Source organism: Tamandua tetradactyla, chromosome 6 (genome assembly GCF_023851605.1).
Source record: "Tamandua tetradactyla isolate mTamTet1 chromosome 6, mTamTet1.pri, whole genome shotgun sequence".
NCBI classification, from domain to species: domain Eukaryota; kingdom Metazoa; phylum Chordata; class Mammalia; order Pilosa; family Myrmecophagidae; genus Tamandua; species Tamandua tetradactyla.
The window spans coordinates 100,519,296-100,663,474 of NC_135332.1; the positions used below are offsets into that span (position 1 = coordinate 100,519,296).

Genomic DNA, 144,179 nt, shown 5'->3' on the forward strand with positions numbered 1-144,179 from the left:
TGTACAAACTCAAATTATTCAGCCTAAGTTGAAAAAGGTGATGGGCTAATAGGTCTATTTTCTATTCCTGTTGACAGCCCCACTGCCCCGAGTTTTAAACTGAATTTTTTTGAAGTTAGAGAAGTCATAGGTTCACAAAAGGATCATGCAGAAAATACAAAGTTCCCATATACTCTCCTCCATATATAACATTTTGCATTAATGTGGTATCTTTGCTTCAGTTGATAAAATAATATTATTATAACGTGTGCTATTAACTATAGCCCATGGTTTGTACGAATCTTTTATAGTTCTATAATTGTTATTTTTATTTTGAATTTTTATTCTAGCAACACATATACCACCTAAAATTTCCACTTTTGACCACGTTCAGATATATAATCCAGGAGTGTTAATTGCATTCACAATATTGTGTTGCCATCACCATCATCCATTACCAAAATTTCTTATTATTCCATAGACTATGAGTTTCTTGCATAACAAATCAACCTTATTTGTCATGTCTCCCTGTAAATTAGCATACAGCCTAAGGCATCATAGATGCTCTGATTAAACAGAGCAAATGGAAATGAGTTGACTTGATCTGACATAACAGCTTTACTCCAAGAAACAATACCACCTCTTCCTCTTTGGACAAAAGTACTTATCTTTGGCTTATACCAGTTTGATTCTCAGTTCTAGTCTTTCTAAGGAATATTTTGTTACATCTGTATTTTCTAATCACAGACTGGAAGTAATAGTGAAGAGTCATTTAGAAGCATCTCTACTTGTTCAACAGAATTGGCAGAAGTGGATGATGACTGCTAGAAAGAACAGATGCTGAGGATGCCAAACACAAAGCAAATACAATTGCTGAGAAAAGAAGGATGGTGGATCCCAAAAGGCAAGTCAAATGATGCCAGTTCGAAAATGCCTTCAGGTTGTTGTTCAAATCCCTTGAATTGTTCATAGGAAGCATAGGGACTTTTTTGAGGTCTTTCCTGCCCTAATTACCACAAAAGAATTGTCCCCAAACCCTGGGAGTTTATGCACTGCTAGTTGAGGGTAGGGTGCAGGTATGGTCCTGCCTCTAACTACAGGCTTCAAATGCTCCCTGCTGACAAAAGGTGTGCTGCTGGGAGCTGGCCCTGTGCAGTCTTGCTGAAGCTTGTCCCCTCTGCCTTGGTGTCCCTGTGTCCTGTCATGGTCAGGTTCATATGTCAACTTGGCCAAGTGGTGGTACCTATTTGTATGTTTGGACAAGTGCTGGCCTGTCTGTTGCAATGAGGACATTTCATGAATTAAATCATGATCATGTCAGCTGCATCCATGGATGACTCCATTTGTAATTAACCAAGGGGAGTGTCTTCTGTAATGAGTGGTGCTCATTCTAATTACTGGAAGTCTTTTAAGGAGGATTCAGAAGAGGCAGGCTCTCTTCCTGCTTCGGCCAGTGAGCCTTTCCTGTGAAGTTCATCCAGACTATATAAGAATCGTACAAACCATGGGCTATAGTTAATAGCACACGTTATAATAATATTATTTTATCAACTGAAGCAAAGATACCACATTAATGCAAAATGTTATATATGGAGGAGAGTATATGGGAACTTTGTATTTTCTGCATGATCCTTTTGTGAACCTATGACTTCTCTAACTTCAAAAAAATTCAGTTTAAAACTCGGGGCAGTGGGGCTGTCAACAGGAATAGAAAATAGACCTATTAGCCCATCACCTTTTTCAACTTAGGCTGAATAATTTGAGTTTGTACAAAGTTTTTTTCTTATCATGAGCTAAATTTTGCCTCCCTGAAACATACAAAGACCTCCTCAGGAGCTGACCCTCCGTCAGCTTCACAGCCTGCCCTGTGGATTTTGGACTCTGCGTTCCCATGGTTATGTGAGACAGTTTTATAAATTTTATATTTGCGAGTGTTTCCTGTTGACTCTGTTTCTCTAGAGGCTACTAATAGTAGTACTACTAACTAATACATGTCCCACCCCTGTTAGCATCCTGCTGGTGACTCATGCTTGGATCTTTGTTCCCTTCCAGATCTCAGCATTGTTTCCTTGATGACAACTCCATGGCACGGTGGCTGGATCCTGAGGAGAGGAAACTCAGTTGTGGGCTATTCTGGGATTCACAAACCCTGAGGACTGTGACCCTGAGACAGAATCTTCAGTTCAGGTATTGCCTGCCCTTCCAGCCATGTTTCTTTATGACGCATTGGCATCTGTTACTGTGGGCCTCTCTGATAAATCCAACATGGGTTCCTGTCTTAGTATGTCATGGGGCATCAGTTAGAGTCCCTTCTCTTTCAGAAAGTATTTTTCCTTCCTTTGTGTCATGTGGAATATTTATCATCTGGGGCTTCTTCTGAAGCCCCCAAAGGTTCCATTCCATCCTTCCCTAGGCCTTGAAGCCTATTCAACTTATAGTTATACACCCTAGGAACCCAATAACTTGGTTCTGCAAGTAACAAAGAATGACCTTCAACTTGGCTTCCAGATCTACCTGTTCTGGAAAATAACTGCCAGGTGACATGCCCATTAATCTCAACCTCAGACATAGAGCTTGAAATGACTATAACCTATGTGAACTGGGCTGTTTTAAGGTACCCTGTCCTTGCATTATGGCCAGTGGATGTTCCAAAAATAAACTCCATGAATTCAATTCCAAAAGCATTGGAGAGTAAAGTAGATTGTCATTGTAACTTTTTTGAGCTGTGTTACCTCTCACAGCACTTTGTTCCCTACCACAGTACTTTGTTCAATTCTTACATTTTTTCCTACTCCAAGTCTTCTATTTTCTCCCCACCTTTTTACTTTGAAAAATTCAATCCTACATAAAAGTTATAAGACTATCATGATGAAAATGCATGTACCCTTCATGTAAATTCACTTCTCTCTCTCTCTCTCCACACATGCACACATACGTTATATGTTTATGTATATTCAAAACGTTATGTTTCATCTTAGTCGTTTGTGAATTAGTTCCAGACATCATGATACTTCATGTCTAAATATTTCAACATGTATCTCCTAAGAACAAGGGTATTTTCTTTATAACCACAGTGCAATTATTTCTCACAGGAAATTAACACTGATGCAATACTTATTATCTAGTATACAATCCACATTCAAATCCCCCCCCCCTTTTTTTTTCTATATTCAGCCAAGATGCTTGTATCACACTTGGTCATCATTTCTCTCTAATCTCATCTAACCTACAGCAAAGCCTCCACTTTGTCTGTAGATTCTGCTGTTGATATTTTGAAAGAGCTCTGGCCTATTGTCCCTTTGTTTGAATTTCTCTGGTTGTCCTCTCATAATTAGATTGAGATGAGACATTTTGGACAGTTATATTGCACAGATGTCAAACAGTCTCCTTTAACTCTGTGTCTCAGACACCTTTCCTTCCAGCAGCTTCTCCATCTCTGTCGTTCTTTCTGGGGCTGCCTTTTGTGACCTCTGTGGGCCCAGGGCTCTTTTGCCTCTGTGGCTCTCTTTCTCCATAAAAAAAATTAATTATTATATTTTAAAACTGCACTGTTATAAAGGCAACTATGATCAGGTTGGCTTTATTACTTCATGCCTATCTTTATTATATTCATTCTATTCTTTTGATTTTAAAAGAAGTTAAAATGAAGACCTCAGTGGCCCCTCCACACCATGGGCCCTGGGTGCTCTGCCCAGTGGATAAGACAGCCTGACCCTCTCTTTCTCCCTGACCCCCGTGATCCCATTCACTCTTTTGCCAAACCCACCAGCCTACACGTTCTCCGTCTGATCCCTCTCCCCCTCTCTGGACTACCTCATCCATTGCCCTGCCTCTCACTATCTTTCTCCTTTCTACACGGGGTGCAGTGTAGCTTTTCTCAGCTTCTCCTTTCATCCTTTACGCCCACCCCCTCTCTGTTCACAGATGCCAGAGACCAGTGGCAGCAGAGATCCTTCCTCCTTGGAAAGGAGTCAAGGGGAGGGGGCCAACAGCTTTCTCTGCCAGATCTTGGTGATCACAGATACGATCCCATCATTGATGGCACAACTTTGCCTTCCTTACCCTCCTCTATTCAGTAAATGCTCATCACTATAGTGAGCTTCACAAGGGGGAGTCAGCTTACTTAGAGCAGAAAAGACCAGAGTTGGAAGGACAGACCTCCTCTTCAGTCAGGCCTGTGAATCTGCACACCATCTAGTGAGGGTTTCTGCAGATTAGCCCAGGAAGACTTCCTGCTTTGGGAATGACATCGATGCCTGACGTTCTTTACAGAGACCCACACACAGCCTGCAGTCTGAGGTTTCTTCCTAATCTGAGCTGCCACTCATTTAGCCACCCCCAGCACAGCTCTCTGTATAATTTCATTCAGTCTTCCCAATAGCTTCTAATAATGGATAATATTCTCCCCTCATACAAATGAAGCTGCTGAGACTTTCCAAAGTTTAAGTCATTCGTCCAAATGTTACTGTCCTGAGAGGCGGAGCAGGTTCATCCGCTCCTAAATCACCTCATGGGACCAACCACAAGGTGGCCTCACATGCACACACACACACACACATAACCTACACACATTCCCATAGCAATCTCAATTCTCTCCCTGAACCTGTGCTGAGGCAGGAGGCCTGGAGAGGGGGCGGTGGACAAGAGAAGGGGGCTGGAAATTGGGAGGCTTCTATGGTGCTTTTGCTTTCTCTTGCAGAGGGGAAGCCCAATTAGGCTTGTACTTGAACCAACCTATTTCATCTCTGGGGCTTGTACCTAGAGGGTCCCTGGAGACTCAAGGTACAGTTCCATAGTGAAAAAAAAAAAGAAAGAAAAGAAAAGCTTTTGCTGAGCCTGAGTCTATCACCTAAACATAATCTTTCCCTCTCAACCTCAGGTCCCCTATCTGTAAAACAGTATTTCAATATTTTTATACAGTAATTTCCAAGCTCTGAGTGATACAAAATTTCACTTACTGTTAGCACTACCTATTTCTTAATTGATGGCAATTTTCTAAAGTTCTAAAGTTAAACTAATAAAATGAAAACAGGATGAAAAAGAGAAAACCTGAAATGCAAGCAAACCTATATTCTTTCAAATATAAGAAGGAAAAAAAAGACATTTGAAGTCTTTCTGACATGCAATTGAGCACTTTAGCTGTTATTTGACAAACTGGCTGGGTTTTTGTTTTGTTTTGTTTTGACAAGAAATCTGTCTCTGGACTTGGGGGAGTACATTTGTCCAATCCCTGTGGAATAAATGCTCCAGGATGCAGTGCTTCACTTTTCAATAAAACAAAGGAGCAAAGTGGGAGGCTTGACTACTTTGTTAGGCATGTGACCATAATCCCTTATGAAACAGAGGTAAGAGCAGAAGGCATCTCTGTGAGCAATAGATCTCTGCTCATTCTCTGGACTGAGATTGCAGGCTAGCCAGCCACCACATGGCACCAAAGAGTAAAAGAAATGTCTGCGTGGGCTGCTGGTGAATAAGGTGTCTTCAGAGAAGCCGTGACTAAGCCTCCAGTAATGGATGTGTCATCGGGGAACTTCCATCTGGAACACATCATCACCTTAGGGCCATCCATACTCAGCTCATATTCCCATCCTGACTTGAAAGCTGTGGCCCCAGGACTTTCCCTCTGTTCCAGTCCTAGAGGGTATGAGGCTGTGTTTTAGGACATTCAAAACCAAGTTCACTTCCAACGCAAAGTAGGAAATAAATATCCATGAATCCATGCTGGTATAAATCAATGATTGAGTAAACATATAAGTAAGGGAGAAGAGACAATTCTTCCTTATAGGAAAAAATCCAAATAAGCCCAGCACCCTTCCAGGAGGTGGAGTCTAAGCCTTTCCCCAACCCATCCCCACTGCCCCTTGGGGATGGGCCAAACTTAGTGATGCACTTCCTAAAAAAAAGAGAGTAGGGAAAGGGAAAAGTAAAGTTGACAGTGGGGAGATCTGGCAACCACAGCCCTGACCTAATGATGAAGTTTATCATTGCCTGTGATGTCACAGAACCTTTGATGTGAAGTCACAAGAAGGGTACTTTACTCTGGGGTGTTGTAACCCAGAGCCCCCATCTAATTCTGAGAAAGACATCAGGCACACCCAGATTGTCCAGATATCTGTCTGATACTCCTCAAGACTGCCAAAGTCATGAAAGAGCAAGGAAGACTGAGAAACTGTCACAGATCAGAGGAGGTTAAGGGGACATGGGGACAAAATGCAATATGGTGGACTGGACCGGGTTCTGAAATGTAAGAAGTACAAAGCTGATGCGCTCCAAACAAAGTCAGGACTTGACTTAATAGTAAAGTACCAATGTCAGTTTCTAAGTTCTGACAAATGTACCCCAGCAAGGTAAGATGTTAACGTGGTGGTGGGGGTGGTGGTGAGACAAATATGGAAACTCTGTGGCATCGCAACAATATTTCTGCCAATCCAAAATTATTTCAAAATAAAAAAAGTTGTCTTTAAAAATAAAAGAACTAAGTTCTTCCTCCTGAGGAAAGGGTTAGGTTATTAAAATTGCACATTTTTGTTATATTCTACAATTAAATTCAAGACTTGGTTCCCCTCCCCACACTTAACTCAGTTTTGCAATATTGCATTCTGATGTCTAGGATTTTCAGTTTTTGTATACTTTTTGAACTCAGAATGTTTGTTCAAGTAAGTATCTATTGATCATCTTGGAAGAGTTAAGACACTCAGAGGCCAAAGGCTGAAAGACAAGCTTAAAGAGTAGGCTGAACTTCTGATTTTACATCTATGAATGTCTAGGGTAGCCCTACCCCTGATGAAGGCTAGTGGTCAAGAAGCCAAGAGCTGAAGTGTGTTAGGAAATTGTTAATCCGCTCTGGCTAGGGAATTGACTCCCCGTACCCTCTCACAGATCCTTCCAGGGCCAAAATAAGCTGGAGTGGCAGGTAGGATAAGGAAGGAGGAAGGGGAAACTGGTGTGTCTCCACAAGATACCCCACCCTGCTCCAGAGTTTACCTGCCCCTGACGCCTTCATTCCCAAGTAACCTGGAGAGGCACATCCATCATGTAAGAGCTGCCCAGCCACCTGCCTGAAAGCTGCCACCAAAGAAGGAGGGATCCAGAGGAACCCGCTTCTACTGCCTCAGAGGATGCTGGAAGGGGTGCCACCTGCAACTGGAGCTAGAAAACCTGTTTCTACAGAAACAGTTGCTGTAAATGTAGCTTCTTAGGCACCTTAACATAGCATTGTACTTTCTCATGCATTAGCAGATGAATTTGTGTAGGCTAGGGAAATAGACATCATTTGTTAGCACCATTTCTTTGTGAAAATGCATTTTAAATTCTGAACCATCAATTCCTGGTAGAAGGTTCAGAAAGTTTAGAAGTTGGGAACAGGTTGATCAAATGAAATTACAGATCTGGTATCTGAAAGTGGAAGATATAGGTCTTGGTAGGAAAATAAATCAACTTGATTTCATATAGGGATGGTTTAAGATCAAAAGAAATTAAAAAGGATCAAACTAGGAGCATGTAAAATTAGCTCTCCCAAACTGTAAATGCTGCTCTATCTATGCAGCAGTGATTGAGTTACATGACATTTCCAGGCAGGAACATTGCTAGGTATGGCATGTATCTTTAATAAGCATAATGGTATTACAGGAGGTTGAAAAACAAGACTGAGGCATGAAATAATTTGGCATTTTCCTATTATGGAGGCTTCTTTCAAAATGGAAATATCTTTCTTCATTTTCCTCATGCGTTGCAACCATGAGTTATACATTTTTCATGAGAATTGAATGGGTATACAGATAAATATCTTCCTAGGGTGCAAGCAGAAAAATGAAATTGGAGTGGGAATTGCATTACGAGCTTTCTCTATGGGAAACTACTCGAAAACAGAGTGTCACATTCAGCATTCAGTGACATCCATGTCTATTTTGGAATTTGAACATGCTTTCTTTCTCTTTGACATGAAAAAGCAGCTCAAAGTTTAGGAAATTTTTTCATTCATCAGATAATTCCTTTTAAAGTCATATTGAATTTTATACTTCTGAACTATTTCCTTACATGAGCAACCCTTTAGTATCCTCTACAAGCCAATAGATGTATATTGGTGTATCATACTGATGGTAAAGTTTAAATGTGACTTTGATTTTCCACAAAGAAAAAAGGTAACAGTTTCATTAAGTTCGGGTCTTGTGCCAGAAAGTCCACATTCTATACATTTCCGTTTCAAAGGGGCAGACTTTGGAGTCCAACAAAGATGGTTAGGATGGTGATTTGTGATCTATTGATCTAATCTGCCCTTTCCCCTGAGGTATTCTGTATGGAAAATTGTGCTTGCTTTGCCACCCCCGGACAATCAGCCTACCTCCAGGCACAATAGCTTGAATACTTTTCTTTTTTGCATGGGCAGGCACCGGGAATCAAACCTGGGTCTCCAGCATAGCAGGCGAGAACTCTGCCTGTTGAGCCACCATGGCCCACCCTTGAATTCATTTTTATAAGAAAGAAAATCTTGCATCTTCCTCTCAGATTGATGAAGAAGCCAAATTCTCAAAACTCTTAAATAAATCTCTGATGGGCATTCTAATGTGGTTTCGTGTCGCACCATCTCCAATAGAAAGGTTAGGAAATCAGGTTGAAAAGCCTCTTTTACATCCTCTGCCCAAGAATCTGTTGGCCATCAGGCGCCATTGTGTCGGTTGATATAGGGAAGACTCTCAGTAAATAACTGTGGCCCCTGGGGGACCAAGGGGAAGTGATAAAGTTAGAGGCTGGTTTGCTTACTTGGATAGAAAGGTCTAATCAGAATTTTCTGATTTCATGATGTTGCAAGACATTGTTTGCATGTAGACAGAGACAGACCACTAACCCCACTCACAGGCAAGCTCTTGAGTGATCTTATATAATCAAAGTCTCTCTCCACAACACGACAGCTCTCTCCTGATCTGTGGCTGACCATCAACAATCTCTTCCTCACAATCAGCAATAGGGACAATGAACAGGAAAACACAAAAAAAGGAGAAAGTATTTTGGAGATTGTCTCTTCCTCTGGGGATACTGCATATGCTGTGATAAGTATATGCATATCATTATTATTTCATTCTTCAGTCCCAAGAACTCTGTAAATCCCGTATGTGCCAACTTTTGTGTAAACGAAAATTTTTTCCTGAACAGAGAGTCCATAACATTCATCGGATTTTCAAACGTAGATTCAGACAGCTTTTCAAAAGTGTTCTTTAGCCAATACTTAAGGGTCATGAGCCTTGGCCACACCCATGGCTGTAATTTGGTTTGTGTCTTTGTGATGAACAAGACACGCACACATATTTGCATATGACACATTACCTACATGTGCCTTAAGCTCATTAAGGAAATGTGTGTGTGCTTCATTCTCTAGTGTGGGTTTTGTTCTCACTTTTTCTTTTCTCCCTCCATGGAAATTTTAGATTTAAAAATCTACTTTGAGTATAATGAAGGACCATTTCCCACCTATTACCATGGGAGACACATGGCGTGTAAACAGATGGAATCCGCTTCAGGGATTTGCCATCAGCTAGATCCCTGTGAAAGACAAGTTACAGTGGCCTGCTCAGGTACTTAAGGGGAGAGCTTGAAAACAAATATTCAAAGCCAGGCTGAGAGGTCCTCAGTGCTGAAATCAATCCATGGAGGGCACAGAAGGAAAGGACCGGGCAGACACCGCAAGGGGAGACCCAGGTGGGCTCAGCAAGTGCAGCCTGGCACCCTGCGGTTAATACCTTTTTTACTTTTATTCTTATCTGCAGCCAACCTCCTCGTGCCAGCCCCGATTGTAACAGCTTCTGCCTGTTCTGTTTTAAAGGTGCTGCCTGACTTCTGATAAATCCATATGAACTTAATCAGGCCTTAGTCGGTGTCCAAACAGAGTCAGTTCTCTATGGGGCACAGTATACTACCTCCAAACCAAACGCTCGATAGAACACTCATTGATGGTGTATTTTCAGGAACAAAATCCACCAACTAAATAAAAGCTACCATTGTTTTCCAGATATTACTGACATGGCACAAGAACATTGTACTTGATCTTGACTGTATGTCTTGGTCTGCAATTCCTTGTCTTAGTTACATTTATGAAAATAAACATTTTCTACAAAGAATTGAACAGAAACTCACTATATGAATACAAAATGGGAGCACAGTAAAGTGCACATGTAAATAAATAAAATCAAATGTAGGCCACCTAAGTACAAAAAATATAGAACTTATCCATGATGATTCCATAAAACCTTCAAAACAAAACCTAAATGATTGTGCATGTTCATGATTGAAACCTACTGTAAACAGCATATAAAGATAAAAGTAGTGACCTTTAAAAGGATACGATCTAAATTTATAGACTCCAACAGAGCAGTCAACCTTTCTAAAGTATTACAATTTTAGTTTTTAACTCCCTGAAAATTTCCTTCATTTATAGAAGAATTATTTTATAAAATACATTCAGGGCCATTGATCCTAAGTGTATACTAGACAGGGTGTGTTAAGGTGGAATTAATAATTTAAGTTTTGAGTATATCAAATAGAACTTTGATGTCAATTTCATTTATGCAGGAAGACATTATAATCAAAATACCTTTGAGGAAAAAATGTTCTTGGCACAACACGGAATACATAAAAACTATTCTAATTATTCTTAATGCTTTTGGCAAGAGTGTCCAATTCCTGCGGTATTGAAAATTACAGTGGTAAAAGCTTTTTTCCAAGGTGGTTTCTAAAAACAAAGAGAGTCTACACACACAGACATGCACGCATTGCTGTAACTCGGTTGGTGCTTGAAGCCTCAACATCCAGCAATGAAGATAATGAGCAAGACTGGAGCTCAGCCCCCGGTTAGATCAGTGCGAAGGGCCTCAACCAGCAGATGGCTCAGTACACAAAGGGCACTATGAGATCAGGTGTGGTTCAGGTCGCTGGTGGAGATTGAAAGCCTTACATGGCACCAGCACACGTGAAATGGTGCGTACATAAAATGGAATATTATTCAGCCATAAAAAAGAATGAAGACATGATACATGCGACAACATGGGTGAAACTTGAAGGCATCAGTTTGGATGAAATGAGCCATGCACGAAAGGACAAATATTGCCTGACCTCACTGATATGAAATAATTATAATTATAATAAGCAAATTCATAGAGTCGGAATGTAGACTCCACATTCGGAGATGGGGTGGGGGTAGAGAATGGAGAATTAATGCTTAAATTGTATAGAGTTTTTATTTCGGCTGATCATACAATGATGGTAATGGATGGTTGTGATGGTAGCACAACATTGTGAATGTAATTAACAACACTGAATTATATATTAGAATGTGATTAAGAGGTAAAATTTTAGGTTGTATATATGTTACTAGAATAAAATTTAAGAAAACAACAGCATAGGACTGAACAACACAAACAAGAGTTCCTTATTGCAAATGCTGGATTATAGCTTATAGTACAATTATAAAAATGTTCTTTCATGAATTGTTATAAATGTACCTCACTGGTGCAAGTTGTTAATAATAGGCCGGTATCTGGGAACTCTTTTATGCATGATTTTTTTTAAACTTACAGCTTCTCAAACAAAAATAAGTGAACATATTGAGCAACAATAAGATTATTTTAAATATAGCTTAATCTTTACAATTATTATGGAATCTTGAAGGGCCTTGAATCATCATTATGAAAATTAAATTATTATAATGCCATAAATCAATAATCCCTTATTAATTCTTTGGTCGAATCATTCAATCATCCATTTAATGAACGTTTTTCGAAAGCCAGCTACTAGTCAGACACTAAAGTATGTCCTCAGGACACACTGCCTGGGGGATGCTTATACCCACCCCTGCCTTCATGAAGATTCCAATCTTCTGAGAGAGAAAACAGACTATTTAATAAAATGGGATCATAAGTACTATAATAAGGAAATGGGTCAGTACAGATTGGGCAAAAATCTATGCAAGACCACCACTCAGCCATCACGTAGCACTGGGGCCAGCCAGATCACCCATAGGCTAAAGTTACAGTAAGAATAATGATAACCACTAGGAATTGAATGGCAACCTAAGTAATTGCCACTGTTCATCAAGCACAGGTTAGGTAACAGGGATTGTGCCAACTGCTTAAAAGCAGTATTTCACCTTGTGGTCAGACACTGTGCTAGGAATTTGCCTTGCATTAGTTTTAATAATTTCTAATACTGACAAAAACCCTTTAAGAGTGCTTTTACTGGACCTTTTCTAGACAGGGAGTGAGGGTAAATAAGGTCTAATGACTTGCTTAAGCTTCTACAAAGCAGGTACAGGATTCACTGCAGGCCTATCAACTGTTAAATCCCCTCATTAGCCTACACTGTGTATTAGACTACTAGTGTCTCAAGCACAAGTGGGTCAGGACCTGGGGTCATAAAGCCTGCAGCCAATGAATCCTGGAGAATTCAGGAGAAATGAGGCAAATGTAATAAAACACATCACACATCTCTGATTTAACTGATAGTCATATTAGCAACCACAAAGTCCAAAGCAACCAGAACGTGTTGAATTTGTACATCATACCAGTCACAAGTTGAGATGAGACATTTAATAATCTTCACCTGAACTCTATGCATACTCCCTTCTTCTGGGAACAGAACTTCAGAAATCCTTGCCTACCCTCATTCTACTTATATCAGCTGGGATGTATCTGTCCACGTTGGGTCGCTCATCCAAAACTCCATGTGCTAGCACTTGACCTGGGCCCACCCACACAAAGTTTTCATGGTGTGTTTGGAATTGTCCTGTGTGCCGATTCAGAGTCTTCAGAGCCAGGAATTTTCCGCGTCTTATCCACAAAATTAGACAAGCTGGTGGAAGAAAACACGCAACCTGGAATTTTACTTCTTCACCAAGCCATGGGAAGAGTCTGTTTGAGAATGGCATAAAGAAGAAAGCAGAGCTCAGAGATAGAGACAAATTCCAGAAGACGCAGGGATTGTGCCTGACACTAGCCTTACCCTTACATTTTTAGTTTTTCATCACATTCCCGCTTGAATTTGATTTATAGTCCTTGCAATTGAGGATTCTTTCTAACTCTCTGTGCCAACAAAATGCAAGCATTGATTGATTTAATTCTCTCTTATTCTTACAATAACCTTCTAAGGTAGAGTATAACTTAGAAAACACCTAAGTCTGGGTAAAAATCAATGATGTGAGCAAGTACCTGCTATCACCATCTCTTTTTTCTCCTTCTTGCTCTAGTGTCAGAATACTATTTATTAACTATAGCTGCCCTTACTGGTAATTTAACTGGTATATCTAATTTTTACCGTCTTCAGATTTGTATTAGTTGATGTTCTCCAAAGAAACAGAACTAACAGCGAATCCATCTCTTTTACATCTAAGTCTGGGTAAAAGTCAGTGACGTGAGCAAGTACCTGGCCAGGTTTAAAAGGATGACCTTCATGATAGAAGAGTGTTTGGTGAAGGACACACAATCATCTGTTTCTGTGGTAGTGATAAGAAGATGACATTCATACACATGCAGCTCAATGTATCTTCAGGCAAAAATAAGGATAGATGTATAAACTGACTTTCATGATATGTTGACTGCAAAAAGGTGCCTGAAAGGAAATTCACACATTAGAGATTTTAGTTCTACTTAGTTTGTTCACAGAGATCGATTGTTAGTTCCATTAAAATATTTTTCTTTAAATATAGGCATTTTTTAAACTATGTTTACTCTGTGTAGTGCGGCATGACAGTGAAATAAAAATGACAGTAATTAATAGTTGAACCAAAATCATTCATTTTACAAGTAACTGGCCTTAATGGGAAGGCCATTTTTTCCCCTAGGTTTCAACTGCCTGCACAGCAGGCAACCACAAGCTCAATATGTAGAAGAGTGTTACACAAGAAAATTCAGTTGAAGGGTGATTCTCTGTGGAAAGCCCAATTGCACTTGTGTTTACACCAACTCTGGACCAAGACTTACCATGAAAAGTGAGGATGGGAGTTATAAAAAATATATAAAGAACTGAGGAACAAATCATACTCCTTAATAATTTTTATGAGTTGAGTCCACAAATATGTATATACCTTGAAAATAAACATTAAAACTCATAGCAAAAATAAAAAAATATGATGGTTGATTAAGGACTTACTTTTCCTTTCAGTGATGGATACATGTTCATGCTATTAAAAATAATTTTAAATAAATAGAATATCAAAAGAAAGAAAAAAAATCCCTGGTTTCCAGGAGTGAAGAAGCAATACCTTAAAGTACATGGGAATAGACCCTGAGTGGTCATCAAATAAATCAGAAAAGAGTAGAGGCCCTGGAGGTTGGAATTTTCACACCAGCAAGTAACAGAAATGAAAAAAAAATTGTGTGTATCTGGGCACCTTGTAAGTGTACCCACATCGGCAGCTTCTGGCCCAGGCCATAAATGGAAATACTGTCAAGGAAAATTAATGGAGGGTTGGTTTTCACTAATAAGCCCCATTTTCAGTGTCCTGGAAGAAGTAATTGTGAAACCACCATGAAAAGAGACCTCCCCAATCCAGGGAACTTGGAAGGCTGTCACAGAATATAACTCCAAATGAAGATGAGCCCAGAGTTCCAAATTACAAACCACATGAAAAGACAATCCAGAAACCCATAACTGAAAATTCACACTTATGAAACTAGAAATAATTGGGCAGACAGAAAGGGACTTGAAAGTAAGCATGTGCAAAATATTCAAAGAGGAAAAAAATGACTTCTATATAATAAGAACAGGCAGTTATAAATAAGAATGAGCAATATGAAAAAGGATAAAGTAAGGAACCCAGGAAAAAATAGTAACTGAAGTTAAAAATTAACAAATCAAATAAGTTTATCAATAAAGGTAACAAAGCTGAAAAGAGAATAAGTTAAAAGGAAGATGGAGTAAAGGAAATTTCCCAGGGTACCATTTTAAAGAAAAAGTGGATGGAAAATGTAAAAAGGAATTTAAAAGAGGGGACAAAATGAGAAATTCTAACACACATCAATTAACAGTTCAGAAGTAGGGGAAAAAAGTAAAACAGTTTGGTGGATAGATAATAGTCAAAGAGATTATGGCTACAAGTTTTCCAGAAATTGAGAAATGCGCAGACTGCAGATGAAAAAACCTCATCTGGTAGGATAACTTTTAAAATCCATTCTTAAAAAGCATAGTTGAAATTTCAGGTCATCAAGGAGAAAGAGAAAATATGACAAATCACAGAAAAATCAGATTAAGAACAACATTCAAGTTGAAGGCATGCTTCTCATGGGAAGCAAAAGGTTCCAGAAAACAACTGAATGATATCTGCAAAATGTTTAAGAAAAATTTTGTTACACCTAGAGAAAATACCACTTAAGAGTGAGTGTGCAATAATGACAATTTAAAAAGTTGACAGTTTACTGCCTAAGGACAGTTGCTGAGAAAACCACTCAAGATTGTACCTCTGTAAAAAAATAAGGTTAAGAAGATGTGGGATGAGAGAACAACAACAACCAAAGATGATGTGCATCCAAGGAGAAAAGAAGAAAGGAGGAAGAAAGAAAGGGAAGGATTCGATTGGGAACCAGCAGGTTGTGTGTCTTTGAGCAGTTTCTCTTTCTTTCTCTGAACCTCGTTTTTCTCATCTGTAAAATGAGAGGATTCACTTTATGACATATAATTTCATGACTTATTTGGGAAACAATTTTCTGTTGTTATTTGGAATTATTTTACTTCAATGTAGTCAATTAGATTTATATCCTCTTTTCCTAATATATTTGATTGCATATTTTATTGCTTAAGGTCCTTCCTCTTCCCTATAGTCTAGCCTCAACTTAGGGACATTCAAGTACTCATTATCACTGAACAGTTGCTTGATTGAGACAACATGCATATGATACAGTTTCATATACTCACGTGAGTACAGCTGTCCTTCTCCTAGGCCAGGGAATCTAACCTCTCTGAGTATCATAGCAATTGATTGGCTCATGCTGGGGTGTGATCAACCTCTAAATCTCAAAAGCTTAAACAATGTTTAATACTCATTCCTGCTTGATGTCCATTGCAAATGGGCTGAGGGCCCTGTCCAGCATGGTCCCCACTCTAGGACTTCACTTCAGCATCTATTCTCTTGAAATGTGCTGCTCAGCATCAGAGAAAGAAAGAGCATGGCGGGTCCCACACTGGCATTTAAAGCTTCCACTTCCATTTGCATTTCGTTGAGCACATCTGATACCTGGGACAGCAAGGGCAGTCATACAATATTTCTCGAAGGAGAATTAGAAATATTTGGTGGATACATGAGTGGAGCATTTTCCTCTTCAAGTTTTAAAGCACATTCTGGGACAATCTAGTTTAATGTATCCCATGGACTCAGGTTTTCTATGACAACATCTCCTTTTTCCAGATAGTCCATTCTGCCTAGAAAGCTTCATTTCACCCTGAAACTTACCAAAATATGTCAATTCTCTTTTGGCAAGTTAGAGAATGGGTCATTTCTTCTCCTAGAGACGGGTGCATTGCCAGGAGAAGGATATTACTACATTCTTTCATGATTAGCTCCTGAATTATAAAACAAACATAATTAATATCTCAAGGGGATATTCTGTCACATTACATTCTCATGCCCTCTGCATAAAAAAAAACTTAAAAAAAAACTCCATAAGATGCCATACAAAGGTTTACCAATTATTATCTATATCAGGAAATATGACTAGAGTTTGATTTAAAAATCTCTTTATTAGTGAAATACAAAAATGAAATTTATATTTTAACTCAACATACCTTAAATTATTTTTTAAGTATTTGTAAAAGTGTCTATGAACACGGATTCTTTCTGTGATTTGTTGCTTGGGTGATGTATTCTACAGATTTAGAGTCATAGAAACCTGATTTTAAATCCTGCTTTTTCTTCTTCAACAACTAAGTCACCTTTGCAGATGGCAAGACCACACCTAACCACAATTTCTTCACATAAACAATTGCAGGAATTATACTCACCTGGGGATTTTGAGAGGATGAAATGAAGCCATATTTGTAAAATGCCTGGCACAATGCACAATAAAGGAGGGTTTCTTCCTCCTTCCATTTGCTTAAGCAAGACTGTGCTGCACTGTTCAGATCCATCCTGAAACAGGAGATGTCTAAACTGTACATTTCCTCTTTCAATTGATCATGGAGAATAATGAGTAATTAAGGAATGCAATTGCAGAATAAATAAATTCCGGAAGACATTTGGTTTGCAGAATGGCAATAATTCAACCCAGAAATTGTGTAGCTTATAAATTCCCCCATTATGTTTGTCTCTAGGGTTCTTGAACTGTACCCTCCTCCAAGTCCACATAAAAGCCCACAGGAGGGTCTAGGTTCATGAGTCAGAGAGCATAATTAACTACTTGGGGTTCCAGTGTCCCCTGTGTGTGTGAGAGATGACCACGTACCAGGACTCCCAGGGAGAGACATGTTGTGGTTAGCTCCCTGGAGCTATTGGATTTTCTCATGCCTAACTCCTGGTGTGGCTTTTTCATTTTTCATGTAACTTATTCACATTCATTCATTTTTCCTCTCTCTCTTCTTCTTCTTTCTATCTATTCATCTCTCTTGTAACTCTCCCTTCTGCCTGCCTTTACCTCTTACTTTGTTTTTTACTAGATGTATTTTCCCAATTTTCTATCTTGCCTTTCATCATCTGGATATGTATTAGTCATTTATTCCCTATCATTTAATGACCACATGTCCCACAGTATGCTACTCATTACTTATGGTAAATATATGACTCGTGTTAACTTTTCAGAATTAGGTTCCATCCCTTTGTCCTCTGCATGAGCCTCCTTCACCACACTGCAGGCCATAGATGGCCATCTCTGCTTGGGCCCATCCAGTGGGGAGGAATTCTCCCTAGATGCTTTTCATGACATCGTGCAGGAATTTCCATAACTGGAAAGCTTTTCCATATATTTGCACTAAATCTACTTCACTGCTAGTTCTGCTGACTCTTCCCATGAGGGATTCTGTTGGCCTCTTCCTCACACTAGCCTGAAACTACCTGCCATGTCCTCCTGAGTCTCCTTCTTCTGTAAAAATGCACTCCCAATTTTTTTTCTTATTGGTTTGGCTGACAATTATAACGGGTCTGTCTAAACTTTGTATCCTTTCTGGGCCCTGCATCTTCATCCACCTCCTCACACCATGAACCTGACAGGCCTCTTCATCACTGATTAATATGCATCTGTCATGCAGGCAACTTAAAATGATTTCATAACACAGACAACCCAAACCCACTTCTCTCGTACTGATTCTCCAAAAGTACATCATCCTACAGGTAGGATGTTCATGGAATAATAGGATGATTTGTCCACAGGAGAAATAAAGATTTTTACATGAGGAAACTGTAGCACAAGGGCAAAATAATTTTTCAGTTAACGCTGGGGAGAGGGTAAGGGCTGACCTGGAGAGAGAAGTAGGTTCTTCAGATCCAAGTCTGATATTTCGCTCTAGTAACCATTTGCTTTGATACCAATTCCCATTGAAAGCCCTTGGGTTTAGTCTCAAGACTCATTCCACGCAGGCCATGATAAAGAATGACAGAGAAAATAAAAGCAAAGAAAGATTCTTCTGTGCTTTATATTCAAAATGCATTTTGAAAATGATTTCCTCACCCCATTTTATTCCACACTATTACCATTACTATATGCTGATGAAAATTTCAAGTTCAAAGAGAAAGAACATTGTGAATGAGTGTTTTGATCAGCTATCCCAACTTTTGGAGGGCCAATGAAAAGATATTTTATTTCTGAAATGTTTCTGTATAAATTTATCATCACAAGTGATGACGTGACCTTACAAATTGAAGTAATTTTTATGCTATTGATCCAGATCCCCAGCAAATTGGGGACAACAGGGCAGCTGGGGAGTCGGGATAAAGACAGAATAAGTTTTAATCATTTTCAAAAATGATTAAAAGCTTCGGTGTTGTGCATCAAGGGAGGGAAAGAGGAAGAGTGAGGAGGGGAAGAAGGGAGGCGAAGAGAGGCTCTTTCAAGGGATAGGCAAGGTAGAGTGAAAGGAGAGTGAAACTCTTGTCTTCATTCTCCGGGGACGTCCTGAGGTGAAGCCATAAGATGCAGCAGGAGTCCCGCCACACCAGGGACCACTAGCTCTCATGGGGGTTGCAGTTTTGGGCAGTGTAGAAATAAATGGGGAAGGGCTTTCCCCTTTCCATTCTGCAACTTACAACTACCATTTATATTTACCAATTATGTAGTATCATGTAGTGACTACTACAAGCTTTTCACCCAGCCCTGTGTTTAATTCTTAATTCACATCAACAGCGTGGAATCCATATTGTTGACTATCCCTTTTTTGTACATGAAGAAACTGAGGCTCAAAGACATCACCAAACTAGCTGAAGGCCATAGGATTCGTTAGTACAGGCAGAGGCAAGATTCAAACTCAGGTAAGTCTGTCTCTGAAGGCTGTGTTCCTAATTACGAGGCCTACTCAATTAGATTACTTCAAGGTATAGCATTCCTCGGTGAAGGCAGGCAGGCTTGGAATTCTGTACAGATGTAGGCAGAAGTCTGGCTTCAGAGAATAATAGGAAACTAGGAAGGAAAGATGCTGTTAATACTTGTCTGTGAGAAACAGTAAAATAAATAATGAATTGATCCGATTTTTAACAGCATTTTTACAACCTTTGGAATTCCCATCATTGTTCTGAAGACATGACTTACAGAAGGAATATTTATATACACAAAAAAATACCACAAACTGCATAGTTGTTCTCTGTCTTTTGATTTTTGCCTCCCCCGCTGAGCAAAGAGCAATCTTTGAGCTGTAGCAGTGACAAGACTGATGCATGGGAGAGGACAAGCATGCCTTGTTTGTTGTCAATCATTATCTAACATATTTTGGGGATGTGTAGGCAGAAAATGGTTAAATGACTTACTGGTTTTTATAAAATAAATGATAAAAAAAAAAATCTTATTTAAAAAAAAAAAGCGGGCCATGGTGGTTTAGCAGGCAGAATTCTCGCCTGCCATGCTGGAGACCTGGGTTCGATTCCTGGTGCCTGCCCATGCAAAAAAAAAAATCTTATTTTAAAATAAATCATAACCCGAATAAAGGAGGGAACTCAGACACTTTGTTCTTCCAGGGCTGAATTCAGGTTTCCTAGGCTACACAATTTACGTGACAGTTAGCAGAATCTGTTATCAGCAGATAACAGAATCAGTCAGAACAGAAATATTAAATGGCATCATTTAAAATCTTTTAAATTAAAAAGGAAACTATCACGAATGATCTTTGTGGCAGAAAAAAATTAAAATTATTAAGCTAGAAAAGCATTTATCATTCCACAAACTAAAACTTTAGTGAACAGCTATTTTTCATCGAATTTTCCATTTGATTTTTGGTGACTTAACGAAATAAAGTCACGGTTTCAGTCACAAGAGTACACAGAAAGATACTTAGAAGAGATAAATATAAAAACAATATGAAAAAGTATGGCACAGCAAAGTTTCCAGAAGACAGCAAAAAGAGTTATACAGATGATAAGACAATATTTCATTGCTGCCAGTAGGATATACAGGTCTGATAGCATTAGAACAAGGCAAGTCATCAAATGCCCAGGTTTCAACATCAGAGGTTTCCTGGAGGGATGACTCTAACTTAGTACTATGATGTTCGATAACTTGTATTTCCACTCATCTTGCCATGTGACAAAAGGTTTAAAGGTATAAATAAAAACACAGCTATTGATAGAAGGTTAACAAAAACTTAATGTAAGAAATGGGTACCGAGAGCTAGAGGAGGCTTCGGTCTAGTTATGCTTTCATGACTGGTACATGTGAAAGGCCCTAAGAACTTGGGAATTAGGTTGCCCTTTGAACTTTAAAATATAAATCTCTACTCAAAACAGATGGCACTAATGACTTGTGCTATAAATGAATATCCAACAAGTTTAGAAACATCTCAAACCTCTGTACTCTATACCCTGCATATAACTTCAGGGACACAAAACAGAGACGCAGTGATTAAAAGGGAACTTAATTATATTGTACCATTTTTGGAGAAAGACTAGAAACAGAAGGAAGCTAGTTAGATGGAAATTGTAGCCCCAAATTCCATTCAAGCACAGAAGAGGGAAGAAGGAGACTTCTTGGGCCAGCAAAGATATCCCAAATCGATTGTGTCCTGGGCACAAGAAGATTCAGAGTCGGACACCATTCACCTTGGCCAGGCAGCTCCCCTCCTTGTGCTCTCCAATTAGAATCTCCAGGTAGACGGCTGGCAGTTTCCTTCCCACGGACTTCTCATGTCAGTGCAAACATCCAGTTCATTCAATAGCAGTATTTCTCATCAGAAGTTAATTAACATTCTAGTAAGTTTTGTTGGTATGAGCTAGTACCTCTGTGTTAGTTTATTGCTGGCACATTGACAATACCGAGGTTTATAGTCTGCAAGACTGAGGGCCAAATGTTGGGCAGAGTTGAACTCTGATGGAAAAGCCATCTCTGTGCTCTTGGGAACAGGGAGATGCCTTAGGTGCCCTCTACCCCACCACACAAAGGTCAGTGGGCTCTGTGCCACCTTTCAGCGGCAACTGTAAAAGTAGATGGAGAATTGGGTTGAAAAATAAAGGGGAAGGGCTTTCACTGATGGTGGAGCATTGCAAGGAAATTCATAAATGAGGAACAAGACTATTAGAAAAATTCAAAATTTCGAATTATAAAAGTTCTTTCCCATAAATAGCTATTTAGACTCCACAGCATACTTTGCCTCAGCATTTCAAAATCTAAATAAGAAACAAGTGTCACTTTTCCGTCATTTGCTATACAACTATTAGTCATCATCAGTTTGTTTGACAATGTATTGTCTTCTATGTATGGTTTTGAAGTTTCCTATGCTTGTCAGAATATGGTTTTTGATTAGACTATACTATACATTGATCATTTGTTCTTTGTGTCTTTGATTACTTTCTAAAATCTGGATTTATGTTTTTCATGATTATAAATGTGAACTATATATATGTATGTGTGTGTATTTAACTCACTTAGCATAACACTCTCTTTGCACTTTTTATCTACAAAGTTTCCTTGATATATTTTTTACACAGGAGGTAGAAAACCTCCAGAGTATAGATCTTAGTCTTAGAATAATAGGCTGCCTGTATGAAAAAATGACCATCTGTATGATGAATTAATCTTTATTAGGTTGTATTTTGTTTTGGTCTCAGCTCCAACTTTGTCATTTCTAGTTATTCCAAGTTTAAGCAGGTCCATCCAGATATTTATATGTTGAAAGAATAGACAAGTTGTACTTACTTATGCCTTATAGTACATCCTAAAGAAATAGATTGGAAAAGTCTCTCACTAGTGCCATACTCAGAGCCTTATCAAATAGACTGTGAAGGTGAAAGTGTAAATAATTAAGGGGTGAAGTTCAAAGCTCTGTTCAGCAGATCCCAGAGATAGTGAATGATGAAATCAATGTCAAAGTGGAGACAGATTTAAGGATAGAGTCAGAGAAAAAGTTGGAACTGTTTGGATGCCTCTCCTTCTTTGAGTTCTTTTTTTTTGGACAAGTGCCCAACATTTTTTTTCTCTTTCTTAACTGTAGCTTGAACTGGAGCTTTAAGGGAGTTGGTGATGGATATAGTTTCTACATTAAAAGACATACCAAGTCCCAAATATTTTTTGCAGTCATGATGCAAGGTTGAGAGAATTTACCACCCGCTCTTCCACTGAGTCTGTGGAAATGGTATAATGAATGCTGTTTGTAAAAAGGCAAGAGAGGCAAATGGATCGATAGCCAATTAATAGGTCAGTCGGTTAGTCAGTTGGTTCTTTGAATAGTAAGTAAAAAAAAATACATATATATATGTATTTCTTTGAAAGTCAGAACACAACATCAATCAGTGGGCCAGTATTGATTTGGACTCAAATACATCTTATGAACAGAGCAGTTTTATGTAAGCACTTCTACCTCTCTAAGCTTTAATCTACTTAGCAAAAAACTAGGTTTAATATCTAGTTCTCAACTGATGTGAGAAGTACATAGAATTATTAATGTAAACCATGAAATATAATAGGACTGATGCCTACTAGCCTTTCATTAGCTATTATTATCACCCACAAGAAAAAAATATTTACTCCTATAATTAACTTTGGGGTCAAGGCCACCATCATCACTGCCACCATCATTTCTGCCACCTTCGGTCATTACCGAGTGCTCCTGTGCCATAGAGTCCTTCCGCCTCTGCACGCTCTCTCTCTCTTAGCCCTGGAGACTTATTTGCTGACCTCAATTCCTAGACCTTTCTACAATGGGCTTCCATAAGGAGCATCATTTCTAATAATAATAAGTTCATTATTATTATTCATTATTAATCTTTCAGTGCTCAGTATATTCTTATGATGTGCCTGGCTTTAGGGATGGTCAAGCTTTAGCTAAAGGAAACCTCGCCTTTAGAATGTCAGACCCCAAATCACTTTCACCATCACCATCATCATAGCTTAAGTATAATAGTGTCATTCCTAAATGGGATGCATTACCTTAAGCCCATTGGCATATACATAAGATGTTCTTCAATAATATTTCCTCTGATTACAGTGATAAAATAAAATTTTATCAACTGGTGTATCACAGAAAATTGCAATGGGAAAAGCAAATGCTTTTTTATATTAAAACTGCAGCAACTATCAGTGAAAGTTTGCTTCCCCAGAGTATCATACAAATGGACTTACACAGCTGGGTATAAAGAAGATACCTGGAAATAATTACATTAAAGGCAAAGGAAAACAAGTAAAAGCTGATCTTTTCAGGGGTCAATTATTGTCAAAACTGTGAACAGATATTTCAGGATTTGGGATAGAATCTGATGGATGGAAAGTGGAAAGGCAGCACAGGGCTAATTTATGCTCTGGCCTCATCAGGTTCATTCCTTCTCTGACAGTGCTCAGGGGCTCCCTTCCTCTCCCAGAGAGGGTAAGAAGGTCCCCACTCTCCCTGGCAAGTGACTGCGTGACTGCGATGTAAGAGAATAAGACTGTGTGCAGAGACTGTCCCTTTCTCCATCTCTTTCTTTCAGAACTCTACCCCCTACCCCGTATCTGTGCCAGACTGGGGACAACATGGTCACCTGTGGGATCCAGAGGAACTTAAATATGTAAAATGATGTGTTCTAAGTATCAATGCATCAAGATGTTTTGGAATAACCCAAAGCAAGCATTAACTGGTGTGGTTACTTAGAGGCAGAGTGTCCAAGCAGGGACATAGAAGGGCGATGATGGAATTCCAAGTTGATTTTTATGCACCTTTCTTGTTCTCCTTCCCTTGCACAATTATTTATTAAGGCCATCTTAAAATATGGTGCTCAAAACAAAGTGCAGATCTCCAGAATTCGTCTCCCCATGGTCCAGGGTAGCACAGGTTTTTGAGACTGAAGTGGATTCCAACCCAGTTCTACTGTGCAATAGTCGAGTGACTTAGGGCAAGTTCCTTTACATTTCTGAGCCTCAGTTTCTTTATCTATCAAAAACAAAAAAATAACAATATCCACTATGAAATATTATGGTAAAACTTACATCATATGTAAGTACATTAAGCATTTAATTCAGCTGTTTATAAACTATAGATGCTACATTATCTATGTGTTTATGTAAGTTGCTAACAAATCTACTGAATGGGACCAAATGCAAAGTCAAATATTCAATCAATATGTTAAAGATGGTGTTCAATTGCTACCATTCTACCTGACTTTATTACCATCCACCTTACCTATATAGGTAGCACAATAAGGAGACAAATAGAAGCGAAGAGTTTAGACTCTGGAATCAGATGTACCAGGTTCAAATCACAATTCTATCACTGATGAGTTTTCAAGGCATTGAGCACAATATTTCACCAATGCTTCAGTTTCCTCATGGGTAAGGCAGCCCACTGATGGCATTAACGTTTCACCTACTAAGTATTCGATATGGGTTATTAATGATATTTATTCATAAATACCTTTCAGAATCAAAATATCATTTGTCTACCTCATATTTTTTAACCACAGTCAAGTTGGCATGAAGCCTGGCTCCTGAGGTTCAGATTCTTTTCAAAATGGCTACCGAGCCATTCACATGTTTGGGCATGTTTGTCATGGCAGTCTAACCTACCCTTAGCTAATGTAAGCACATATCAGCTATTTAATAATCACCTCAGTTTAAAAGTAGTCCTCCTGTTAAAATTCTCCTCATATTGAATTACCATATTGAAGATGAACAAGACTGAAAGAGGTTGTATAGACCACTGATTAACACCTGAAATATGAATTAGTTTTTGCAGGAATTACCTCAAAGGTACTATTTGTGTACAAAGAGTGCTTGAGTCCAGGGTACAAGGGGAAAACTGCTATTACATGCTATGGGCTCTGTTCAAAAGGAAAACAACAGCACTACCAGAGCAACAGCAGAGGTAAATAATGGGGGTAGAGACAAGAGTTAAGAGGAGGTTTAGATTCCCTGTTTGGCGAGGTTGTGCTTACTGGTTTTCTTTCTCTTGAGAACACTGAAATTACCTAAAATTGAGAATGTTGATGGACTGCAGACTTTGGGCCCTCTACATGATGCCTGATGAAAGCAGGTGGTTGAAGGATGCACTGACTGAGAAGTAGATTGGCAAACGATGGTGTATACTTATGAATGAAGGTTGTGCTGCTATAAAAAGGAACAAAGTTGTGAGGCATGCAATGATGTGAATGAACTTGTGGGACATTTGGTAAGGCTAAACAAGCCAGGCACAAAAGAACAACAATGATATACTCACCTTTAGAAAACGCTTATAAGAAAACAGTGGCCTAGATTGAAAGCTTTTAAAGCAGAGACATTAAGTCCAGAGTGGTGATTATTATTTATGGATTTCGAGAGGCTATTTTACATATATATATATATATATAAAACCTGATATTTAGAGTTAAGAACAAAGCCGATCAGGTTGGGGTTAAAGTAATTCAGAACACAGGGGTAAGGTAGACACAGTGTCTCTATTTTAGAACCACACATACTCTCTGAGACCAAAGGAAGAAAGGTTTATTTGGTCTGGAACTAAAATTTTCTGTAGCGCATAATCTAACTCAACCTATCTGTATAATTGAATAATTGAAACACGGAGCCCAGAATAAGAAAGAGGTCCTTTAATCCTACATAGATTATTGTAATGCCTGGATACATCCTAGAGTATATTAAGCAGATAATCAAAAAGTATTGACAAAGTCCCTTAAGGGATGGAAGAAAGAATATGGACCTATAAATCTTACCATCAGAGAATCCCCTGATACTGGGTCAAACATTAGGGACACCTAAATCAATAGGCCATGCCCTCAATCCTGAGGCTTACTCTTGTGAAGCTTATGTAGGTAGCAAAGAAGCTTAGACTACCTATAGGCATGCCTAAGAGTTACTTCTGGAAGACCTCTTTTGTTGCTCAGATATGGCCTCACTCTTTCTAAGCCCAACCCTCCAAGTGAAATCATGGCCCTCCCTCTACATGGGACATGACATCCAGGGGTGAAAGTCTCCCTAGTCATGTGGGAGATGACTCACAGGGATGAATCTGGCCCTGGCACCATGGGATCAGCAATTCCATCCTGACCAAAAGAGGGAAAAGAAGTATAACTAACAAAGTGTCAGTGGAAGAGAGAATTCAAATACAGTTGAGAGGCTATTCTGGAGGTTGCTCTTATGCAAGCTTCAGTTAGACATTGCTACCTATCATAACCTGCCAACCCCCAACCAGGACCATTCCAGTCAATCCTAAAGAACATCTAGTGCAATGTATAAGACTCCACAAGGGTTCCAAACACTAGAGTAACTTCCCAGAAACCTACAACCTCCAGATGGATCCCCAGTCCAGATAAATCCTGAAACCTAGAGGGCACAGCCTCTCCAGAACATCAGATAGTTCCATTTCCTTACCCCACATTAGTGACAGACCCTTCCAATATGAAAAATTTAGAATGGCCGTAGCCCAAACACCTCTAAAGAGAGGGATGTAAAGATCAAAGGTGATGGTGGAGTTATACAGTGACGATAGGATTTAACAAATGAATATGAATGCTGAATCATTAAATTCATATCTCGTTTAGTCTCCAATATCTTAGAGCAGCTAGAAGCAAAAAACCTAAGATTGTGGAATTGTCAAACCCTGAAATATGTTCTATAACCAATTTTGGTGCTATGCTTTGAAATTTATTGCTGTTTTTTGTATATATGCTATTTTTTTCACAAAAAAAGAGGGAAAAAACCGCTTGTGATGATAAAAATAAAAATAAGCCTTCTAGCCTCCCATATTCTGGAGCAGCTAGAAGGAAAAAAAACCTGAGAGGATCATATGGTAGCCCATGACAAACTCTGGGATCTGTTCTGCAACTATTTATTGAAGAGTGCTTTGAAAACTATTGCTTTTCAATTTTTTGCTTTGTATATATGTTATACTATACAATAAAAAAGTTAAAAAAAAGTTCTGCCCGTATTGAGGGCCCAGCTCAAATTTTTTTTCTAGTAACAGATCACCCAGTTGTTTTCATCTTTGCTCTCAGAGCATGTCACTGCGTCTACACGTTCTCCAACCCAATCACTGCCATGCATTATACTCCCTTGGGTAAATGGCTCTCCACAACCTCACAATTACAGTACAAGCTCAATTGAAAGTAGAAACTGGGTCATTCATTTTGATAACTCCATACTGCCTTGCACATCATAGGGTCCTGAATTAATTTATTGAATAGGTTGTGAATGAATGTTCTAGAATTTTGCTGGGCATCTAAATAAAAATAACCAGTTTAAAATTGCTGATACCTTGTCCTATGTAGCATTTTTCAAAAGCTTCAGCTTATTCTGGATTGCCTACTCTGATTTATTTTTTAAGTATAGTTTATACCACTTTTGTATTCATTTATTCATTTCTCTTTTCACTTTTGATTAAGAGACTTTTTCTTCCTGTTTTCATATATATATTTTAAATCTAAGATCATTTGAGAACTTGCTGTGTGTGCTGCTAAATGTGATTTTTTTTTCCTGCCTATTCCCTTTCTCTTCATTGGAATCATTTATGATAGGATAGTTTCATTTTTAGTAAACTTCCATTCCTCTTAGAGAATATTCTCTGTTGAGTCTGTACCTGAAAAGCGTCCCATGGACAGGCTATCCTTTGCATTGTTTGGGACACCCTCAGTTAGCATTGAGGAATCAGGTCCCTACATTATAAGCCCTGGGCAAAGAAGTCTTCCTGTGGGAAGTCCAGCCTTTGGGCATATGAAGTAAGAGAGGGTGAGAGTTAAGGGTCACCTGGGAGGGTGTTGTGTCATTTGCTCTAAGCACCCACTGACTTTCTGTCTAAGAGCAACTGCCGTACCATAGGAAGCTGGAACCTCCTTCCAAGAACCTCATGATGGACCTACACTCATTGTCTGCTCCTCCAGCCCATCTCTCCTCCCCCCTGATTCTGATCACTGTGTCATTCTCTTTATCGCTGGTCTATTCTCTCTCTCCATCTAGGTGTGGGTCTCTACTCTGAGGGCCCCTCTGTCTATTTCTCTTTCTGCTCTTATCCCAGACTGCCTCCCTCTTTCCATCTCAGTTTCCGTCCCTTTGTCTCTTGACTTTTTAATATCCATATTTTATTTCTACTTTCCCTTAAATAATATTTTTCCTGACTTTTTTTCTCTTGTATTTCTTTTCAGAGTCTCTAGCCATGGATCTATGCCAGCAATTTTATGAGCCTTTGAAAAATCTGTTTTCCTAAAGTCTAGAGTGTATGTCTAACTCTGCCCACAGTTTCCTTTCTTCACCACGATGAATTCCAAGATGGCTTGATTTCTCCCAAGATTCCTATAACTTTTTCTCTGACAATAAGCTCTTTCTTCTTGGTTAGAATTAACTGCAGAATGGCACTTTTCTTTGCTCTTTCCTCTACCTGCTGAGAGGATGAAATTGTTAACAAAGCAAGCAAAGCATGTCAGATGCTCTACTCTTTGCAGAATTTCCTGAGTTGAGCACCTGCATCACTGCTGCTTCTTGCCTCTGGGCCGATTCACAGTCTGGAAAAAGAAACATCATCTGTAACTTTTGTCTGCCCAGGAAGAGTATTTTATGCAATCACAGTATTATCACTTGTTCCTGTTCCCTTGTATTCTCACCTAAATGTTTTCCACCTTTTAGTTCATGACTTCTTATAAACTTAATGCTTTTTTTGAGAAACATGGCTACTGTATTCTATTGGTGTTGCTTCTTCGGAACTTTTTTTTTTACTTTTTAATTGTTTTATTGTCATCATGAATTCAACACTTGGGTATATTTAATTTCTAAATTGTGAACTACTTGAGGTCAGGAGTTATGTGATATTCATATTTGTAGCTTCAGACCCTAGAGTGGTCCTGAAACATAGGAGATACTCAACAGGTATTCATTAAACTGAAAGATGCTTGCTTTAAAAATATCAGTTTAATTACCTCTCACCCATGTACTGTGTATAGATTTAGAAAAATTTGAGGCCTCATGTGAATAACAAGTCTTTTCCCCTGAAAATGACCTTGCATTTGTCCCCCAAGTTCTATGTGTTACTTTTCACTGTACATGACATTAAAATTTTGTTGGCTTTCTTCCTCCTAGTTTCACATTTTCATTTGAAGAATTCTTGACCAGCTATTGATACCTACATCTGAGAAGAGTCAATGAGGTAAAACTATATAAAGTATTTTGCATATATTCTTTTTACTCTTTTCAGGAACCTTACCAAACAGATATTATTAACTTGATTATATATATTAAAATATATATGATTACTGAGGTTCAGAGAGATAAACGGCTTGTTCCAGGCCACACAGCTAGTAAGTAAAATAACTCGTTGGAATCAGTCCTGACTAGCTCCAAAGCTCATGCTATTTCTTCTTGTAATATTGTCCATTCCTACTAAGTTATTTAGTCAAACTGATACTTGTAGTTTTGTTTGTTTGTTTGTTTGTTTTAAAGGCACACTAAAATGTCATATGTTTCATAGTTTTACTAAGCAGGTGAACAAACCCAGAATTAAGTTCAGCTCTCTGACTTGCAATGGGCTTGTCCTATTGTGACTGAAATTATGGTGACCTCAAACACTGTGCTATTTTGGGAACAACCATAGCAGGCACAGTGACTCCAGGGTGCCTTTGAGGACATAATGTGTAGCTCCACACTTTATCTTCACCACTGAAGACAAGGACAAGATATAATAGCAGGAGGCAGCTCACCCCACCCTACCTTCAGCAGAGGGGAGGAGAAAATTCTCTTTCCTTTTCATTTTTTTCTCTTTGCTGTTTTACTCTCAAATGGACAATAGGCTCAAGATTGTTGATAATTATTCTACTTTGTATAATTCAATCTAATTAGTATTTGAACCTCCTCCTGGTCTACAAGAGTGGCACAAACGTAATCTTAGTTATTTTAAAAATTCTCATTAATTGGGGATTGAATCATGTCTGAGATAGAACACAAATTCAAGTCCTAACCCTTGGTCCTGTGGGTATGAACCCATTTGTATTTAAGAATTTTGAAGACGTTATTATTACTTAAGGTGTGGAGTCATATCTTATTTAGATGAGGCCAAATTGATTCAGGGTGGGCCTTAATCTATATGGCTGCAGTCCTTATAAGCAAAGGAAATTTTGATACAGTCAGTGGAAGTTGGAAGTCAGCAGAAATCAGAGGAGAAAAAAAGAGAGATTACCATATGACAGAGCGTTGCTGAAATGCTACAAACTCCGGGAGAAATGAAGCCCTGTCAATTCCTTGATATTGGACTTCTAGTCTCCAAAACCATGAGACAATCGTCTTGTTGTTTAAACCAACCCATTATATGATATTTGTCATGTCAGACCTGGTAGGATGGTTAGGTTCTGGTGTCAACTTGTCCAGATGATGGTGCCCAGTTGTCTGGTCAGGCAAGCACTGGCCTAACCGTTACTGCAAGGACATTTTGAGGCTGGTTGATAAACCAGAAGGCTGGTTTATTAAATCATCAGTCAGTTGATTGCAGCTGTGGCTGTTCACATCTACATTAAACTAAGGGCATGACTCCTGCAAACAAAATAATCTAATCAGTTAGGTTGTATCCAATTAGTTAAAGGCTTGTAAGAGAGACGAGAGGATTATCACTGCTGCTTTAGCCAGTAAGACTTTCTTATGAAGTTTATCGAGACCCCTCATCAGAGTTGCCAGCCTCATAGCCTGCACTATGAATTTGGGACTCTTGCATTCCCATGGTTGCATGAGATGCTTTTATAAACCTTGTATTTACAGATATCTCCTATTGGTTCTGTTTCCTAGAGAACTTTGATTAATATACCTGGCAAACAAATATTTCATCTCATCTCTATCCTTCTCTTGAAATTTTGTCTATGATTCTGGGACTTAAATAGTACCAAGATTGGGGTTGAGGACGATTATGGTCTAACCTGTTCTTACCATTTTGGGGCCACTCCAGCCTCTGGTAACCTGTGCGTCACCCATCTGGTCTTTTGTCAGCTGTCCACACTAGTCTTGGCACAGCGTTTCCACAGAACCCTTCATGTTTGGAGGTCTCCATGCTAACTTTTTCTACTCTTGGGCACATGTAATTGATTCATTTTGATGCTACTGACACTTTAGGAAAGTCTGTGAGCCTTCTTAGAAACATTATACAACTATTTCTTTTCTGAGATCTTGTCATTTCCCTGGGCTAGGCCTGGAAAACAGGCACAAGACCTCTCTGTTCTGATATTGATATCTATTGAAGTAGGGTCTTCTTGAGGACTCAGCCTGGAAAGGGCAACCAAGAGGAACTCACTAGTGATCCCCTCCAGTGTCCCAAGCTGCCCAAGAAATAATTGTATGGTCCTAAAGCCATAAGCCCATAAGTGGCAGGGGATTTTAGAGAAGTGGATGGAAAGTTTCTGTTATATATGATCATCTCTCCCAAATATTTGTCTATCTTCTCAGTTACCCTAAGTGCTTAAGTTTTTAAAACTCAAAATCCAGGAAAATGCTTCTTTTTCTCTGCTCTCTGCTGTCACATTTATCTCCTACAGTAATAAATGCAGAATGGTCTAGCTGCATGTTTGGGAGGAAAATGGAAATACCTGGGGAGTGGGGGTAGAGGGAGAAGAAATAGATTAATGTTCCCCCAATAATTCCCTCTCCTGTTCTTGCCACTTTGTTCTGGGGCTGCAGGGATGTGGGAAAACTATATAGTAACTATCCCTGGTGCTCTCTGACCAGGAAAGGTGATGAGAACACTATTTGTTTGATAGTTTTAAGTAGATCTCCAATTCTAGTGGATAAAAAAAGAGCAGTGAATTGGTCAACCAGAAGGAAGACACTGCAGCAGGGAGGAAAGGAAGTTTCTTCTATGCTTACTTTGTGTCAGGCTCCGCAATAATTGGCTTTACTTATATCATCTTACTTAATTTTCACGGGCTAGGTATTGCTACAGCTGCCTTTTCTTTCTTCCCTTATCAAGATTGCTTGAGATACAGACTTCAACTCCAAAAACAGACAATTCTAAACGCAAATACATCTTTTCAATTCTAAATGCAAACTACATCTTTTATTAAACATTTACCAAGTACTTATTTCGGCTGGGTATAATATGTCCTAGTCTTAAGGAGGTGGGCATAAGTAAGACCGTCAGGGGTCTTGCCACATGGAGAAGGTTGTCTTCTCTATGTTGCAAGCCAAGGCTCCCAGGGTGGGAGGGCCACAGAGACCAGGGGCGAAGGTGATAATACAGAGAACAAGGGTTTATAGGAAGATGAACATCAATCAGGAAGTCATTACAATGAAAAAGTGGTGGTAGTCCGACAAAAATAAAGAGAAGAGAGAGAAGCAAATTCAGGAGATAAAATACATAGGAGTTAAGGCTTAGTGGGTGTGGAAAAAGTGGGAGAGGAAAGAGGTTCACTTTGGAAATCATTTCTTACATTTTATGTGCCTTTCTTTTCCATGATTTGTGCCAAGGCTGCAGAGCCCAAAACTAACCAGCATAGAGGTTGGTGGCTTCCAATTTGGAAATGAAATATGATGTATAATAAAAATATGGCTAATGTTTATGAAATATTTATTGTTTTAGCACAGGGGCTAAAAACAAAATGCCATATAATGGGTTGTTTTAAACAATGAGAAGTTTGTTCATGGATTGAGGCTAGGGGAACTGCAAAATCAAGATGTCAGCAAGGCAATTCTTTCTCCCTGAAGACTGTGGCATTCTGGGACCAACTGCCAGCAAGCACATGGTAATGAATTTGATGGTATCTTCTTCCTCTTATGGGTCCCTTTGACTTCCTGCTCCTGGCTTCTCTCTCTGTTTGACCTTCACTCTGCTTATAAAGGACTCCAGTAATCCAGATTAAAGTCCAGCCTGATTCAGTGGGGCCACACCTTAACTCAAGCTACATCTTGAGAAGATCTTATTTACAAGGACTCCACACCTACCAACATATGGATCAAGATGAAGAGCATGTCCAAGCTTGGGTAGACAATTCAATCCATCATACTTACTAAGTTCTAAGAGCTTTGCAGGTAATAACTTATTTGATTGTTATAACAATCCTAGAAGGTTGATATTAGAATATATAGTACTCATTGTAAAAATGAGGAAACTACTGAAATCAGAGGAATCTGCACTCTTTAACCATGATGATGGAAGTGTATTCTCAATGGAGTGGTATAAAATGGGATCAAGTTGATTCTAGCTGGGGCAAGGAGCTAAGAAGCAGCATGGAAAGCCTTCATAGAATAAGGAAACTTCGAGTTCCATCTGGAAAGATGAGTGAGCAGGTCTTCCACAGGCTAAAACGATATCTGAGCTACTGAAGTCACAATTTCAATTCACGAAACTATCTAAGCAACATTTTTGAGCAATACAACTGGAACAATTGAAAGGAAAAGTGGTAGAAAACAGAGATTCCCAATTCAATTTACCTCTGATTGCTCTGTTGGTTTGGATGAGTCACAGATCTTTGGTAAATGAAAAAATTCTTGAAAATTAATGAGACTGACTAAAGAAACAATGAACCAGGAGCTAAATGTCTAATCTCCTTCATTATAATTAAAGTAATTTCAGGGGAAAGATAGGAAGAGGAAAAGTATTCAAGTAAGTGTGACATGAGAAAGCAATTGTATTAGGTCATGTTAACACACCCTTCTAAGGACTGGAAAAGTACAGGAGAGTAGAGAACAGTTCACATATTCATTTCACTGGACTGTATTAGTTTACTGTCTCCTACACATTAGCAGACATTAGCTATGGCTTTATAGAGCCCAATGGATGCTGTGGTCCCATTTGGACAGGTTCAATTATTTATTAAATCCTACAAATTTCTCCCTGGCAATGCTCACAGCATTTAGTGATATGAAATCCAAAGAAAAGTGCACAAAATAAATTAATTTGAAGGAAAACTAATTTGCAAGGCTGATTCAACACTGCTTTCTCTTGCATGGACCCTCCCACCAATTATCCCCCTTGACAGCAGTCTTTCCCCCACCTCCTCTCTTCTCTTACTGTCTAGCTCTGCTCTTACTACTTCACTCTCTTACTAAAGGACACCAGGGGCCTGACAACCCTCAGATCAGATGATCACCTGCCTCCATCACTCATTTGGTTTCACCTCTTCTACGAGCTACCAATCACTTCATGGGGCAAGGCAGGCCTGCTTCAAGATTCAAAAGTCCTCTCCTCCAGGTTAGGACGCACAATACTTTTATGACCCATGAAAAACTGTCATTTATTTCCAAACCAAAAAAAAGAACTTTGAGGACCTAGAAAATGCTTTAGTATGTAACAGTAACAACACATCTGTCTCCTAAGCCACCACCGGCACTGTCTCCAGCGCCATGTCATACCTTTCTCCAGCCCTAGGCACTTTTACCTGATAAAAAAAAAAATAGAGAGAGAAATTATATTTTATGATTGTATTTATGTAAAGAAAAACATCAACATTATGTATGAAATTTTTCTTTTTACTTCAAAGTTCATTTGTTTTCATCCTGACTTTGAAATAAATGAAAGTGTTTTCATGGGTCCTAAACATTTTGTGGAACCCAGGCACCATGCCCACCATGCCTAATGGAGAAGCTGGACTTGCTCATGTGTCACCTCCATCTATTTTTTATTTTTAATGTATCTCATTATCTGAAAGATTGGGCTATCTACTCTCTGGCTATTTGCCTTCTCCTCACAAAGTAATAAGTCCCATGATGTTGAATCAACTGAATGGGTTGAGTCAAAGTAAATGAATGGCTTTCCTTTCATTTTGAGTTTCTTTCTTGGGTTTCTCTGACTTTTCAGTCTTTTCTCTGCAACCCCTACCCTCATTTTGCTCCCTCTTTTTCCATCTTCCTTTCAAATATAGCCTTGACTTCTCTCCCAGTTCCAGACTGAACATTTGGCAGCTACTGGATATTTTCATGTGGTTTTTTCTATAGTACCATACTCTCAAAACATAAAACAAGCTTACCTTTTCTCCTTACAATTATTGTTATCATTTTTGATTAATAGTGGCATCTCTATAATAGCCAATGCCATTACCATCTTTAGAGTTGTTTGTGCCTAACAAAAGAAGTCATCTTCAGATTCCCTTTTCCCTTACAGCAGATCCGGTCTGTGACCAGATTTTGACCATCTCAGGTCCATCTATACATTGCTTCATCTTTATATTCCACACCCTTGACTAGATCTTCTCCAAGTCTTGCTTGGATAAGAAAACTAGTTTCCCAATCTGTCTATGGGTCTTTTATCTTTCCCTTCTCTGTTTCAGTAGTCATAATTCTTTCTACAAAATATGCTTGATTTGGCTGATGCCATTGCCTAGAAAATAAATTGCAAACCCCTGAATTTGACATTCAGTCTTGGCTCCATCTTAAATGTCTAGCTTCATTTCAAGAACTAAAACATATCCTGTGGTCCTATCACTCTACTCAATGATCTCTGAAAATATATGCAATAATTTTCTGCATGCTTTGTTCAAACTACTCCTACCTAGAAGGCCACCCCACCCTCCCCTATATGTGTGTGCCTGAATGCTCCACTGGGGTATGAAAATCTGGCAAGTAGCAATTATATCTTCCTTATCTCTGCAGCTCTCCATAGTACTAACACAGTGCTTGACATGTAGTAGGAAATTGGTAAATGCTTATTAAATTGAACAAAGCAAAAATAAACATGAAGAGCATTAGCTCTATTTTGTCAAAAGATGGCAATTTAAACTTTTTTAGAAGAATAAAAGCAACAGCCAAGCAGCAATAGTCAGTTCAGGTAAATCTACTTATATCAGTATAATTCTAAGGTTTACAACCATTTAGCATGACAAACTCAGGCAAAACTAATTTCAACCTGAATGAATATTTCCATTTCAGAGTTGTAATCTAATCAAGGAGAGTAAATTAATCAGAAACATCTGCTTTGACTCAGAAACTGCCTAGATCACTAAACCAGCTTTAATGGGACAAGTAACTAATTATATTATCCCTTTAGTACAAGAGAAGGAAAGTTTAGGGTACAAAAGAAATAATGTGCTTTAGAATAAGAAAACACAGGTAATACATAGATAATTCAATCGTCTAAGAATTTAGAGAGCATTTATAATAAAATATGACATATGCCTCTTTTTTCTAAATTCATAATTTTCTTAGTTTGTGAAAAGATGCATGCTTGTTGTGGAGTGTTTGGATAGCACATGGAAGCCAAACTGAGTAAATGAGAATAAATCAGAGTCTCACTATCCAGTGATAATCAGTTTCATTTTTTGTAGCGATTGCAAGTGATAGATTTTCCCTGTTTGTGAATATGAGTATGTGCAAAGCTGTATATTCATTCTAGGCATAGTTACAAAATTTAGATCATACTGTATGTGAAAATTTTTACTTGCTTATCCTTTTTTAATATAATATACCACAAACATCTCCCCTTTTCATTAAATATTCCTCTATAATATTTTTATAACATCATTTTTTATGTTATAGTCATGAGTTTCATTATTGTTGTGTACCCAGAATGTTTTCAGTCTTTTGCTCTTCTAAACAGTGCTTTGGAAAGAAACCTACTTTATTTTTATTTTTATTTTTGTATGCTGTATGGCAGGGGTCACGTTTCATTCTTTTTCCATGTGAGTATTCCATTATTGCAGTACCATTTGTTAAATTTTTGTTTGTTTGTTTGTTTTGGGAAGTGCATAGGCCGGACTTTATTTTATATATACTCAATTTTTTGTTTCCTTAAGATAAATTCCCAAGAGAGGAAATGCAGGGCCAGAAGATGTACAAAATATGAAATTGGTTAGTAAGTATGTCCAAACTCTAAAGAGAAAAGTTATATCAAATCACACTGACATTGGTGTTCCATGGGTATGTCCAATTCCCACAACCCACAATCATTTTGTATCATAACATATTTTACAGGAAGTTAGGGCTACTTAATATGCTTATACAAATCCTTTCTTATGCTTTCAGTTTTTATTTTTGGTAGTAAGCTTATATTAACCTCATCCAAAAAATTGACTGCATTTTCTCCCATTTTATCTCTAAAATATTTTAAGAAATGGATTGTCCGTTCTTTAAAGCTTTGACAAAAATATTATAATTACCTTAATTATAAAATTAAGCTTCTGCTGACCTTGTAGCTACATTTTCTCATTCAAATTATTATTTATTTATTCTTTTTCTCTTTTTTCCTTGATAATATTTTTTATTGTGGCAGCCTACATATAACACAAAATTTCCCATTTTAATCATTAAATTTATGCTTCAGTAGTATTGGTTGCATTCACAGTCTCGTGGTTTTCCAAGCTTGTTTAGAATATTAACTTTTTATCTGCCCAGTATGTTACAAATACCTTTTTTTTTTTAATTTGACATTCAAAGTTCAGTTTTATTCATGGCTTTTTCACATAAAGGAATTTGAAAATATATATCTTTATCTACATTTGTTCTTTTTAAAAGATTTGTAGATCTTCTGGTAATGTTTGTTTTTATTTCCAATTTAAATAATTGGCAAAAGGGTTATTTTGGTTTATTGTGGAATTCTGGTAATCTCACGTAATTTCTTTTTCCAAATCATGTGCTAATTTTTCCAACATCAATTATTGTCTTTCTATTCCACTAATTTTAAAAGCCAGTTTATCATATTTGACTTTAAATTTGAACTTCTACTGAATTCACAGATAGCTCCCACTGTGTTTTCATTATTATATTTTTTAATATGTTTTTAAATGGAAGGAAAAATGATACCCTGACACATTATCTTCTTTTTTCAAGGCCATGTTGTCTTTTCTTTTAGACTCACCTCCTAATTATTTTCTTCTCAAATAAATTCTGTTTTATAATTTAATCCAATTTGCATTGACTGTATTTATTCTTATGGGTGCAGAATAACATTCTTCTGGCATTAATTCTTCACATTCAGGAAAGAAATGTGCCTTCTCTGGCCATTCAAGTTTTCTCTTGCACGTTCCTCAGGAAGATTGTGTTGTTTTCTTTGTAAATCTCATTGACATTTTTTGTTAAATATCTTTTAACTATTAGGAATGCAATTGTTTCTCTTTTTTGTTGGTTTGTTTTCACTCACTTTCACATGTGCTCCCTGTACTTGTGCAAATAATTCTTGATATCCTGACTAAATTACTTGAAACTGAGCTTTTCCCACATATTACCAAAATTTGGTCATGGCATTTTTTTTTTTCATTTTCAAGGCAGTTTCGTGATTTTACTAAGGATCCCAAACATGGAAAGCTGGGTGTGGAAAGCCCCAAGAAGCTTGACACTCTGTCAGGGGTGACTTCCCAACCTTTTCCAGCTGACAGGTCCAGATTTAGCTCCATATTCAATTCTCATGTGTTCCACATACTGTGCTAAATGGTTCCACATGCTTTATCTTATTTTATCCTAATGATAACTCTGAGAGCCTGGAACTATTTTTATCAATCTGAGGAGAGGAATCTCTGTCTGGTTCAAGGGATATCAGGCTCAGACTGCTCTTTTTATTGCATGACAATTTGGAAGACATACCCACTGTTGTGAAGAATAGGCAGAACGCAATAAAGGGTATCTTAAATTGTTTTGTGGGTTAAGCCTAGCTTTACATTGCTAATCTACTACTAGTGAGACACTTGGGAATTAGGGAGCGTCTTTCAGTCTAAACTTAGCCTGTGTCCTTATAGAAAATATGCAGCACATATATCGCCACTAAACAATGGCATCTAGTACCAGCCCCTCAGAAGTATGTCCCTTAGCAAATTCTGAACAACAGTATTCTATACCCAGTCATTTGATTTTCTTATTGAATAAATATACCTTGAAATCTGTTGGTCTTAAATAAGAACTGGCAATTTATGAATATAAATATATAATTATGAATATACTTATATATTCTCTTATTTCTCCCAAGTTAATTGCTGAGTGAATGTGATTTGAATCTATTTTTTTAGAACAAGACTTAATGGGTTTCCTATTTAATAAGAATCACTAGGCCCTGACCTTTAAGAACTTGAAGAAACTAATCATTAGTGTAGAAATTAGCTAAAATGACATGAATCTATGAATGTATAAAGAAGAAATTAAATGGGGAGCTCTTCAATTAATCCACACATAAAATTATTTATGAAATTATAAACCTTTTCAAAGAACTATAGGACATAAAAGAATAGGGTTAGCCTATATAAGGTATTTTTCAGGGGAAGTGAGGACAGCTCTATAGTTTAAAATAAAACTTATGTACTGAACCATTAATACATGAATTTATATTACCATGAAGAAGTAAATAAGCATAATGGTGCACCTCTGTTCTTAAATGCTTTTAATATATATGTCCCCACTAAATCCTTGGGAGCTGAGCTTCATATGACCCTGGTAGCCCTTAAGAGGGGTGAAGGAGGGAAGAGTGGGGTACTTACCTACCTAAAGTGGAAGATGGAGCAGTTACAAAGAAACTATATTCTGTGTTCAGGAGACATGTTCCTGTTCCAGGCTCCTACTGGTGTATTGTAGGCTTTTTATTCCAACCCCAGAATAGCCTGGAGGTGAGACAGAGAGAGACCAATCCCTGAAAGAGAAATCTTGAACTTCAAGCCAGGGGACAGGCTAAGCTCGTGTAGCAAACCACAAAGCCTACCCTAAGGAAAGTGCAAAGTTAGAGAGTAGGAACTCTGAGTCAGAGACTTGAAACATCTGGGCCACTCAGCACAGATCATTCTTGCACTCACCTTCCATAGCCTTAATCATTCCAGAGGAGTATTTTAGGAGTTTGCTGGACTGAAGAGGAAAGTGTAGGGATGTGGAGGCAGAGCCCCTGGGAGAGACAAGTTTCCCTTGTCTCCCATGAGTTGTTGTGAAGTTCTAAATGCTGCCCAGTAGCCAAGTCACTGGGGAAGATAGCTGAGAGCAGACGGCTGAGTCACATGCCAATGGGATACTTGGATACAAGCTGAAGATCTCTGAAACAGAAGCTAGAGTTGGAAGTCCCCACCAGAGATCAGATGGAGGACAAAGCTGAGCCTTCAACTATCAGCTCACACTGCAGGTCGAGAGGAGGCCAGCAAGCTACCTGGAGGTATCCCCATGTGTTGCCTGCAAAAAGAGAATTAGCTGAGGTGGGAGGTGGATCCAAGAGACCCATAACAGAGGGTCCTATACAGGGGAGTGGGGAAAAGAAGCCATGGAGAAATTTAGTATTTGACTGTTTACCCCAAAAAAGGATGAGTTTAAACCAGAATTTGGTGAGCTATCTTAAAGTGGTAAGATTAAGGCTTTTGCCATCAGAGGAAATGGTGGTTTCTGATCTAAATTCAACTCCAAAGTAAGGAAAATTATACATCCTTCCTGGCAGGTCCATGATTTCATAAACTGTGTCTTTAGTAGAAGTAAGTTGAATGGCCTTTCTATCTCATCAAAATTGCATGGCTGAACCCCAACTATTTCCTTCACTCACTTATATGACAAATACTTACTGAGCAACAAATAAATACAATAGTGTCCTCAAGCAGGTTTGTAAAATGAGATTGGCAGAAAAATAAATAGTGGATGGCAGCAGGCCCCACATAAAAGAATGAGTTCAAAGAAAAGGGGGCTTAAGGGCTAAAGGGGGCTGTTTTTCAGAGAAGACGTCCTAAGGAATGTGTGAATGGCAGGTAGCTTCATATGGCAAGTTGGGTGTGCAAGGACGAGTAACCCCAAGATGTAGGAAAGAGAAGCTTACCAGCACTCACAGGTCCTAGAACAGAGAGGGGCGGCAGCCCACCTCACGGGGCTACACAGGGAAATACATCAAAAACATGGGCTCAATCAAGCAGGCAGAAAGCAAATAACAGTGGGGACCTGGGAACTGAGCCTCTGTAGTGTTATAGGGGTGGAGCAGTGGCCATCAGTCAAGCAAGAGTGAGAGTTGTTGAGTTTGTATTTTACTCTCATAGGGATGTGGACCCAGGTAGGATATGGGAAGGAGAGGGTTTATCTCTCCTATAAGCAGGTGTCAGGGGTGGTCCCTCAGGGACCAAATGACAGGGTCAGAGATACTGAGACAGCACAACAGTGTGAAATGGCCCTATTTTAATTCACTATGAAGAGACCATGCTTAAACTAAGTTTTCAAAAAGAGATAGGAAGAACAGTGGCTGACCAGTCAATGGAAAGGCAGGGGGGACTTTCTCCAAAAAGGAGCATTTTCCTAAAAGGAAGCACTGAGGGGCATGCAAGAGAGAAGCAGAGACTGGGCTGTGGGGACAACCCAGGAAACAAGACAGCACTTGAGATAAACTCAGAGTACCACTGAAGGCCAGGGAGCAAGCTGCAAGACCATGGCTAGATAAGTAGGGGCTGGAGGTTCTAATAAACCAGAGTTAGGAATTTGGATTGTGTTATAAACTGATTGGAAGTCATTTAAGTAGGGGAGTGATAGAACCAAATATCTGGCAATACAGAAAATGAATGGGCAGTTTCCTGTTATTCTTCAGTATGTTATTTTTGCTTCAGGGGCAGGAAGCAGCTCCTGTGCAGCAAGTACAGGCCTCTTTCAATGCTCTTCCCAATTTACTGGCCTCTTATTATTATTCTTATTTTGCACGAGCCCTTTGCAGAGAGACTCTGCTTTTTTTTTTTTTCTGAAAATGGGCCGTGTTAGGAGCATTTAGCTCATTTCAATTTACATTTACAAAGTTACACGAAGTTTTTTTTTTTTAGGCATTCAATTTTATTAAGAGATTTCAACCTACTTCATAGCCTTTTGAGAACTGAGACCAAATTTTTCTGTCTCCGTTTCCTATAGAGAAGGGAAGGAATACCAAATATTGGGAACCATGATGGATAGCGAAATCTAGTTTCTAAATAGAGACCAGTTGGCAAATTGTCAAAAATGCTAGTAGAGAATTTGTCCTACTCCCTCATCTCATAAACAAACACATATTAACTGTGCTACAAGGTACTTGGAGACTCTTAGGATGTTTGTGGGTTTTGTTTTTTTCACATCTCTCATCCTTGAGAAATGTATAATCTTAACAAAAAGAAAGGCAGACCAAACAAATGCTGCTTAAATAGAAAAAAAAATCTCTCACAATGCACCAAAGATAGGGGAGGGGAGATAGAGGTAAGTATGTTTTGTCTGGTTTGCCACAGAATCAAAATAAAAATGTAACTTGGTTTCAAAAAAAAAAAAAGAAAACCTCATCAGTTTTTGAGACTTCTCGAAATCAGAATTTGAGCAAACTCTGGCTAACCACGCCAAAGTGTGCCTTTGGACTTTCTCTGCAAAGAAGAGCTTAGGAAGCTATCTAAAAATGCAAGCAAGGGGAATGCTTAAGGCTCAGAACCATTTTAGGGCAATTTAGAAAACCACTTTATATGTAAATTTTGTTCTTAAATATTGAATATACTCATAAATTATCCATTTATTGAAGTATTAACTTAACATAGGGTTTCCTTTTCTACACATCAGCATCTTCACAGAGTATACTTAATGTACTTCAATGTAATTAAATGTTCTAAAACCAATGTTTTTCTTTATTGGATGGGTAGCCCCCAAACTTCACTGTGCAATGAGTTTTCCACCATTGCAAACTAAAGCATCCAAAAGTAAGTGAAGTCAGGTGAAGAGGTGAAAGAAAAACACCCAGTTTACCAAAGGATTCCACTGTGTGTCTCACAATGGGGTTTGTGCAAGTGAAAGTGTCCTTATTGAAAGCTACTCTTACTGAAAATAAATGTCCAATGTTTGCCAATTGTTTTTGAGCTTTTGCTAAATAATGATGGTGCTTTCCTTGCCAGTGTATTGGTGAATCATAAAAGTCCACATAGGAAAGGACTATAGAGATTATTTTCTCTGAGGGTCTGGTGTGTTGAATAATCCTCCCCAAGAGCTATCTCCGCATCCTAATATCTAGCACATATGAATATTATCTAATATGATAAAAGACCTTCTATGGTAAAAGATGTGATTAAGTTAAGGCCTCTTGAGAGGAAGAGCTTATCCTAGATTATCCAATGAGCCCTAAATCCAGTGACAAATATCTTCATAAGAGGAAGCAGACAGATTTGATAGGCAGAAGATAGGGAAGAGAAATGGCACCATGGAGGCAGAGAGTGGAGTCGCAAACACAAGTCCAGAAACTCCAGCAGCCACCAGACACTGGAAGAGACAAGGAAAGGATTCTCCATGAGAACTTTCAGAAAGTTCCCCAGTGACACCTCAATTTTGGACTTCTGGCCTCCGCAACTGTGAGAGAAAAAGGTTCTGTTGTTTAAAGCCACACCATTTGTGGTACAGTGATAGGAAACTAATACAATGCCTCTTTTTAAAGATAAGGAAACCAAGACCCAAACAGATCACAAAACAAGTTAGCTCTTCACCTGGAGTTCTAGGTCAGCACTAGAAGCCACACCAAAGACCCTTTCTGTTGTCCTCACTCTGCTTCTGCCATATTTAAGGCATTGGTCTTTTCTTCCTTTCTGGGATCCCTTGGTACCAAGCATTCAGTATTTCCTGCTTTCTCTGACCTCTCTGACTTTGTTTACTTTTGCATTTGCCTCCCTGTGTTTCCATGTGCACCCTCTAAATTCACCCTAAGTATTGTGCTCTCAGCCTCTTCTCCCCATTTTCACATTTTACTGAGGGACCTCATACAATCCTAGGGTACAAGGACCCTTCTGTAACTTCTCATTGGGCTGTTACAGCCTTGCCTTCTCTTCTGAGTTCTTAATCTGTATCTTCAACTGATGGCTAAGTGGCAGTCTCTACCTGGATTCCTCACAGGTTTTGGTTATGATAGTTCAAAAAACAAATCTGTTTCTCCTCCCATGGACCTATTCCTTCTTCTTCCTTCTCTGCTTGGTTTATCTGTATCCACCTGGGAATTTTACTGTTATCTTATACACCTCTTACTCCCTCAGCACCTACAAACTACTTTCAAAATGTCTTTTTGCCTCTTACCACTGCTCTCATTAATTCTGGTCTAGAGAACTACAATGGCCTCTAACTGGATTATTTCTCAATTCCACCTTTTGTAATCATTTTCTACTGCTGCTGTAACAAATTCTAACCAACTTGATGGCTTAAACGCAAATTGATTATCTCACAGTTCAGTAGGTCAGAAGTGCAACAGGCATCTCGGGGCTAAAATAAAGAGGTTGGCAGGATTGCATTCCTTCTGGAGATTCCAGGGAAGAATCCATTTCCTTGCCTTTTCCACCTTCTAGAGTTCACCCGCATTCTTTGCCTCCTGGCTCCCTCCTCTGTCTTCCAAGCCAGCAATTGTGGGTTGAGTCCTTCTCACGTTATACGACACTGATGTCCTCTTCTCCCTTCCTCTTTCACTCTTAGGGACCCTTGTGATTACATGGGACCCACTCAGATAATCCAAGATAATGTCCCTGTCTAAAAGTCTGTGATCACTAATCTTAATTCCGTTCTGCAACGTAACCTCACATACTTCACAGGTTCTGGGGCTTAGAACTTAAACATTTAGGGGAGGCTGTTTCTCTACCTACAACAGTCCTCATCTCCATTTCCACTGCTCCCGCCCTAGTTTAATCCCTAATTTATGCCTTTTACAAAGGTCTATTAACTGCCCCCTCTTTGTCTCTCCCTTATCTCTAATCCTTTTCATCGCCAGCAGTTATCTTTCTGAAACACTGATTTGATTAAGCCATTGTTGTTCATGTTCTCCCTCACTGGGTGCAATTCCATTGGGCTGCAGTGGTCCCTTCCTATCTGGCTCCCCCACTTCTTTCCTCCATCACTGTTCCTTCTGCTGTCACTGCTCCTAACATACCTAACATGCTATAGGCACAGTTCCTTTTTCTCCAGCATGCTGTTTATGCTGACCTTTGTTTTCCAGCTGTTCTCCTTCCTGGCATACCAGTTCCCCTTCCCCATCTGAATTTCATTCTCTTGTAAAGGATTTCAGTAATAGGATTAAGATCCATATTGATCAAGGTGATACACACCTTATAGCCTCATCAAAAAGTCTTTATTATAATGGGTTCACACCCACAGGAATAGATGAAGCCTAAGAACATGTTTTTCTGGGATATATATAGCTTCAAACCACCACAGAATCTATGGCTGATTGCATCTACAATCAGCAATGAGAGGAGTCTCCTCGTTCAATTAGTTTGAGGCCTTAAAGTGATAACTAAGGATTTCAGCAGTCAGAAAGAAGAATTTCTATATTTACTTCAGCCAGCCAGCTTCTTCAGGGGAATTCAATATCACCTTCATTGATTTTCTAACTTGTGGAAACAGTTCTGTTTCTCGGGAGAACCCTGACTAATACATTCATTCATTCTATACATTGATTGAGCACATACTATTTGCTAAAACTAGAATCAACAAAAATGGGAAGGCATGGTACTTGCCCTCAAGAAGAACATAGTCTGTTGGTCTTAAATAGATATGGGATCACACAAAATGCATGGCTCCTGTTTTAAAAATATATCTTTGGCAACAGAGAATACTGATCAAATAATTTTGTGAGGAGATACAAGGAACACTTCATAAAACTGTGCCATTTAGTCAAGTTCTGGGAAACTAATTAGGAAATGCTAGATCACGAAGAAGTAAAGGACATGTCTTTCGTCTTTGTAATGCCAGTCACTTGGAGGTGTTTGTTAATTGTTTGGTGAGGAAGTTTGGAGAATTGGGATGGCCTGCTGGGGAGTGGGCTATTAAATAGGATGTAACCCTGGAATGAAGAAGAAGAAGCAGAAGAAGCTTTCCAAAGATAGGACTCGGCACCACCCAAAGAAAGCTCTACAGAAGACCCCTAGGTTGTGTGTGGTGGGAAGGAAGATACTAAAACGCAGACTCCTGGGCTCTACTGCTCGCCTACAGAATCAGAACTTCTGACGCTGAGAGTCACAAATCAAATTTCTTAGCAAGCTTTGGCACACAACAGTTGGAGAACCACTGAATTAAAATAAGAATAGAGAGTAAGATGAGAAGAAAGTTTCGTTAGGACTAATGAAAAGACATCTGAGAGACACATGTTTGGAACACTCACTTAACACACCTTTGTTGGAGCTACAGTTATGTTTTTGGGCACTGTTCTAGGCATAGTGGTAAACAAAAAGAAAAGGTCTCTAATCCCGAGAAGCTTGCTTTCTTGTGAGGAAAAGCATAAACAAACACATTTCACAGATAAATCACTGTGTTTACTAGTAAGAAAGGGCATGGGTTCCTTGAAGGAGTAGCATTTGAGATGTGATCTGAGGGTATGAAGGAACCAGCATAGGAAAACTTGGGGAACAGTTTCCACACAAAGAAACTCACGAGGGCAAAGACCTCAAGGCAAAGAGATATGACAGACTGCTTAAGGAAAGGACAAAAAAGGAGGTTGGTGCGGCTAAATCCTAGTAAGTAAGAAGCAAAGTGAAATGCGGTGAGGTGGAGAATAATAAACAGCTGAATTAATCAGTGCTTTGGACGACCTGATTTGCTCAGAATGAGGTACTTCCAGGACAGGGGACTTTCATGAAAGTCCCAGGCAAAGAGGGACCAGTTGGCCATCATAGGCCTTGAGGTTTGAATTAGAAGAATAATGGGAAGTCGTTAAGGCTTAAAGTAACAGGTTTTAAGTAGGTCCGAGATAGGACATGATTTAGATTTTCAAAGCTTGCCTATATTGCTGGTAGGAAATTGACTAAGCTAGGTGCACACAGCCAGAAGAGACCCTATTGGGAAGATATGGCAGTCATGCATGTAAAAGTTGATGGTGATTTGGACCTACATGGTGACAATGGAGACAGAAAAGTGAACATATGTGGGACACATTTTGGAAGTAGAAACAAAAATATTTTGCCGATTACATATATGTGGGGATGACAACAAGGAAAGAACCCAGGTAACTATGGAACTGCTTTCGCTCACATGGAATATTCTCAGGAAACTACGGTGTTGAGTGAAGACAGGCACATTCATGGAGGTGTCAAGTAGACAGCTGCATATGAAAGCCTGCAGCTCTGAAGATGAATAGGAATGCATTGGAATTGAGAAATTCACTGGCCTTGAAAGCTGGTGACCACACATCACCTCAGAACTTTGTCCTTGTAGGATGACCTTTGTCACCTGTACCCATATTTTCACCTACATGACAGGGATGGGTAGAGGAGTGCCTGGCCCAGGGCTAAAACCTGATACACATCAGCCAGCATGGTGACCCTCGAGTTAATACAAACCCTCCCCTGGGGACATCAAAACAGCAGTTCAGGAACTAGGGTCTGCTTGAAAAAGCCCCCCTATGAGATTCAATCTTCCAGCCTTGAAGCAGGAGAGATATATGATACAGTAAGAACTCATTTCTTCCCTGTAGAATTTAGCTATTTCTGTGTGACTCGAGGGCACAGTGCTAATCACAGCTGGAAGGCAGAACACTGAAACTGAGTGCATGTACACTTCGCAAAATCTCACATTAGTGCTTCTTTGCCTAAATTTCCACTGGGGAATGCAGACAAATAGATTTAAGTTTGTTAACTTATGTCAAGACAAAAAAGAACATGCCCTCACTTAAACAACCCAAATACATGGAGCCCAGAACAAGAACAAGGGCTTGAAATTCTGTAGAGCTTAATCATACCTGGATATATCCCAGAGTATGTTGGATAGATGATTAAACAGTATTGGCGGGGGGTGCAAGGGTACTTCAGTGGTAGCATTCTCACCTGCCATACAGGAGATCTGGGTTTGATTCCTGGTACATGCAGTTCCCCAAAAAACAAACAAACAAACAAAAACAACAAACAAGAATTCAACAAATGGTGGTGCAATAATTGGATACTCACATGGAAAAATGTGACCCCACCAAACAACATACACAAAAAAAGGATTGACAAATTCCCTTGAAGAACTGGAGTAAAAACATGGAACTATTAAACTTTCCCACCTGGGAAAACTAGATACTCTCTCAAACAGTAGGAACTCCTGAGTTAATAGGCCAAGACTTTGATCCGGAGGCTTGTTCTTATGAAATTTATTTCTGTAGTGGAGAAGCTAAGCCTTCCTATAATTACACCTAAGAGTTACTACCAGAGAACCTCTTTTGTTGCTCAGATGCGGCTTCTCTCTCTCTAAGCCCAACTTGCAAGTAAAATCATTACCCACCCCACTACATGGGACATGATGACCAGGGGTGTGACTCTCCCTGGCAATATGGGACATGACTCCCAAGGATGAGCCTGGCCAAAAGAGGGAAGAGAGATCAAATAGAGTCATGGAGGCTACTCTTATGCAAGTTTCAGCTAGATATTGCTAATTGCCATGATCTGCCAAACTCCAACGAACATAACTCCTGTTAACTCTAAAGAATACCCAGGGTTCTATTTGAACTCCTACAAAAGTTTTACGCACTAAGTTTACTTCTCAGAAGCCTAAAACCTTCAAATGGTTCCTAGGCTAGATAAGTCCTGACACCCAGAGGTGCCAGTCTCTCCAAGAACATCAACCAGTTCCATCCTCCTCTCCCATATTGTCCACACACACCCCTTTCCAACTTGAAAAAGTTAGAATGGGCATAGCCCAAATATCCCTAAAGATTGGGAAAAGGATCAAAGGAGAAGGAGGAGTTAGAACAGTTAAGATTTGACAAAAGAGTATGATTGCTGAATCATTGTACTGATATTTCTTTTTAGTCTCCAGTATCTTGGAGCAGCAAGATGGAAAATCCTGAAATTATGGAACTGCAACCCATACCAAACATTGAAATCCGTTCTGTATCTACTTATTAACAGTACTTTGAAATGTATTACTTTTTTGTATATATATCACACAATAAAAATGTAAAAAAAAAGAATGCTTCCTAAACTGCCTGCCTTTCACAGGCTAATCTCGCAGTCCAATGCAAAGAAAATACATCTTATCACCTTCCAAAATGGCTAATATTGTAGATATCAGCTAAAATGATATCTACATGGTTTCCAAAATTATTCCTCAGGGTGAAATTTTTTAAAGCTATTCCTCAAATTTGGTTACTGCTTTAGCTCTTTGGACATACAAATCACTTGTCTTTTTCTTTCTTTCTCTCTTTTTTTAACCCTGCTCCTTCCTATTACCTCTATTACGTGGTAGCTATGGTCATCCTGATATACTGGATGGAATTTAATGATTTAATGCCCCATTCCTGCTACACCATCTCCATGTCTTAACAGCCCTGCCCAAGGCATGTACAACTAGACTCAATTACAGGAAGAGATGACCTGTTTTCTGTAATAATGCTTACTTGAAACATGACCCTTCAAATGAATTTTGAAGTTAGACGGTTATAGCTGTGAATTTCAGCCAACCGATGTGGTTTATTGCTACTGAAATCATTTCTGTTATTTCCAACTCTAACTGTAAGGCTTTGAAATTCAACCCTAAAAGCAAATTGTGGCTGCGCTAGCTGAGCGTAGGAAGAACGATGCTCTGCTTCCCCCGTGTGGTAAACCTTGATATTTCACTCTGAAGAAATGACATTCCGCCAAAACCAGAGGGGGAAGCAAGCGCTGTCAACAGGTTTATTTTTTATTTTAAATAACCCATGTCATGATTTTCTTTTTCGAACGAAAAGTCTAGAGCAAAAGAGCCAAGCTTTATTTTATGGCATCCTTAGGGCAATATTCTCTGTACTTTTCTTCTAATTTCAGAAGTCAGTGAAGAGCTTTCATGACTGTAAAAATAGAGAATTTAAGGCTACTTTATAATACATGCAACCCTTAATGGGAAGGCAGGAATAAGTTCACCTATCTCTCTAGCTCTTCTATTTTAGTAAATGACTAAAATAACAACATATAAATAAATTGATGTTACTCTCCATCCTCCATCAGAAAATGGTGTATATGGTAGGCAAAAACTTCAGGTTGAGAAGCCCTGGGAGTAGGGGCAGCACCACTTACCTGGGAAGTCTTTCCCCAGAACCCCTAAAAGTGAGGACTGACTACAGGGTCTGTTGAACCATCTATCTTAAGAGAAAGGCTGTGCGCAGGAGCAACACTTATTTGGGAGATGGCTAGGGAGTCAGTACCACACAGAGACATGGCATCTTCTCAAAGCTTCTTGGAAATGCAGCATTTCGGCACCACCCAGACCTACAGAACCAGAGTCTACATTTTAACAAGATCGCCTGGTGTTTTGTGTGCACTTGAATGTTTGAGAAGCACTGAACTAGAGCAATGGACACAAGCGGGACCCCACCGATCAGGGATCTACAATCCCAGGTAGAACAGCTTTGTAGACGTGATAGTAAGATTGGTGGTAGTAGTCTACACCAATAACAATACTAAATTTGAGTAACACCTGTGAGCACTTGGCATTTCGGTGGTCTGTGCCCAGGCTTAGCATGCTTTGGTTAATTGGACCCTTGCAACAACACTTGGTGTTAGTGAAACTGGGGTATGGTAAGATAGGTACTGTGCCTGAATCCCAGAGCTACTAATGGATGGAGAAAACAGGATTTGGACCCAGAATTCTTAGTCGAACACAGGCTAAGACAAATTTAAGTTAGAACATATATTCAGCTAGAGAAACAATGCTCAAACTTAAGAGTATATCTGTAGTATCCTTAGGAAGTAGTAAAAATTCAGATTCCTGAGTCCCCATACCAAAACTTCTTTCAGGGTATAATTTACTCACTTCAGCCCCAAAAGTCAGGGTGAAGATTCAGAGGAACCAGAGCTGATGGTATAGATTGACAATCAGTGGTTTGAATCTAAAAAACTAAATAAATATTTATTTCTAAGCAACTGCTGATAAGAGATGCTTCCCTGAGAATTATTGGTTATGGCCCTGAAACTTAACTTAATACAGCTCTGCTTTTTGAAGATTTATGATCTTTGTAACCACTGATGCAGAAATCAAGGAATTAAATAAGCAAATTCACAATTCAGTTTCAAAACATGACTTTGTAGCGGCTCTATACTTCTCAGGTGTAGATCATTATTTTTAAAGTCATCTAAAATTTCAGTTTTTTGAAAGCACAGAAAAATTTTTAAAAATTAAATTTTTTAATTCCTTAATAAACTTCAAGGTCTATCATCTTTCCTTTTGACTCTTTTGGGAGGCTCTTATCAAGAATATTTTCTTAGAGTTCGCAAAGTGCCTCCATGTGGATTCAAGTTCAGCTAAAGGAGGTGGGTTTGTCTTTCCAGGGAATTTTCAATTATTTCTCATTTTCACAGAGTCCTTTCATGGTTATAGTCTGCCTATTAGAATAAAATTTGCTGAAAATTTTATGTCTGATAAATCAGGAATACATTGTATGTTTTATGAACCCTGATCTTTTCCTAATAATTAGCTAGTCTGAGCATCTCATCTTCTTAATACAGCCAAATATGAACCTGAGGCTGATTTGGAGAGAGGCCAGGTCTGGTTTAGATAGATCTAAAGCTTTTGTTTATCGGATTTACTGATAGTACAACTTTTCTTCTCATCTTCGACCTCGGCGCACCCTAATGACAGGCTACTAAAGCCATGGAGCCTCTACGTTCTATTGTGTTCTTGTCAGTTTCAACCCTTCATAGGCAGCCAACCCTCTCACGTGAACACTAGGAATAAATAAAAAAAGACAAAGTCTCTGCTTCACTGCTGTCGCTAATAATCAATAGCTCCAAACCTACAGGGTTTGCTGCCTCCCCCTTGCACTCCTGTCCACTTAAATCTGCTGCAGGTAAGAGTCAGCTTCCCCCGCCAGCAGGAGCAGGACCTCTGCCGATCTGACACGACAGGGCAGCACTGTCTTCTGCTTGGACGCCCAGCCATCTTTGCAGAAGAAGGAGGACCAAGGAAGTGGATAATGATCTAAGTTCTGAATGTAAGAACAATGGTGCAGTCCAGTCTTGGCAAGGTGCCCTCCTTACCCACAATACACCACAGACCTACGAGGTTGTTACACAAGTTGCCAGTATGGCTTTAAGCAATGGAGAACTCAGTAGCTGGAAAGCTAAGATGTTGTTGAGACCTGGGCTTCCAACTGGGAAATTACAAGCTGGAAATCTTCATAAGTAGGCCCTGACTGGTGATGGGTGGTGGGCCCTCCCCTTCAGCCTCAAGTTTCATGGGTAAGAGAGATCTAACAGCAATTATTTTCCCTCCCTTGTACTCTGCCTTCTTTTCCTAGCAGTCCTTGCCCTCCACCCCTGCAGAGAGGTGAGAGCCTATGTCCCAAGCAAGACCAACCACAGGTGTTCCCAGGAGTTATCTGTTGATGTGATTGTGAAAGACAATATTTTGCAGATCAGGTCTGCTGGAAGCCATGCTGCCATTTTGTGGGGAAAGCCAATCCATAGAGGGAGAGGATGAAGACACTCCACAAGTGGACAGAGAAAGAGAAGCCAGGGGAGAGGAAAAGGAAGAAAGAGATGAAAACCACTTTCAGTCAAGTGGCATCTTTCATATTTGAGCCAATGAACTGTTTTCTGCTTATTTAATTTGAATTGATTTTGGTCTCTAGAATGCAGAATGTCCTGCCGAATCAATATGGCATGAGGCAGAGGCATTTGGATCAGAAACGCATCAACAAAGGCTGAGAGGAGAAGGAGAGCTTGTCTTTCAGGGCTGTGGGACTGTTCTGAGAGTGACAAATACTATCTCACTTTATTCTCGCAACAGCCCTAGGGTAAAACTGCTGGGAAGGCTACTCTAAGCTAAGCTGCTGACCCAAGACCATGTCACTAAAAGAGAAAGAGGGGGGTACTCAAATGCAGGTGCTCCCCCTCCAGAGTCAGTCCCAGCAATGAGCTTCCATCTTCCGAAGCCTGTTTCTGTCCGCATGGCTCAAGAACTACCCCCTAGGGCAACTCTGGTATTAAATACAGCAGTTTGCAAATCCATCCAGCCGATTACCAGGTGTCCAGGGCTCTCTGTGCCCTTTCACTATGGGAAATTCAGCCGGTGCTGGTAGTGGTAGGATTGTTTTGTTGACTGGCGGATCTGACCATTTTACATGTCTCCTTTTGTGGAGATATTTAATCCACCTAGGTTTCCAGCACCTATTTTGGCTTGTAGTCTGAAACAACTGTCAGACATGCTGAATAATGTTTTATCACATCTCCAGAGAATAAGAAATTGTGTTCGATAAAGATCATTTCCCTCCTGCCCCATGCTACTCCCCTACTCACCGACCAACAGCTGCTTTAGGCACAATTACATCCACTTTAAAAAATATTTTTCGTGACAATGTTCTCTTTGAAAAAATTAGGGCTGGTCCTCTGCCAGTTGGAGATTCAATGTAACCAAAGATCTTAATTCAGCTAGAGAACTAAATTCACTGGAAGGAGAAAGAAAAACTTTTGCAAATGTGCTGTTTGCATTCCTACTGTGAAATAAGATCAGACCCAGTACATACCTGAGAAGAACTCCTGTCAGAGCTATGGAAATCTTGTTACATGATAGGAAATCTGGAGTGAAAAAGAAACCACTCTGCTTCTCTGCCTAACAAGATGTATTCCTTAATTTCCTGATGTTCTCTTGTAAATCTCAAAAGTATGATAGGTTGGTAAACAGTGATGGGTGGGAAGAAGGGGTAAAAGTTCTAAAGAATAAATGGACAACATGTGAGATATCAGATTCCTTCAGTGAATTCACAGGGAATCATAATTTGCTCCAAACTCCATAGTATTGGAGCACAAATTAAAAGTGTTTCGAAATTGAAAAAAAAAAAAAAAAAGATAGGATATCCAAAACGTCAGAGAGTACTTGGCACTCGGTACTCACTGCTCATTGGGTCACCCCTCTTTTAGTAAAACTTGAATTCATGTCAAATGCTGATGCACTCTGAAAACTCTGAGAAGATATTCCTGATAGAAGTTACCCAAAAGACTTAAGGGGAAGTTGAAATTAGTCTTTAAGTTATTCAAGAACTGAGACATTGAAAACGTTTCTGTGCTTTATAAAATAGTAAAATTTTAGAAGTGACTTTTTATTGACAGTCTACAACTTAAGCATTCTCTATTATAATGAGCAAATAAAAAGATATTTTTCCAAACCCAGTATTAATTTGTTTAGTTAATATCCTTGATTTCTACCTCAGTGGTTTCAAAGATCATAAATGTCCAAAAGGCAGAACCACATTAAGTTGTTTCATGCCCTTAAACCAACAATTTCAGGGAGGCTCAAATTATCATCTGTTGCTTAGAAATAAATACTTTGTTCAGTTGGAGATAGAGAAATGTTTATGGCCTCCTCTGTTGGATGATCTCAATCCACTCACCTGGTTTCATATGGTACCATATACCAGCTATGCATTGTTGAGACACAAGTGCCTTGAATATGTTAACACTGACCCCTGGCCTCTGCCTCAAATGCATGTCTTAGTTCAGAAATCCCTTTCCACCCATCAGTCATATATATATATATATATATATATATCACCCCATAAGCTTCAAATACCCTTCCTGGCAAGCTACACAAAAAGAAAGCCTGGGGTAACTTTGCACTGTTCAAGACAAATGCTTGGAGCCACCACTTTGCAGAAACCTCAAGGGTAAGGAAGGAGCAGGACTCACCATGCTCCTGCAGGTCATCCTCATGCTCTCCACACCTAGGCCTTGGACCAGCACCCTAAGATGAGAGGGAGCCAGACAGTAGCTCCCAACACCCAAACACCAGCACCCAGGAGGCTACCCCTGCTTTTGGCACAGTAGAGAACTCAAAAAACAGGCATCAGATTAAAACCCACATGTCCAATGGATTTCTGTTTTAGTGGCAGTAATAGCAGCATCAGGAATAGCCAACAAACCCTAAATCTATCGGGGGAAAAAGATTACGCAATTACCAAGGTTTTCGGTGTCCCTGCTTCAATTAGTCATGAAAAATAATTCAGAATATTAACAGATAGAAATATAGAAATTTTCACATGTAGTTATTTTACACAAGAAGAGAAGAAACTTGCACTAAAGAATTTTAACTTTAAACCAAATTAGAACTCAATCGTGCATCAACTAATGAATGGATGGATTAATAGCATGCAGCATATTCATGCAATGGAATTTATTTGGCATTTAAAAAGGAAATGAAATATTGATACATACTATAACATGATGAACCTTGAAAACATACTAAATTTAGAAAGTTAGTCACAAAACACGACATTACATATGATTTCATTTACATGAAATGACCAGAATAGGCAAATCCATAGATAAAGAAAATTATCTGGGGCTGCGGGGTTGGGAGGGAGTGGGGGAAAATTAGAAGTGACTGCTAATGGGTATGGTGTTTCTTTGGGGGAGAAGACAATGTTTTAAAAGTGATGGTGGTGATCATTGCACATTTCTGTGGATAAAAACCACTGACTTGGACACTTTGAATGGGTGAATTGTATAGTGTGATACACTGAATTTAGACACTTTTTAATCTTAACTGGAGTCCCTGTGCATATGAGCCCTTTGTAAATATGCTTGTTGAAGATGTTATTTTTAGTTAAGTTGTGGCCCTACTGGATTACTGGAGCCCTTTCTTAGCAGAAAGAATTCAGGCATGATCAGAGAAAACCAAGGGACCAGCCAGAAGACGGTCAACAACTCTGAAGAGAAGGGAGAAGACAGTGCCACATGACTCGAGAACCCCAAAGATTGCTAGCAGCCAATATCAGAATTGGGGAGAAAGCATTGCCTTGCTGATATCTTGATTTTGGACTTCTTCTAGCCTCAAAGCCATGAACTAATAAATTCCTATTCTTTTAGCCAACCTGTTGTGGGGTATTTGCCATGGCAGTTCAGGGAAACTAAGACAGTATAAAAATAATGGTGTTATATTTTTTAAACACTTAAAGAGTCCTAGAGATTTATATTTAACTTAATTCTAAGCTAGCGGCTCCCGAACTTGAGCCCACCTCTGCCTCACCTACAAAACCTACTCACACACAGGTTGTTGGTCCCCATCCTTTCGTGTTTCTGAGTTGGTAGGTCCCCAAGCACTTGCCTGTCTCATACATTTGCAGGTGATCCCGATGTGCTGGCCTAGGGACCACACTCTAAACCAGCAAGCCTTGGGATCAAGAGAAGCATTTGCTCCCAACAGAGCCCTGACTCATCTCTCTATATGGCCAATGATGTGCGTAGGATAAAATAATTTGCACAGAGCAAGAGGGAGCCAAATGAAAGAATATTCACGTTAGAAATAAAGTTCAATCTAGCCTCACTGCTGAGACGTTGCTATGCAACGAGGTTTGGCTTTGGAGGTTGTTTATGACACCTGTGGACCTGGTTTTGCAATCCTTAGTCCCTATGATGGGAAGAATAAACTAAGCTTTATAGGGAGCAAGACGTTTTTGTGTGGCCATTGATAAACTGAACGAAGCTGTAGTTCTCCCGTATGTCACTTTTTTAGGTATGCAGTTACAGTACATCTGCCTTGCAGCCTGGTTAGATCCTTTATTTAATTAATATATTCCTCTTTGTAACTTAATGAGATATTTTTAGCTAAAAAATGTATGAGTCTAGTAGAATGGTAGACACTTTGGTTATCTCTTTCTATCTCATCTTTCTTCCTTTTCTGAGGCATGGCTCCCCAATTTAGCAGCTGTGGAATCTTGGCCTTGATTTCTCTAAGCCTCAATTTTCTCACAGATATAAGGAGGGTTAGATACTAATTTTCTAGGGCTGCAGAGAAGATCAAATTAGGTAGTGAAGGTTAAGTGCATAGAATAGTGTTTGACATGTCAATCACTCAAGGAAGAGACTCTTGGAGTTTGAATGTCTTCAAGTTCTACAGGATGGGAAATTGCCATTCTGGACATAAATACTCAGCTAACATATTCTGTATCCCCACCCAGTGCACCTGTAAAAAAAAAGTCACATGGGTTTTCTGGACCATGCATGTTCCCCAAATCCATTTTGGTGGACTTTTGCTATCTCTGGCTACTGTTCAGTAGCCTTGTATTGGGTGAACTCTCACTAGCACCTGACTGTTTCTCCTTATACTTAACTGCTTTGCCTAAGCTTTACCTTTCTTTTTGGGTATAACCTGGAAGACTGAGAGCCTCTTAGCAATCAATACTTGAGCTGGGCCTGTTTGATAGAACCACAAGGGCCCCAGATGACAGATTAGCAGTGGTGGATGGATTATTGACCTGGTTTCTTATTTGTACATAACCAAACCCACCTAAGTTAGTTTCCTCCTGAAAGAAGTTATTAAAGTATTGTAAAGAGTTTGTGGAATCATGAGAAGAATAGAGCATCAGGCTTAGAGGCTGCACAACCCAGCCAAATTATACTATGCAGTACTCAAGCAAGACCCTAGAGCCACTGCCACTGGGCATAATTTCTTTCAACACTGTCCACACAGTCCACCAGAAGCCACCACTCAGACGTTTGCAATAGCTGTCTCTGGAAGCTGAATGTCTCCTGGCCACCCTCAAGTGAATTACTTCACCCAGTACTACATTCTTCATACGACTGCTCTCCAGGCTGGAGCCACAATGTGGCTGAGTCAGATTAGCAGGGTCGAAGTCAAATAGCAGTGTCCTGTCCTCCAAGAAGGCACATGTCTGGCCTCGATATGTAAAGGTGAGATGATAAGCAAAGGAGTGTGATCCAAAGTTCTGGGCAGTGAAAAATCCAAAGAAATATCTGTACATATCCATATGGGTACACAGGCCTTAGGACAGCCGTGCCGAGTCCCCTGCCCAACAGTAATGCATTGTGGACAGAAGTCCTACAGTCCTTGGAGAGACTCTGGGAGTACTTACAGGGCAAGTGGACCCAAAGGGCCTCAGGACAGTACAAGGGGAGTGAAGAGCCCACAACCCAGACAGCCAGAGCCCACAGTGGGAAGGGAGGACACTAATAGGCCCAGATGGACAGAACAGAGGCCAGCTCCCAATGCCCATGTGCACAAACCGCATCAGCAGAGGCTGGATGGATGCAGAGGACAGGAATTGGACCACTCCCCCCACTCCAAAGCCAAAGTGATTAAGAATCTCCTGGGCATTTAAGCACTCCCCAGGGAAAGAAGAAATCAGAAGAGGAAGGGGAGAAAATCTATGAACAGAATATAAATCCCAACAACCCCAGCCCTACACCAGAAATGACACCGTGATTTGAGTTGGATATCATTATGGATTGAATTTTGTGCCCTCCCAAAGATATGTGACTTTGTCTGGAATCAGAGTTGTTCCAGGTGGAATTAGTTAAGTTAAATGAGAACACACTGGAGTAGGGTGGGCCCTTAATCCAATATGTCTGATGTCCTTATAAGAAGAGGAAAGGGTACACGTCAAACAAGGGGAGAAGGCCATTTGACACCTGAGACAGAAAAAGCCATACAAGCCACCACTAGAAGCCAGGAGAGAAGCAGGTAAGAGATTCTCCCTTAGAGCCTTCGGCAGAAGCATGGCCTTACCAACCCTTTGATTTTGGAGACCTCCAATCACCAGAACTATGAAACAATAAATTTCTGTTGTCTTAAGCCAGCCAGTTCACCATTCTTTATTACAGCAGCCTTATTTTGAGGCTTGGTTGAGCTCAGTTATTCATAATTTTACATTTTGTACCTCAGATTTATGACTGCAAAATCTGAACCTGTTTGCTTACATTATTGACTTTTTGTGGGGTTGGTGAAGACTGGCTTATACATTAGGTCACTGAGCAACAGCCTAGCTGCTCCAGGTCTCAGTGGCTCCTTCCAGAATGGGAATTTTCATGGGGAAGAGAGCTTTAAAACAGCTCCCCCACCCCCAAAACACAATATTTTCCACAGGTAAATTGTGCAACCCTCTCCCCAGTAGCATCCTCTTAGACACTCTCCCCAGGATCTTCTAAAATAACATTTTCATTTCTTAACATTGTCCCTAAAATCTTTCATGCTACCTGCACCTATTCCCCACCCATCTCCAAGGAATAGGAATGCCAAGGCTGTTAAATAATCCTGATTTAGCTTTTTCTGTACTTTAAATACTCTTATTCCTACACACATTCTCACCTCCTTCCTTCTTTAAAAAAAAAAATAGGTATTTCTCTACTTTCATCTGTGCTTCTGATAATTCCTTCTGCTTTTTTTAGAGCTCTTACTCTTTAATTGTTCCCTCTCCTCTCCAGCACCCACACTTTCTCTCTTCAGGTTATTTTGGTTCAGCAAATATTTGCTGAGCTCCTCTTATGCATAATGCACCAGGCTAGGAATACAAAGGACAGTGAAGCTATTCCTTGACTTCAAGGAGTATGGTCTTTTCAAAGAATGGAAAGAAGCGTTCCCCAATGCTGCAAACACACTGTGAGAAGCACTGAAGGACTGAGAGTTTTCCACCTTGTCCCCCACTGCTGGTCCTCACCAGCCCCTTTTGCACATGACCTTAGCCTACAAACTGCTTCTCTCTACCTCTTTCAATAATCCCTCCTTCTTGGGAGAACCATCCTTGACCAACTCTTCCCCAAACCAGCTGGCCTTTAGCTAAGTTCCTCTTGTCGAGCCTCATAGAGCATCATACCGTTCCTCCCCAAGTTAAACTGCTCCCTCAGTTCTTTCTCATCCTCAGTGTTTTTGAATGAACACTTATGCTAAGGGTGTTCTTGTTGATTTTCACAGGCTTTGGTGTTATGACTTGGATCAAACTGGACCCTGCTGCTTGGTATCAACACAAAGACAATAGCCTTGGAGAAACTGTTTAACAAGCTCTCACAATTACATAAGGTCAAATCCCCATAGCAAGTTCCTTATTTTAGACACACATATATGTGTGAGTGTGTGTCTGTGTGTGTACACCTCCTAGGGGTTCTGCTTCTCGAATTGAACTTGGACTGACTCAGGATTTGGAACCATGAATGGCTCCAGAGGAATTGATTCTTTGAAGGAAAAGTTGAGTTGATTCTGGGTTATTTGGAGTTGGCTTTTCTATTTGATTAGATTGAAAGGCATTAATTACTCTGTTTCCAGTGGTAAAGAAGCCACTGGTAGCATATGGCAAGCAGTGGTAATGTTTATGGAAATTATCACCTGTTTATAACTATAATCAAGATGTACAGAAGGCAAGTGTCTGGCTGATACTTACTGCTCTATAACATTTTAGTGAAAATAAGAAGTATAATGTAGTGGCTAGTTAATTGCTTCTACAAATGCTGAAGGAATTAGGAAGAAGATGATGAGATCGGGGTTTTGAATTCCTAGCTTAAGGTTTGCATAAAGGTCTACCCTGACTCACAGGCTATGGCTAATGGCTTGATGAATGGTCAGTTACTTAGAAGGAACATGATTGGAAAGGAGGTCTGGGAAGGGATATGTGGAAAGATCTCTCTAAATGGGTACAGCTTGTGAAGACATTTATGTCCCATATGAATATTTACTAAAAAATGACCTCAGCACAGGAGGATTTTAATAAACAGGATATAGAATGACCCATCTGCTGGATGCCAGTCAGCCTCTTTCCCCAACCACTCCTGACATTGCCTAATGAGCCTATGAATAAAGTAGCCATGGAAGCTGTGGTAGAGGTTATATGTGAACTCAGTAACATGGACTTCCACTCACCCAGGATGATTTGGCCGCAAGCCACTACTGAGAGCTCAATTTGCCAGGAATAGAGACTCACACTGAGCCCTAATATGACATCTTTCCCTGAGGGTATCAGTTGGATAACTTCCATTATGGAAAATACAGTGTTTTGTTTTAATTTGAACAGATATTTACTCTGGATATGCATTTGCCTTCCCAGCTCACAGATATTTCACAAAGTATTGTTTTTGCTAAGGAACTTATTTCACACCAAATGAAATATGGCAATGGGCCCACGTTCATGGAATTCACTGCTGTTGTCATGTTCCCTTTCATCTTGAGGAAGCTGACTTGATGGGACAGTGAGTTGGCCTTTTGAAGACTTAGTTATGCATCAGATAGATGAGAACACCTTGGGGGGCTGAGGCTCAGGATGTCTTCCAGGAAGCTGTATTTGCTCTAAATTAGCACCCAATATATAGTGCTGTTTTTCCCATAACCAGAATCCATGGGTTTCAGAATTCATGAGTCCTAGAATCATGGGGTAAAATGGGAGTGGCTTCACTTATTATAACCCCTGGCATCCACTAACAAAGTTTTGTTTCCCATCTCTACAACTTAAGGCTCTGCTGGTCAAAGGTCTCGGTTTCAAAGGGAGGAGTGCCTCTACAAGAAGATACAACAATGATACTATTTAATTAGAAGTTGAGATGGGCACCTAGCCTCTTTGGGCTTCTCATGCCAGTGAGTCAGCATGAAAAGTAAGGAATTACTGTACTAAATGGGGGTGGGGGTGATTGTAACTATCAAAGGGAAACTCTGTTGGTAGCATATAATAGGGATAAGGTGGGGTATGCCTGGAATACAGGAGGTCCTCTAGAATGTTTCTTAGTACTCCTGTGTCCTGGGATTAAAGTTTATGGAAAATCCAATTTAGATAGCATTGCTAATAGCCCATTAGGAGTGAAAGTATGGATCATCCTACCAAGCAAGAAGCATAAGCTAAGGTGCCCCATGAGGACAAATGGGCTAGGGAATGGATAGGGTGAGAGCATAGTTCTAAATAGCAGCTATGACCACTTGACTGGTAACAAAAGACTTCAATAGTCAGGAATAATTCTTCCTTATTTGATGAGATCATTATCTATCATCTATTTATTGAAATAATTATATATATATCAAATATATTAAGTAAGTTTTTCTTTCCCCCTTCCATTTCCCAACCATCTAACATAAGATGTGTTAATAGCAGTTAACTTGGTGTTTCATTATTTATATCTAAGGGTTATCAAAGGGGGCATGAGTATGAATCAGCTGGAAGAAGAATGAACATCACACAAATTATGAAAAGTAACTTTATATTCTCTTTTGTGGAAAGGACCAGCTTGATTTCCTTGCACAATTGCTAGTTGCATCTTTAAGTGGATGCATAGCTTTGTCATTGTCTCTGTTTGGAAATTAAGTGTGGTTTAAAGAGAGGTATAAGGTGTTAATTTGCCAAAGGGTGGACTGTGGGGGCTTTATAACCTGTCGATGTGGCTAAACCGGATTATATTTCCCAGAATTCTCTTCCTTGTATGTTTCCAGTTTGGATGGGTCACAAGGGACGTATTTATATGAGATTTGGAATGCATAAGTGAAACAAAAGCGATTTTATTTTTATGCTTAGGTTAGGGAGGGTGCTTTTGTGACTCACACACATTGTCACTTATCTCCTGGCCAGAAGACAGTAAGAAGGTCAGCAACTGTTCCACCCTCTTCTAAGATTCTCTTGTAGATTCTTTTACTCTTGGGTCTGGTGTGACCTTCCTGCCCAAGAAACCCACTATGTCATAGTCTGAGGAAATGAAAACGGGCTCAAGTTGGAGTCTCCCCATGTAGATTCCAGATCTTTCTCATGAGTTCTAGTTCTTGTTCAGGGGCTACAGCTTGTATTGTTCTCCCCACTGAATATCCATCTTTCCTTCCTAAATGCCCCCATTTCCTTACCCATTTCATGCAGGATGAAAGAGAATAAATTTGTAGTAGAAAAAATATGTGCTAGAATTCAAGGGGTCTGAGTACAATTTATTAACTGTGAGGCCTTCAGCAAAAATCCTGTATTCTCTGGGTGGTGTGTGAAACCAAATCAAAGGTTGTATGCTGGAAGAAATCTGGCCCAGGAATGTGCTCACTTTGGTCCTCTCTGTGAGAGCTTCCAAAATGTCTCAGTAAGATCTGAATTTGTCAATATTTTAAAATGAGATAAGTAATGACATGCACACATACACATGCTCACCCATATGTACACACATACATTCCACAGCTCTAGGTTGTCTTCAAAATTCAAAAGAGCTCACAGCACAAGGCTGATATTCCCATACTGCAAGAAATGGCCGAACATGAGGAGCGGCTATCTCCTTAGGAGAAAACATGTGCTTTTCAGTATATGCCAAAATCCCCACCAATTTATATTGCCTTCCTATTGTCCACTCTACATATTTATCTCTTTAGCCTCCCAGAAATTTATGTTTTCAAACACTGGGCTCTATAAAATGTATGTTCCCTACACTGGACTCAATAAACTGTATATTACCTTTCAGCTTCCTAAAATAATCAAGAGAAAGAAAATTTTTTCAGTTGTTACACTATAGGGTGGTGGTTGGTTTTAGAATCCTCTCCCAGAAAAATAAATTCAAAGTGAAATAGTAACTTTCATGGTTTTGCAGACTTTCAGGTTAATTTTGTTTCCTTATTTTCACTTCCAACTCTACTTATGATTTTTCTAACATATTCCTAGAGTAGAATTCTGGAATTACCTGAGGACCATGTAAGCTCATAGGAACATATTAATATAGTGATCAGATGGCTTATTATTCAAATGTAGATATTTCTGAGAGAGAAAAAGCATGTTAAAATGGTTAAAATGTTAAATTTCAAAATATGCTTACTTATTGGCCACAATTTGGTCTCATTATTTTTGTGGATTTGTAAAATAATAGTATTCAAAGCTATTTTCAAAACCAGAATTATTCTTAAAAAATAATAGTAACATGACCAAACATATTAAAGCAAAAAAATCACACCTGTATATTGATTATATAAATGCTTAAAAATAATATAACAATTATTTTTCTTTGTACAATTTCATGTTCTTTACCCAGATTCATAGCATTATCTGTTTTTAATGCTATTACTATGATTTTTCTGAATATATTTTTTCCTTAATATGACCCTATTTTTACTTTTTCGTAACATTGAAAATTGTATTTTATTATAGTATATTATAAATTGTATACTACTTTCTATAGTAGATTGCAAAAATGGTGACACCTTTCTCCCATCTTGAGTTGCATGCCCCTTTGAGTTGTGATTGTGCCACCCCTTGAAACTTAGGCTTGGCCAGGTGACTTGCTTTGGCCAATAGAGTATTAGAAAATGTGCAGTAAGCATAGGATTGAAAAGCCCTTAACATTGGGCTTACCCTCCCTTACTGTTCGTAGGAATCCAGTGATCATCACCATATAAATGAAGGGTAGCCAGCTGAAAACATACAGTCCAGCCACTCCCTTCAACCAGTAAAACAGCCAGAACCAACCATTCAACATGTGTGAAAGATACTGTTGATTCTAACATTGACAAGGGTAAATAATGTGGTCCAAATTTACACAGATACTATCTTTTCGTCTTCATTTAGAGTATCTTTCTTCCACATGTATTTTTACAAGACAAAACTCATCAAATGAGCTGTCAGTGTTTATGATTCCTTTGAATGTTTCTCCAAACTTAGAGGCAATAAATTGCATGCATTCTATTTCATCCCATTCTATACAAAATGGAAAGTAGAGGATCTCCATCAAAATGTTTTTACCTCATGTCAAAATATTCCAATGCATATACATAGAATTTCAAAGTGAAATGTTTTACACTGCTTATCCTCATTGTTTAATTTGCTGCATTCCTCCATTGCTTTTGTAAGAATTTCAAAATTTTCCTTTCTAAAAACTTTGTTTCAATAACTGCAATTTGCTAAAAGCTTCAGAAACCAGTTTTGACTATCCTCTTATTGAATACTTTCATTAAAGATTTCCAAGTGATTTTGAACAAAAATTAAACAAGATTTAGAGGATTTGTTTTTAAAAAAATCAGTATTATTGAAGGACACAGGTTAGTTTACAAATAGGTTCTGCCACCGTTCATAATGTCCGAAGTTCCACCTTTTACAGAATAAATTGCCAAGAACTTTGTTTCCATGGAATTAGAAGAAGAACATTATCATTATTGGAAGTAACTTAATTGATTTTCCATTTTAAATATCTGATGACACTGATATAAATATGTAATTTAATTGCTTACAAAATTCTTCTAACAATGGAATTAATGTGTTAAGAGTATTGCTCCACTTACAATACATGTCAAAGAAATTTTGGAATAAAAAATGAGTGACTACCAGGGATGAGTCTGGCCCTGGTACCATGGGATCAACAATGCCATCCTGACAAAAAGAGGGGAAAAAAATGTAACAAATAAGGAATTACTGGCTGAGAGAGTTCAAATATAGTCGAGAGACTACATTGGAGGTCACTCTTACGTATGTTTCAGTTAGACACAGCTACCTATCATAACTTGCCAAACCCCAACCAAAACCATTCCTGCCAATCCTAAAGAACATTCTAGGGCATTATATAAGAGTCTACAAAGGTTCCATGCACTAAAGTAACTCTTCAAAACCTACAATTTCCAGATAGGTCCTGAAATGCAGAGGGGCCAGCCCTTCCAGAACATCATGGTTCCATCCCCCTATCCAGCATTATCAACAGCCCCTTCCAACATGAAAAAATTAGAATGGGCACAGCCCAAATACCCCTAAACAGTGGGAGAAAGATCAAAAGTGATACTGGAGTTATAAAGAGAAGTTTGGTTTTAATAAGTATGAGTGCTGAATCATTACACTGATATTTCTTTTATCCTCCAGTACCTTACAGATAAAAACCTAGAATTGGGGCATTGTAACCCATATCAAACCCATATCGAAATCTGTTCTACAACTAATTCTTGCAATGTACTTTGAAATGTATTGCTTTTATGTATATATGCTTACTTAAAGAGAAGGAGGAGTATAACAGAGAAGATAGGATTTAACAAATGAATATAACTGCTGAAATATTATATTGATATTTCTGTTGGTCTCCAGTGTTTTGAAGCAGCTAGAAGAAAAGATGAAAAATTGTGGATCTGTAACCCATACCAAACTTTAAAATCTGTTCTATAACTATTTGTTAAAATGAACTTGGAAATTTATTGGTTTTTTGTATATATGTTATATTTCAAAATTTAAAAAATAAGTGAATAAATGGGAACTCCACAAAATCAAATGCTTGTGTACCTAAAAGGACTTGGTCAAAAAGGTGAAGAGGCAGCCAACTCAATGGGAGAAAATATTTGGAAACCACATATTGGATAAAGTTTGATATCCAGTATATATAAAGAAATACAACTCAACACCAAAACAACAAACAATCCAATTATAAAATGGGCAAAAAATATGAACAGACATTTTTCTGAAGAGCAAATACAAATGACTAAAAAACACATGAAGATTTTGAAATGCAAATCAAAACTACAATGACATATCATCTCATACCTATAAGAATAGGTGCAGTAAACCAATAGGAAACTTTAAATGTCAGAAAGGATGTGAAGAAATTGGAATACTTATTCATTGCTGGTGAGAATGTATAACAGTACAGCCATAGCAGAAGTCAATTTTGTGGTTCCTCAGAAAACTAAATATTGACTTGCCCTACGACCTGGCAATACCACCACTCAGTATTTGTACACTAATGTTCATAGTGGCATTATTCACAATTACCAAAAGATGGCAATGATCTAAGTGCTCATCAACAGACAAGTGGATAAAAAAAAAAAGTAGTATATACATACAATGGAATATTATGCAGCCATAAAAAGGAATGAAGCCCTGAAGCACATGACAACATGGATGAACCTTGAGGACATAATGCTGAGAAAAATAAGCCAGACACAAAAGGACACATACTATATGATTCTGCTATTACGTCCGTGGTAAAGGTAAACTAAGAGTCTTATACAGTAGACTTTAGGGAACCTACAGACACACAGAGCTAGAGATAGGTGAACAGTTAGCTAATGAGGTCATATCTAAATGTATGAGAATGGATAGAAGTAAAGACAGTCCACTGAGGGCTTATAAGTAATATTGCCATAGGGAAGGTGAAGATGATTGAAAAGGGTTGTATAGAGCCATATATCTTGCCAATTAACACTACAAATATAAATGTTTTTGCATGAACCACTTTAAAGATATGAAACTTGTACTAAGAGGCAATAATATAGGGGCATAGGGGGAAATCTTCTATCGCATGCTATGGCCTATATTTAACAGGAAGACATTACCAGTACCACAGCAAAACCAGGGGTAAATAATAGGGGGGATGGAGGGAGGGTCAAAAGTGAAGGGGAGTTTTGGATTTTCTCTTTGGTGAGGGTGTGTTTATCTGTTATTTTTCTCTTTGGAGTAATGAAAATTGTCTAAAATTAAGAGTGATGGTGACTATACAACTAAGTGAGGATACTGTGAGACATGAATTGCTGATTTTGGACATTATCCATGATGCCCAATGGATGTAGGTAGCCAAAGGGTACAATGCCTGACAAGCAGAAAGACAAACTGTGGTTTGTACATATGATGGAACATTGTACAGCTACCAGAAAGGAACAAAGTCATCAGGTAAATGAACATTGAGGACAGTATGCTGTGAAAAATAAGCAAGAGACAAAAGGACAATATTGTATGGTCTCGTTTAGAAAACATTTATAAGAAAATTGGGGCTTAGATTGTAATCTCTTATGGCAGTCACATTTAGTACAGAGCTTTTAAGTGATATCTCTAGATTCTGAGAGGTTGTGATATTTGCGTAAAACCTGGTATTTCCCTGGAATTTGGGTACCTGTGACACTTAAGACTCAGAGTTGGGGTTCTGCTGTCAACATTGCCACATACAACTGTTAAAGAAATTGAAAAAGAGATAGTGCTTCAACTAGAGATAAGAGTGAAGTTGATCTGGTCAGGACTAAGGCAAATCAGACTATAGGGTAAAGGATAACAGTGTCTGTATTTTAGAACTTCACCTACTATATAAGACCAAAGGAAGAGAAGTTTATTTTGTCCAAACTTTAAGTTTTCTGTAGCACATAATCTAACTCAATCTGCCTGGATAACTTATTTAAATAACCCAAACACATGGAGCCCAGAATGAGAACAAGGGCTTGCAATTCTGTACAGCTTAATGTAATACCCAGATACATCCCACAGCATGTTGAGCAGATAATTAAAAAGTATTGACAAAGTTCCTTGAGGGACTGGAGAAAAAATAAGAAACTATTAAATATTCCCAACTATTAAATATTCCCAGGGTTTATTTATTAAATAAACCCTGGATACTCTCTCAAACACTAGAGACTCCCAAGTTAATAGGCCAAACCCTTGATCTTGAGGTTTACTCTTATGAAACTCATTTCCGTAGTGGAAAAGCTAAGCTTACCTATAATTATGCCTAAAGGTTACTTTGAGAGAACCTCTTTTGTTGCTCAGAAGTGGCCTCTCTCTCTCTCTGAGCCCACTTGCAAGTAAAATCTTTACACTCCCCGCTACATGGGACATGACATCCAGGGGTGTGAGTCTCCCTGGCAATGTGGGACATGACTCCCAGGAATGAGCCTGGCCCTGGAACTGTGGAATCAATAATGCCTTTCTCACCAAAAAGGGGAAAGGAAATGTAATAAAATAAGGTATCGGTGGCTAAGAGAGTTCAGATAGAGTTGAGAGGCTTTCTGGAGGTTACTCTCATGCAAGCTTCAGCTAGATATTGTTAATTGCCATGATTTGCCAAATTCCAATGAACATAATTCCTGTTAACCCTAAAGAATACCCAGGGCTCTATCTGAACTCCTACAAAAGTTTCACACACCAAGTTTACTTCTCAGAACCTAAAGCCTTTAAATGGTTCCTAGGCCAGGTAAGTCCTGAAACCCAGATGTGCCAGTCTCTCCAAGAACATCAACCGGTTTCATCCCCCTATTCCATATTGTCGACACCCCTTTTCAACATGAAAAAAAGTAGAATAGGCATAGCCCAAATATCCCTAAAGAGTGGGAGAAGGATCAAAGGAGGAGGAGTTATAACAGAGAAGTTAGGATTTAATAAATGAGTATGACTGCTGAATCATTATACTGTTATTTCGTTTTAGTCTCCAGTGTCTCGAAGCAGCTAGAAGGAAAAACTTGAAATTGTGGTACAAACTCACATTTGTACCAAACGTTTAAGTGTTTTATAAGTACCTGTTCAAAATATACTTTGAAATTTATTGTTTTGTATATATTTCACAATAAAAATGTTAAAAAATAAGTGAAATTAATTTAGTTGAACAGTCATTTGATCTCAATTTAAAGCGAGGTTTCCTTTCATGCAGCTTTGTCATCTTTCAGCAGTTTTCTTACAGTAACTAGTAAGTTTTTAAAAACATGCTATTTCTTTTATAGATTTATGTCTTTGGGTTTTCATGTTGTTATTTTCTGAAGATTACACATTCATCCATCGCCATTCTTGAGAAATAGAAATTTAATTCTTAATTCTTTATTAAATATGGACTTTCTGAGCTCACTGCTGTTGAAAGGGCCTATGCTAAATAAAATATATGTATATATTAACCATAGAATAAATGGCTTTAGATTTTTCCCCATATAATAAGTGATAAAACCACTACAACCTATTCTTTTCTCACAAACATTCCACACATAAGCAAACATATAATTTCCCACATTTACCGATGACATGGCCATCTGGTGGCCTGGCAGCTTTGGGACATAACAGGGTGAATCAAAGGCTATAGCACAACTGGCTGGTACCCCAAGTGCTTGGCAGGGGCACAGTATCAGAGATTTCCAGCACTCCTCATGACCCAAAAAGTTAACTGTCTCCAGCCACTTGTATCAAAAAGCACTTTGTTCTATCATCGACTGCTCTCTTTTCTGAAAGGAGGGCACTAATTTTGCTGTGTCTAGAAGAAATAATTTATCACTGGCAATTTTCAGATTTAACCATGTGTTATAGTGAGTATTTTATTCATTACATATTCATCTCATGTGCTACAAGGAAAAACAAGTCTGGAAATACAAAATGAAGAGGACCACCAAACCCATCCTGGTTCATTTTAGTCCAACTATTACAATGCTTCATTAAAAACGCATTAAAAAAAATTAAAACCTGGGGCAAATACTAGACCCAGTGGGCTGCCCTGATAAGAGTTCATCAGGACATATGGTCATATGCTTTCATTATTTTACTCAATTATTTATATAGGTTATGATTTTGCATGATCACTCAATGCTTTTCTGACACATTGTGACCAAACAAGCCAGTGGTCTCTACATGATATGTGTGAACTTACTGAATGGCAAACGTGGTGCTGAGCTGCAGGAGACAGGAAGGGTGCTTAATACAGTACACAGAAAGCACAGGAGTTCCCACATGGCTCCCAAGTGGTAGCCAGCTGTATAACATATGAAAAGATGTTAACCCTCCCAAACGCAAGGAGATAAAACCCACCTTCTGTGACAACATAAAGCTAAAATATTGAGGGTCATATATATACCCCTCAAAGAGAATGAGCATCCTGCAGGGCTAAGAAAATGAATGGAAGCTATTCCAAGAATAATGAGGAGCAGACCAGGGGCATTTAGCTGGAGGAATGCAATTAAAAAAAAAGAGTTGATGAAATTTCCCCATGTAAGGTATGGAATTTGGTAATTACATTCTGAGAAAGTGTAAATGTTCTCCAGTTAATATGGACATGCACTCAGGGAAGTAAGCACTAGAAATCCTCACCCCTATGAGACAGGGTCCATGTCAAGCCCAAGGTGAGGCTCTGTGGAGTCAGAAAACAAAAATACTAATGACCACTAACCTTTATGGGGGGGGACTCATGATTAGCCTTACGGGGAAGACATTATAATTATCCCCAGTTTGCAGATAAGAAAATTGAGGCACACAGAGGATGCCATTTGTCCAAGGTCACTCCACTAGTTCTCTACCACTGCACTGCATGGACTGCTCAAAGGAGAAAACCTCTCTGGATTGTTGTACCTGCCAAAAATCTTAGCTGTTGCTATTTCAGTTGTTCTCTGAGAGACGGAATTAAAGTTAGAATCCTGCCAAATAGCATTCATGGTTGTGGTACATAGCCAACCTACTTTACTTAAACATTGGGAAGTCCTCAGCCCATGGTTGGTAGGCTAAGGAGGTAGTTCTGGGAAAGTCGTTGTTTTCACGAAGATCCAACTGAATCACATCTAGTTAACGTTAAAGGTCAATAGATGGTGGATTATTTGAGCCATGAACAGGTTCATAATAAGTGCTGAACAACTGCAGGACCCACCTGTTAGAATCAAGACCAGGATATTAAAACCAGCACTGCTGACCCACTGGAAGGGCCTCACCATTTCACATGGAAGGCAAAGCTCTCTTAAAGGAAGGGATTAATATTTCACACTGAGACAGTAACTGAAGTGGGTGTTCATTCTATGGGTTGTTCAGATTAATTTTTCTGACTGTCCAGAGGTAGATGCCGAAATAATTATAGAGGTAACCTTTAGCACTCCTGGAAATTAAAATGTACCATGAAGAAAATTCATTAGCAACCACGAAAGTTCTTGGGACTTTCCCTTACTTCATCACACTTTTTCTTTCTTTCTACAATTTTTTGTACTCATCTTTTCTTTGCTCTCCTATCCTCCATTTTATTGTTAAAACAAACAAACAAACCTAATAAAGGATATGAGTCAGAGTTTTATTAGAGCTATGTTTGTCATGCACCATCCATTCTCAGATACATGGTTAAGAGGATAAGGAGACTCCCATAAAAATGAAGAGTTCAAAAACAGATGCAGCACACCATCTCTTACAGACATGACCAATTTATTGAGAGAATTCAAATTCTGGTTTGGCAAAGTATATCCAGACGCAGAGAATTTGGGATAATCATTTCACATCTGCTAGAGCTAACTGGTTGTGGGGTAGTATCTGAACAAAAAAAGGCAAAACTTCTTTCAATGAATTAGTGGGGACAGGAGATAATCATAAGAGAAGTACTTGCAAGAAAAAAAGGAAAACAACAAGTTTACATAACTAAGGCATGAAACATGCTAGTGCTAGTATAATCTTTTATTCAATTTAATTCAACATACATTAAGCACCTAATTTGTGCAAGACACCAGGGTCAAGGTGGAAATACAAAATCAACAAGACACAATCCCTGTCCTTAAGAAGTTTACATCTAGTACAGCATATATAAAAATGTCTGCTATAAGTGAGGTACATACAAACTGCTCCAAAAACATGGAGAAGGGTTACTTTCTGGTAGAGGTTAAAATTGGGATGCACTTACATTCGGTGGTATGGGTGAGAGGCAGGTCAGGAACATGAGTAAGCAAAACTGGTATCTAAGCATGTCTTGGAAACAGGAAGTTGTCTAGTTCCTCTACAGCTTTAAAAGTCTGAAAAGGGAAGGGACATTCAAAGGTAAACTATTTATTTTAATCCCCCTCATTATTAATTTAGATTATAAGAGATTAATTGAAGTGAGGATGACAAAAAATACAACTTGAAGAGGCAGAGACGGAGACATGGTTGTAGTGTGAACTCAACCCCCTTGTACGCACGTGTCTAGTTGCTTCCATAATGGGAAAAATTGGAAAAACACGCACAGGCAGTGCCATTGTTTGTCATACTGGAACAGCCTCTTCTGTTAGAGGGCCTTTAAAAAGCTTAGTGTTGGCTACTGCGGACAGTGGCTAGGAATGGCACATGAAATTAAATACTATATTTACCTGCAAATTAAAGCATGTAAACATTCCCTCTTGAACCCAACATGAATGACAAAGAAGGCTTGAAGAAAGAATTTGCGAAGACATGAGACCATTTTTTTTAGGTTAAATGATCTAATGGCTTTGGGTATGCTTTATTCCCTATTTTAAAAAATACGGAATGAACATGTGTTTCCTGATTAAAAATTTACTATGTATATAACATACACCTCAGAGAATTTTAATGGAACATACTTCTAACCAAACATCAGTTTCTGCTTTTGCAATTTACACAATGTATGTTAATTATAAAACTTAGGGAAACCTTACAAACACAATATAGAACAAGTTGTTTTAATATTATTCATCATCCTGAACTTCTGATAGCATGGATTATCTCAAAGGAAAACTACTTATACATCTCATTTCCTACCAAAATTAGTTCACCACCCAACTTTTAAAAAAAGATAAAAAATAAATAAAAACTTTCCTGTAAGCCTTTACTAATAGGAAATAGGATAATGCATACACCTCCAGGCAGTGATGAAATAAAAATAAACTAACATAAATCAGCACCACAGAAAACAAAAACCTCTTTTTGAAGTATAGAGTTCAATTCTTCTCGCCATCTCAGTAAACTGTGTATCAGAATTAGAACTCCTTCCCCACTGTGTCATACAACACACAGTATTTTAAACATTAATAAATGTTTGATATGCTACCATCAATAAATCGCTAATTTTTAAACCAAAATGATTCTAGAGAATTACAAGAACAGATATAATAGCACACTGAAATGATTTATTTAAAAGTAAAATAAAAATATGTGATCTATCTTGGTCTTATATTAATTTAAATTAAAAATTAAAGATGAAGTATCATTTCAAATCTATATACATCAAGATGTCAGTTTGCTGTAAAAAATGTACTTTAGTTGTAAATGCTAGATTATGCAAAAATAATTTTATATCAACTTTAATTTTAATGAATTCTCCCAAATCTAATATTAAAAACATTGAAAGAACTTAAGTTTTAATGGCAAAAAGTTCCTATTTTCCTTATCTATTAAAAAAAAGATCTTATTTTCCCTATTAACACACAATGCCCTGTTCTTAAGGCACAACTTTTTTTTTAGGATAATTATTAACTGATAGGTGATTAGGTTTATTTTACACAACAGTCACAAGACAGACTTTTTGTAGCCATATTCTGAAAATTATTTAAATACATCAAATTCAACCAAAGATCCAAAGGTAAAAATCACTGCTTCTATCCAGGACCAACGAATGCACAGTCAAGATAGGTAGGTGCAGGATTTTAATCTGTTAAAGACTGTCTTCAGGGGGCCATCTTCAAGGCATCACCTACGAGAAGCAAGCTGGGCATGTTCTTTTCTGAAACAGGGGTGGCACTGTAGCTTTCTTTGCTAATGCTGAGCTATCTAGAGTTATTGCTTTTAAATCTGCATGAAATCCAATTTTTTAATTAAACATCTCGATCAAGGGCAGAATCCCTAACACAGCTTCCTCTCTCTGCAATCCTTCCATTGTGCTGCCTCCACCTCCTCTCCCAGTGTTTTCTTACCTACCACCTGGCCCACACCTCCTCTTACACAATTTGCAAAATATCCAAAGGGTGTACACAGTAAAGGGGAAGAATTTGTGCAATTGTTATGTAAAATACATAAACCAAAATGCTTAGATCAATACATTATACAACCATAAACAATTCGTTTGAATATTATTCATTTAAAATACAGGAAAAAAAAATTGAATTGGGGGATGGGAACAACTGGAAAACATAAAGGCAACTATGACCCATCATGTAGGCCCTGTGACCTCAACTGAAATGGGGATCCAAGCATGAAAACTTGGTAAAAAATGAAAGTTTTATCAAACGGGCTTATCCACCTAACTCTCTTATATTTTCTACACTTACGTTTCTCAGAAATGGGTCGGAACATGTTTCGAAAAGAGAGAAGTATTGGATTAGACCTCACAATCTAAAGCTTCATGGATTTAAAGGTGATTTTCCTTGCCTTGCCAAGAAGTCTTTGAGAGAAATGGGTACATAGAGAGAGATTTTGGGGTAGGTGCTGGGCATGAAATACACTGGTTAAAAAAGAGAAGAAAAAATAAAAGGAGAAAACTAATTAATAGGCAAAAGAGAAGATAATGAGGGGAAGAAAAAGGGGGCGAATGATGGATGCTGAGGTTACTGATGTTACTGCTGCTACTGGATGTGGTGCATGAAAGTCAACTGTAAAAAATGGCAAAGATGAAGGAAAGTAAGACCAGGAGTTGGGGAGGTCTAGGCCACTAACAGTCAAATGCTTTCTTAGTTATTTGCAGTGTTTTCAAAATAATTTCATTTATGTAACCTTAAGAGATATTACATGCCTCCATGAATAATGCGACTTACTCATGAAGATGTTTTACTGGTATGTTCTGGCACAATGATGGTTCACATAAATAAACATAAATACTGTTCTCTCTACTCATTCTAATTCTGCAAAATATACTGACGTTTAGAAACCAAAAAGTTAAAAAAAAACCTTAATATTCTGTAAAAGCACTTAAAATCAATAACTAAACTTTAGTCAACAAATTATAAAAACAATGCATTTAGGGTGCACAGGTGGTTCAGTGGTAGAATGCTCACCTTCCATGCGGGAGACCCTGGTTCGATTCCCAGACCATGCACCCACCCACCAAAATAAAAAATACAATGCATTTAACGAAGAGCCAGTATCTTAATTTCTGCATACAACATACACTCTTCACAAAGTCTTTACCTACATGTAGGTTAACGGAATTAAAAATAAAACCAAAGCAATCTTGCTTGCTAATGTGAAGTAGTTTTGTTTCCATTAAATCAAACTTCCTCTAAACATTGCAGATAAAAACCTTCCAATTAAATTTCATTTCTTACTATGCCAGACCAATTTCCCTGACATGTTACAACTAAAATAACTCATTATACCATAGGACTGGCAACAGCAGAAGTCTTTTTCATCTCTCCGGAGAATAAAAGGATTTTCTCATCTTCCTACAAAGGTAAAAGTTAAGGCGTCTGATACTCTCTCTGTAATTCTATATCCTGTTTAAAAATCAAGTGTTCTAACTGACTAAAACTCTGAATGAGTTTTCATTGAACAAAGGTCAGCCTGATGAGGCTCCACCACTTTATCAGATTTGTGATTTTCTTTAGAGATAGGATGAAAACTCAAGCACTGTAGCACTCAGTTCAATAAGCAGGAATTAAAGGCCTTTGGACAGTGTGACACCCAAACCTAAAGTTTACACACATTCCACCAGGCTAGAAAATCCATTTTTTAAATCAAATTTACTTTTTAAAATAGTTAAAAATTTTAAAGCAAAAACCAAAACCATGAGAAATACCTTTCCTTTTCAGTGTTATAGAATACAAGGACATCAAAGTCTCATGAAATAGCGGAACTAAATGTTTACGTGAAGCATCCAGATACCACACTGAGAAAACCAGATGCTCCAATGAAAGGGAGCTCACAGAGCAAGGCTCAGTTACAGCGCCACAGATGACTGTGTCCCAACCTTTCTCCCAACCAAATTCTGCAGCATGAACAGGAAAAAATTTCGTCAAAAAAGTAACTTTTTAATCTGAAGGGAAGGAAATATTAGGGTTTCTCAAAGGTTATTAATGAGAGTTTGGTTTGATTATATCCATTTATTAATGGTAAAAACAACCATAACGCATTCGTTTTTTTTTTTAACATGGGCAGGCACTGGGAATTGAACCCAGGTCTCCGGCATGGCAGGTGAGAACTCTGCCTGCTGAGCCACAGTGGCCCACCCCATAATATATTCTTGATAATGAATTTTTCAGATTTTTTTCTAACGTACTAAAACAAAGTTAAATTTTGTGGTTTTGAAAATAGGGAAAGCTAGTTCAATCCACATAATGCCAAATAACTTTCAACTAATAAGAGAATCATTTATAATCTTATATTCCCTAATAGCATATCATCTCTAATGAGAAAGGTGCCAAAATCTTAGAGCTAACACTGAAACTTTAAAATATATATTACAAGGTAAAGACTGGTCAAGAGGAAACATTGGTCATGAGGAAAAGGATGGAACCATGAATCATAGGGAAAATAAAACCTGACAGTAAGATGGCAGAAATGTTAAACCCTGAATAAAAACACACTTTTCTTAAAATAAAAAACTCCAAAAACATTGAAATTGAGATTACAATTCAAATCACTGTATATCTATATTTTCTACTAGCTGGTGAATCCATTATTAAAATTTCAAAGGAAAAAAATCAATTTAAGCTTTTTCTATTTTAATCTATAAGAAATATTCAGGAAAGGATAAATAGAGCATTTGTAGCATATTAATGGATGTGTGGCTTGTTGTGCTTTCCATCCAAATTAGGGGTAAAAGTCCCTCTTTATTTTCAATGAGATTTAATTGTAAAGTTACATTAAATATCTACAGAAAACCAATCCTTTCTTCAGCCCAGTTCCAAAGTATTAACAGGTAGTGAAGACTCATGATGTTGTGTGAAAATGGTAACTCACAACAATGTAGACTCTGCTATAGATTTTAATTCACAAATATATATATGCGCCTTGTGTATGACAACCATACGAAAATAGTCTCAAAAATAAAGACAATACTGGAGACACGAAGCAACCTATTTTCCCTGATCTTGCATCCTATTACAGGGAAAACAAGTTTCTGATGCTTCATAAATACTCAAAACAGTTCGGGATGGTCTTAACTCATTGTCTCTACCGACCCTTTAAGGCCTCCAACGTTTCAGGTTGACCATTTTCAGCTCTAGAAGTTGTGCCCTGTAACCAGTAATGCTTATTTATGTCCTGTCTTCTCTAGATCCGGGAGTTTTCTGACCAGAGCCTGGTGGTTCATTCTGATGCTAGCAAGGAGCCCCCCTTCAACGCCGTCAGAACCGGTGTAGCTGATTTCTTCACCACTCAGGGTGGTCATATGCCCACCAAGGGCTTTTAAGATGGCATTGCCAGCACAAATATCCCACTTCTTGATGTATGTCACGTGGATATACAGATCAGCTTTTTCTTGACTCTTATCAGGCACATCCAAGAGCGCTAAAACTTTATAACCTAAAAAGTAACACAGAACTTAGGCTGCTGGTTTAAAGATTTTTAAAAAGTATTACTTTTTTAAGTAAGAAAAACTGTTAAAAGTTAACATACAGGGTATGCCAGAGCTCTCTGCACTATCTTTACCACAGCTCCATAAAATTATTTCAAAAATGAAAAGTTTCTGTAAAATACTAGCTGTACAGGCATTAAATTCAGATGAGCAAAAATATATTACAAGGAAAATTTATTATAATAGTCTCAAGTATAACCAAATATGTGTCTATACAGGCATATCTTGTTTTACTTTACTTTGCTTTATTGTACTTTGCAGATACTGCATTTTTTACTAACTGAAGGTTTGTGGCAACCCTGCATCGACCAAGTCTATAGGCACCATTTTTCCAACAGTGTGTGTTCACTTCCTGTCTCTGTGTCACATTTTGGTAGTTCTTGATACGTCTCTAACTTTTTCATTATAATTGTTATGGTGACCTGTGACCTTTGATGTTAATGTTGTAATTGTTTTGGGTACCACAAACCATACCCATATATGATGGTGAACTCAAATTGATAAATGCTGTGTTTTCTGACTGCTCCATCAACTGGCTATGTCCCCGTCTCTTTCCTTCTCCTCAGGTCTCCCTATCCTCTGAGACACAATAATATTTAGATTAGGCCAGTTGATAATCTTAAAATGGTATTTAAACATTTAAATGAAACAAAGAGTCAATCGATGTGGCAAATTTCATTATCTTGTTATTTTAAGAGATTGTCACAGCCACCCCAACCTTCAACAACCAACACTGAGCAATCAGCAATCATCAACTCCGAGGCAAGAGCCTTCACTAGCAAAAAGATTACGACTCATTGAAGGCTCAGATAATGGTTTGCATTTAGCAATAAAATATTTTTAAATTAAGGTATGTACAGTGATTTTTAGATGTAATGCTATTGTATACTTAATGGAATACAGTACAGTGTAAACATAGCTTTTATATGCACTGGGAAATCAAAAAATTCATGTGACTCCCTTTATTGTGGTGGTCTGGAAGCTAGCCCGCAATATGTCTGAGGTACGTCTGTAATTTTTTAGAAACGACTTTGTGATTTTCTATGAAAAGACATATTCAGTATGTACCACTTTCTGTGGAATGATCTTAAACTTGATTTCCCATTGAAGATCTAGGCAGGACTGATTTGAAAGAAAGGAACACAAAGTAACAATATCATCTTAAGTCCTTTTTTGCAAAAAGGAAGGATTTAAACAATAAAATAATAAAACAAATATGGAAGAAACTGGGTTCAGAATCTAGTTTATCCCATTCCTGCTGGGTATTCTGGACATTAAGCTTACTCACCAACCTAACAGAACCTATATGAAAATAGCAAAATCATATTAAGGTAGGCAGATACACGCAACTAGCATATGAAGACATCTGAGTTTAAAAGTTAAGAAGCTTCATGGTCCCTTTATTATTGTGTGGAAAAGGTTTTCAAACACAAATATTTTCTGACTTTAATTTGCTATTTCTTTGAATTAGAACACTTCTGTCGTGCTGAAGAGCATTTATTATAATAAGGAGTGGCAAATAACAGCCCGTAAGCCAAATCCAGACCATAGATTTTCGTACAGCCCTTGAGCTGTACAAACACTGTTAAAACAAACTAAAAAGAAAAATCAAAGGATATGCAACAGAAACCATATGTGGCCTACAAAATCTAAAATATTTACTATCTGGCTCTTTCTGGAAGAAATTTACTGAGCCCCTGATCTATAAAGGTAATAAAATAGTGAAGAATATGCACTGAGCTAGGTGGGCTTTAGATTCCCTCACTCACTGGAGACAAAGAGTTGTTCTGGTTAGCTGAGGAGCTCAGGGGTGTCCAATCTGACCCAGGCAAGCCCATCCTAATACCTAGGATGTCTTCTGGTAACCTAATGTTCTTGCTCCTCCCTCCCTTCTTAAGGGACCCACAGTTAAAGCAATAGGACAGGTTATGTACAAAGTATTCATTGATGCCACACCACTGACAGGAAAACGCTTTTGTAGTATGTGAGGGACAGTACTGCTTGTTTTTTTCTTACAAGGCTGGTATGTCTGAAAAATCCATACCTGAGAATGTTAAATGGGAGACCAGGCCTGCCTTAATATATACTCTACATTCTCACTCTCCTCCTAAATACCATGAGCTGTGACCCTGATGGCAACACTCGATAAAGCAGAAGGCAGTGAAAACATACCAGCACCACCAGCTGGGAGAATTGTAGTCTGGTTTCCAAACGTCTGAAGAGCAACCTGCTTGACCATTCCTGAATGGGAGCGAGACACAACAATCTTCGGGGTTTTCTCATTGTAAGAAGTGCGGGCTTTCACATTTGAACCACCGTCTACCATCGCCCAGGCTGAAAAGCAAATAGCATATCCATTACAACTTTGGGAGGTACCGGGGCTTTTAAAACTAGAAGTGATACTCTTCAGATCCCAAAGTATCCAGCAACTGAAAAAATATCCTCTCCCATAGAATTATTTGCATTGATTTCTTTTTCCAAAACAGAAAGCTTTACTGTATTTTCTGAGTACAAAAGTAATGCTTCTTGAAAGGTACGTGGGTAGTTCAGTGTTTAGAATGCCCACCTTTCATGCAGGAGACCCAGGTTCGATTCCCAGACCATGTACCAAAAAAAAACCTTCTATTTTTTAATTAACTAGATAGGTATAAAAACAAAGTAAGAAAGTACCATTTAATTCTGCCCAATCAAAAATAATAACTCGTAAATATTTGGCTTAAGAATCCCCAGGCTCCAGTTTCCTACAGGGGTGTCAGCTGAGACTTCACTGGGACTGCACTGCAACTCAACTTTTCCCTGCACCTAATCCCACTTCCTTCCCTCCTTCCACAAATTTGATCCCAGAGCACTCCTTAACATCTGGCATGCTAATCTTCATCTCAAAGTCTGATTCCTAGGGAACCCAACCAACGATACACACAACTAATTTTCCTGCATAATTTCAATTTTAAAATTGATTTTTTCTCCTATATTTCTTCAACTTTTAATATGTTCATGATTTCAATTATCTGCATATTGGCTCAATCTCCTAAGTGGTTTTATAAACATAAATACAGTTAAAGAATTAGGCTGATATGCTTGTTCTATCAAAAGAGTATGAAAGAAAAACTCCATGATGGGCTAAAAAAAGTCCATCTAGTCAAAGTAGAAAATGAATGATAAAAGGGGAAAATGACTTAGAATGATTTCCTTAGATTGGAAGTTTGCTTCACTGACCACCAAATTATGTAAGAAAACACTTACTCAGAATTATCCTAATTAGACTGTTGTTCTACCACTTACTACGGAATAAAGTACAGTTCACCATGGCTAACAATGAAAGCAGTTATATTCCAGCTTATTCCTGGCTGCAGAAAAACATCACAAAAATTAGAAGGGTTTAGATTTCTGAGTTCCCTAAGGAATATGGCAGTCTCCCAGACTTTTGTTATACTTCCTTATAAAATCCACACAAAGCAACAAGGAGAGCAAGTCAAAACACTTAAAAGATAAACCTACAAAACAGTAGGAGACAGTGGAGGGCGATAAATCCCAATTATATCAAAGAAGGGGAGTAAATACTGATGATAAGAGAATAAGTGCTGGAGTCCATCTCAGCATGGAGAATGAGGGACACCTTAACAGAAGAATCCAGATGTCAGAGAACTCCCCAGGATAGCAGAACTCAGATGATGTCAGCCAGGGTTTCTCCCCAGAAAGAAAAGGTCCAATTTTTCTGAAAGAAGACCTGAAAATCTGGCAAAAGAGCATCCTGAAGAAGTTTGGAGACTAGATGGAACCAAAGCTGTAGTTTTAAGACACACGGAGTAGGGGGATTAAAGATGGGCGATGGCAGAGACAATTTGAAAGGCAACTAGTAGAACTAATGAGAAGGAAGGAGTTGAAGATAAGGGCCCACCATCTGGATCAAAGAAATCTGAAAACACAAAAAAGTGCCCAGTTTAACACCTTCTACAAGATAATCAAGAAAAAAGACTGAATCAAAGATTTTATAACTAGCCCAGTGGTCTTTTAAGCATCAAGCCTACAGAAAAAGTTTTTAACACATAAAACCAAAGTGTAATCACACTTATAAGCTAGTTCTTGTGAAGTAATCAATTAAGGGACAAGCTTCATTCAACCAAGAAATGATTAGGGAACCCTCAGCAAAAGGATTATTGGTTAGCATTGAATAAATTTACCTGTTGATCTAAGAAGAAAGCAGAGATAAAAAAAGGGTGAAAAAATAATGTGTAAATACTGTTATCACAGAGCTAATTGATTAGGGTCAAAGGATCTAATTTAAAGCATATAAGCCGAACAGGTCTATGTTAAGTGAGTACAGAAAAATAAACACCAAAAACGGTATCATTGACTAAAGCGGGATTACTCATAGTAGAGAACCAACAAACATTGCCCAAAGAAAAAGAAGGTTATAGGTGGTTCTTACCAAAACACCATACTCTGAGGAATGCTAAATAAAGGGAAAGGAATTAAACATTTATCTAGCCTTTTTAGTAGAAATTACATCTCAGGGTATACAAATAACTCCAGCTGATGGAGAAAGTTTTCTATACAACAATTACAGCCAGTAGACATAGAAGAAACAAAAGAATTAGGAAAATCACATTTAACAACATATTTAGTAGATATTATAACAATTATGTGAATGGTTTAGTGGAAACTGGATCTTAAATGGTACCAAGATATCTCCCCAGATTAGCTGATGGTAGCAGGAAATCAATGAATGTTATAATCAAGAGATCCAGTCATGACCACCTTAACTATCTCATCAATAGGGAGACAATGAGACATTACATGGTGTATAATAAGATGTAGTATGAAGTAAATGAAGAATGAGTATGATGTATCCTTGACAAAAATGTTCAACCCTCAGTGCAATCAAGGCTTTAGAATTAATCTCCACTTTAAAGGAAAAATGGGATATTAAAAAAAATAACAATAAAACAAAAACGGACAAATCGAAAAGGTCATTCTCAGGACAAGTGACTTGGTCTCTTCAGCAAATCAGTATCATGGGATAAAAAGGAATGGTAGTTATTCTAGATTAAGAGAATTCAATAGCCTAACAACCAAAAGCAATGCTTGCCATTTGACTAATCTTGTTTTGAAGTAAACAGCTATCTTCTATCCCTGTGACTGAAAAAACCTTATGACTAACCTTCAAAAAAAAAAAACCAATTTTAGAGAGAACTGAGGAAATGTGAATATTGAATGGCATTAGGGAATAATTGTTAATTGTGTTAGCATGGTAGTAGAAAAATGCCCTTACTTTTTAAAAATCCATATTGAAGTATTTAAGAGTAATATGTCATGATCTTTAAAATATAAAGTTCATAGGCAAAATAAAAAAAACCTGTCGAATCTATTTGAAGTATACATGTATTTACTATAATTTTAGATCTGTTAAGAATTATTCATAACAGAAGTGAAAAAAAAGGAAATGAAGGGAAAACAAATTCACAAATTCTTTTTAAAAACATTCAAAAAACACAGTGTTAAAAAGAACAAATACTCTATTATCTCAATGACATAAAAAAACTAGAATAAGCCAATTTATACAGCCAGAAACTAGAATACAGGTTATCATGGGGGATCAAGTTATGGGTAAGGAATAGGGATTAATGCTTAATTGTACAGATTTTTTTACTTGGGGTGATGGCAAAAGTTTGGTAATGGGTGGTGTTGATGAAAAAACAAGCCTATGATTGTAATTACACAGTGAATTACATATTTGAATGTGGAGAAATTTTACGTTGTATGCATGTGAACAGAATTAAAAACAAAAAACAAAAAACCCTGAGGCCTGTACAATACAGTAAACCCTAATGCGGATGACATGGACTATAGCTAACAGTACATTTATAATAATTTTCTTTCATTAATTGCAACAAAGGTATCACACTAATGCAAGGTGTTAATAATAGGGGGAAATAAACGGAAACTGCATTTTCTGCATGTTCCCATATATCCTTCTTCTCTAATAAGAATAATTATATTAAAGGGAAAAACCAACAGTGTACTAAGAACTGAATCTACAATGCTATCTCCCTAGAGGTCAGTATTGGTTAAGAAATAAGAATCAGGGTGGGCCATGGTGGCTCAGCATGCTTGCCTGCCATGCCAGAGGACCCGGGTTCGTTTCCCGGTGCCTGCCCATGTAAAAAAAAAAAAAGAAAAGAAAGAAAATAAGAATCAGGTATCTCCACAGATACTAATTAGAATAATTTCAGATAAGAATCACTTACTTCATGTTATATAAGCTCAATGCATTCAGACATAACACTTAAATGGACATAATTCAAGCACTTTAAGAGCAAGTACTTAAATAAATGTAAATTACTGATGAGGCATTAATAGTGATAAGTAAAATGTAGCTACAGACCATGTTTATTTTGTCTGTATGGATGGGCTAAAAAAGGCCAGCAGGATTAAGTGGCTGATACTTTGCCACAACCTAAAGTTTCAACATTAACAGAACCTGTCATAACCTGTTGCACAATTTATGGCACACAGGGTTTTCCCCATGGAGTCACTGCAGGCTGTACCAGAGGTCTTTAACACAATATTATTTAATAATGTAGACTCTGTACACAGACTTCAAAGACAACACTAAGCAAATTTCTAAATACCTCCTCAAGGGAGAATGATGGAATAAATCAAGAACTGAACCTAAAAACCAGACTATCAATGCCAATCCCTACCTGCCGGGCTTCAAGAAGCTACAACGTCACTCTCTGGGGCAGCGGTGATGATGATGATGACTATCAGGACAGCTAATGTGGAGTACACACTATGTGCTGCAAACTGGAAAAGGTATTTCAATGACTCTTACAAAACAGGTACTATCCACACTCCACCGATGAGAAATGATATAAAAACTTCTTAGAACAGACACACAGAAATTGCTTTATAGATGCTAGATGTTATTATTTCCATAAGCAGTGACTTTGTCGTCATAGTCTAAAAGGTCCTATACCTCTTCTGAATTGTTTATATTGTAACGACTCTCACACAACTTCACCTTTGGCTGGCCAGTGATTCTCAACATGCTTCGTTACTATCTTACTGAAGAGATGTTTGTCAGCAAAGTTCTCTGAGGCTCTTCTCTCCATATTTTCGGTTTTCTTTCTTCTCTCATCTTCACATCTTTTAATTGTATCTGCATGGTAAGTTCTAGCTTGCCTCTAGAATATTTTCCTGAATAGGTTTAAAAGGGGGGTTGTAGGATGCCCTGACATTCCCCGATGAAGTGTTATTATGGTACCCTTGAAAATACATTTTTAGCTGAATCTGTACTACTTTTCATTCCATTTACATAGAGCTTTCAATTATCTCTTCAGACTTCCTAGTAAATCGCTTTTGAAAGTCATAGAGATCCATAGATACATATGCATAACTTCCATGTGTCAATAGGTTGCCTCTACAAAGAAAATGTCCAAAGCATTTGATAAGGACCAGAGGGAGGATTCCTACCAGGCTCCACCGGTGATGAGAGTGATATTTAGCTTATTTAAATTTGTGTATTTCACAATTAGGCATAACTTAATCATAGCATGATTCTAACATGATAAAACTTTTATGTAACTTTCCCTGAAAATTTTACTGATTAGCATTTTTTCACATTGCTACAGAGACGTCAAATATTCTAATTTTAATAGCTATAAATTTCCATTAAATGGATATGAGACTTACACATTTATACATCACTTCATTAAAATACTATTTAAGTATCTCTTGCTTCTAAGAATGTCAAACACAAGGAATTAATTCTAATTAAATCTGATAAGAAGTTTGATCAACTTTGCTACAGCTGCCAACAGCTACAGTATCCAGTGCCCATTAGAGTTAAATATAGTTAAAGTCTGATAAACAGACAATACTTGACAACTGGTACTTTGCCAACATCAGTATACAGTCTAGATCAGATATTAAGACAACAAAAGTAGGGCACAAGCCAAACAAACCTTAGCTCTAGGAATGGAAGGTTAATCTACATCTAATTATGGGGACCTGCTCTTTTAAAGAGTGTTTGCACATCTTTACTCTCCAGCACTAAGGGAAAGTCGGCCTCGTTATGGAAGAACTGGGCATTTCATTATCTAACTTACAGAAATTTCTCAACACAACTGTTCTATGCCAGAGACTTTTGGCTTCTTTATTTTAAGGAGAGTAAGCCTATGGGGTTAATACATATTCTTACGGAATTCTTTCCACAAACCTTTCCCCCCAACCTAATATGAACAGATGAGGAACCAAGACCCACAGAATGTGAATCTATTCTGCCCATCCAGTATCAATTTCTTCCTCTTTCCTTTTTGGGGATTCTTTACAGAATTTCAATTCTCTTTGGAGTTGCCGGCTCCTTTGCAGCTAAGGTGTTCACATGACAATGGTCATGAGATGAGGCAGAAGGCAAATGGGTAGGACTTCAAAGTATGGCTTTCCTAATTAAAAAATACAAAACAGGTTTTCAAACTTCTTCTTTGCTCTTCCTTCTTGCCTAGACAACTGAAAGCAGCCATCTTTGCAAGCATACAAACAAAAGTCACCTTCTAAGGATCACAAAGCAAAAAGGAGTCAGGTCCTTAAAAGTATCATAAGGACACTGAGCCAGCCATGGTCTATGGCCTTGTTACGTGAGAAGAATAACTCCTACCTTACCTGTTTAATCATGCTAATCAGGTTTACCTTATATGAAACTGCCAAATACAATCCTGGCTGATAAAGGCAATGAAGGACAGTGTCAAAAGAATGAGACCAGGCTTTCAGAAGACCTAAACCCTATAATTCACCTCCCAAAGTCCGTTTCCTCTTCTTTATTTAAATAAATAAATAAATTATAATTCCTATTTTATATTCCTTCCAAGGTTATTTTGAGGCTGAAATGGAAAAATTACTGTCAATACTCTTACCCTTATAAACTGTGAAAATACTAAACAACTGTGAGAAACTAATAAGGAGAGGTTAGCTCTTAGGATAACATTTAAACTCTTCAGTTTTCAAGATAGGAGCTTGCTAGGCCTGTCTCCTCATCTGTTAAAAGACAACAATGTTTTTTCTTGTACACAGTTACTGAAAGGTACAAATGAGATCATATTAACTGCAGATTGTTATACACTATACAAATGTTAGGACTTACAGAGTTATTATTTAAAAAGCAGTGTGATGCACTGATCTACATAAAATTCCTGGGGTTGATTCTGCCACTAACTTAGCAGATGACCCTGAGGAGTTCATCAAGTTTCTGAGTCTCATTTCCTCAGCTGTAAATGGGAGTACTAATAGTAACTGTGTCCTTCCCTCACAGGTCTATACCAGCAGTACTGCTAGGTGGTACCCTGATATTCACATTTCCTTTCTCCTTTTATGACACAATTCCTAAAATTTAGTTTGGATGGCCAATGAAAATACAGGGTGCTAGCTAGGTTTTGATCAACAGGATGTGAGTTCAAGAGATATGTGTCATTGGCGGGCCGCGGTGGCTCAGCGGGCAAGAGTGCTTGCCTGCCGTGCCGGAGGACCTCGGTTCGATTCCCGGCCCCAGCCCATGTAAAAAACAAACAAACAAAAACAAAATATAATAAAACAAGAAAATGTTTAAAAATGTTTCCCTTTCTTCCTCCTTTCCTTCCTTCCATCCTTCCTTCCTTCTCTGTCTTTCCTTCCTTTAAAAAAAAAAAAAAAAAAAAAAAAAAGAGATATGTGTCACTTGCAGGTCACGTCCATCATGAGAGACGTCTTCCCCTTGGGTGGAAGCTGGATGGATTGGTAAGCGACCTTCGACCATGCAGAGGACAGCGTAGCAAAGCAAAGAGAGAGAAAGGCCTGAACACTGCTCACACACAAGCTATGAGAGAAGAGAGAAATAAGCATTGTTCAACCTCCTGTATTTTGGGGGTCTACCATGGCAAGCTTAAACAAGCAGTTCAGTAAGGATTACAGGAAATATGCAGAAAGTAATCCATAAATTATAAAGCAATTATATAATTGATCTTGAGGTTCATTATTACTGCAATGGCATAAACCTTTTGTAGTCCATCAAATTAACTTTTAAAACCATCTGAACTACAAAAGGAGATAAAAGATCAGATAGCATATAGATTTGGTTTTGAATACACTCAAGTGCAGAAATGTGATCAAGATAATCTATGTTTAGCTTATCTCAGAAACAGGTAGAATTTGGGATCTGAGGTTATTCTGTAAAGCAAAAATATCACTTTGGAGTATCAAAAATTAACCTCTCTTGGGCAGGCAATGTGGCTCAGTGGCAGAGTTCTCGCCTGTCATCCGGCAACCTGGGTTCAACTCCCAGGCCCTGGCTACGTAAAAAAAATAATAAAATAATTAACCTCTCTTGGTTTCTCCCCACTTCACAGTCTTTTTGTGCAGTGTCAAACACACCCCGAATCAGGGAAGGCCTGAGGGAATGGATATTATTTTTGGGATGCCAGGACATCAGGGCTGCTTTCAATATAGCAAAGTAGATACTGTCGCCATCAACATATCATCATCTTAGAAAAATGTAGAGTCAAAACGGCCACCATTGCTCCGTGTTTATAAGGGGAATTACCAGTGAGATGTATAATAACTCCCTTCAGACTGTCAGCAAAACTGCTTGTACCAATAAATGTCTGACTTCCTTCCTCTACCATCGTAACTTGTGGTATCATCAAAGACTTGTGATCAGAGTCCCTGCCATGACTGCCACCCAGAAGACCATGGCTAGGCCCTCTGGCAAACTGCAGTGTAATGGCTGTCAACATGTCACCCCTGGGTCCATCAACACTCCCAAGGCTATCATCAAGGCCACTCCTGAGCTGAAAGGGCAGCTTGTCAACATGGTCTTCCATAACTCCACTCCCAACACAGTTCTAAGAATCTGACTTGCCATCAGCTGGAAGCTAACAAACATCAAAAAGGTGAGGGAGAAAGAATTCGAAGGAGCTGTGAAAGGCATCATGGACTGCCCAGAGATTAACTTGACCTCTATGACTTTTGGGTTGACACCCACTGATTCATTTCCAATATGGGGCTGGCACTGTCCTCAACTACCACAATGCCAAGCTCATTTTCTGATAGGATAAAAGATCTGGCTACAGCAACTACACAATGACCCTCAAGATCCACAAAGAATCTGAGGTATAACAGCTCTGTATCTCAATCCAACAATAGTATGAAGAAAAGAGGACCTCAACTGCTGGGGAGTCCATGCCCAAATGTATCCCCTCAACATACTGAGAATCTTTCATCTTCAACCCAGTTTCAGCTTCTACAGAAAGGACAGAAAACACTGCTTTGTCATGCATCACAAATACCAACAAGATAATCTTTAATGGATCCAGTGAGGAAAGACGAAAGGTAGGGGATTGACTTTAATAACTACTGAGTTAATTGCATTTCTGACATGATGGTAAATACTCTGGGAAAATGGTTCAATAACATTAACTCTTGAAAACTCTTGCATATTTCATACCTGTATACTCAGAAAATGGCTTATGTATCACTCCTAGTACAGGTTTGCCGTTTACAGCCACACACACCATAGTAGTGACATACTGGCGAAGGTCCTCTGAGAACAGAGAGAAAACAACAGTCAAAGTAAACTATTAGTTGAAGATTTAACATTATATTTTGTCTCATTAACACTCCGTGGGGTTATTCTGCAAGACCATCTCTATGAGCTGCTTGTCTCTGGGCAAATTACTTAATTCAGTTTCATCAACTGTAAGATAGAGAATCTAATAGTAACCATCTTTAAGTCTATATTAAAATAACTTTTTAAGTTTTACTTATGATTATATACACCTATATCCATAGCTAGTGTCTTCCCCTGTTCTCCAACCAGACAGGCAGCTCAGTGGGTCTGAAGGGTCAGGTACTGTGTTCAGCCACTAGAATACGAAGTTGAAAAAGGAGGAGGACAATATAGAAGCAACTAACTTTAGCATATAGACTAAAGAAACAGAGGAAAAGCAGAAATTAAATATCCTTAGGTTAAGAAACGAGGCCTGGGAAAGGAGCCACAGAAAGGAAACCTGAACTGGGTTAAGAAAATAAAAAAGGAAACGGGGAGGAGGGATGTTCTAGTTTAAAAAAAAAGGAAAAGGTTGAGAATCACCTATTCAATCCAATAGCTCACTATCTAATTGGAAAAGTTGTTGTGAATTTGCAAAATATTATACATCAATCTATATATCACCTGCCTTGTCTTAAGGAGGAAGTGGTTCTGATTCTCCAAAACTTTGGCAATCCAAAGTTTGAGATTGAATTTTTTTAATTACCTGTATATTCCTGTGTTGCATCAAGTGGGTCAATCCAGACAGTAACACTTTCGGCTGGTACCTCTTTAGGGGTAGTTATTTCCTTCAGGATATCCTCAGGAATATTATGATCCCATAAGATAACTTCCTGATCAGCTGCATCCACATGTTCCTCAGTATTTATCTGTATCAAAAATAGTTGACAGTTAAAAATTTTTTAAATAAGAAAAAAATTACTTGATAAAAGAAAACAATGCAGATAAAATCACAGGAATTTTAAAAAGGTAAATCTGTTTTTGTTTACTTTGAGGGATTTCATTGCAAAATGAAAAACACTGCAAAAGAAATGACAGTGACATGTTGTCTTCAAATACTGCCTAATATTCGCATGTTGACTAAACAAGACAATCCAAAATATAGATAAACTAAGCATCAAAGAAACAAGCTACTTAAAACATAATGGTGATTTATGAAAAAATAATAGATCTAACGTGAAAACTGACTGGAAATACAATGGAACACTGAATATAAGCTATTATAAGAATTAAAGGGACAAAAATGACAATAGGCTTGAAAAGCAATGTACCTTATAAACAGAATTATGAATGCTACGCTACACAATGTCCTAGAAAAGTAAACGAAGTACTCTGATTAACAGGGAAAAGGAAACCTGGAAATTCTTTAACAGGTAAGAAGCTGGTATGTTATAAAGTTTAAACAAAGCTGAAATGAGTGATCAAAAGGGACCAAAGACATGTGTGACAGGATAAAGGGATTAAGTCATTATTGCAAAACAAAATTAAAACCTAACCTGACTTACCATACAGATACTTGTGGTGGAGCAAGTGGAGAAGATACAGAAGTCACTTTATAAAATACGTATTCTATTCACAAAAGATTACACTAAGCATCCCTTTAAACTGGGGTTTCTCAACCTTAGCCTTACTGAAATTTTGGGCTGGATAATTTCTTGTGGGGGCTGTGCTATGTTTTTGCTGCTTAGCAGTATCCTGGTGTCCATCAGATACTAGTAGCACCTCCCCCTCAGGTGTGACAACCAAAAGTCTCCAGGCATTGCCAAATGTCCCTGGGTAGGAAGGGGCAAAATAACCCCCAACTGAGAGCCACTGCTTTAAACAGTGAGCTTCATAATGCAGTTAAAATATAGTTTGAGTGGTAAAATAATGGTTTTAAAACATTAAATGCTTTAAAACTGCATTTAGTTTGTAAATTAGGATATATCAGAGAAGCAAATCTAAGAATTGACTATATATTAAGAATTAAGTTTATAACCAACTGTCAATCTTATTGAAACACTATCTCATCACAACACTTCCTCTATAAGATCCTAATATAAACGCACACAAGCAAAACATCCTCAAATGGTGGATTTCAGTTAGGCACTAACATTCTATGTAGGACAGGCTCTGGGGTTCTGTGCTTTCTGTCAAGCCCCCTTTCCAGGGAGTTAGCCACGTTCATGCAGCATATAAAACAGTGCCCAGAACCCACACTACAGTGTCACACTATAGCACTGACAGTACATGAGTAAAAAGTCACTAACACAAATTGCCATAACTATCATCAATCTCTGGAAGGTACCCTGCAGCATCATAAATTATCACATGAAGTTGAAAACTAATATTCCAGAAACATCAAACCACTTAAATCATAAAATATTCCTTAGGATAGTGTATAGTAAACATCCAATTAATCATTTATCCCTTTTATTAGTTCAGCAAATATTTACCGATTGCCTGCTATAGGTCAGGCACAGTCCCAGGACCTGTAAATACAACAGCAACCCAACTGAGACCAAAATCTCTGCCCTAGTGGAATAGAACCATAACTATGAATATGTGTTCTATCACCAGATTGCATGAATCCAAATTTCAGCTCCTCAATATATTGGACATCTAACTTAGGCTAGTCATTTAATCTTTCTGAATAGTGGTTTTTCTCATCAATAAAAGAGGATGATAAATATACTTCTCCTAGAGATCGTAAGACAAACCAATGAAATGAAAAAGGATTTAAAAAAAAAGACAGCCTAGTATAGTGCTTAACACAGAGAAAGCATTTAACTAAAGGCTGGCCTCTATTATTCTTGTTAAGTTACTGCTTTCAGTCTTAATGTTCTTTGATCTTCCAGTCGCTGTGACAGTGTCCTTCCCTGTCCTTCCTTGCCATCTATGTTTCCACATGTTCCTGGTTCTGCTCCTCCCTCTCTGGCCATTTCATCTTACAGACTCATGCTGTCTCTCCAAATCTGCTCAAGATTAGGTCCTAGGGCCTTATCTTCCCTCTTCACGCCATATTCTCTTCCTAAGTAATCCTGTCCCCAACTAGTTTCATTTACCATCAGACAGCTGGCTCACAAATTTCTATTTTCAATTCGAATGTCTCCTCAGGGCTTTAGACTTATATACTGACTGCCTCCTTGTCATCTTGAACTTACCAAAGTCACCTCTAACTTAAGTCTAAGATGGCACTCATGATCCTCTCCCACCTTGTCACTCCCTACTCCTCACCACCAACAAAATACCAAATAGGAAAGCCAAAAATAGGAGTTATTTTTGAGACCCACCTCTTCATAGCCCCTAACAATTCTCTCATAGCCTATGCATTAAATGGCATCAAAAAGCTTAATTTGGTGCTTGGCACTTACTGAGAACTAAATAAATTTTAGCTAGTAAAACCAGCTGAGAATAACTCACCTGAGTTCTAGTCATCACCTTCTGCATGGACTACTGTAATAGTCTCCTAACTGGTCTCTCCCACTCCAAAGGTGGAAGCCCAAAGTTTGGCACATTGCAGGCCTCAAGAAAAGCCAGCTAAATCTGGCTTCCTTTAGTACTCTAGGATTAAATTAAAGATCACATCTAAACTCCTCTGCACTTGGCATATGAAGGTGCTTTTTGATCTAGTCCCTACCTAATTTTTTCTCATTGTGTCCACAGTAATATACCCATGTTGAATTGAAACTCATCGGGTTACTTGAATTTACCAAACCATCATTTTGCTTGGGCCTACTCCTTTGAACTTGTTTTGTTCTCTGCCAGCGACGCTCATATCTGTACTAACTATTAATTACTAGAGGAGGAAACTGTAGCTCAGGGAAGTGAAGTACCTTCCAGGATTATTTAGGCTGGGACTGGTCAAGGGGGGCAAAGCAAGAGCTCTTTGCACTACATTAGTGTTTCTCAAACTTTTCAAGTGAGTGCTTCTGTTGAAAGAGAAGTATTCAACTCCCATCCTAGACAGCAAGGAGGACCCAGAACCAAGCTGCTGCTGCCATGTTTTATCTTCAGACAAATCCTTGTCAAAGACTCTGAATAAGTCAATTTGAGCATAGGAACCCTGTGGAATTCTGAAAGAGCACTTTATTTCCTGTACATTAAATCAAAACCATAAATTTGACTTTCTGTGTTCTGCTGGTTACAAATTCATTCAAGAAAATATTCTCAGCCTTCATTGTCACCATTTTCCACAAGGACATAATGACACAGTGCCATGGCAATACCTGCAGTTTGACAGGATGATAAGGAGCACTGCCAGCAGGTGTTTAGGCAGAGGAGAGCTGCTGCCCTGAGGATGTGCCCCAAATGCCTAATCTGAGAAAGAAGGAAGGCAAAGGAAATCCATCTCAGGCCAAGCCTGCATTCTGGTAGAACAGCATACAGTTGTTTAGTGGAGGCAACCTGGCCACTGCTGCAAATTGGGCCAGACAATTCTTTTTAAGAGGGGACTGTCCTACGCATTGTAAGGCTTACCTTATATCTGCTAGATAAGAATAATACCTGACCCCAAAGTTGTGGAAACCAAAATTGTCTCTAGACACTGCCAATTGTCCTTGTGGGGCTAAGGGGATCACCCAGTTGGAAACTGGGTGGCTCCGAGTATATCTTTTTACTGAGATGTAAACATTGGCTCAGAATACCCAGGTATCAGAATCCAGGTAGGAAAGTAGTGGGAAAAAAGAAAATAACCCTCTCCTCTCCTCTTTGCACAGGGAACTAGGGTAAAAGGAGAATCTATGGCTTTTCCAGGCTCATTCTTCACTAGGAAATAAACTGAGTGGGCTTATGATTTAAGCTCCTTATTAAAAATTGGAAGTGAGGCTTTAAAAACCAGAACTTTAAGACAGAATTTCTGGGTTATTTGGGGAGAAGAAAGGAAGAAGGAATCTAGGGCCAAGTCTCTTCTTAGATGGCTGTATCTGGCCTCTAGTCTAGCATCATAGGGACAAAAGGAGACAGCTCGACATGACACCAGCCCTACTTGGATACTGTGTAAATGAATACGATCTCCTCTATTCCACCAGTCACCATGAAACATAAACGCTAAAGACGTACATGCAAATATTCAAAGAGCCACAAGAAGGAAATTATTTTATGTTAAGGCAGAGACTTCAGTGTCTGCAATTCTAAAAGCTTAATTTTTGTGTTTAAGAAACTGCAGCTCACTACCCTTAGCACCTATTCCCTTAGCACTTGCTAAGAACTGGTAAAACAAATGCAGGAGACTGTGGAAGTTACCCAAGACAAAATACAGGCAGACAGTGGAGATTACAAACACACATATATTTTATCTTTACTTTTATTTTTAAAAAAATTCTACTTTGCTATATTTCACTATTATTGCTTTTAAGCTTCTGCAACTTTATGTTTTGCCCATCAATTTGTACTCAAGTTTTAAATGATCTCCTAAAGATTTAGCTAAAATGAATAATTAGTTCACAGAACCAAAGGAGTGGAGTGCTGCTATATCTCAGATTTCCCACCTGAAAAATGGGAATAAAATTTACTTCTTGAAGTTACTACAGGATCAAATAAAGTCCTGTGTGGCCATTAACTGGGCACCTAGTATACCCTCAAGAAATGATTACTATTAGTACTTTTGTAATTAATACAGATTGACTTTTTGAAACACAAGTTTTTTCCCCAAACTCTTGGGAAAGCACATGTATTTGGGAACAGAAAGGAAAATATTTCACAAACACATCCTACATAGTAGATGCAAACAAGATAAGTATTATTTGTGATGATAAAGCAATGTAAAGCGAAAGAAAAAGTGGGAGTGTTCTATTTCGTTTGAATGGAACAGTCGAAAAAAATTCCACTAATGTCAATTACATCTGGTATGTAGCAGCTCATGTTATGAAAGCCAATGTTCCTTCCTGCTGGGGGGAGTAGGGGGAGGAAGAGGAAATAAAATCAACACAAAGATTGATTGGAGGCAGTTACAGAAGATATGTAATTCTAAAGTGACAATACTCTCCTAACTCTTACAAGAACAATCCTAAAAAGGTCTAACATGTTTCAAAGAAGCCAGGTGTCAGGATCACTGTTTATCTAATCAATAAATACTGGAAACAGTTTTCTTCCTGGTAGACAAAACTTACTATTAGGTGACTTAAGACATACACTTACAAGGTACTGCTACAAAATAATGAACTCCTGCTTTGAAACTATAATAATTAATAGAAGTTTTATCTGATTCTAATAGCAGCTCTACTAAAATGATTAATTCAGAAAGTATTTACAACAAATCTAAAATGCCTGGAGTCACAAGAAAAACATTAATTCCTACCTTAGAAATTTATTCAAATAAAAGGTAAGTGTTCTTTGATTCTTATACTTTGTAGAAAATATGGATCCTTAATCAAGTGTCAAGTTAGGAGAGATGGCTGAAATGAGGCTGCTGGGAAATATACTTCCAAACACTTCCTTGAGGGGTTCCCAAAACCTCTGACATTAAGAGGGTCCTGATAAAAAGAGAGCTAAATCTATGAGCACCCCTTCAAATGCCCGGGCACGTCAACAGCCATGCAAGCAATTCTAGGGTTCTTAGACTTCAGCCAGAAAACGTGAGGACGCTTCCAAAGAATGAAATCCGGGCAGGCTAGAGCAGGAGGGGCCTCGGGGGTCCTAGGCCAACCCCCCTAGTTTAGAGAAGAGTGTGCCACAGAGGGTGATGTTAATTTCTCGTCATTTGGTTATAAACCCACGCCAGAACCGGGGCTCCAGATCCCGGGTGCAAAGAGCGCCCAAACCCCAGGGGTGGGCACAGCGCCCGAATCAGACTGCCTGCACCTTCGCTCAGCTCTTCCACAAGCTGCTTGTGCGACCCTGAGCACCTTAGTTTCCGTGCCTCAGTTTCTTCATCTGCAAAAAAGGAAGCCGAGGCCATATGTTCCTGGACCGCTGGAGCGCTCCGGATTCGCGACGGCACCCACCTGCACGCTGGGGAAGGCGGTCTTGAGCAGGTAGAACATCTTGCGGTTGGACAGCACGTCGCCGCTGGTCATCTTGTCGTCGGCGCCCTCCCGAGTCTTCCCCTTGGTCTTCTCATGCAGGGCGTTGCTCTCGCGGACGCGCCGCACTTCGTCGCCGCCGCGCACGGCCGCCAGCACTGACACCGCCAGCAACTCGCGTAGGTCCACCGTGCCCCCGTCAGCCGCGGGCCCTGCGGCACCGCCCCGCTCGCCGCCCAGGCCGAAAAGGCTGAAGCGGCCGGCCAAGAAGCCCGAGTAGAGGTGGTAGAGCACGCCGAGCCCCAGCAGGCAGAACACAGCCACCCCCAGCGGGGACAGGCGGATGCCCATGGGGGCCATGGCGGGAGGCCTCCCCGCTCGCGACGGCCGCCCGCCGGGCTCCCGGGTCTCGAGCCGCCGCTACACCGCCGCCCGCTCCCCGGCGCCCGTGCGCCCCATGGCTACCTCCCGCCCAAGGGTGGACCGCGGTGCTCCGAAGCCCCCGTGGGCAGAGCGGACCCGGCTCCTCTGCTGTCCGGCAAGTCCTACTTCCACGTTCGCCAACGGCCGCGAGGTGAAAGGGCAGCGTGGGTGTGTATCCGGGTTACGCGGGAGGCGGGGCCTGAGGAAGCCCCACCTCTAGGGGCGGTGCCTCCTCTGGACCGCGCGGGTCCCTGTGGTTTGTCCCGAAGGTGGTCCGGCTTTGGGGTCGCTCTTGCTGTTGGCGCGTCATCCTTTCCCGCGGGCAAGGCATCCCAGCGCTGTGCGTGTGACAATTTAGGCCTCCCTTTGAAACACACGATGACAAATTCAGGCTTCGCGTTCAGATTGTTGAGAAAAGGAGGAAAGTAAAATAAGCCATTTAAAAATTGTTTTTTTTTCTCTAAACTCTTTCACCAACTCGTGTGTTGACACAGATTGTACCTTTAAATCGCCTCTTCTTGCTGGTCTAGGCGGGCTGCATGCGGGCGCCGAGGGGAGGAATTGCATTTGGCTCTTTACTGGGACGGGTGAACTAGACATTTATGCCCCATAGATCTATACGTTTTTACAACTTTTCTCTATCTCCATCTGCCAGAATAAACCGTCCTCAACATGCCTTCATCCTGGGCTTTTGTGATGAAAGAAAACACTCCGGGTATCGCATCAGGGTTCGGATAGGGTGGGGGAGAAACTGCCTGGGAGCCCGCTTGATAGAAAGGTTGTCCGAAGACAGTCAGTCATTATAGAAATTATCTTTGAATCAGCTGAGGCCCTCCAAATGCATTATACAGAAGCATTTAAGTGAAACTACCTCCTACTAATAAGTATTAAGTTTACCTTCCATCTTAAGAGTATATATTAAGATCCACAGTATCATTTTTAAATGTTAGCATATTTATTAAAAATCAACTTAAACTGCAGCCTCTTCTACTGGGCTGTGATCTTAAACGCCTAACAAAATGCACGTGTACAGACTGGATTCTGAACATTCGTCGCAAAGCAAATCTTGTAGAGACAGCCTGGGTTCTCCTGCTCCTTTAGAGTTGAGGGTATCTCTAGAATTTGCATCTACTTTTACAGATGCAATAAACAAGTCTATTGATTGCTTAGTTTTTCTGCTTAAAAATAATTGCCGCACAAAATCCAGTACAACTACAAATCAGTGGAAGAATAGTCCCTGGAGTGTTGATAGCTTGAGATCCCGAGGAGCTGATACTTTCTTGCCAGTTTTGGGGAACAACTTGGAGATTAAGCAAAACTACCTTCAAAAGAAAGTGAAGGGGGAGGGCCAAGGCTGCCCAGCAGGCAGAGTTCTCCCTTGCCCTGTTTGAGACCCGGTGCCTACCCATACAAAAAAAAAAAAAGAAAGAAAGAAAGTGAAGGTCACAGAGTAATTATGGTTACCCAACCCAGGGATAAAGATAAAGATCAGGGTTGAAATGTAAAAGCTTAAGCTAACCCACCACAAAAATATGAGACCAGCAAAAGCTAAGAGTTAGGTAGAAATCAGAGAGAGAAATATTAAAATTATCGTTGGAAAGTCTAGCGGCAATCTATAAAAATAAACTGCATCCAGATTTCCAAGAATATTTGGGGCCACATTCCCTTGGGCACTATGCAAACGGTCAGTGAGAGCACCAACTAGATACCAAAAAGTCTGGGGCATTTTTACTGTCAGAAAGTCATGGAAAAATTGATTGGAGAAATGCCAAGGCTTGTGAATATAATGAAAGTGAATTTAAAATTCATAAGTGCAAGGGGTACCCTAGGCCCTGAGGTGATGATTGAGAGGATGAAGCAATAATAGGCACTGATGATATTTATTCATTCAGAGAAAATATATGACAAGCCACAAACATTTATTTAATTACATGTGGAACAGTGATGTTGTCTTAGAGGCTTCATAGGAATTTGGCTAAAAGAAACTTGTTTTTTCAGTAGCCAATTGCTAGAAGCTTCAAAAAATGTATACATACAAATGTAAATGAAATGCAAGTAAATGAAAAACAGTGGGCTTGTGAATTTGGAAGCGAACAGATTTTTTAAAAATTACCTTTTCCCTAGGTGTTGAAAAAGATGAGGACATAGCTTATATTTCTTCGGTATGGATACTGATAGCAATAACAATTAACATACAGTGGAAAATTCTGTACCCAACTTCCACTTCACGGGCTTGCCAGGGCCATGCTCTCTACTCCTTCTGTAAAACACACTTCCTGATGCCCAGAGCATCTGTGCACTTACACCTGGGAAGGTCACCTGCCTACATCCATGCCTACTTGTTGAACTTTGTATGCTTCTCAAGAGTCAGGTTTTTTTTTACAACCCCATTTTGCCATTATGCTTATTATTATAAATGCATATTAAATGCAATATTATGTAGAACAAAATTTGAATATGAATACTAAGCTAAATGCTTTGGAAAGTCTTGGGAAAGGTGGATTGCTGAAAACAAAAATTACCATCAAATTAGATGTTGGAGCAAAAACTAACTGGGAGGAAAAGGAATCATAAAAGCTCATAAGGCTGAAATCAAATTGTGTCACAAGATTCTTTAAAGAAACCAAAAATTGTCTTCCTATAGATGCATTGTGAAGATGTTGAAGCAAGTAAGAAACTTGAAACTCCAGTTAGTGGATATAATCAAAGAAAAGCTCTTGTCTTACCTTAAAAGATTTACAAATGAATACATATATATATATGTATTTACATAGTTTAAGTTCAAATGTTTTCATTTGTATCTAATTTTTCTTTGATTCCCCCATTTCTAGCTCTTACAAACAAATTCTCAGATTTTATACTCTTCAGAGTTTGTTTTGTGTATTTTTAAGCTCAGTCTTAGATCACAGTCTTCAGGAAGTTTCTCTGACGGCACAAGAAGGAATGTCCTGACCTGTATGAATACTGCCACTGGAAAAGGTGCTGCCTCTAACCAGCAAGTGTCACATCACACTGCATTGCCAGATTACCTGGCTACTCCACCTCGGGATGGAGAGCTCTTTGTGGACTAAACCCATGGCTTATTCTGGGTTGGTGCTCCAGAACCCATTGCTGTGCCTACACATGCTCAACAAATGCTGTCATCATGCATTCTGTTTATCCCACCACGTTCACGCAGTCTAGAGCCTCACGCCTTACTTCTGGAAAGATGGAAGTGCTCTGTGATGTAATTCTGGTGGTGCTTACCTCACTCAACATATCTGTCAAATTCTACCAATGGGAACACTTAAGATTACTGAATGTTACTATATATAAATTATACAGATCTTGCCAGTCATGTTAATAGAATCCGTTTATGATAAAATAGGGTAGAGGGTGGAGCTGACATGAACATTTCTATCACAGTCAAACTATAACTGCAGGTCCGCAACAAGATTTTCTCAGTGCTCCATTTTAAGAAGCTAAGAAGTGTCTTCCATTCCTGTCTAGCAAGATCTGCAAGCTCTTTCTCCCTATTGACTTGTGAAGGTAGACATAGATACAAAATAGTCGAAGAAGACAGGCAACCCTTCCATGAGATCAAACCAGAATGCAGGTAACTAGAAAAGAGAAGACCTGATGTTCCTTTCTAAGGGGAACATGGTAAATAAATATAAATCATGAGGCTTCCCAGTCTGGCTGCATTTTGTGGCCTCAGGTCTTCAAAGACTGACCTGGATAAGGAAAACTAGGACGACATTTAATAGTGAAGTCACACATCTGCTTCAATCACAGAAAGGCTGCAGCAAAATAGAAGGAGGGGATCAGTGCCTGCTAAAGAAACTGGAAATTCTTTAGCTAAATGGAGCACTTAGGGCAGACTTCGGCCAAAACTACCATGTCCGGGAAAGGGCTCCACAGGTTGACACTAAAGAGAGACCAAAGATACGCAAGAAAAGTCTTTGTTTTTACCCACCGGTATTTCTTTTGGTACCTGCTACATACCCTCCCTGCCTTTCCTTGCCTGTCTGAATCTAAGTGGTCCTGCCGGCACCACGAAATCACCCCACTTCCCATGGAGGCTGCTTTTCCATGGATTTCTATTGTGCTCATAGCTTTATTGTTCAGTTTAGCATTTAATTAACTCCCTAATTATTTATGCCTCATATTCGTAATGCCCCAGCAACATGATCTAGTTTTACGTGATCAGAGAAACAGTCCAACAACCCAAAAGGCTGTTCCCCTCAAATTCACCTTATTTAGTACATTTCTCCTAAGGATGCAGTTTTTTCCTCCACCGTCTTTCCTGAGATACTTGGCACACATCAGCTTCCCCAGTCTGTGTCTGAGGGAGGCCTTCCCAGAGGAGGAGTCGTCTTCAGTTAAGGGGTTCGGACCCAGGGCTGCTGGGGTGGTGGAAGTGGGAAGGCTCCTGACCTTGCCCACTGCCAGGTTTTTTGGTCCATCCTGGGAAAGCTGCCCTGCTGCCTTCCCCACACCTTTTCCCCACACATTTTCCCCGCTCTTACCTTTGGCCTCTGGGCCACTGTCCTGTGGGTTGTTGAGGAATGCCCAATGAATGAGGGAAGGCCAGCTCCCCCCCATCCCGCCCTCTTTCAGCGTCTTCCCCCTGTGTCCCATCCTTGTTTTCAGATGCCTGGTCTGACCACCAGGACCCAACTCTGCCAGCTGGCACAGGGCCAGCTGTCGACTTAATGTGTTTTAAATTAAAGCCACTTGTATTTATCAAGACGATTAGTTCTCCAGGGACACGTCATCTAGGCTTCCTTTGTAACTTCCTCAGTACCTGGCATAGACCCGGCCAGATATAATTGTTGACTGATTCTATTACGCTTGATGTCTGAAAATAAAAGAGCCTGTGTGCAGCAGGTCATGAGGCAGAAATTTCTCATTGTCTTGAAGCTTGAGCCGAGACTCCCTAAGCTGAGGATGTGGGCATGAAGTGGTGGCAGGTTCTCAAGGAAGCACTGCACCCGGGCATTTACCCAGGGCTCCTGCCAGGGCCCCAGAGGGGCCTGGGGGCAATTGCAGCCTTCCATCGGCAACTTACAGGACCAGTGAGATAAGAGGTAACCTGTGAGCCAAGGTTTCTTGAAACTGGTTGTGGAACGTTGTGCTCACTACTCCCCTCTCTACCCCTCCCTCACTTGAAGAAAAAGCACATGAGTTTGAGGGCATAGGGACTAGAAAAGTCTACCAGTGTGCAGTTGGCAGGTGATGTGTGGAAGAGTAAAGCTGAGAGGGAAAGTTCTTTAGGAATGGTCTTGGCGTGTGGAGTTTGGTGGACCAAGGTACTGGGTTTTACTCTGGACCAAGGGAACCCTGGAGAAAGTACCCAGACAAGAGCATTCTGGAAATATTGCTGTCCAAGAGGACAGCCTGCTGGTCAAGTCACAGTGATTCTCCTGGAGAGCTCTGGGAGGTAAGGCATCCAAGACAGAGGTTGGAGAGCATGGCACCCACACATGGGAACTGAAATCCAAGGTCCCTGGCAGGTTGGGAGTAAGGGAAGTCTCTAAAGAACTCACAAAAGTGCCCTACAAGAGAAAGAGCCAGAATTTGGGTTTCCCCCACCCATTAGTACAAGATCACATATGAAGCCTTCTGCCTTCCTCCTCTTCTCGTCCCTGCACCCCAGAGGGAGTAGTGGGGGGATGAAGATACAGCTGCCTACCTCTTCTCCTCTGTAGCTGTCTGAGTCAGGCCTGAATGGTGGGGAGTGGAGGAAGAAAATCAAATGTAAGCAGTGCCTCTTTTGACTGGCCTTTTCTGGTTTATCTCATGCTGAGTAGATATCTGGCTGGCATATATAATGATTTAAAACATGTTTCTTAACTTAAAAATATATGTATTTGCATATACACTTTATTTTACTTATATTTATATATACTATATGGAGGGAGAGAAGAAAGGCAAATCAGAGGGAAAAAGAGAAAGTGAAAAGGGTGGAAAGGGCAGAGCTATGTGTAACAGTTGTGAGCTCAGCTGATGGCTTCAGATTCATTATTTTTTATTTTTATTTTTTTTAATACATGGGCAGGCACCGGGAATCGAACCGGGGTCCTCTGGCATGACAGGCAAGCGTTCTTGCCTGCTGAGCCACCATGGCCCACCTGAGATTCATTATTATAGCTATAATTCCTTGTAGGCTGATTTAGCATGACTATAACTGAAGACAGACAGGATTTAATTCTAATCTTTTGCAAAGTCAAGTACTACTATGGGGACTGGTTTTGCAATTTTTAAAACATAACTGCTTTAGTAAATCTGAATATCTCTTCTCAATATTGTAAGATGTTTTGACAGGATACAAAGTCTTACCTCTAATATCAGAACTCCACAAAATAAATGCCATGTGCAGAGCTGTGAGCTGGGATGGAGACAAAGCAAAGAAAGAGTCCAGAAGTGCAAGGGATGCCTTGCAGCAAAATATTTCTGCTTTTAAAAATAATAAAGAAAACCCAGGGCTTTTTCTTTTGGGTGATCTACTGCTAATTGTAAGGAAAAAAACTACAAAAGAAAAATGGTGGGAGGGTAAGAATGACTAAAGTAAAAACCTGATGAGCACACACGCCTCAGATGTTGGTTGCTAAGAGACACAACCTTTCGATGTCTCAATCATCATCTTTTGAGTTGTTTGGGTATTTATTCATTTCTCTTAAATATACTTCTAAATGTTTCAGTTGGCATATCCTGTTTTTTTCTTTCTTTCTTGGCTTTCAAAAAGAGGAATTTAATAAGTTACAAGTTTACAGTTCTAAGGAAGTGAAAGTATCCAAATTAAGGTACCAACAAGAGGTTACCTTCACTCAAGAAAGGCCAATGTGTCTGGAACACCTCTGTCAGCTGGGAAGGCACATGGCTAGCATCTGCTGGTCCTTTGCTCTTGGGCTTCATTGCTTTCGATCTCTGTCCATATGAGGGTTCCTCACTTTGCTTCTCTGGGGCTAGCTTTCATCTCTTGGCTTCCCTTGTTTCTCTACAGGTTAAAATCTCATGGCAACGTCTTCTGGGCTCCAAGCATCTCCAAACATCCATGTCTCTGTTCTCTGAAACAGCTGTTCTCCAAGCATTTACATCTGCTCTCTCTGTCAGCTTCGCGACTACTGTCATTTTGTCATTTCTGTGTTACCTGTTTTTAAAATATTTTCTCCCTACTCTAGGAAGAGTTTCTCAATACCGTGGTTGCTCAGGTAAATTGATTTCTACCACAGAACACAGTGTCGGGCTCATAACGACTATCCATCTAGGAGACTGGAGCTACTCTAGACAGAAGCATCCATGGGGGGAGCTAGTCCCATCTACCTTTCTTGACTCCTATAGCAGCTGGTCTTGGAAAGATCTGCAGTAGTAAACATTCAAATTCCAGATCCTAATGTGCCCTGCAGACTTCTTGGGCTTGGCCCCTGTACTAAGGACCATATTCCTTCACCCTTTTTCCATGAGCAGACTTTTCATTCACAATACAATTTCTTGATTTTGTAATGCTTAAGCACATTTCAATCTAGACTACGAAGTCTGCAATTTGGAATTCATTTTTTTGTGTTTTTTAAATATTTTCATTGACAAATCTTCACATACATTCAGTCTATACATGATGTAGAATCGATGGCTCATAATATCATCACATAGTTGTGTATTTTCACCATAACCATTTTTAAAACATCTGCATCACTCCAGAAAAAAGAAATAAAAAGAAGAAGGAAAAAACTCATGTATATCATACCCCTTACCCCTCCCTTTCATTGACCACTGGTATTTCAATCTACCCAATTTATTTTACCCTTATCCCACCTATTATTTATTTATTTTATCCTTTTTTTTTTTTTAACTCATCTGTCCTTATCCTGGATAAAAGGAGCATCAGGAGCAGGGTTTTCAAAATCGCACAGTCACGCTGTAAAAGCTATATCAAAATATAATCATCTTCAAAAATCAAGACTACTGGAACACAGCTCAACAGTTTCAGGTACTTCCCTCCAACCACTCTAATACACCATAAACTAAAAAGGGATATCTATATAATGCATAAGAATAACCTCCAGGATAACTTCTCAACTTTGTTTCAAATCTCTCGGCCACTGAAACTATTTTGTTTTATTTCTCTCTCACCCCTTTTGGTCAAGAAGGCTTTCTCAATCCCATGATGCTGAGTTCCAGCAAATCCTTGGAGTTCTGTCCCACACTGCCAGGGAGATTTACACCTCTGGGAGTCATGTCCCATATTGGGGGGAGGGCGGTGAATTCAGCTGCTGAGTTGGCTTAGAGAGAGAGGCCACATCTGAGCAACAGAGGAGGTTCTCTTGGGATGACTCTTAGGCATAATTTTAGAAAACTTAGCTTATCCTTTGTTTGAAATAAGCTTCATAGGGGTGAACCCCAAGATAGAGGGCCCAGCCTATTGATTTGGTTATCCCTACTGCTTGTGAGAATATCAGAAATTCTCCAAATGGGGAAATTGAAGATTCAGGATTCTTAACTCTTGATATTAATCAGTACTTTATTAAGAAGATTGACTCTAATTTGCTTATTATCAACTACTGAAAATATTTGTATTTAAAAATGTTTTATTAAGAAAATTCATAGAGTCAAAAAGTAGAATACGGTTACCAGGGCCTGAGGCGGGGGGTGGGTAAGGAATGGAGAGTTAATGCTTATTTGGTACTGAGTTTCAATTGGGCAATGGAAAAGTTTTGACAATCAATGGCGATGATGGTAGCACAACATTATGAATGTAATTAATACCACTGAATTGCGTATTTGAATGTGGGTAAAAGGGGAAATTTTAGGTTGTATACATGTTACTGGTATATAAAAATTAAATTTAAAAAGCATACAGTGGTCAACACAGTGAACCTTAAGGTAACCTATAGTTAATAGTATAATCTTTATAATAATGCTTCATCAATTGTAGCAAAAGCACCACACTCATGCAAAGATGGAAAACTGTGTGTGTGTTGGGGGGGGTGGTATATGGGAACTCTATTTTCTGCATGATTTTTTTGATAAACCTACAACTTCTCTAATAAAGAATGTATTTATTTTATTAAAATCTCTTTGTCCACTGGAGACAAAAAACAAAACAAAACATGCCATATAAATTTAGAATGGAAAAGAAGGTCTCATTAATAAAAAGCTTAAAAACAAACAAAAAAAACCTTCTTCTCAGAAAGTGACAGTGTGCTGAAAGACAAGTAAGAACAACATTGGTGCTTGGGGCAAAAATGATGTAGAACAATTCCAGCTCTGCTATTTTCTAGATCCCAGAATTTGGGCGAATTTCTCACTCTCTCAGAGCCTCAATGTTCTCACCTGGAACTGTAAGACAACAGTTGGATTTTTCCTAGCATTAAATGAAATAGTTGAGCTAAAGCTCTTGGCACGATACACGGCTATTAGATGCCAGTTGTTAGGAAATGGATCCCAGGTATTATGGCCCTAATCTTGGAGTCAGTAAAACCAGTCTCACTGGTCGCTCTTTAGAATGCTAGTTAAGAGCCTACCTGTGGAAGTTGGAATCCAAGTCCTACCTTTTACTAGCTTTGTGAACTTAGGCAAGGTACTTAACTCTCTTGTCTAGTTGGACACACATGAAGCATGAAAGAATCATCAAAGAATTATATGGAGAGATAGATGATCATCCAACTCTTGAAAGGGGTGGGAGGATTAGAAGGAAAATCTCTGGTTTGATCGCCATGTTCCCGTGTGCAATCTACAGGTCCACCCCAGTTGGCCATATCATTGCACCAGAAAACATTTTACCTTGGCCCTTTCCCAAGCACTCCATGCTACTTTTGTTCTTATGATACATAAAGAGTATCCATTTCATCCCAGCCTTGAGCTACTAACAAGCACCCTTTTCTTTCCCTGGCTCTGAAGGAGGCTAATGTGCAGCTTTCAGAACGTGGGCTGTGGTGAGAAATGTCAGCCTTTCCATCTCCAGTACCTCTTGCCGTTCATCCATACCTCGTGTGTGGGAAATACCACCATCCTCATGCCTCAGCACAGGGCGTCCACACAACTCTTCCTTTATGCCTTTCCCTTCCCCACTGCCCCTCCAGAACCGCATCTTCAGGAGAATACGTCGGCTTGATTTATTTCAGTTCTTTTTTGCCTCATTTTTTCTTAATGGGACCCAGTCAAATGCTTAATATTCCTCTCCTGTTTCCTTTTATCTTATCAGCTTGATTGGAAGTCACAGGACACAGTAAACTACAATGTTAAAACAATGAAGTTAAGTCTCTTAGCTCAATTTTCCATGAACATACCTTAATGTGAAGAAACAGTGAGTTTTGAAGGTGAGCAATCGCATTAGTAGCAGGAAGTCTAAAAATGAATGTATGTGCTTTGGGTGAATTGTTACTGCACCTTGTTGCAGTCTAATCATACAGAGGAAAATTATTTTCTTCTTTGTAAAAAAGATTTAGAAAGGCTGTTCTAGTAACAGAATTTAGGAAAATACTAATACTGTCTCAGGAGCACGTGAGAGACACTCAACAAATATCCGTTGATTGACTAAATGCATGTGTGCTTATGTATGGCTGTTTCCAAGTAAGAAGCTTAAATTCAATGACAATATTTCAAGTAGTATATTCATTTGCATGACAGTTTTCAGTATTCCCATAAGATCTCTCAGCTATTGGTTACTTCATTTCTGATGCAGGACTCTTCCTACTATGTCAGTTTCTAAGAGAATATATTTAAGTTTGTTTAATTTGCCCTGTGCTCTGAGCTAATTTGGGCAGTTTTCATGATTGTATTTTATTGTTCTTTTATTTTTTTAAATTTTTAATATAATTTTATTTTTTAGTGAGAAGAAGAGTACAATCCAAGGCAGAACTGCTGTGAAATTTATACAGATAGCATTTAAAAATTGCATGGGAGAATAAAGCATTAATTATGTCATAGAAATAAGTTTGCTGGATATAAAAAGAAATATTATCGTGTCTACATATGGGAATCTGCATATGAGTCCACAAGTTTCCCTTGCCTCTTCTTATGTAGGAATCTCTTTTCAGATGAAGTGGTAACCTCCCTCAATAAACCATTTTAGACCAAAGCCCAAGTGGAAGGTGTCTCCAAGAATGGGCTAGGGTGACTCACTGTCAAGTCTTGGGTCATAAGCTGTCAGGAGAGGAGGGGAGATTTAAAAAGTGACCCCACAATCTGCACTGCTGAATGCACCCTAAAAGTTCAGGCATGGAAGATGGCCTCACACCCCTCTGGTGCCTAAAGCGAGGGAGCCAGTGACAAGGGAGGACCCAGGAATGCCATTTGAGGATAAGTTGGAGGCAGTTATGGTGGAGGGAGAACTTAGGACTTTGTCAGCCTCCAGTCCACAGCTTTTGAGGGTCTGTTGAATGTTCCTCAGTCTGAGGAAGAGTGCAGAGCCATGGAGTGTGACACCCATGAATCACCCTGCTGAGTAGTTCTGTGAAAACATGACCAACACAAACCTCAGAGGTACTGGAATGGCCTGTGCGAGAAATTTGAGGCAGAAAAAAGCCATTATATTAACTAATTGTGTGTTCTCTATAATATTCAAAATAACCCCCCTTATAAGTGTTTCTACAATTATACAGTAAAACATTTTAGAGACATAGACCCTTAGGCAAATTACTTAGCCTCCCTGAAGTTATGCTTCTTCCCTTGTAGAGTAAGGATACTACCCACAAAGCAGATTTATTGTGGGAATTAAATGATGAGTTATACTTGGAAAAAGCCAGGAATTTGACTGGAGTTTTCTTGTGAAACTTCAAGAAATACATAGAATGTGTCTGTGGGTGGGAGCTGGGAGGTACCAAGCAGCTGGGGGAGAAAGGAAAGTCAGTAAAATCTGTGTTGTTATTCTTAAAAGAAACCACATATACTTATATGTTTGTAAGGCCTGGGAAAACTCAGGTGACAGCTATATTGGGTGGGAAATTTAAGGCGATGATAGTTTTACTATATTTTATAATAATCGAACCACATCTGGAATACTACATTAAAATCTGGCACCATATTAGAAGAATGTATGAACAAGTTTCAATACACATTTTTTTTTATTTATGAACCATAACCACATACAAACACAAGCGTTCTTACCATATGATCATTCCATTCTTGTTATATAATCAATAACTCACAATATCATCACGTAGTTGTATATTCATCATCATGATCATTTCTTAGAACATTTGCATCAATTCAGAAAAATAAAACAGAAAAAAATTCATGCATACCATACCTTTTATCCCTCCTTTGCATTGATCACTAGCATTTCAATCTACCAAATTTATTTTAACAATTGTTCCCCCTATTATTTAGTCATTTTTAATCCTTATGTTTTACTTGTCTATTGATAAGGTAGATAAAAGGAACATCAGACACAAGGTTTTCACAATCACACAGTCACATTGTGAAAGCTATATCATTATACAAACATCTTCAAGAAACATGGCTACTGAAACACAGCTCCACATTTTCAGGCAGTTCCCTCCAGTCTCTCCATTATACCTTAAATAAACAGGTGATATCTATTTAATGCATAAGAATAACCTCTAGGATAACCCCTTGACTCTGTTTGGAATTTCTCAGCCATCAACACTGTATTTTGTCTCATTTCACTCTTTCCCCTTTTGGTCGAGAAGATTTTCTCAATCCCTTGATGCTGAGTTAACAGCTAATTCTAGGGTTTCTGTCCCACATTGCCAGGAATGTCACAACCCTGGGAGTCATGCCCCACACAGAGAGGGGGAGGGCAGTGACTGAGAGAGAGAGAGAGGCTACGTTTGAGCAACAAAAGAGGTTCTCTTGGGTGTGACTCTTAAGCCTAATTTCAAGTAGACTTAGTTATCCTTTGTGTGGTTAAGTTTCATATGAACAAACCCCAAGATTGGGGGCTCAGCTTATTGCTTTGGCTATCCCCACTGCTTGTGAGAATATCAAGAATTCTTTACTTGGGAAAGTTGACTTTTCCCCCTTTCTCAGCATTCCCCCAAGGGGACTTTGCAAGTACTTTTTATTCACTGTTCAAATCATTCTGGGATTTATCGGGGCATCACTCTGGACAAACCAACAAAATCTCATGCCCTTCTCAAGGTTCCAAGTATTATGGTATTCAATTAAGCTGTCTGCATAAGTTATATTAGGAAATGCATTAGTCAAAATATAAATTTTGTACAAATAAACATTTTTTGCTTTAGTCTCACGCATAAGTTAAAGTTTTAAAATACGAATTACCATCTATTTTCAACATCCTGTAGTATTGACATTCCTTTGTTCTTCCTCATGCAAAAACATTTTTAAATTTGTACATTTAGTAACTATCATTATACACTCTAGGCATTCCTAGATTATACCATCTCAGTCTTTATCGCCTATCTTTCCTTCTGTTCAATGCACATTCTGACACAAATCCATCAATTATGGGGACTCACAAAATACTTATTTACAAATTGGAGAAAGGACATTCCTCCTTAAGGGGTGTGATGGTTAAGTTCATGTGTCATCTTGGCTACATCATGGTGTCCACTTGTTTGGTCAAGCAAGCAGTGGCCTAATTATTACTGTGAGAGAATTTCATAGATGGATTTAAATCACTAGTCCATCAGAAGAGAAAGATTTCTTTCTTTACTTCATCCAGCCATCTTTGCCTGGAGAATTCAATGTCAACTTCATATGAGTTTCTAACTTGAGACCTGCCCTACACAACTCAGACATGCCAATCCCGTGGTCCCATGAACCCATTCCAATGATAACTTTTCTAACATGTACCCTGTCAGTTCTATTTTTCTGGAGAGTCCTGACTAAAAAGGGACACCTTAGGCTCTCAGAAAGGGGAACAATGTGGGTACAAACCCAATAGTCTCCTCCTCCAAGACAAACCTAACTACCTCCTGACCAGAATGTATCTCCATCCCCAGCTGAGAGTTCAGAAGGTGATCACAGCAGCAAGGAGTTTCTAAACCATTGCACTGCTAGTGGGTGAGGGATTAAATCATATTTGGGCTTCAGACTAGATGGAGATTAAAGGCAGATGCCATAGCTTCCGGGGGGGGGGGGTTTAGTGAAACTGTATTACTAGACATGGTACAATCAAGATGTTTGGGATATAAAGACAGGATTTTTTTCAAAATAAGATGGACTTGTCCAACAATATACTTTGACAGTGAAATGGAAACACTGTGCACAACCTGTTCATTAAACATGTCCAAGCAGCTGGATGGGTACTTGTCCACGCAATTACAGAGGGAAAGACACAGTGAGCAGGAGCATAAACTAAAAGAACTTTAATGGCCCTTGCAGCTTGGGGAATCTGTGATTTGTAACTGGTCTGAGGATATTGAGTCTATTAATTTACTCATAAACACCAAAATATGACTCTCCAACTCAAGTGGCATTTTAGTCATTGAACAATAATGTAGTACTTTACAACTATACCCAGTTGAGTAGCTGGAAATGTTCATATTCTTGAAGGATTTAAATCCTCTGCCTTAAATTTGGGCTAACCAAAAGTACTTCAACTACAAATGAGAAAAGGCACTCTAAGAAAAGAAGACAAATGATAGTTAATTTCATCCTTTACTTGACATAGTATTAATTTATTATCGTACCACCCTCGTGTTACTTAAGGGTGATTGTCTTATATTCTCAGTTTAGCCTGAAAGTAACCCAAATAATTTTTACTAACGGTTTATTACCTGCTTTATAAACTAAACACACACTTCTAAAATGATAAAGATGTGACTATTAAATATGAATTAGTGACAGCCATGAATCTTCATCTTGAATTAATAAGTACAAAATAGTAATAATAAAAGCGCAGTGTTTGAATGAGTGAATGATACACTCTGGAGGGGTGATTCATGTGTTTCTCATGTAGTGTAGAGCTTTCAAAATTTTAGTAAATGGTGATTGTGGTTCAATTGGATTTATTTATTCATTTATTTATATATTTTTATTGACAAAACAAAACAACATATAAATATGAACATTCTTAACATATGAACATTCCATACTTGGTGTACAATCAGTGGCTCAAATATCATCACATATTTGTGTATTCATCGCCATGATCATTTCTTAGAACATTTGCACCACTCCAGAAAAAGAAATAAAAAGAAAAAATTCATATGTACCGTATCCCTTACCCCACCCTCTCATTGACCACCAGTATTTCCATCTACCCAATATATCAAATGAATTTTTAATTGACACTAACAGGAAATACAAAGATGTTTGATGGAAGAAACAATGAATAATGAGGTTAGTTGTAGAAATATCATAAACCCCACTTCATGCTTGAATTGGATTGAAAATATTAATAAGCACGCTTATAATCAGCTTTCGTGACTGCTAAACTTCTATACATAGAATATAAGAGATTAGTGAAACCAATAAAGTTATCATTTATAATGGTTTTGCTCCCTTTTCTTCTCTTCCTAACCCTGAATAATCTGGTATTGCAAAGAATATGGGCATTGTACATCGAAGCCAAATGTTAGTAAATATGACTCTCCTATAGGGGAAAACTTGCTTTCTCAAAGGAAGACTTGCAGCAAAGGCATTTAATTCTCATCACATACCCATGCGCTTCATTATATTTCCTCCTTACCTATAGGGTCATTGATGAGTGCTAGCCAATGGGATGAGGGAAGAAGTGAGGTTTGCCACATCTTGGACTTTGAAGCATTTCCAGAATTTGTGTCAATGCCAGCAGAGATATTGTCTTAGAATGCCCAAATCAAAGTACAAAACCCATTATGAAGACATGCAGGCTCTCTTTGAACCAATAGAATCCACCTCTTCCTCACCTCAAGTATACATCTGGGCTACACTGGGGGATTTGTACCTACCTTCTACTTTAAGGAATTTGTTTTTCCTAACAGACTATTCCATCTCTTACAATATCTTACACACATTTCCAAAAGAGCCACAATATGGACCTTTTGATTGGAAGACCCTGTCCTGATCCAGACCCAGCATTTTTGCAGAAAGGACATATTGTCAGGGGGGTCCTCCTGATAGCACCATGCTAAACCTCAAGCTCTCTTAAAGTAGCTATAGTCTCAGCAGGAATTTCCCACTTTATATGTAGAAACTTGGATGACATCTTCTCTGGTCACATATGTGAAACTATTTTCCTAGAATCCCTAGTTTAAAATGGGCCAGGAGCACTTTATTGATGAATCTAGAAAATTCTTTCTGTGGCAGATAATCCTGTGTTAACTACCATCCATTGCCTAATTCAATTGCATTGATATAAACAATTGTTACCAGACAAAAGCCATGGATTCTTTTGCCTGACGTGCTCAATAACCAATTCCTGAGACACCCTGATTCAAGAGAGAGTTTATTACTAGGTGCATAGTAGGAGAGCAGATGGCTTAGCAGCCAGAAATCTGTCTCCCTGAACTGCAGTAGTTCTGATAGTTTTAATAGAGAAAAGGATAGGCAGGGTTTAGGATAATGAGCACAGTGGACCCAGATGATGTAAACAGAGGTGACCTAATTATTGAGCATGTGCAGATTGATTACATGCTTAGTCACAGAACACATGCTAGAAAATGGTGGAATGAGGTATAGGTGACTTGTAGGTTCAAGTCTAAGCTACTGCGCATATTAGGCAGGCCTACTTCAGTTAAATTCAGTCTTGGTTATTAAGACAACTTTGGACTTGGGGTGGATTCATTTTGGGTTGACCCAAGACCCTTCATTAATAAACATTAGGAGCTGTCTTTGGTGATTACAAGACTCTAAAGTTGAAAAACTGGGTAGAAATGAAGGTTAGTTACAGTTTGTTACAATCACAGGGGCAGAAGACAAGGGCTATGCAGTCATTATCAGAGATTAAGGCAGCTGGATAACAAAGTAGAGATTTTGGGTATTTCCCTCTGTCTCCTCCAATATATCAGAAAGGAAAAAGGAATATCTATATAATGATTCAGCAATCAACATCATCCCTTAAATCCTGATTTCTCAGTTATACAGTCATTATTAAAGTGAACTATCATTAATTCCTCCAATTGTTGCATATAATACACTCAAAGGAGTTCAGTGTTCTTTCTGTGTATTTTCCCACATCCCCTGTACTTGTTATACTTGTTATTCCCCAAAGACCCTTGGGTGATGGGCTTCAGAATGGAAGGTTTCACATCTAAGTGGTTAGACTGCTCCAGCCACTCCAAAGTTTGCTCGAGGATGATATAGGAACTCCTGTCTATTCTTTATTATCCTTAGGGCTCAAAATGATTTGCAGACTCTCAGGAAGAGTTAAGAGATAGAGTCAGAGGAAACATATCCATTAGCTTCCCTTTAGTGGTGCACCCAACACTCCAGGGCTTCCTTCATCTATGGGTATAAATCACATGTCACATAAATCTCCAAATGCCCCCATCTAGCCTCAGCTGGCTGACATTTTGCCATTCCCAATGGGGATGTCTCTCAAACAACTTCTTCCTCACTCCTATCCTGCTACCTCCCCAGGGCTGGTTAATCAACCTCTTTTGTTATTAAGGTAATAACCAAGACAATTATGTTTGCCTCTTATTGGGCACCAACCCTGGAAATATTCATAAAAGCATACTATGCCATAATACCACACATTACAAGGGAGCTTTATTGGATACATTTATAAGAATTTCTACAGGCACTTAGTAAGCTGTGGAAGAGAGACCCAAAGCCCAAGGCACAGCTGGATGTGCCCTGGGCTGTAATAACCCAAGAACATGATTGGGGAAACCCTTAGTGCAGCCCCACAATAAAGCATATGAATTCTTTGGTCCACACTCACACTATAGTTGAATACCTTTACTAAGAGAGTATACCTTAACCAGGGCTAACTAAATGGAGAGAGTGTTGAAAGTGAAAAGAAGCATTAAGAAGAATTATCCTTGGACAACACGGGTAAATGAAGCCTGCCTGATTTCAAATCATTGACCTTTAAACCCAAGGTAGCATGTTTCAAATTCAGGTAGTTTCAATCTGACCTGATAACTCATTCTGTCACACCTAAAGGTCAGTTCTTTATGGCTGGCAACAATGTGGATGTTTCAAGCATGTGCCATATTAGTTGTTAAATATCTTAAATATCATCACCACTTAGAACATTCTTTCTTCTATGAAACCAACATTCTATAACTTAACCTATCAACTCTGATTCTTTCTCTTAGAGCCATGCAGAGCCCACTTAATTCTCCAGTACACATTCTACATGCATAATATCCATTAGAATATTTGAAGATGGATACTTAGGAGTAATTACTTTAAAGTCTTATTCTATCCAGAACTTCCAAAATACTGTGACAGCTTAATTAAGAAATAACATTTTTAAAAAACAACAGCTAGAAGAATATACAAATGAATATTTGTTATGAAATAACATGCTCATATTCTGAGCATAACTCATGCTCTGAATTGGAAAGAAATTTTTGGACTTAAAACATTGAAGGAAAATACAAGAGTACAGTAATTTTGAATACATTAAAATTAAAAACTTCTATAAAAACAATGATGGATAGCAGCAAAGGCAAAAAAATTTGTTTCGGTTTCCTGAAGCTGCTGGAATGTAGTATACCAGAAATGGGTTGACTTTTACAAAGGGAATTTATTAGATTACAAATTTACAGTTTTAAATCCATGAAAATGTCCAAATTAAGACATCAAGAAGGAAATATCCTCTTTTACAAAAGACTGCTGACATTCCGGTTCCTCCAGCACATGAGAGGGCACATGGTGACGTCTGCTGGTCCTTCTCTCCTAGATTCTGATTTCAAAATGGCTCTCTTAGCTCCTGTGGATCCTTCTTACTTCACCTGGGTTTTGTTCTTTCTCTGAGCTCCCTCTCAGTTGCATTTGTCTTTTTATCCTCTCATAAATGTCTCCAGCAAGGAGATTAAGACCCACTATGAATGGGCTGGGTCATATCTCCATGGATACAATCTAACCGAAGGTCTCACCCACCATAGGTCTGCCCCCACAGGGATGGATTGAGAGAACATGGCCTTTTATGGGGTACCTAACAGCATCGAGCAGTACAAAACTGGGGAAAAAAAGTAAACTTGGCTATAGAAAAGGGTTGCCATAATCGTATCACAAAAATGAGTAAGGAAAGCATTAAGACTCTTGTTAGATCGTCAGCCAAATTACATAAAATGAATTAAAAAATGAACCCATAAAAGTGGTTAATAAATTTAGAAAACTTTAAACTCACTAATAACCAAAGAAATATAAATTAAACAATACAAAATATAAATTCTCTCTTTCTTTCTGTTAGAAGTTCACACCTAATGCTAGAGAAGGTTTTGTGAAGCATGGATTCTTATCGACTTACAACTGGGAGAAAAATATTGGAAAGCATTTTGAAAATACGTAAGAAGAAACTTTATGCATTGCTTTAGTTTGTTAGTTTTGTTGGAAAGCAATATACCAGAAATGAAATAGCTTTCAAAAGGGAATTTAGTAAGTTACAAGTTTACAGTTCTAGTGCTGAGAAGATCTTCAAACTAAGGCACCAACAAGAGAGTACCATTACTCAAGAATGTCGTCTGGAACACCTCTGTCAGATGGGAAGGCATGTGGCTGGCATCTGCTGGTCCCTTGCTGGGTTCTGTTGCTTTCAGCCTCTGTTTCCTGTGGGGATCCTCACTTGGTATCTGTGGGACTTCACTTAGCTGCTCTAGGACACAACTCTAGGTTCTAGCTTGCTTAGCATGCCATGGGAAGGCACTTGGCAAAGTCTGCTGGGCCCTACACCTCCAAACATCTGGGTCTCATGTTGGCTCTGTCAGCTCTGAAGCAACTGTTCCTCAAGCATCTGCATTGGCTCTGTTATTTCTGACAGAGGCCCAAAGTGTCTTGCCATTTAAAGACTCCCGTAAGCTAACCAAGACCCACCTTAAACTGGCAGAGTCATAGATTCGCTTCATCAAAAGGTCACACCTACAACTGGGTGTGTCACATCCCCATGGAAGTAATTCTATCAATGCTTAAATCGTAAGCAATAGATCTGGCTCTACAAGAGTTGATCAGGATTAGAAAACATGGCTTTTCTGGGTACATAATATTTTCAAACTGGTACATGCGTGTAGACAGTACTTTGATTAAAGGAATTAGGAAAAGGTTTCTTCACACAGATGTGCATTCTAATGATATTTATAACAGTGAAAATTTGGAAGCAATCTAAATGTATCGATGCTAGCTATGATATAGCTTCACAATGCAATAATTTCTATTGCTGGGAAACAGTATCTATTGAGACTTTTTAAAAACATGAGAAAATGGTCCTGTCCTTATAAATGATAAAAGAACAAGAAAATGAGAAAGATAGATATAGAGATAGATAAAATAAAAGAATATTTTAAAAGATTATGCATAGAAATTAATCCAGAAGTAACTATTTAAAAAATTGTGTTAACAGTGGTTGCCCTTTGCATGGTGGGAAAAAGAATGGTTTTCCTCTTTCTTCTATGACAATTTTGTTGCCAGGAAAAGCTTATTTTTTTAAATAGCACTTAAAAACATCTTCATTGATCCTTCTTTGCTCTAATCTGAACAACTCTAGTTCTTTTAGCTACTCTTCTTATACTGTGGTTCCAGGGTCCCTCTTTTCCATCTGTGTGATACAAACAACTCAATGCTATGCTTCAGGCTTGAGATAATCAGTGAAGAGTGGGGTTTACATCCCTCCTATTCTTGGCACTCTACTGCCATTAATGAATGTTTTTGTTTGTTTGCAGTTCTGTCCAGGATCGATTAATATTGAATGAAGCTCTCTAAGTTGATGGATCTTAACTGCTTTTTCCCTGCAACACACCTGCAGGATGTGTTCTCAAGCACACTGGCTGTGGTTCACTCAAGGTGAGTGGTTGGGGCAGGGGAAAGACTTGGACAAGCAGAGGATTGGAATGTAAGGAGCAGTGGGCAGATGCGCATACTTAGGAGAGACTGGCGTAGAGAAGACTGGCTGCTCACCACATCCCTTTCCCCAAGACAAATGTCCCCAGTCTCCTTTAGGTTTGTGTGTGTGGTCATGTGGCTGAGTTCTCGCCCATGGTAGGAGAGAGGAGATACTGGTATTTCAAACCCAGAGGAACATCTTCTATACAGGATCCTTTATAATCTTTCTCCCTCTGGCCTGCCAAAATGGGAAAGACCCCAAAGGGACTTTGGACGCCATGTTTTGCAGGATTGCAGGGGGATGCCTCTCTGACAATCTGCTCACTTGCCCAAGAGATATTCAACAATTATGTGCTTTGGGATCTATTTATTAGAATAGCTACCAACCATAATTAATACAATATCCAGTGATGTTCTCCTGGTAACCTTGTTCTTCCTCCTGCTTTCTCCTCATCTCCTCCCCACCAGGGAGAGTATTTCCCCTACATGTCTTTCCGTAAATATTTCAGTCAAGCCACAAGATGCCATGCTATACGCTGTAGATAATATAGGTCGAAAGTCACAAGATGCCATGCTATATCTATGCTGTAGATATTATAGGTCAAAGTATGGGACCCCATATTTTACATTAATAAATTTAAACTTGTTGGATGGATTTTGTCATTTTAGCTTTTCAAGAACGGATTCAGCTTATTTCTATAATTCCTAATTCCCTGCCCTCTTTACATAATAATACCCCTTTTCTATTCTCAGAAAGCTTATTTCAGAAAATTATGAGCAGGCCACCTTTGTGAGAAGTTCAGCAGTTTAATTAGACTGTAATTTGGATGATGGTGGTATATTCATTTTCAAGTATTTCACCTGGAGATAAAATTTTCATTCATTGCTTTTATAAATTAGCTTTTTTCCCCATTGGCTTATGCAACTTTATTGAACGAAAATAAATCAATTACTAGCAGAGCTATTGGCTGATCCCTCATCCATCGACAATTTGCATCATTTATTCAGTGCTATGTTAAACAGTGTATTGGAAGATAGATTAACTAGTAGCTCCAAGCTTCCCTAACAATTAAATGAAAAGTGCAAAATGCTTGAGACCCTTTTTGGAAGCAAAGGATGTTTGACTTCCAATTTCTACTCTCTGTAGAACAAGAACAGGTCATTCTTTTATTGATGTGCATAAAATACATCATATTTTCTATTCTGCTGATGCTATAAATTCATTACCAATTCTCCAGCCACATCAGTTATGAGCATAAAGTATATCATGCATCCTCAGATCTCTAATAGTGGAAGGCTTGAACAAGAATGGTTGCTGCTATAGAGTAATGCTGCTTCCTTTGATGTGACAAGTGGGCATGCATCTCCCTCCCCCTCAGATGACGTCTTTCATGCGTTAGAGCAATGAGGAATGGTTTAAGTCTCAAAGCCAAGCTTAAGTGAAGATATTGGCCGCATAATACCCACGCTCTTGGTTTTAAAAACTTCTGAATCTTGGGCAACTGTTTTCTCACAACTACTTTGCAGTTTCTAAAGGTAGTTATGGTCCAAACCTGGAAGAACTTAAGTCTTCTCAGATGAGCATGTGAATGAATGGAGGGAGGTAAAAAATAATAATAAAACTAAGAAAAGATGAGACCCGATAGGGGAGCGGCCGCATAAGAGAATAAAAAAAGGAACAGCAATTTAAAGTTTATTCCAGCTATAATACAGGCTCTTCTGGCTTTAAGGCAGCATCACATAGCATACTTCTGAGTTCCTTCCAGAGACATTGTACTTATTTCTGTCTGTTTTATAGATCTGTGGGCTCTCTGGCACTAGGGAGTCATCTGGGTTTGGATCACACAGCAGTGAACAAATGAAGAACTTTAGAAACAGTGAAAGCAGTAGACAGTGCCATTACTGTTAGTATTTGGATGATAAATTCTTGTTGTAAATGCAATCTTAGGTGGTTCGAAGGGGCTGTCTGCAGGAAAATGAACTATCAAAAGAGAGTACACTATCCTGATATGGGCTGTCACTAGGTCCCATAATTGTGGCTTGCCAATGAAACAGATCATCGCCAATTGGAGCTGCAGAACATTGTGGTGGGGTGGGGGAGGGGGGTCACGGCTGAATCACTTAGTGCCTTATTAGTCCATTGCAGCGCCATAGTCTGTGCTTTCCATCCAGCTCCACATTATCTCCGTACGTGCTCACAGGTCTGACCAAAACTCTTGATTATCAAGGTGATGGGGAAGGTTCTGCCGGACACAAGCACCTGCCTTTTTACTAAACAAATCAGAGGTTGGACTGGGAGGGTGCAGGCAGAGGCGGGTGATGGGATAGGGAGAGGGTAGGTGAGCAATGGAAACCCTTAGACTGAAAGAAGCATCGAGTATTTGGGGGGTCTCTGTGAAGAAGTTAAAACAACATGGAGGGGAAAGGGGACAAAAGGCAGGGAATAAGGCTGGAGTGAGGACTTTGAAAAAAATTCAGATTGAAAATTAATTTTCATATGAAGCTTATGCTTACCTCAGTACCTTTCTTTACCTGTGCATGCTGTTCCCTGTGCTTGGAATGCTGTTTCTGCCAAGGCTGGTGTAACTTTCCTTCATGTCATCCAGCTCTCGGGTCTCACATCTCATTCTCTCAATCCCTGACCCCCAGTGCCCCCAGACCTTTGTCATTTTTTAGTCCCCTATTCTGCATCTAGAAAATTGCTATTTCTTCATAGCAATTATCAGTGTCTGAAATTATTTTTCCATTCACTTATCTGACTCATGCACTTGAACTTGCATAGTGGTTCAGCATGCAAGCTCTCCAGCTGGAAGGCCTAGGTTTAAATCTTGGCTCCAACCCAGATTGCTGTTTAACTTTTTCTCAGTTTCTTCTGCAGAATACTTGTACCACTGAGTTGCTGTGATGTAGAGCACTTAGCATTGTGCTTGGGACATGGTCAAACCCTGGCAAATGTTAGTGATCGTTATCTTATTCACTGCCGTGCCTCCAGCTCCAGAAGAATGCCTGGTGAATGAATGAATAATTGTAGTTAAATGTTGGATAAATACACTAGCGACGGACACTTACTATTTGCCAGGCATGACATGAGAAATAAAACTATGAAATGCGTGTTTAATTTCTACATGGATAATTTCTACGTGGGGTCCTAGGTTAAACAATTCATCCAAAGCCACAAAACCAATACACAGCGAAGGGCACAAATCAAGATTTTATGTCATGTGAAACATATTCTTCACCAGTTTTCTATTTACTGCATTTTAATTAAGGAACACATTAGAGCTGTGCGCCAGTTTGAAACTGTTATGGACCCCAGAAAAGCCATGTTCTTTAGTCCTCATTCAATAGTGTTGGCTGGGATCTCTTTGATTAGGTTGTGTCCATGACGATGTGATCCACCCAATTCTGGTTGGAACCTTTTGATTAGGTGGTTTCCTTGGAGATGTGTTTCCACTCATTCAAGGTGGGGTTGCTTATTGCAATCCTTTAAGAGGGAAACATTTTGGAAAAAGCTAGAGAGCCCACACAGCCAGAGACCTTTGGAGATGTGGAAAGAAAACACCCCTGGGGAAGCCGTTTGAAGAAGCTGGCAGAGAAAGCTAGCAAACGTGACCATGTGCCTTCCCAGCTGGCAGAGCTGTTCTGGACCCATTGGCCTTTCTTGAGTCAAGGTATCTTTCTCTGGATGCCTTTGCTTGAGCATTTTTATAGCCTTAGAGCTGTAAACTTGTAACTTAATAAATCCCCTTTTCAAAAGCCATTTTGTTTCTAGTGTATTGCATTCTGGCAGCTTTAGCACACTAAAACAAGCAGCTTTATCTTAATTCTTAAAAGAATATAGTTCAGAAATGTCAAGTAGATAGATCCTATTATTTGTTAATTAGTAGCATTTTTCTAGTCTGAGATTTTAACTTGACCTTTGAAGAAAGCATGACAGAATTAATGAACATGAAAGTGTGGGATAATCTTGAGACAGCAATTCAATCCAGCCTCTTGAATTGGGGTGGAGACCTTTTCGCTTGGATAGAACTCCCAGACCTAAGCTCCCACTGGCATCTATCAAGCTCTGATTTCATGGTTTTCTTGTTCCTCTGTTAATGTGGTACTAGTTGTAGTTAGTCACATCATAGAAATAACTAGTCTCTTTGTCAAGACACCAAATACAAGAGCTCAGTTATTACTTTTCAGGATACAAGCGAAAAAATTCCAGTTTTCGGTTCTTTTGTCATCTTTGTTGTACACTCTTCCTGGCTCCTGTCAAATTGCAATAGCTAAAACAAAACTGGGATCCTCAAATAAAGAAAGAAATTCATGTGGGAAAATTCTGAATTCCATGTTTGGTTGCCTAGAGTGAGACACTAGGGTACCTGCTATGTGACATGTGACACGTACTTCTCTTCTTTTCACCATCAGTGACTATCTGTTCAACTCAGGGATAATTTACAAGTTCTCCTGGCAGTTTGTGGACTGCTTAATTGGTAGAGTTGTGGCTGGCAGGAAAAGCAGACTAGAGGTATTCTTTCTCCATTGCCAGATTTGGGAAGATAGCCCTGGCAAGGAACATAACTCAAAAATAAAAATGCAGGACCTGGGCAGGCATTCATTCCTAGGATGTGGTTATATCTAATCATTGCTATTTATAGAAATACACTGATGCTAGGGTGAGAGGATGATGTTGTTGGTATTAGCACAACTGGATTTTTATATTGAAGTTTTTAACTAAAAAGCATTATCTGTGACAATTGCATTTGATAGGCAACATGATTATTATTACTTTACAGTGGAACATTTGCCCACTACAGGGAAAAATCATTCTTATGCCTGGTTTTGGCCAGGTGATGTTTGACTCTGATATAAAGATTAAAAGGGGCATGAGGACCCAGGAGAACTTAGAGAGTTCCCTACCTTTGCAGGCACAACCACGAAGCAGGCCACTATCTCAACTTATATACACACAAACACACAATACGCAACACACACACAACCATACTCAGACACACACCCAAATATTCCCCATATATATCTTTTAAGGAGTGTCTGTTTTAGATTCAAATAATCTGTCAATGGTAGGTAAAATTTATATTGCTTGTTTCTCAGTGATTTTAAGTGGTTTAAGAGGCTTATATGTTAACACTTTACTGGGGAGTCAGTAAGACCAGTAGATTTAATCGAGAATAACCATGAGGAAAATGATGTCTTATTGATCATTCTGTCCTTACCAATGTTTTCTTGAATGGTATATTTTAAATACAAGCAATCACTTTGGTTAGGCCAAAATGCCAAACATCTTGTCAGGCAATATGATTCCTAACAGCCAATAGGATGGATTTCTCTTATGATAATATATAAAGAACTATTTATTAAGCAGTCAAATTCAGAGAGATATCTATTGGACTATTAGGACTTTACTATTACCCCTTGTTTTTATACTTCATATGCACTGTTTCTTTCAGGAAAAAATATAAGGCCAGGAATCCTAAGTTAAGCACTTATTATTATACTGCATCACAGGAAAGCATTAGCTACTGTTAAATCATTTCATAATCATTCAAAGGATATTTGGAGCAGCTTTTGAAAAAGTTTAAGTCTGCTTTGGATGAGAGATTAGATTAGTCATCAAGTAGCCTCTTAAGGAAGACATAGGGTCCCCTCCCTGACAACTGGGTATGCCTTTGAGGAAAAAAATGTAGCCAGTTTCTCCTCAGGACTTTAAATGAAATGACCTCTAAAGGTCAAAAAAAGAAAATGATCTATTGGAAATGTCCTTTTTTTAATGGTTTTAAGAGACATACTTTCATTCTTACAGCCTTTGGTTTGACATCTGGTTCTCATTCGTGTTACCGGACAAATGCAGTGGATTCTTTTGCCCAATGCACCCAAATGAACAATTCCTGAGACACCAGGGTTTTAAAGAGAGAAAATGTTTATTACTAGATGTGTAGTAGAAGAATAGATGGCCTATAGGCCCAAAATCTGTTTCCCTGAGTTCAGGGGGTTCAAGGTTGTTATGAATTTTAGCAAGGGGTGATGAGGTCATTACAATTTCAAATAGCAAGAAAAGGAAACAGTTATCAAAAATGTAGGTGGAAGGCAGGAGATGCAGAGTTATCATTTCAATACTAAAGGTGTAAGCGGAAAGGGAGACAGTTATCTTTTCAATAGCAGAGTCTAGCTGATACAATTTACTAATGTAAGGGGCTGGGACTACAAGTTATTTTAAGAAAATGACCGGATAAAGGCATAATAGGTCTTACAATCAGAAAGATATAAGATACGGGTTTTTACAATCATTTCAGATATCAGGGCAACTGAATTATAGTTTAGGGATTTCAAGTATTCCCCTCTGTCTACTCCAATATACCAGAAAGCAAAAAGGAATTTTATATAATGATTCCATAATCAAAATCATCCCTTTAATCTTAATTTCTCGGTTATATTTGCACACCAAGACCATTGTTTCTCCTCCAGGAAAAGTCCTCTAAGTTTCAAAATCACAGTCCAGGGGTGTATCTCTATATGTTAGAGAGAGAGAAAGAGAGGAGGAATTATAATTCAAAATATGGCAATGGTAGTATTTTGAGAGAACATCCCAGATTAAGGGTCGGATATATTTAGGCTTCAACAGCACAGAGAAAACAGAGTTACCTCAAAGGGACAGAAGTTTTCCTGAGACCTCAGTGCTGTGTGTAGTTAGACACTAAGAAAAATAGAAGGCTCACCATGACTTCTTTCAAGCAGAAAGGCACAAAACAGAGCTCCTACAGGTTAGGGTCTTTTGTTTTGTTTAGTTTTTGTTTAATGGTCCTCACTTGCTTTCCCAATGTAAATACTATTAAAGCAATTAGCATTTACTGATGGTGCCTTAGCCCTACCTAACCTTCCCTAACTACTTGCTTTGAAAAGCAAACAGTGGAGCAGTTCAGCTCTTAAAACAAGCTGGTTTGATGAGTCCTATTCCCCGTTCTTCTCAGCGAGTTCACCGTTTTGATGGATCCTGGCTGGTTGGGAACTTCAGAGGAAACGTGGCTTAGTGGGAGGTTGATGCAGTGGGACTCAGGGGTCTTCAGCTCTGTCTCATCACTGACATCACATGCAACTTAGAAGAGTGGTTTTAGGTCTCTGAAAATGTCAATGTCCCTGTTTCAGTTAAAGGTATGGAAGTTCATGTGAAACTTAATTTTGCCTAACTCAGTTCTCCACAAGCCAGATCACCAGAAAGAGACTGGGTCAGGAGACTGAGGGTCATTTCCAACCCTGGGCAGAAAACTAGGCTTGAGCATGTAGGTACACCCAGGGGCTCAGGTTCTTTGCATTGTCCTTCTCACAATCCCCTGAAGACAGCCCAACAACCCCCATCCCCAACTGACCAACCTGCCCTGCCTGAAACTGGTGCCTTGGGTCTCAGTCCCCTGTTATCCAGCAGCATTCTCAGCCAGTTCTTGATAAGGAGCCCGGACCTCCATTCCATTTACCTCCAGGATTCCTGGGCATGTGCATTTTACAACTTCCTAAATTCTAACTTTCTGATTGGTGAGATTTCAGGCTACGCCTTTCCAGCTTCTTGAAGTCACTTACCTTTTTACCCCAAATCTTTATCTGCATCAGAAAGGGAAGGGAAAAGTAATGAGCCCTTTGCAGTCTATCCAGCCTAAAAGGACGTGAGTTTGGTTCTGCATCCTTCTTCCTGGTCATTTTCCCCTCTGGACTCCACAGCATTTGTTTCTTCCAGCTCCCCTGCACCCCCAGTCCCACCCTTCCTGTGAAGGGTCCTCTGTCTCCAGGAGCTGGGAGATCTGTTGGATGAGAGTTGGCTTCCAGGACCCTCATGACTGCTCCTTGCCCAAGAGGTAGAAAGGGTTTCCTGCCCGCTGTGATTTGCAGATCCAGAAGTCTCCAGTTTCTTCCCTCCCTTTCCCTCTCCCAATTGGTCTAAGAAATCCAGCAAAGCTACTGGACCCCTGTTCTTACAGTCTTAGTCTGAGCCCCCATGTTATGCTTTGTTCCCCCTGGGAGTCAGGGCTGGGCCCTGGGCATCAGTGTGAGCCTCTTCTATCAGGTGCCTGTTTTATGCCAAGCTTTGCCTCAGAGGCTGAGGAAACTGGCAATGAAATAAGGTCCTTATCCTTTAAGGCTTAGTGTTTACTAGAAGGAATACCACCTATAAATGAAAGAGGTGCCACAAAGTACAGCAAATTTCCACGAGAGAGATATATATGTTGGGTACTTGGGCACATAAAGGAGGGAGTAGTCAATTCTTGAGAGGGGATAAGGGAGTGAGGGGAAATAAGGGATGGGTTCCTGGATGGAATCTAGAAAGATGTGTATGTATTTTTTCATGAAGAGGAAAAGGAAGATGCCCATGGCTAGAGAGGATATCTTGTGGATAAGTGTGATGTCTTCTGCCACGGAAATAGAAGAAGTTACAGCATTGAGACATGTGGAATTCCTGACATTAGACTTTGAACAGTTCCTGATAATTTTGATTGCCTCTCTAAAACCTTTGCTGCATTTAATGTAATTCTTAAAACTTCAATTTCTTCCTCTTTGGACCACTTTACGATAATCTAATGAAGAGATGGACCCTTAAGCATCTCAAGCAGGTCTGCCATGGGCTGCTTTTTACTTGAAGTTTGATTTAACACTAATCTCTAGCCTATCACTTTCCCAGGGTAGATTTTAGATTTATCCATTTTAGAAACTCCTGAGATGGCTGGCTCCCTCCATCTGAGAGTCTGAAGTTCCTTGGACCTATAGACCATGGAAATTTATCCTTCACAGTACCTAGAGAAGTGCTGAGCACACAGCTGGTATTCAATAAATATTTATTGATTGGTTTAACATTTCAGAGAGATCAAGTATCCTTCCCTAATAAATTCCTACAGCATACTGAAGACCTCTCTCCATGGTGAAGAACTGACAGCTTTTGTTTTAGACTCTCCTTTCAAGGTTGTTTGTCTAGTGAACAGCCTTAGGAAAAAAGACATATCAATTCCCTCTGGAACAGAGGTCAGATTTGTTTGCTGTCCAGTACAATAAAGATAATTTTTCCCTTGAGGACGAAAGTTGGGCAAATTTCTTTGCAGCCCCTTATAAAACATTGGGGATTTTTAAGCCTGGGATTTCTTAGCTGAAATGAAAACCCATTGAATTCTCAGACTCCACCTGGCCTGTTCCACCTCATCCCCTTGGGAGTTAGGGGCAAGTAGAACCCACACAAATATGAAGTTTAAGTTGCTTGATGTGCTTTGGTTTCTGACCCAAGAGCCTTCATGTCTTCTGCCAGCATCTAGAAAACTGCAGCAAGTTCATTGGATAGCTTGCAAATAAGGTAAAATGTAAGACCCTTCACAGTTCTTGGCATGATATGGAATAGAAAAGCAAAGTCATTTAATTGGCTGGGTTCTGTGTAGGTCGGATCCCATTTAGAGGTATGGAGAACCAAATAAGCAGGACACCCAGTTTAAAGTTCTTTAGGTACTGCATTCTGGAGGCCTAGTTTCTCCTGGTGCCTTTTGGTATTATTTTTATTGACTCTAACTGTAGAACAGAACTCAGTGAAATATCAAATAGTTTTGCTTTGAATTTTGCTCTTATGTTCAAACAGAGGTTCAGCCTGAGAACATATTTAGAATCCTTTCGTCTGGCTGCACAGTTGGATGAATGGATGCATTTGAACATTTGCCAGTGAGTCGCTCTCAGGAGGGTAAGCTGTTTCAGCAGGAAAGGGGGTTTGCATCCAAAGCCCAATAGGAGATGTGGGCAAGATGGCAAAGGCCACCCAAATCCTGTAATTTGATGAACAGTTAAAGGAACTGAAGAAGTTAACTACTCTGAGAAGTGTAGTAGTTCTCATCAAATATTGGAAGGCCTGTCAAGTGTGAGACATGTTAGATTTGTTTTGTATGGCTCTAAAGTGTGAAACTTGACCCAAAATATCCATGCATCAGAGAAATGATTTTCTGCTCAGTCTAAGGAAATATGTCTCAAATCGGAATATGTTGCATCAAGGGAGGTTGTTTTTTCTCACCATGGGAAGGATCTAAATAGGGGCAGATGGTGGTTAACTAGATAAATTCAAAGATTCCCTACACATCTAAGTGTGCTTAATGCAAAATGACTATTTATGTTGGCTTGTTAATATCTGTGGTATTTCTTGTCCATGTCACTGAGTAATTTATATATTTTACCCCGTTATCTGGATATACAGAAGAAACTCCCCCTGTTTGAGTTTGATAAATGTGCTGACAGATGGTTTATGTTTTGTTGACAATGACTACTATTTGTCTCTGAAACAATTTCTACATTTTACAACCATGCAGCCATGTGTTTGCTACAGCATCAAAACCAGCAACTTTCATTGGTTTACTTATTCTCCAATGAGTAATAATTACTCATAGAGAACATTATTGACCAAATTCTCTGCCTGTCAGACACTCTGCCACACATTTTCTGTGTCCTTTCCCATTTAATTCTCACACTATCCCTGTGACACAGACACTGCATGACCCCATGTTATAAATGCGAAAGTGAAGACATAGTGCTTCAGGGTGTTTTCCCCAGGGTCTCATATTATGGGGGTGGGGTGGTGGGGACAGGGGCAATTATTTGGATCCTGAGCCGTCTGATTTCTATGTCAGTGTGCTTATCAACCATCCATTTAAAAATCAGAAGTAAGGGGTATGAGGGTAATTCAGTGGTAGAATTCTCCCCTGCCATGCAGGAGACCCGGGTTCAATTTCCAGCCCATGTACTTCCCCAAAAAACAAACAAATGAAAAACCAAACCAAACAAAAATTCAACAAATGGTGTCACACTAAGGGGATACCCACATAGGAAAAGAATAAAATGTGACCCCTGCTATACAGCATAAAAGGAAAAAAAATCAGAGGTAGATACAGGGAAAAAAAATCTAGCAAGGTGTTAAGGAGGCATGAAATGTAATTTTCCCAAGGTGTTAGAGAAAAAGATTCCCATGCTTCTCCCAGGATATCAAAATAACCTAAGTGCTATTTGTTCCTTTCTGTAAATTGTGATGTGAAATCTGAGGCTCTGCAGGTTATTTTAGAAAATGAAGTGTTTCACAACACAGTATGGGAACATTTCTTTGAAAGAAAACTTTGTTTTTCACTGGCACTCCTTTGAATTTGCTACTCAAAGGGGAATGAGCAAGTTTTAAAAACTAGAGATGTCTAAATACAGTTCAAAACCTGTACACTTTCTGTCTGGGGCAAATCTTTTTTTATGTTAAAGTTTTCCAGTCATATAATAGGACAGTGCTAGGGTTATGAAATACATTAGGGACTGCTCCCAACTGACCATTTTGCAGTTCTATTCCCAAACTGAAGACTCAAGGGTCAATTCTGGGTTCAGGATGATATCTTTATCCTGAATAATGATACTCATTATTATTGGAAGAATACTATTGGATGAGCTGAGCTATAGGATGGCTAATTCTCAGGATGACTGCATTGGTGACAAATAAATGGTGAAGGCCTGTCAAAAGTTGATTAAGAAAATAATACAATGCTACTTTTCCAATGTAAAAAAAGTCAGGAACTAGAATAGCTTTAAAAGGAGCACAGCCTTTCATGAGCCTAAAGATATATTCAAAACCATTGAAAAATCAGATGATTTATCCTGGGGGTTGGCAAACTGGGGCCAGACAGTAAATATTTTAGGTTTTGTAGGCCACATATAGTCTCTGTTTAGCTACTCAACTCTATCATTGTACTGTGAAAGCAGTCATAGACAAGATGTCAACAAATAAATGAGCGAGGCTGCATTCTAATAAAACTTTATTTATGAAGACAAATTTGAATTTGATATAATTTTCAGTGTTGCAAAACAGTATTCTTTGTTTTGTTTTGGTTTTATTTTTGCAACATGTAAAAATCATCTTTAGCTGGCAGGTGGAACAAAAACAGGTGGTGGGCTGGACTTGCCCTGCAGGCTGTCATTTGCATGTTTAACTGGACTTCAGCCTGGCTGTAATAACATAGAATGTACATGACTGGCAATCCTGAGAGCCTACAGGTGAAGTTGATGAGATCATCCGGGCACATCTGCATCTCGTCTTTCTGCAGCCTCATTCCATGCCTATGCTTCCCAAAAATTACTTGCTTCCAATCCGGAGAGTTTAATGCATGCATAGGTTTCAACAATCTTAAGGACTATAACTATCAAATTAGGGTCTGCTGCCACCATAAGTCACTACCTTTTCATTAACTCCATAAGTTATACTCATAGAAAGTAATTCAGGGATTGCTGTTGAGTGTACAGAAAGCTGGATTAATTGAATCTGTAAAAATGAAGTATTTTCTCTCTCTGTCCCTTCACAGGAGCTACTTACTATTGCTATAAAGCTTCTCCTTAGTAGAGCCCTGTGAGATGGGTGCTCCATTTCCTTTTCTTGGAAGAGTCCTTTTCCCAACATTTCTTACAGTTATGCTGAGGGTATGTGGCTGCTTTGGGCCCATGGGATGTCAGCAAAAGTTATTTGCAGGCAGGACTACTAAAATAGTGCTCTTTCATATGCTTTCCTGGCAGAAATCCTGGAGCTAAAAATAAAAGGAGCCACAGAATAGAGGGCAAGTGATTCAGAAGAGCTGCTGAACCACTCTGGATACTGATTGAGCAAGGTCTGAACTTTCATTGCTTTGAGTTCTGAGATTGTAGGGGTGGTAGAGCAACTAGCATTAGTGTCCTAACAAAATTTTTAATCCTACAAACCTACCCAAGGTTTTTTTTTGTTTAAATATTTTTATTGTCAAATCCTCACGCACATACAGTCCAAACATGGTATACAATCAATGGCTCACAATATCATCATATAGTTTTGTATTCATTACCAATAAATGTGATCATTTTTAGAATATTTGCATCACTCCAGAAAAAGAAATAAAAAGTAAAAAGAAAAACACATACGTCCCACACCCTTTACCTTCCTTTTCATTGACCACTAATATTTCTATCTACCCAATTTATTTTACACCTTATCCCCCCCTATTATTTATTTATTTTTATCCTTATTTTTTTTACTCAGCTGTCCATACCCTGGATAAAAGGAGCACCAGACACAAGGTTTACACAATCACACAGTCACAACTGCAAAAGCCATATCACTATACAATCATTTTCAAGAATCAAGGCTACTGGAACACAGCTCAACAGATTCAGAAACTTCCCTCCAGTCATTCCAATAACCATAAACCAGAAAGGGAAATCTATATAATGGCTAAGAATAACCTCTCGACTCTGTTTGAAATCTCTCAGCCACTGAAACTTTATTTTGTCTCATTTCTCTCTTCTCCTTTTGGTCAAGTAGGCTTTCTCGATCCCATGGTGCTGGGTCCCAGTGAATCCAGGGAGTTCTGTTCCACATTGCCAGGGAAATGTACACCCCTGGGAGTCATGTCCCCCATCGGGGGGAGGGCAGTGAATTCACCTGCTGAGTTGGCTTAGAGAGAGAGACCACATCTGAACAACAAAAGAGGTTCTCTGGGGGTGACTCTTAGGCATAATTTTAAGTAAGCTTAGCCTATCCTTTGCAAGAATACGTTTCATAGGGCAAACCCCAAGATCAAGGGCTAAGCCTATTTTATTGGTTGTTTCCACTGTTTGTGAGAATATCAGAACTTCCCCAGATAGGGAAGATGAATATTTCTTTTCTCCCCAGTCTTTGAAGGGGACTTTGCAAATACTTTTTATTCACTGCCCAAATTATTCTAGGATATATTGCTACCCAAGGGTTTTATCAACTTTGTCTCTTTATCTTTGATAGGGTTTATTGATAATCTCCTGGGTTGAAACAATTGCAAATTATTGGCACATGTTTATAGCAATAAGGAGAAATTTATGAGTTCACCAGATTCAGCAGTCACCTTCCTGGGTATTTATCCCAGAGAAATGAAAATTTACATCCACACAAAAACCTGTACACGAGTGTTCATTACAGCTTTATTTGTAATAGCCACAAACTGCAAACAACCAAAATGCCCTTCCATAGGTGAATGCTTAAGCAATTAGTGATAGATCCACCCCACGGAATGCTACTAGCAATGAAACGGAAAGTATCAGTTCTATCTCTAATAATGTACATAGTTTAAATATATTTTTTGTTTTCTGTTTCCATGTTCCTGGTCCATCGTTTCCAGTGTGAAGTAATAAAAAGCCTGTTAAATTTTCTCCCTGCTGTCACCATTCAATTTGTTCTACCACATGCAGCACAATGATTTCCTTGAAAAGAAATTTAATCATATAATTCTCCTATTAAATATCTTCTAATGACTTTTCATCTCACTTTTAAGAAAATCCACATTCCTTCCCATGGCTTGCTGCCTCTTTCTCCAAACTCATCATCTGCTGGTTTTCCGCTTGCTTGATCTGTTCCCGGCACACTGACCCTCATGCTATTTCTCAAGCATGCCAGACCCAGTTCTGTCTCAAGACCTTTGCACCTTCTCTTCTGCCTGGAGCACTCCTCCTTTGGATCTTTAGGAAACAAGTCCCCTAATTTAGTCAGGCCCCTGCTCTCTTCTGAGAGAGGCCATTCCTCAAATATGATAAATGCATTTAAAATGCCTTGCCTTCCCTTATCTCTATCCCTGGCTCTTATTCAATTTTCACTTTAGCGCTTACCACAATTTGAATTTATGTTTTACATTGTTATTTGCATATTATCTGGCTTTCTCAGTAGAATATCAGTTTCTCAAAGGAATTTATAATGTTATATTTTCAGCACCTAGGATATTTTCTAGCCTGTGGTAAACTCTAAGCTTAGTCTGTTTTCGGTAAAACAAATGAAAAAAAAAATGTATGAACAAGTGCTGTACTCACAGTGCTGGCCTTTTCATTCCAGCCAAGTGTTTACCCATATCTCCACCTCCAAGCCCAAGGCTAGTTGTCTTGGCGTTAAGTTACTGACTTTACTGGGAGTATATGCTGACATCCCAGCTAAAGATGGTTTGTTATCAAGGTCTCTTTCTTGATGGTCCTCTAGATTTGTTTTCCAAACCAATTTCCTGGGTTCTTGACCACCTGCTGCATTCTGACCCTCACTACCTGTTCTGTTTCTCCAAGTTCTAGGAGCCTTGTTGTAAAGCTGATCCTCCAAGCCCTGGCTGACCAGTGGTCTCTGGATCCCTGGCAGACAGTGACCTTTAGTGACAGAAAAGTGTTTCACTCTGGACTGCACACCTGCTTCTTGTCCACCTGCTCATGTTCATTGGTCATCCTGAGCCCTTAACTATCATTGCAATGCACAGCCTAGCCTCTCCCCCAGAGTGCAACCCCCCCAAACAATGTTCTACCCTCATCCTTCATTTGACACTTCCCCTTCTCAGGAAAAAGATCTCAGAGAACCTTCCATTGTAATGTAATTTGGGCCTTAAAGCAGAAAACTTAGTATCAGAGCAGTAGAGCACGTGGGAATATCACTTTATCACGTGTTGTATTCTTTCCAATTTCCTTTTGCTTTTTCAAAGCAAGCTTGTTGCTCTTGGCCCATGGATAGACCTAGCTTACTCAGATTGTCAAATTTAGTAATTAAAACTACCTCAGGGAAATATAGATGTCAAAAATCCAGATCTGGACACCAGTCCTGTTCTTCCTAGCTTACTCGGTCTTTCAGGCTTCTAGATACGTCACTTTCATAGAAAGAATTTAGAATTTTCCACACCTAGGTTTCTTAATTTGAAATTTTCCATGGAAAACTTCCCGTAAACTTAGACTCCCTTCTCAGGATATACCTGTGAATATTAAATCTATGAGGGGTTGGAAGCTATGATATCTGCCTACTTCAGACAATTTTAGAGAATCATATGATGGAAAACACTCAGACAACACAAACTGCATATTTTCATTACGCAGGAAGATCTTGGGAACATGCCAGAGACATATTTTCTATACTTTTCAAGAGCTTATTACAGGGTTTTCTAGGCTTCCCCAAACAAATTTATGAGTGATAAAAACATCTCAGACCTTGATAAAGAAGGAAAACCCCAAAGGAATTACACTTACTACAGGAACAGTTTGCCAGTCATCTACCTTGGCCTTGAAAGTATAAAAGCTCCGGCAGTAATAATGAAGATAAAGGTCACAGAGAATAACTAAAAGGAGTTGTTGTAAAAGAGGAAGTTTATGAAGGGCAGTAGGTTTCATCTTGTTTGATAGAACTGGGCTTTTAAAATTTGACGTAAGAATAATGAGACATACTTAAGCCTATAAGTAGGGAATTAAAAGTAATACAAAATCTTCTGCATATGAACCATAAACCATAGAATTACTGTGATACATGGAGTTTTAGAATCATTGAATTTAAGCTCTTACCTCTATCTTCAAATGGGGTTTATACCTACAGTTTAAATCAAGTTTAAGCAAATAAATATATAAGAGAAAGACCCCTGCTGCTTTTGCCATTTTTCTTTACATCTACTAAAACAGTCAATCTGACAGCCCAGTTCTTTTTGCTATCCATGGAAAATTTATTTTAAAGGTCATTTTTATTTCATTATGCAATATATTTTTTTTAATTTGCTTTGGAGAGAATGTGTTTAAATGGTTACTTTTATCCATTCAGTGAATACAGGAAAATAAGCAGACAAAAGTAACAAAACATAGAGATCTTTGAGACATAAATTAGATGTTTATTAGGCATAAAAGACAAAACTAAGTAGAAGACTTCCTAGGGAATGTTGATTGGGCAAAGGAACAAAATCCAAAGAGTCATAAAAAAAAAAGTGCAAACTTCCATTTCCAGGAAAATGGAGAAAACGTACTTTTTCTCTTTTGTCCCTCTAACTCACACTACAAGCTCTGGATATGATATATAAAACAGATACAAAGAGCCTGAAAAGTGGAAAGAAGCAGATCAGTGAGGGAGCCCAGGACTGAGAAGGGCACAGTATGAGTTCATAGATTTTCTTTTTACTACATATATCGAAGACTGAGTATCTGAGTCAATGGCAATCGGTGACACCAACAGGCACTGACAAAAACAAACAAAACAAGAAAGCCCTTAGAAAATTCTGCTCCCTCTAGTTCAAGACCAGGAAAAGGGCAACCTAGCCAGACAGAAAACACTCGCAAAGTAACAAACAGTTCTACAAAGACCTACAGCTGTACACTCCCCTACTCCTGCCAGAAAGCTCGAATGGGGAGCCTAGAATTCTAGTCTACCAGGGCGGCTGTCACAAGGCATCACTCCCCACCCCAGGGTGTTTATTTCTATAAATAAGCAAAGAACATATGGAAACTGAAATTAAAAATGCAATACATTTACAATTGCTCAAGAAAAAAAGAAAGAAACCTTAGGTGGAAATCTACCAAAATATGTAGAGGACTTGTATATGGAAAGCAAGAAAACACTGATGAAATAAATCAAAGGAGATCTAAATAAATGGAGAAATACTCTATGTTCACAGATTGGAAGACTCAATATAATAAAGTAGTCAGTTCTCCCCAAATTGATATACAGGTTATTGCAATGCCTATCAACATCTCAGTGAGGTTTTTTTTTTTTTTTGGTAGATATAGATAAGATTATTCTAAAACATGTGTAGGAGGGCAAAGGCAGTTGAACAGCGAAAACATTTTTGAAAAAGAAGAATAAAGTGAAAGGACTCCACCAGCTTTCAAGTCTTATTATATAGCTTCAGTACTCCAGACTGTGTGGCATTGGCAGAAGGATAGACACAAAAATTAATGGAACAGAACAGAGGACCCCGAAATCATCCCCTACAAGTGTGGCCAACTGATTTTTATTTTATTTTATTATTTATTATTATTTTTTGCATGGGCAGGTACCAGAAATCAAACCCGAGTCTCTGGCATGCAAGCGAGAACTCTGCCACTGAGCCACCATCGCCCACCCTGGCCAACTGATTTCTGACAGAGGTACAAAAACAATTCAATGGAAGAAGGATATTCTCTTTAACAAATGGTGCTGGAGAAATTGTACATCCACAGGCAAAACGAAAATTAAAAAAAATCAACTCCAACCTAAACTTCATATGTTATACAAAAATTAGCTCCCAGTGAATCCTAAATTCTTTCTGCCACATTCTTGGGCATGCGAGGAGCACTAAAAAGAGCCCAAACAACAACTGTCCATCCAATGTAAATTCTTCTCTGGAGTTCTGGTTGACTTCTTCCAACTTATCTAAGTGGCGATGTGTAGGTGTAATGTAAACTGTTGCAAACCTAACAAGTTAAATAGTCATACCCCTGGCTGACTCTTCAAGGAGAGAGCTCCTGTAAGGGACATGGGGACATAGAGTCTGGGACAGCAAAAGCATCAAAGAACCAGGGACCCGGGTTCGATTCCTGATGCCTGCCCATGCAAAAAAAAATCAAAGAGTTTATAACTAGTGTCCAATGAGGGGAAATTACTTCCAAATCTATATCTCATGCCTACATCAGAGAGGGCAACAACCCAGCATAACTTAGGGAAAGCCAGACACCTGTCGAGTATGAAGATGCTATTTTTGAGGGACAGGAGGCTAGTGTATTTTGAAGGAGGAACCCTTTTTAAATTTTAGCACTTGGTGAATTGGTCAGTTTCTTGAGATATAAGTTGAGCTGAAAAGACTCAATGCTTAAAGTCTGAACTTGGGTAGGTATAATTTGAGAGGTAAAAAAAAAAACAATAATTACCTGAAATTGGTAACAGAAATAGGTCATCACTAACACCTATTAAGCACCCTCGAAAGATATTACGAGGCAGATACAATTATTATTACTATTTTAGATAAGGTTAAACTACATGCCCCAGGTCAAAGGGCTAGTAAACAGAGAAGGCAGGATTTGAACATAGGTCTTTCCATGTTCCTCACCATTAATGGTTAGTGGTTTTTGCCATGCAGACTCATGTGGGAAGCGAACAGTAGAAGCATTTAGAGTTACAGCTCCAGAACTTGGTGTTGCAGAGACCAACACTACTTTAAAAAAAGAGTTAAAAGCCAAGAAGAAACCAGTGTAGAGTTGCCAGTAGTTGCTGTTCCAAGTGAAGATATTTTTAAAAACTACCCTCTATTTTTAATATCATTTCATAATTTCATTAAAAGATTATTCTTTAATATCAAAACTTGGAAAGAGATGTAATTCTAGAATAAAAGAAAGCCTTTGAATAAATTTAGTTTAATGAAAAACTCCATGAATCTTAATTTCTCTCTCTCTCTCTAACCTATGTAATAACATCTATCTGAATATGTATTTTTTAATTATTATCATTTTTTATTTGACTGCAGGTCAGTGCACAGGTTGTCACAAATGAGCATTGGTCTACAGACTGGCATTTGGCAAACCCTCTTTCAAGGACAATGAGAAATTCCTTGATGAAAGAAGTAAAGAATTTGGGCAAGACAAGGACAGAAACAATTCACCAGCTACATTGAATGGTGTTTCCCTAGTGTTTTGGTTGGGAGCCTTAGAAATTAGTATCTCTCCAGCCTACAGAAGCTCTCTCCAGCATTCTCTGGAAGCAGCAGAAACCAGAAAAACAGGAAATCTATCACCTTATTCCAATATGTGGCTTTACTTCTACACTGATGCTCTACCTCTTTCAAACCCTAAGTTCATCTTGTCCATTTCCTATTTGTTCTGTGGTTTCACATTGTTCTTTGGACTTCAATAGTCAGCTCTTCCCATCTAGGACAGACTTCTCCTGCACAGTTGAAATTTACCCACAGGCTCTAATGCCTTAGATTGCATTGGATAAACCACTCCTCCCAGTGCAACCATCCCAAGAATCCTTATCTCGGGGCCATACCCTCCCCAGGCAGCCTTTCCACCTGTTTCTGTTTGATAGGAAGGAACTGTGAAAACATATCTATATCCTGTACAAATACTGCAGAAATCTCTGTAATTTATAGCTTCTTAAGTTATGTGTGGCGAACATCTGCTGTTTTTACTTTTACTTGCAAATCATCTTTACCCTTTCTTTCGTTAAGAGCCCTCCAAATTTATTTTGAGGAATAACTCACATGCCCCCTTGGGTATATTCTTGGAGGAACTGGCGATCAAGGAACTATATTCCTGCAAACTCCCTCCCACCCCACTACCCCAGGCCAAGTGGAGGAACCAAAATCCATGTAGCTAACCTGGCTCTTTCTCGGGAATTTGGAATTTAAATATCTTACAAAATAGCACGGGATAGAAAAATCACTGGACCTGAATCACTCTAATCATGGCACCTTGAAGAGTTTACTTTCTAAAGTCATGAAATCTTGATTCCCAGAGCAGTCTTGATGCCTGGTTTCCTTGATTCCGTCTTCCTTTCTGTTCTCTTTTGCTCTATCACCTTCCCATTATTCTATTGTTTCCCCACTTTCATCCATTTATATTTTTGTACTTAAGTTAATCAGAATCTGTTTCTGATGCTTGCGTTCAAATACCCTAGCAGACAGCAGACACATTTTGCTTATGACTATTAATAAAAATCACCAAGGGGTTTTGGGTACTGTCCCACGCAGCACTGTGCTAAGTGTTTGGCATCTTCTCCTTAATTTCTACAATGACCCCAGGAGATGACAGCTAGTGACAAGGCCATTTCACCCATAACCAAACTGAGAGATGAAACTGGTTTAAGAATACACAGCTGTCACGTGAGTGCACCAGGGTTTCAACCCCACGTCTACCTGATTTTCTCAAACAGTCTCTAATTGTAACAAATCAAGTGTTCATTGTTTTGATTCCAGGGAATGAATATAGACCTTTTCAGTGAAACTTACAAAACCTGCAATTAAAGGTAACCCTCGGCTCATATTTTTTATAGATCGTGTTCTGAATATTTGAACTCTCTAGGTTTTGAGACCCATAGTGAGCAAATAGTATGCAGACTCCCTAGAAGTATTGCCTTATTAAAGGCTTTTCTTTGCTGGCTCCTCCAAACATGACCTAAAAGAAGACAAATCTGGTGTAGGGCCAGCAACAAGGGCACGTCGGACCAGAGGATTGCACAAAATGGGAAAGGTGAATGGCGGGCTCTGATTTTATTCAGTCAACAAGCATTTATGCCCCAAACATAACTGAGCACCTATTCTGTGTTATGTCCTAGGTTAAGTGCTAGGATTACAGAGCAGAAAATGACACAGCCATTGTAGGCTAAACAACTCACAGCCAAGTGGGTTAGGAGATAAGAAAACAAACTAGGGAAGTGATTTAATTGCTTCATAATTATATAATTAGTATTTCCATTTAATTACATTTAATTTTGATTTACATAGGCATCACTGTAACTTGTGCTCCAAATACAGAGCACAATGTTTATCAGCGCATAGTAAAAGAAATTGTTCAAATGGAAAAAATTTTTTCCATGATTAAATTAAATTAAATTAAAAGTTCTATTCCTCAGATACACTAGCCATGTTGCAAGTGCTCAGTAACCAAGAAAAGGAATGCTTGCCAAATAGTTAATAATAAAAACCAAAATATTTGTGTTTGCATTTTCTTACTGATGTCACACAGTGTACAAATGGGCTAAATTTGAAGCTCCAAAGAAGGAAAAGCTTTTCTAAGACCTAGCTAGACAATACAAGAATCTATGCTGAAATTAAAAGTATAATGAAACAATAGTAAGGATTTTTACACATTTTTCTATTATGAAATTCAGAATATTTTTATTGTAACTGAGGATTATGTAAATTGACCACAAGAACTGTAAGAAAAATTAAAAGAATGCTTTGTTAATACTGATATTTGTAAAGTTACTTTTCAGTTTATGCAAGACTTCTTTGAACTTGATATTACTGAGTTGACATAACAGAGATTTACTAAATTTGAACAGTTACTCTTTTTCTTCAAAGTCAAATCCACTCTGAACAAATTTTGACAATGCAAAAGGATAATGACTTTTGGGGACTCATTCAATTATTGGAAAACAATTTGGAATTACTCGAGTATGCAAATCTATTTCAATTGCAAGTTTTATGAAATCCCAATACAAATAAAATATTTATGATGAAAATTTAGCATTCAAAATGAAGTGTGTTGTAAATGTAAAATATACACTGGGTTTTGAAGGCTTTGTATGAGAAAAAGAATCAATTTTTATATTGATTATGTAATGAATGGTAATATTTTGGATAACAGTCGGTTAAACAAAATAGTTTATTAAAATTATTTCCCTCTGTTTGATTTTATTTTTTATAATATGACTCCTAGAAAATTTAAAATTACATATGTGGCTGGCAATCTATTTTTATAGCACAGAGCTACTACTCTAGGGCAAAAAAAGTGTGTCAATGGTAGAACAAACTTTTTAAAAATGGGCAGAGGAATAAAAGTCTACAAAATAGAAAAATCGATGGAGTTTAGGATAAAAACCAAGAAAGAGCAGTATCAGGGGAGAAAACCATTTCACCGAGGGAATAGCAAAAATGTGAAATGCCCTGGAGAGGTTAAGAAACAACAGAAGCTACCTGGGGTGATCATGAAAAAAGAGAAGGCCTTCCTGAGATCACATTACACAATTGGGGAGAGCTTTGTGTTTCCAGGGGCCTGGGTGGGTGGAGAGATAGTTAGGGGCAATTTGATTTAAACCTCAAATAGGAAAGTGACCCAAACTAATGTTTCTGTCATAGAGATAAAGCCTGGAGGTTATTTTTTGGACTGAGCTATAAGAAGGTATGGGGAAATTTGGAAATTTGCAGAGGAACAAAGAAAGAATGAACCTTCACATCAGAAACATGCCAGGAGTGTATAGAACAACCTTAAAGAGTGTTTTAACTTTTAAAAATTTCTTTACAAGATAATTGACTATTTTAAAGGAAAAGCAATAGCAATGTACTGAAGGGTTTCTAACATGACTTGAATGTTTAACAACAATAGCACAAAGGATGAGAGGGAGAAAAGAAAGAAAAGAATGCCAGTTGCTTACATTATACAGAAAGTTGTATATTTGAGGGTGGATAGTATCAAGTTAAAGAGCAGCACTGTAAACCCTGAAGTAATCAATGGAAAACAAAGCAATTAGTTATAGCTAATAAGTCCATAGTGGAGATAAAATACTAAATACTACAAATTACTAAATTAATGCAAAAGAAGCAGGAAGAGAGGAATAAAGGAAGAAAAAGAAATGGACTCATAGAGAACAAATAGAAAAGTGATAGTCCTGAAATCAACCATACTGAAAATTCCATCAAATGAAAACGATCTAAACAATCTAATTAAGAGGCAGAGATTTATAGACAATAAAAAAGCCAAGCCAAACTATGCAAGAAATGTACCTTTAAATGTAAGTTAAAAATAATGACAGAAGAAAACAAACCATACAAATGTTAATTATAAAAAAGCTGGAGTAGTTATATTAATAGAATACAAAGTGGAACTCAGGACAAGAAAATCACACAAGATAAAGAGGGACATTTCATAATGTCCTAAGAGTCAACTCTTAAAGAAGAACAACCCTAAATGTATATCCACCTGCTTATAAAATATCAATATCAGCATACATGGAGTGGAAACTGAAGGAACTGAAGGAAGTAAACAAAAGATTTCCCCTCTCAGTCATTGTTAAAGTAGAAGAGAAATCAGCAAGTATGTAGAAGTACATGGGGGTTTGAACAATACTATCAGCCAACTGGACCTAATTTACATTTATAGAACACTCGACCTGACAATGCAGTAACATTCTTTCTAAGAACACTTGAATGATTATGGGCCATAACAAAGTGGCAATAGATTTCAAAAGGTTGAAATCATACAGAGCATGTGCTCAGTCCATAGGAGAATTAAAGTAGAAATAAATGTTAAGTGATATGGAAAATCTCAAACTATTTGGAAATTAAACAAGATTTCTCTGAATAGCCTACAAGTCACAAGGGAAATTAGAAAATATTTGGAACTGAATGATAATGAAAAGAAACATACATCAAAATTTGAGTGATAAAGCTAAGGCAAAAAGCTTAGTGATTCTAAATAAGGACATTAGGAAAAAAGAAAGATCTAAAATCAATGGCGTAAGGGAGTTAGGAAAAGAAGACTTAAAACCTAAAGAGGGAGAAAGAAAGAAATAATAACAGTAAGGTCTGAATCAAGGTGATAGAAAATGGACAAACAATAGACAAAATTAATGCAACAAAAAGCTGGTTCTCATAAAAGATTAATATGATTCATAAATTTCTAGCTTGACTATTAAGAAAAAAAGGAGAGACAAATTATCGGGCATTATCATCATCAACATGAATTATCAACAGCAGAAACAAAAATGAGGATATTATAGGATAATATGGGTATTATGAGTAATTTTACATCAATAAATACATCTTGGATGAAATGAAGAAATTCCTTAAAAGACACATATTTATTACCAAAAATCAGAACAGAAGAAATAAGTAAAGCAGAATATCTCTATATCTAAAAGAAATTGATTTCTTAATTGAAAACCTTCCCACGAAGAACAACCCAGACCCAGATGGCTTCACCAGGGAATTCTAATCCTACACAAAGTGCTTCACGTAACCGAAGAGATGCAAACATTTTTTTCTCGTTTCACAAGGCCAGATTTATCCTAATAAAACTAGACAGAGATATTACAGGGAATCTATAGGCTAAAGATGCAAAAATTTTTAACTAAAAATTAGTAAATTGAATACAGCAATATGTAAAAAAAAGACTATTAAATCAACAATAAATAGCATTTATCTCAGGAATGTCAAGTTGGTTTAACATTTGAAGAATCAGTCAATGCAATTCATCATATTAACAGAATAGATGGGAAAATATAGGCTCACCTCAACAGATGAAAATTAAAACCACATTAGCATACCAGTACACACCCATTAGAGTTGTTACAATTAAAAAGACAAACAATACCGAGGGTTGGAAAGAATGTGGAACAATTGGAATTCTCATACATTGTCGAAGGGAATGTTCATAATACAAACACTGTGGAAAACAGCTGACAGTGTTTCCTAAAATTAAATATACACTTACACAACTGAACAAGTGCTTTCTTAAATATTTATAAGTATGCAAGAACAATGAGGACATGCTCCCCCCAAATTTGAATAGAAATATTCATAGAAACTTTATTCATAATAACCCCAAACTGGAAATAACTCAAAGGTCCATCAAATATGAATGAATAAAACAAAAACTATTGTGTATCCACAGAATCGAATACTACTCACGGATGAAATGTAATGAACTATAAATATACACAGCAACCTTAGCTGAGCAAAAGCAGCTGGGCTTTAGAGAGTGCATATTGTATGATTCCATTTACACGGATTAGAACAGGCCAAATGAATCTACACACACAGAGAGCAGATCAGGGGTGTCCTGGGGGCTATAATTGGAAAGGGGAATTAAAGACAAAGGGGCACAGGATATTTTGGGGGTGATGGAAATGTCCTATATCTTGATTTGGTTGTGGCTATTTGTGTGTGCTTTATACAATTGTTAAGCACGTTGCACTATAGATTGAAAATTAGTGCAATAAATTAATGGACTTGATTTTAAAACTTGAAGCAAAGCAGGGAGAAGACAGATAAGATAAATGAGAGCACCTTGTCCAAGAGCTTTCAGAGAAATAATACATAAAAGCTCAATTATTATTATTATTTTTTTTTGGTTCACCTCTGACAATGCAAATACAAAAGCAGAAACTCGAAAGAAACTGACTTAAGAGCTTAGTAAATACAAATATCTCCAGATCATCAGCAGGTTTACTCTATGTTATTCCTCCATCTCATTTCATTTGAATAAGAACATAAATTGTTCCAAATGATAGGAGAAAAAGTAATGTAAAACATTCTGATGACAAACCTGGATCGAGCATTATAACTTTGTAACTATCAAAGTAATATACATTCATTGTGAAAATTTTAATAAACATACACAAAAAAGAAGAAAATAACAATTACCAGTAATCTCATTGTCAGAAGGAGAAATTTACTGACTGTCATCCACCTGGCATTGTGCTTGACACTAAGACCAAAAGAAAATCCTTTCCTGGTGGGAGAGATAATATTTAATCCAAAAATCACTAAAATGCACGTAGTACTTTACAGAATGCTTTGTAACTTCCTTTTCTTTACTTAAAATTATATCACAAATATATTCCCTATGTCATTTCTTTTCCTTTCAATAATCTTTAAGGCTACATAGTATCCCACTGTTTGGTTTTACCATTTTAGCCAAATTTTCTGTTATTGGTGGTAGTCTCTTCCTTCACCGTCTCCTGCTATTTTTGCTGTTATTAATGACAATACTAATGTGGCACGATCTTGGAATCTGTCTTCATTATTTACTAATGATGGTACAGTCTAAGGAATAGAATTTGTCAAAAGATAGAGCATCTATTTAACTTGAAATATATTGACGCGGCATTATTTTTATGTCAGGTGTTTTATTCACAGACAATTATGTCGTCAACTTGCCAGTGGTCTTGTGTCAATGCAGAAGAAAACACTTAATT

General features: G+C 38.7%; 1 protein-coding gene and 1 long non-coding RNA gene across 5 annotated transcripts; one reads left to right on the forward strand and one right to left on the reverse strand.

Annotated features, from left to right (window-relative positions):
- The first annotated feature begins 6,014 nt into the window (after window positions 1-6,014).
- Window positions 6,015-61,727, forward strand: LOC143688648 (uncharacterized). Of its 4 annotated transcripts, XR_013178203.1 has the most exons (6): window positions 6,015-6,326; window positions 19,287-19,411; window positions 29,610-29,676; window positions 57,741-57,961; window positions 59,979-60,083; window positions 61,505-61,727. It is a non-coding gene; the product is annotated as an uncharacterized LOC143688648 (long non-coding RNA). The 4 variants fall into 4 exon arrangements; XR_013178201.1 differs by lacking the exon at window positions 19,287-19,411 and having other exon boundaries at window positions 57,741-58,751; XR_013178200.1 differs by lacking the exon at window positions 19,287-19,411.
- Window positions 61,728-71,740: 10,013 nt separating this feature from the next.
- Window positions 71,741-97,049, reverse strand: BPNT2 (3'(2'), 5'-bisphosphate nucleotidase 2). The gene is made up of 5 exons (XM_077166805.1): window positions 96,443-97,049; window positions 90,226-90,388; window positions 89,418-89,513; window positions 80,114-80,275; window positions 71,741-77,889 (listed from the first exon to the last, which is right to left on the reverse strand). Exons 1-5 carry the CDS (start codon window positions 96,818-96,820, stop codon window positions 77,618-77,620), a joined length of 1,071 nt encoding a protein of 356 aa, XP_077022920.1. The 5' UTR covers window positions 96,821-97,049; the 3' UTR covers window positions 71,741-77,617.
- Between the last annotated feature and the right edge of the window lie 47,130 nt (window positions 97,050-144,179).

What these genes read in the sequence shown, in the direction of transcription:
- BPNT2 (XM_077166805.1), bottom strand. Translation starts at nt 96,820, where the DNA reads ATGGCCCCCATGGGCATCCGCCTGTCCCCGCTGGGGGTGGCTGTGTTC. An exon ending in TGCAACACAGGAATATACAG is followed by an intron (nt 89,514 to 90,225) that starts GTAATTAAAAAA and finishes CTCTGTTCTCAG; the next exon opens with AGGACCTTCGCCAGTATGTC. An exon ending in TCTCCCAGCTGGTGGTGCTG is followed by an intron (nt 77,890 to 80,113) that starts GTATGTTTTCAC and finishes GTTACTTTTTAG; the next exon opens with GTTATAAAGTTTTAGCGCTC.